The following is a 126,395-nucleotide window of genomic DNA, read 5'->3' on the forward strand; positions in this document are numbered from 1 at the left end:
CACAGATCGAGGCACATAGACATTAGCAGACAGTTCAGCAATGAGAGCAATGCAGCATTGGAGGGTGAGCTCTTATCCAGTGGAGGATAAATAAATGGAACATGGAGAAGCTTTGGGATTAGTATCGGGGTGCAAATGCAACAAGATTTTATGAAAGACCTCAAGTATTCACTCCTGACCCTGCCTTAACCTCAAATCATACCATATGGCTTAGGTGTACCTCAGTGGTTGAACACTGAGCAAGAATATTGAATTTACATCATAAAATCAGCACTTACAAGCAGAGAAAACACTGTTTCGGGTACAAACCTTTAAAGATAACACCACTGTTACATACGAGCTCCTTCCGGGTTCAATGAAGGTAATCCACGAGCCACAGAAAAAAATGTTTCCAGCTTAAACTCTGCCTGTTCCTCTTACAGAAAACAACATCTCACTGCACTTTTCAGGGCACAAGGGAGCTCTTGATCCCAAAGTTAGACAAATGTTCACAATGTTAAAATGTAGCATTTTACGTTCACTTCGACCCGTCAGTCAGTGTTTTGCACAAAAGCCTGCATTTTCTAGTTTCGTTTGCACATTTCATTACAAATAAAACCATGGGCAGTGGCAATTTAATTACATCTTAGGCAGTGTAACCCTCACTGGATTCTGGGAAGCAGCACATAGCTATGACAAAATTGCCCAAAAATACCTCAACAGAACAAACACTAAAGGTCCTTTATGTCTCCGTGGCCCAGCGATGGGTACCAGATGTCATTATTACTTTATTCCCACCACTGGCAACTCAACCCCACTCACTCAGCCACTGCTGGTCAATACAGATTTTCTTTCTAACTAAAAAAACAAAACAAAACAAAAAAAAAAAAGATCAACAAACAAAATCTAAAACAGTTTGGTTACAGTACAACACCTTTTCTTAAAACCTTAAAACCATTTGAATACATATTTATTGTAATCAAAATACATTTTCTTTAATATGAACTGTCCCCGATCTGTGTCCATTATGAGAAGAGATAATGTGAACAAATGAAAACACTGAATATAGTAGCCAGACATTATTTGAAGATGTGAAATCTGAGTAAAAGGAACTGCTTCATAAATCCTGGCAACAAAGGGCTGCATAGTTAAAAGGGTAACTATTACAATCATCATAATTACAGTAATCACAGCACACTGACAAATTTAAAACATTTACAGTGTTCACTGTAAATCAATCTAATTAATTATTTTTATAGTAGTTTGAGAGACATATTTATGTCCCTCAAACCACTATGGCTGATTGTGACTCTAAATAATGACCACTGCTGAGCAGAGTGACCAGGATCCTGTTTTAGCTGTAACCTGCAGCCCTGTGAATTATCCCTTTGACTGACAGGATGACTGTAAATATGGCCCGTAGTATGTTGGTAGTTGATACGAGTAAAAAAGCATAAGGAGAAAACAAAAAAAAAAACAAAATAAATTTCTCACAATCAGACCTTTTTTTTTTTTTTGGCTTTAACATTTATCCCTGGTCCTGCTTCATCACACAGTGAGGTGTTGCATTCCCTAAAGACACTGACCACTGAGAGGTAAGACCATCAGTGAGGGAGGCAGATGTTTGAATGTGTCACACTGGCTTGTAAATGCATCCGCAACGCAGCAAAAATGGAATGATGTGCATTTTTCTTCTGGAATGTAGGTTAGAAATAACTGAAGTGTGTATATGCACAGGCGTAACATATGATGCTGTCTGCTCTCTCACTGCTCCCAACACAAACAGGCTATGACTTCTTCCTGACACCTTAGAAAAAACAAAATCACTCCAAGTTTAGGGTACGAGTTAAGCTGGAGGCACATTATTTCCTCCACAAACAAGAGAAGAGACATTAAAAATAGCTGTCGAGAGCCCTCATGTTTTACACATATACATTAAAAAAAAAAAAAAAAAAGGAGTCACATTATGAATGTTTAAAGGTTTAAATAATCGTAATAATTAAAAACATGGAGACAGGAGCTCTTTGAGAGCAGGTCAGCTGCTGCTGTTCTCTGGCCAACAGCACAGCAGGAATAAATATATATATATTCATATTTGCCAAATAGAGAAGAGCAAAGAAACTTAACTGGAAACAGTTTCAAACTGATACCTTCTATAACTCTCCCCTTCCCTCCTCTTAGCCTCCAAACTAAGCAGCTGTTGTGCACACTGAAAACACGAGAAATTACAACCCGTCCCGCTAAACAGCCAGTCCAGAGCTGGAACTTTTTCAGCCTTGCTTTTTGTTCTACTGTGAATGTCGTTTCTTCTTCCTGCCCGCGGCGGTCAGCTTCCTCTCAGTGACCCCCCGCCCCTCCAATGTCCGAGTCCCCCCCCCCCTTCTCGTCTGGCGAGTGGTGAGGGGAGGCTGGGCGGCAGGGAGGGAAGGGGAGAAGGAGAGAGAGAGAATGGGGGGGGGGGGGGGGTGGATGGAGGGAGGGAGAGCTGCCTGAAATGTAGGCCAAAGCGGTGGTGGGCGTTTCCATGGAAACAGTGTTCACAGCAGTCAGTGACATCATCAGTACGAGGAGAGGCGACTGGGTGGTGGGGATGGGAGGAGGGGGGTGCAACAGAAATGCGTCCTGATTGGCTTGGACTTAGACACGGTTCTCTCCGCCCACTCTGGTCCTCCGCGGGATCCTGAAGTGAAGACAAAGACAGGATGATGTCTGCAATCTTCTACACCTCCAAAACTCTGTACAGGCATATAACACCCCAAAGCCAACACGCCACACACACATTTACCTTCTGTTCTGCGAGTCCATGTCCAGCAGCGTCTCCTGGGACACCCTGAAGTCATCTATAGGGGACTGGTAGCGGGATTCAAAAGAGCCTTCCCTCCCTCTGTAGGCCATGGCCTGGGCTGGCGACTGCGGCAAAGGAGACATGCTGGAGGAAGTTGAGGACACTGAGCTCAGTTCCCCAAAACGCTCCCGCACTGACTGAGCTGATGCTGACACTGACATGGCCCCGACTGCAGCAAATGGGCTCGGAACCTCACCGTTTTCATCCTAAGGAAGTAAAAAAGAGAGAGAGAAAAGGAGTCAACACTAGTGGCTCACCATATAATCAAATAAAGCCTAAGATCATATCCTGTTTTATCGTTCACTCAAGAATATAAGATGGACTATAAAGGCAAAAGTAAATGGAAAGAAGTGCTGGGGATGGAATTAACAAATGGGTTCTGAAAGGCAGCTAAGACAAAGAACAAACAACACAAGGTATTTTTAAAGGGCTTGTCTTTCCAAAATTATTCTTTTTAGGACTATATATATATATATATATATATATAAATAAATGCTGGAGATAAATAAAGTTCCCCTTTAACAATGTCCACCGATGGCAATTTTTGGAACTGCTAATGAAGCATTAGCTTTAAACAAAAATAATTGCATTCACCTCTCGTACGCAGAAACATCACCCTGCTCGACTGAGAGTCTCGGGGGAGACATGTTTTCATACACGGCAGCCTTTTATAACCCATTTGGGTGTTGTGTTTTGCACCATTTACCATTTGATGAATCTAAATGCAGACCTGCCTGCTAATGTGTGACTATTTGCTCGTTTGGTTTTTTTTGGATCTGCTCGTATTTCAATTGTGCAATCACACCCCAGACTCGGTCAGCCATGGTGGGGATTTAGGTGAAGGTTTATGTTTGTATGCAGAGGGTGTGAAGAGGTGGAGGGGTTAGTGATTTGAAAGTGTTAAGCTAGTGATGTGTGTCTGCTTCTTCTTTTTTTCTTGATTTGTAGGCACTTATATTCTACATTGTTATTAATTTTAGCTTTTAATGCCACATTTTTGCACCATTTAGTCAAAATTTCCATACAAATCTATGTAATTTAGCAAAACATGTACAGTATACTATCACTATTGAGACATGATATACAGCACCTCTCAAAAGTTTGGACACACTCACCCATTCATTGGGTGAGTGTGTCCAAACCTTTGACTAGTACTGTACTTACCCCTCCTTTTCGAGTAATAAAATTATAAAATATATTATTAATTATTATTAAAATATATTATAAAAATTATAAAATATGGTATTTATCAAGACAGATTCTTAGAACAATGAAAATTTAAATCTAGGTTAGATGCAAAAAGTAAGAGCACTCTCATGTTTGTTCAGTAACTGTACAGCTACAGCTTCATGCTGGTTTGCCTAGCTTTACATAAAGTCATGAAACAGGGTTAAACAGTAAACCTAGCTCTGTGCAAAGGTAATGAAATCTGTGGAAAGCTTGCTTAGTTATTTGTTCTTCCATTTAAAAAAGTGGAAAAATATCAAGTTCTAGATTTCCAGAGGTCACTGCACCCATTACTAATATGTAAGCGATATATCTGCATGGGCTTCTTCAAAATACAAATATTATGGCGCTCACCCTGCCTCTGGTTATGTCCATGTGGACTAAGAGAGAAGCCAACTCCAGATCCTCATTGTAGCTGTTCTTCAGAGGTACTGACCGGTAACCTACAAAAACAGAAGCAAAAGGCTTTTTATTAGTGGTTTGCATAAAGATTCATCCATCCATGTTCTGCCGGATGGGGAGGCAGTCTAAGCAGAAAAGCCCAGACCACCTCATCCAGGGAGACACTGAGGCATTTCCAAACCAGCCGAGAGATGTAATCTCTCCTGGCTCTGCCTCTGGGGCCTCCTCCCAATAGGAGATGCCCAGAACTCCTCACCCAGGAGGTGCCCAGGAGGCATCCTAGTTAGCTATGTGAACGCCCTCAGCTGGCTCCTTTTAATGTGGAAGAGCAGCGGCTCTGCTCTGAGCCCCTGCTGAATGACCAAACTCAGACTGGGAGATGTCAGCCACCCTTCAGAGGAAGCTCATTTCTGCCACTTGTATCTGTGATCTCATTCCTTTGGTCACTACCCAGAGCCTGTGGCCATAGTTGAAAGAGAGGAAAGTAGATCGACTGGTAAAATTGACAGCTTCGCTTTTCCACTCAGCTCTCTCTTCACCACAACAGATTGCACCACTGCTGACACTGACATCTGTCAATCTCCTGCTCCACTCTCCCCTCACTCATGAACAAGACCCTGACATACTTAAACTCCTCCTACTTGGAGTAGCAACCAAATATTTGATTAAAAGTATTTCCAGAGAACAATTTCTGAACCCTTACCTGTCTTTAGGCCATGAATGGGGAACGTGGCCTCAGCCAGGAAGTTTTGGTCGTTGAACATGTCAATCTCGTACACCACAAAACGCAGAAAGGCAAAAGCAGAGTTGAACACTGTGAACTGGAATGACTTTCTTGGCCAAGTGGGATTCAGACCATTATCAGCTACAGAAGAGGAAAAAAAAAAAGAAAAATATAAATCAAACAAAAAGTATGAAAAATCTAAAACATGTGTCCCCCACTGTCTCACATTTCTGCAATCATTTTACATAAATGTGTTAAAATTTAGAGGCTATGCTATATAAAGTATAAATATGAGCTGAGCTTACATCATCTAAAACAGGAGAAACCACAAGTTATCTGATGACCTAGTTATGGAAAAGTACTCACATCAAAGTAATAAGAGAAACTTCACTGATAAAATGACTAATAGATTGAAAAATGTGTACATGACCGATAAAGAAAAATAAATATAAATAGAATACACTACAAATAGGAGCAAATGCTGCTAGAGTCCACAGTACAGTACACCAGAATACTGCTTTTCAGCTATATTCTGAAAAAAAAGTATTTATAGGTAAGGATTAGTACAAATTTTAGAAATTTAAAGCAATAAGAAGTACTTCATTGATTGTCCTTACTCACTGATGGCAACAATAAAGGGAGAATTTAAAGTACAGAATGGGTTATGGTAAAATTTCCCAGGATCCACATCAAAGTATTTAGCAGATAAAACCTGTGCATTAAAGCATCAAAGCAATCTTTTTTACAGCGTTTCTTCTGCGATAAAAAACTGATGAGAGCTGTGCGAGTTTCACTGTCTTCCCTTTGTATTCCCACACATGACACAGTTGTTTGTATAACTTCCTGTTTTTCTAAGACCAGACAGGAAATTACACAAGGAAAATATATCCAGTAAATAGCAACTGCTTTTCCACCCCCCCAGTTTTGGCAGACCGTGTCTTTACTGGCAGAGGAACTCATGTTTAAATAAGAGCAGCGCTCACCTTCCGAGTCTGTTTTTTGCTTGGCACTATCGTACTCTGCTCCACACACCTCGATCTCAATCAGAGGGCAAACGATGCCACGTCCATGCTTGGGCAGGTGCCGGGAGCCCAAGACCTTCAGAGGAGAAGAACAGGTTACATATTTGGAACTTTTTTTTTTTTCAAGCAGGTGAATACAAACACAAACACAATGCGTCTCCACCAAAGAGATCGTAACAGCCTCCTTTTCTGCTAATTGGACATTTTGCCTCAAGTTTTGGAGCTACAGCTTGAACCGCTTTTTTTTATACATTTAGATTTTGGTACATTTTTACAATTAAAAGTATGAATAATTGCCCATGAGCAATTCCTGTTTGCGGTGTACCCATGGAAGCACGGATAGTAAGTTAGTCTGACACTGAAAAAACATGATTATAATTAGCTTCTTGAGTTGATTTCTAAGCAGATTTACGAATGTTGATTCATAGAGATAATATCTGAAGTGAAGTTACCTTAAATCTAAAAATATTATTACGTCTGCAACTTGTGACTCCAAAAAAGAGACCATATTTACAGTACCAGTCAAAACTTTGGACACACTCACCCATTCATATGAATGGGTGAGTTGCTAAGGTTTGTAAAGTACCTACGTCCCCTCTCTGAGTGGTGAGATACAATCACTGCTGCTGCTCCATCTGGCAACTACAGTCACATTGTTTACAAAACACCACCTGTCACTTTCACCTGCCTGCCTGTATCCATAACCACCACCCACTTGAGCTCTCCCAGATCTGGGCAGACTTGTCTCTGAACAATTGCATCACACCTGAAAGCAAACAATCCAGTCCTCAATCTACTGTACCTCAATCTCCAGACTGATTTGTTCCACACCCCGTAGTGTTTGTCTGTCAAAGGGATCAAAGTTGTCGTCTCTCATGATGGGGGGCTGAAGGACATAGCCACTTCTTCCATTCAGCATGAACAGGGCCTGGTTCATCTGCATAGGCTTGTCTGCACATGGGCAGAGAAAGTGGAAAGAACGGACAAAAAAAAAAAAAATGTAAAGAGCATGTAAACGAATGAAATGTGGTCTCTGTCTTGCAGCTTTGCTCTGAAAAGGGTAGAGAAGCTACCTCCTGTCTGGAAGTTAAGTGCTACCAGCTGAGATCCGCAGAGCCACATGGGGAGTGGGTCATAGTTAGAAGAGTCTAGTCTCTGGCCTCTGGGGTAGATCCTGGACAGCTGCAGCCGATTGTACTGCAGGAACTTCTTCCCCTTGATTTTGTTGACGTATTTCTCTGCCTTGGTTTCAGGGAAGGATGACATATCCCGGAAACAGGCTCGCTCTGTGCCAATCTCTAAAAGAGTCACAGACAAACGAAAGATGTAACCTATCTGCACTGGTCTCCTTTTTTATTATGTCTGCAGTCCGGTGAATACATGTAATTCTTACTTTCTTCATCAAATGGCACAGGCCTACAGTAAATGACCAGGTCAGATAATTCCAGTGCAATCTTCTTCCTCCTTTCCATCATCTTCCCCTCCTCCAGCTGGCCACAGAGATGGCGCAAGTGTAAATAAAGCAGTACCAACAGTGATGCACATCACTTTACAGCTTAAACCCACAGTCTGAGAATGGTATGAGTGTATTTCCTGTGAAGCATATTATATTTGTATATTTACCTTGGCCTCTGAGGTCATGGTGACTTCACGGATCTTGCGCACCCATTCCTTGAGCTCTTCTTGAGTGTTTGCAGCGATGTCCAGCACTGGGCCTGCCCGCATAGAGGTAGTCGGCACTAGGGAGAAGACGTGAGGCCTGCTGCCTTTCCCTTCGGGACGCTCAACTTAAAATTAAAACAAAGAAGAAGGTAAGAAACAGGAAAACAGAAATTACAAATAATGTTCCCTTTTCCTATTTTCACATGAAAATTTACTTATCTTTCACATAAAATGAAAAGAAAAAGGAACTCAAACATCAATAGTGAGCACCTGACAGGTGGACAGTGAGCACCTGAGATGAGCGCAAGATGAGAAACCCACGGCAACAACTGAAAAAAATCTAGATCATCCAGCATCCGTGAGATAGCAACAAGAAATTAGACTGAAATCCAGCAAGGATGGGATCCATTTTTAAAGAATGATAAGATTAGATAAGACCAGATAATCCATTTTAGAATATATTTTTAAAAATGTTAAAACCTGTTAAATCTGTTGGTATTTTTCAATCTTCACATGTAATTCAATATCTTAAGGTTATGTGTTAAACTTAATTTTCCAAATCATCATAAGCTAAAATGCTTAAAGAGTTAAAGTTTAGAGATGTGTGTTTACATTTTGTGACTGCCAGGCCTTCACATTGTCTGACGCTGCTCTATATTTGTTCATAGAGTACAAACAGATTCAGGTAAGAAAACACTGATGAATCACAGATTTTCATACACACGTCATATGCAGATTTGTTCGTACACACTATTCATGAACAAGGCCCAGTGTCTTTCAACAAGTCATTTAGGAGAAGCCTTTCAAAAATTTCAAAAATAGAAAATAGCGCATGCTTTCATACTACCACTAGATGGAGCCAATGAGCCACCCAGAGACACAAACGGACTCAGGTTAACAATGTAAGGCAGCATGTGCCAGCACTAATGGGTGTGCATTGACTAGACAGCAGGATGTCAATAACATCAAATACAGAGCAGTGAGAAAAGCAACAGTAATAATAAAATCAAACAGAGAAGAGCTCTAAATGAAGAGATGATGGAGAAAAATAACAATAAAAGAAGTGATGACCGTGCCCTTCTACAGTAAAAAAAAAAAAAAAGCAGTTAGGAGGGGTTTACTGCCCACGGGAAAGGTGACTTGCTACAGGAAGTGAGGGCGCCACTGACCAATCTGACAGGCAGGCACATCAATGCTTCCTCTCAGCAGATCTCCCAGAGGGCTGTTTTCTGTCATCTCCTGCTTGGCAAAAAAAAAGAAGAAAGTTTACTAAAAAAGTTTCAACCTTTAGGAAGTTAGAATCCACAGCACATATGTATCTTTGTAAATAAACACATCAGTAACCTTCTGTGGAGGGGCAAGGTGTACTTATTTCACTTTAAATAAAAAACTGAGTTTGTGTAAGCCTCTCATTTTATGGGTTGGATGCTCACAGTTCTGTCATCAGGCTCAGCTGCTGATGGACTGATCTCCTCCACGTAGTTTGCCGGAAACCACAGCTGCTTCTTTCCTCCACAGTCACCCTTCCACCTGAAAGAAAACGTGTGTGTGTGTGTGTGTGTGTGTGTGAAGAAACAAGGGATGTGGTTTGTAAATAGACCTGCTTCATATTTAGAAAATGATGCTAACACTGATAAGATAATTATAGACTTCACACCAATCCTGACGACGTATGTGTCATTTACTCATATACCTTGGTTCTCATGCTACACAAGTATTCTCAGTCTAAATAATTAAGAGCTACTTCCTGAATGGATCTGACACCACTCACTTACCATCCTCCTTCCTGTTTTTCCACACTAGAAATGATAGCATTCTTAGTGAAGGAGAGCTCATCGTCTCTCTGGGCTTTATACTCATACATGGCTCTCACCGTGCACTGAAAGACAGCATGAAAGTCATGTCACATTTACGCTTCCTTGTGCTGATGGTGTAGATCTCAGATAACTGTGGCTTTCTTCATGTTGCATTTTTACCTTGAATGTAGGCATTTGATTAGCCTCCACATAAAAGCCTGGATTCCTACCCTCGTATAGAGACCCGTAGTCTGGCTCCTATTGGACAACAAGTTATGAGTCAGTTTTTCTTTTTACTAAGCTGCAGGTGATTTTAACAGAATGAAAACTAGGGGACAGCATCAAACAATGCAGCATTTTTCACTGGCAGAATTATTAACACAGACGTTTCCTTTTAACTAATACCTAGTAAAGACAATGTAGAGTGCATAATGTGGTACTCACAGCAGTCCCTATCTTCTCCAGTGTGTCCTCATTGATGGGATAGCGTAGTTTCATTTTACGGTACAGAGGGTGCTTCTCATAGTAGCTGATGAGATCTACAAGGCTGTCAAACTCTGAGGTGCCCAGCACCACGGTCTGACCCTCCTGCTGCACACGACAGTGCTTTATTTTACCCTCGGCCCTGTGAAGAAACCACAGCGATAGCTCTGCTAAATAACTGTTTTCCAAAGTTTGTAATCATTTGAATCATCCTCTATACTTAACTTGTTGAATTAGAAAAGAAATAAGTAAATGTCCAAAAATATAAACTGGCAACTAAATTACCTGAATGAAATGGCAAAAGAATTGGGCTCTGCCCTTTTTCTGACTAGAAAAGCCCCATCACGAGGAACCCGCATCAACATGTTCTCTGCCTGGCTCCTGGAGAGGTTGGCGTGGTACCACCTGAAACACACGAAACAAAAAAAAAATGAAGTGCATGACGTAATAAACTCAGCACTTTCTCTGTTATCTGTTAAAATGCATACGTGTACTCACTCTTTGCTCTCATGAGCATTGGTCTGAGGTACTGGCTCAGTCAGTTTCATTTCAAATTCGTTACAGCGCAGTGCCACCTGCTGGTAGTGGGTAATCAGGGCAAAGAGTGTATCAAATACCAGGTTGTCAGTCAGGTAGAACTTGGGGCTGCCTGCCTCCTGACGAGAGTGGATACGACAGTGTTGCACCCTCCCCGAGCGCCTGTTGCACAGATGAGACGGATGGAGAGAGAGAGAATGTGAAAGATCAGATATTTAAAAATAAAATACCTCAAACAGTTTCTTCCAGTTTGTTTACAGATTAAGAACACGTGAAATCTTGAAGATCGTCTCTCTTGTTAATCTTTAACAAACCGCCTTGTGATACCATCTGTACATACCTTGCATGTAAACAACATACACACAGACTGATCTGCTGTGACCTGCTCTCACAAAGAGCTTATGCATCATCAGACAGATGACGTCCAATCAGACATCAGACTGTGACAAGCACAATCACTGACTGATCTACCAGTGTGTCACTCTGCCATTTTGTAAATAAACTTTATTAATTATAATTAATTATTTCATTACACACACTGGTTTCTACGCACAGCATATAATTTCTATACTTAACAGTAATTTCCCCCACACTGTCTTGTACAGCACAGTACTCCTAAACAAACAGTTTAAGCCTGTGTAAATTTAAAACCAAGAAAACAACATTCTGAAAGCAAAAGTGTGTGTATACTGTACCAGAAAGACAGAGTGTAGTCTCCCACAAAGGTCTCACTTTCCCGGACCAAGAAGGAGCCATCAGGAGCTCCAGTCTCCACGCAGTATTCAGACAGCAGCCTCTCGGCTATCTGCCGCCCATCCCGCCCAGCACCAAGCTTTCCATGGAACCATTTCTCTGTCACATGCTGGTCCATACCATAGGACACCTGGGAAGATTCAGCATGTGCTAATTTTAGTTGTATCCACATACTTTCTCTTGAAATATCATTCTTTCACAGACCTCTAAATATTAAGATTACAAACTGCATCAATTCAAGAGCAATGCCATGTACAAATTCAAAATTATGTCTGTACTTCAGCAGCAGATAAAGACCTACTAACCTCTCTGTGCTCCTCCTCATCATCATTACCCGGGTTACTGGAGGTCTCTTCTGAGTAGTAGATCTTATTGCTGGTTAGGACAAAAAAATGAGGGTACCACTCCTGGAATGGAGGGAGAGAAGGTAGAAAGATGGTTATTTCAAATGGTTAGGCCAAATATTTAAATATCCACATGTTACACTGTAATGTGCCCAAAGTTGATACATAATAAGAACTCAATATCCTAAAAATTTTTGATAAAGCATGCTCGAATTATAAAAATGAATGTGTTACAGATGGTAGGGGTAGACTGCAACATCATTTGTCTGATCTTCATCAGTAAAAACATTAAAAAAAAAACTAAAGACAGATCAAACAGATCGGGCACAGAAGCTTGTTTTTCTTTGCCAGTCATTTCTGCCCAAAGATTATTTCTCATGCAGGATCCAGAAACCATTTATACAGTGTGAACATGCTTACATGGTTAATGGGATCTTCCAGGTACAGGATGCCATTTTTGATGGAGTTGCTGATATCATTCTCTGAGTAGGGAGTGGAGGTGGACACCTCCTCATAGGCGCTGCCTTCTGCAAGCTTCTTATGCTGCACCAGATAAGGGGAGGAGGACAGATGGACAGAGAAAGATTACTAATCATTTTCCCTTCACAAAAGATCATATGATTTCTCATGACTCCAGGTGGCCCTGACCTTGATGAGGATCTTCCTCTTGAGCTGATTGGGTGAGGGCAGCCCATCTGCTCCAACATCCACTGCTTTGGTTAGCAGCATGTCTGCAAACACCTTCTTAAATTGACCAGCCATATTCCTCTGCTGCACAATACTACAGTGGTCCTCGATGGACAGGATGATGGGATAGCTGTATAAGGGACCAGAGATTCAATTCAATTCAATTTTATTTATATAGCGCCAAATCACAACAAACAGTCGCCTCAAGGCGCTTTGTATTGCGGGTAAAGACCCTACAATAATAATCAGAACTCAGAGGAGCAGCAACTCCACAGAAATTCCTTCTGTAGTTTTGACCAGGTGTGGCTTAATTTTTTTTTTTTTTTTTTGGCTTATTTTAAGTTCTCAGTGATGTCACTGCAGCCTGCCCACATTGTTTCTAGATTACCGCATGCTTGTCATCTCTTCATTTTTGCTAACTCTTATCCTGTTAATCATCACAGCACCACCGACAGTAATAAAGAGAAAAAGAAGGAAGAAGAATGGTGTAATGCCATGCAGACTCACTCGGATGTGACAAAGGCATGCTCTTTAATTGTGGTCAAGACATCACAAAACTTGATTTTGGTTGTGAGGGTGTGCCCATGGTAGATGACTGGCATTCCATCAGGGCCATCCCAGCAGTCCACTGAAAAAAAAAACAAGAAACAGACGGATGTATGCAACATCATTACATCTCCCATAATTCAAGGAAAGACAAAGTAATGTGTGTGTTTTTAGGAGAATTCCAGGATCTTTATGCTTAAAGAGGCAAGTTTGCTTCCTCGTGTTTTTAATTTTGTTTGAGCTAAAGTTTCCTTTTCACCCAGCTACAAACGAGTCTTACTCAGAAACCTGCTTGACAAGGATTTATTGTAAAAACAATATCTGGAAGTGCTGAATAAGTTTGCGTGTGGGTAAGGGTGTGACAGCTGGGGTTAAAATTAGAGCTGTGAGGGATAAGGAGTGGGTGAAGAGTTAATTAGGTGGTTCAAAGTCAAGCAGTGGTGATTAACTGTTTGTGGGTAAACTCTACACACTCTACTGTGTGTGTGCATTTACCTACATTCAATACAGCGGCAGCCCATCCTCAGACAGCGAGCGTACGCCTCCAAGGACGACTCGCTGGAAAACTGGTCTCCTGTCAGGTAGCTAAAAATAAGCACACAATGTCAAAGTATACACAGAGCACAAAAGCAAACAGCCTCTCAAAGGATTCATATGTCAGTGACTGCATCATAAACACATGAACACACTTTTTATGGTGGTTGCATAAATAAATCATTATGGCCATATCAAAAGGACTCGTTCTCCTCTGTTCACCGAACTGTGTACATCTTAGTCATTCAGTCAGTCAATTCAAGCCTTACCAAAGCAACATGGGAAATTTTCATTCTGCTGCTCCAATGAGTATTGTTTCTCATCTAGTACAGAAGTACTTGCACTGCCTTTCACACGCTTTTCAATGGGAGGAAAAATACATTTTCCTGCAAAATAAACGCCTGGGAATTGGGAATGAGATTGTTAAATAATACACTTTTATCTGATGTTTGAACCCAGTTCAAAAGCCCCCTTTTGGGCAGAGGTTTCAAGAACTTCAGCATTCCCAGGGCCTAGTTACAGCTGATGAGCTAAATATATGCATAAATGCCCTTCATCCTTACGTGTTGTGCGAAGAGGAGATCCAGTAGTGAGACAGGGGGTTGTTCATATTCTCAGGACATACTTGGTCCAGCGAGGAATCCCAAATGGTGTTCTCTTTGGAGAACAGGTATGTGAGGAACTACACAAGAGAGAAAGAGGAGCAGAAAAAAGTGGAAAGAATTATAAATCACAGATTTCACTCTCAAGACTACCCCTAACTTAGACCAATATACCAAAGTGACACTAAAGTGATAATGAGATGCTTAAAAACATCTGACCTAAACACTCAGGAATCAGAGCATCATTGCTTCAGGCATTTAACAAGTGGCTCAACACCTGTTTGTACGCACGGGCATGCTCCGGAGTTCCCATGGAGAGGCAAACTACCAAAATCTGATCCAGCCTTTGGGACTGCGAGAACTATTGAGTTTGTGTTTCAACCAAAATTATTATTCTTTTTTTTTGTTTGTTTGTTTGCTGTTTTTACAAGTGAAAGAGTGTTTCTTGGTTTAAATAGAATTCTCTCCAAGACACAAAAGAGAACAAAATGAACAGAATGTAAACATTGCACTGCATTAGCCCATCTGTCCTGTAAGCAAGTACTGCAGCACGGGCTGCAAATATAAATTCTCCTGGCTCACTTGCATGTACTTATAATACTGAATGCAAACCACAGTGCAGCCACAATGAAGCCAACTTGCAAACATGTTAACAAGTAGGAACAGTACAAGTTAGTGGTCTCAGTATGTCAGAAGTAATTGTTAAAGTTTCATCCAAAAAAAAAAAAACATCTAAAACTATGTTGTCTAAGCTGACTGTTTCATGTCAAAATAATAGGAATGCTTTATGTAAAAGGGAATCCACAATGCTGTTAAGTCACCGACCACGCACGACTGCCAATGTGAATAAATCATGAAAACTTTGAGGGAAAAGATGAGAAAATGGAAAAGTAATTGTTATAACCTCCATAAAAATGAGCAAGGTTCAAAACATCTTCACCACTACAGATTTTGCATGAATATCATGAACACGTTAAGGCTCAACATCATGTGTAACATGTAATCCAGATTCTCAGATTCAACTTGGGTGTTAAATATTTAATGTGTTTGTAATGGCATTTGCTTCCTATAATCAACACTAAAATACAGATTACAATAGAATTTGTACAAATCAGACTTCCCAATACAGGTAATCAATGATCATTTCTATGTAGTCAAAATAATTATATATATATATTTAATGTTTTTGTGCTTTTCATTGCACGTGACCAAGGCCAGTGCACCAGCGACCTAACAACTTTGGGCATGATGAGACAGTACCAACTCCTGCAGGCTGGCTTGCACCACTTTCCTCTTCAATTCATGACTTTATGGTGACCACAAAAAGCATCCTTCGCTTTCTGCAGAACTGTCATGCCGCACCATAGTCAATAACCTTTTCTGTCTGTGTAGGAGGAGCTGCTTCAGGGCCGAGATCATGGCCAGTCATGTCAATTTCTGAGCATCTCCCTCCCACGCCAACAACACACGGGGGGCATCGGAAAACAGAACTTATGAAAACGTGTTGTGTTTTTCCATCACTGAGAAAAGACTCAGAAAAAGAGCAAGAAAACAAGTGAGAAAAGGGGGGAAAAGAAAATGTGAGACACAGCGAGGTGTGCATACCTCGTCTTGATGGAAATAAGGCTGCTCCACTTCCCTCAGGGGGTCTTTCAGGTAGCCGAACATAAACTCCTGGACTTGAAGGTTATCTGTGGCCCACATTTCCTGGAATCAAAAACAAACACACGCATTTGAGCATGAAAACAAAACAAATCTGCAGTAAAATATGGAAACAGCCAACAACTGAAACATTACCTTTTGAGACTCCAAGAGGAAGTTCTTGAACTCCTCTTGGGAAATCCTCTGTTCTGGTCTATCAATGAACCTTGCAGAGAAAGCAATGGTTAATTTCAGTGAACAACTGTGATGTGTATGTGCAAGAGCTGTGTATACTTACTTTTGTAGAAATGGGATTTCCATCTGAAAAACAGTAAGAAAACAAAGGACATTTAAAGTAATTCATCAAAGTGCTGCACTTTCAGTGTAGAAATCCTGTGAGGTGGGGGGAGGGCACTGAGGTCATCCATTTTATCTGACCCCTGTTTGCCTGTCTTCTTATCTGTGTGTGTGTGTTTGTGTGTCCTAATGGCCTCCACCAGAGGGGTTTGGTGGGTTTTTAACTGGTGCATATTGATCTTGCAGCCATTTGAGAACAGACAGATGGGGGATGAAGTGAGCCTTGGCAGAGCATCAGATGGGGTGCTAGGGGGATGAAAGCACAGGGACTATCTGTGGATACATTAAAAGGCTGCACTTACGTTTTTCTGGGCATCAAACATGAGACTACGATAAAGCTGGGCAAACTGGCTGAAGGACACGTCTCCATTCCTCAACTCTGAGTCCTATAAAACAAGCAGAGAATCAGGGAGGAAAGTGAAATGACAGTTAACGACAAATCATAAATCTTTAGCCTCAAACAACATCATAGTGAAAGGGAAGTTGATGGGGAGAAGGAGTGGGAAGGAGGTTTGTGATAAGGAAAGTAAGCAGCAAGAGGTTACCGGAAGTTTCTCTCGGAGGAACCTCATGTTGGGCACCCTGTAGTTGACCTGGCTCAGCATGCTCTTCAGATCCTTACAGGATATCCTAAACACGTTTTGTTGAAAAATAAAACAAACATGGATAAGCATGTGCAACATGTGCAAACACTTCTACTTGTAGATACTATTGTGAGGCAGTAACGCCAGTTTGCGTGTACAGACAGGCTGAAACCTTGTAAACAGACACCCTGCATGCTCTGTTGAGTGGTTTGGGCTTCACTTCTGCTCCACAGCTTGGAATTTTGGCCATAAAAGTCAATACACTACACACAGAGTAACAAAGGCTTGTCAGGGATGTAACAGACAAACATCTCTGTACGTCTCCTCTCCATTCTCTGCAGTCTGTTTCCTGCTGCAGGAAGAGTTGTTGGTGTGCGGCTGAGGGGTTAGTTCCTTCACTACACCTCAACTAAGCTCTCTCTCACCGACACCTACCAGTCAGATGCAGCAAGTCTATGCGCTCTAGATGTTGCGTTAAGGAAAGGGCATATAGCTGGTGCAGCAAACAATTGCGTTACATCTAATTACATCCATTTCTCGTAAGAGTGATCTGATTAACTCTGCAGCTGGTATCATTTAACTGAGTTGAGTTACCTGTCTTCTCTGTTGCGATCAACAGCATAGAACTGCTTACGTAACCACCTAAAAAAAAAAAAAAAAGAGAGAATTTTGTGATTTAACCAATCAAAAGTCTGGACACACTCACCCATTCATATGAATAAAAAACAGAAAAGCAAACAAGAATAATGAACGCAGACAACGTTATTTATTTACACCAACTTTGCGTAAGTGAATATTTGGATGCGTGGTGTGTTTACCGCTCGATCTGAAGCGGTGTTGGAGACTTCAATGTATCAGCCACAAGCCAGTTTAACCCCTTCACCCACATGGTCATCTCTTCATCAGATGTTGCTGTGCCAAAAACAGTTGAACTGAATGACTGAATTGTCACATGCTAACAATACAAATGCAAACAAGTGAAGAATTGTTCTAATAATGGTATTAATAGGTGGATGATTTGCAACTGATTGCTGTGATTTGGCGCTACATAAATAAAACTGGATTTCTCTGTGCTTACCTGCCAGGCTGAGTGATTTAAGGCGAAACTCGGTGCCGTACAGAATAACAAAGCAATGGCCCTGATCGAGTCGCGCTGCCGAGTCCTCCACATAGCGCTCAAAGTCCCGGGACTTCTGTCCGGGACGGATCTCCTTGATTTCTCGAATATCAACTGGAGAGACAGACAAACATGCCACAGTTAGCAAAACAGAAAGCTGCCAGGTCCCAACACATGAAATCAACAGCACAATCCTAATGACGCGGTGATTTTCAGGTACCAACACGGGTATGCAAAACCGATACGCAATGATATGGAAATATTCTAAATAACAGTATCTGACATTATGATCTTATCAACATAGAGTCATAATAATGGAGGCTGAGCTCCAAGCCCTCCTTGAGAGTGTTTTCTAATTTAATTTCATGTTTAAAATGTTTCTTGCCCCCCTGCTAACATTAACCTTCCAGCATACAGACAAAAACATTGTGCAAGCATTTGAAGCCCCTCTGACCACATAAAACAATGAAGCTGAGGCGGTGACCCAAACCACATTTAAGTATAGTTCCAAAACCACCAATTAGTAAGAGATGGGGAGACAGCTTTTTAGGCACTACTGGTCAGGTCTAAATGATTTAGATTTCAAATATATGACATATCGTATGTACTTAGTTGTGTTGGTAAGTGTGGGATCTTAAGTTTAATCACTTAAATAATAATAACTATGACAGTGCTTAGGTTTTCACACCAGCTTACTTCACAGTTTATCTTTAGAAAAGACAACTGAAAAAAAAAAAGACCAGGTACAATTTCATCTTGATGCCATAAATGAGCAGTGAGAAATTTTACGAGAGTGTGGGCTGCAAAGTAGCACAACGGGTTCCTATCAGTGTTACATTAACTGCAGTTTAAGACCTACAGCAGGGACTCTCCTGCTAAACACACACATGCACACTTCTTTCAGCTCCTGCTCCTCTTCCTGCCCCCGAATCACACATCCTGTGCCTTTGTCGCCTACACACCACATCTGTGCTTGCGTATAGGTGAGTATATGCATGTTTCTTTTCTCAAGCATAAAAATGTCTTCTCACAGAATTTCACCAAGCTGTGCTCTAATCATATATCATATCTCAGTTTACTTAACCCGCTGCACGGGCCAGCAGACTTCCTGAGACTGAAGCAGTTCTGACAGGCTGATCTGTTCGACAACACTTTTAGTCGTTTGTGTCAAAATATTTGGAGTTTGCCTCAGACAGATGCAGGAAAGAAAGAGATCGTCAGAGGTGTAACCTTACCAAACGAGATGAGAGGAGGTATCCTGCAAAACACTCCCACACTTCCTCCTGTGCTGCGCCCCATCGTCCACATCATTTTTCATACCCAGGCAAAAGTTTTGCCAGAAAAATACTAAAGTCTGATGTTTGAACTCTGGCTAATGCAAAAGGTTTCCCTTTAAAAAAAAAAAAAAGATTTAAAACAAGCCAATGTTTTGATACTGGTTAAAAAAAAAAAAAAAAAAGCAATCAATCAAAAAGAAGACTTCTGTTTTTCATCTAAACAAAATGTCAAACTTCTACTGTTTCATGTGCAATGTGAGGATTTGCTGCTTTTCTCCATTTTTATACAATTGCAAATAATGCGAATCAAAACAAACTACAGGAAGAAGGCCCAATTTTCTGACATATAAATTTAAAAGGAAAATCAAAAGGAAGAAAATTAAAAATAATTGTCAGCTTTATTGTTGTTATAGAGTCTAAAATGTTTAAGTTATTATTATTAAACTCTATTTCACCAGGAACTCAAACGGTTGAGATTAAGTCCTCCACCTTGATAGCCCATATTTTTCAACGGCGGGAAAAAAATCATCCTAACATGATGGGAACATGCAAACAGAACACACCAGCGCCCTGTAAGGGTTCGAACCTCAAAGATTCTTGAACCACCGGGCTGCCAAAAGTAAATAAGTTCATAAAACTTGCTTACAGTTTGATGATGATCAGTCATGCTTACATGCACCGTCACCCCTAAAGGCTAACCTTAAGGAAGGAAAAACCTGAACATTTCCAAGTGACAATGTGACCTACTTTATAACAATGTTTCACTGCACACTTCTACATCAGCTGATCCATATGAGCTTCACTGACAGCACACAGGATAAACTTGAGCTTCTGACAAACATCTGCCAGGCCGCTAAATTGGTTCAGTTCCCCTTTCCAAGAAACTCTAAATGGAACGGGTCCGCTGTTGAGCTGCGCTTGTTTTCCAGCAACAGCCTGCTCTTTACAGCGTTTTCATACAGACAATCAATCTAAAAGCAGTTTCTGATTAAGTAACAGCACTGCTGCCTGAGGGATAATGTCTCAAAATTTCTCACATATAAACTAGGCAATCATCCAGACAAGTAACAGAAAAAAAAACAAAAAGAAAAACAGGTGGGTCAACTAGAAATGACATCACGTCTGAGGTGTTACAGCATGTGTAAGTCCTTTTGCGGGAGGTGTGGAAAAAGCAGGTCAGAGCAATGACGGTTTCCACACGTGTGTGTGCAGGTTAATTCCATCCACGTGTTATGTAACTCATTAACAAAAACAACCCAAAGATTTCATTATTCTCAAGAAAAGATTGCCAGGCTACAGTTGAGAACACTGCTGGGAACTGCTGCTGAAAATGAACTCATCCAATGCCGTCACTCGGATGTCAAGCAGACACACTATGTGGTTTGAATTATTGGTAAAACTGCTCACTGACATATCACGTATCACCTCACATTCCTGCACCATTTGAATTAGAGCTGATCAAGCACGCTTTTCATTGTCGATTAATCTGCCAGTTATTACAGAGTAGTTTCTCAGAGTCCAAATTTCAATATCTAATTTTGTCCAACCACAGTCCAAAGCCCAAAGATATTGGGTTTGCAATCATATTAAACAAACAACAATGTTTACAAAAACTATAGACATTTTGGGGAATTTTTGTTTGAAAAATTAGTTAAAAGACATAAATAACTATAAGAATGGTTGCTGCTTCTTTTCATGTGCGTATCTAGAATTACAGCTCTTAGTCAAATACTATAAAAGTTATCATTTTTATATGCATGTGAACTTGTCCCTCTGTGTCTCCAGCAGTAGTAACGCGTGTTATTATGATACAACAATTTGGTGATACCTGGTATAGGTGAGTATTTTAAGTATTTTTCAACTTATGAATAATCTGTCAATTCAACAAATTAGCTCTCTGATTCTCCTGCTGTCTGCCATTGTCCCTTTCTGAGTTTTTTTCCTTCTCACCGCAAACCAGTTAAGATTGGTCATTTTAATCTCACTTATTTGCTAAATGCCAACATGAAGAGTTGAGAAGTTGTGACTCTGACATGATCCATTTACATTTTTTGAGAACTGCACATCAGGTTGTGTTGTAGGTTACTGCGTAGGGTTTAGGGGGAATTTTCGGTTATGTGCACAGGCCCCACAAAGACCTGAAGCAGAAGCACAGTTCAGGTCTTTAAGGTGCTAATTCTCATACCTGCCACTTCACACTCAGCTGCGAAGCACTCCGGTGTGACCCAACAGGACCACATCTTACACAAAAAGCAGAGATGAGATTCTGAAGCCACCAAGGTGGAAGCCTTCCACCCCTTTGGCTACTCCTAGAAATTCTGTTCATAAAAATTATGAACAGAATCGGTGACAAAGGGCAGCCCTGGTGGAGTCCAACACCCACCTGAAACGAGTCTGCCAATACGGACCAAACTCTTGGTACAGTTGTACAGGGACTGAATGGACCATAACAATAGGCATTCTCAACAATGGAGGAGTGGAACACGGTCCATTTGGACTCAATGTCCTCAGGCTCCCCTTGGAATGCTGTGGAAGTTCTCCCGGATGTGGGAGTTGAAGATCTTACAGACTGGTGCCTCTGCCAGGCATTCCCAGCACACACTACACATTTAGGTGCACCAGCTCTGTCCAGTGGAGCTCAGTCCTGTAGATCTGATGATACGATTACAAAATCAATCATCGCCTTTTGACTTAAGGTGTCCCGGTGCCATGTGCAATTTTGGACATCCTTAACATTTCGTTCATTATGGACAAACTGTGATTTGCACAGAAGTCTAATACCAGAACACCCCTTGGGTTCAGATCAGATAAGCAGTTTCTTCCAATCACACCCCTCCAGCTCTCACTGTTGTTGTCCACGTGAGCATTAAAATCTCCCGGCAGGACGACAGAGTCACCAAATGGAGCACCCTTGAGCATCTCACACAGTGACTCCAAGAAGGCTGGTACTCTGAACTCTCATTCGGCACAAGAGCACAGTTGACAGTCAGGACCCATTCCCTGACCCAAAAGCAGGCACAGGGGAACGATCCTCTCATCCACCAGTAAAAACACCAATGTACACACAGCAAACCGAGGGGATACAAAAATAACCATCCCAGCCCGCCTCCTCTCACCGAGGGCAACTCCTGACTGTAACAGAGTCTAGCCGCTCTCCAGGAGACTGGTTTCAGAACCCAGGCCTTGGTGAGCTCAACTGTATCCAGCTGATATCTCTCAATCTATCTAGCTGATATCTCTCAACCTCATGCACTCGCTCAGGCTCCTTCCACACTAGACTGGTGACGCTGCATGTCCCAATAACCAGCCTTGATACCCAGGGATTGATCCCCCTGGGCATCTGCCCGACACACTCTGCACCCACAGCAGCTCCTGCTGGGTCTCCTCTTCAGGCTGCACCTGATCAGACCCCACAGGCTAGGGCCCAGCCAGTGGGGCTCCAGTAACCCTATCCCGGGAGGGTAAACTGTTCCCTTGATGTTCCTCTCATAACAGTCGACTATGACAAGATGGCCATAGTCGACTTTTTTTTTTTTTTTTTTTTTTACATTTGTTAGTTATTATAATGTTTAAGACTTAGGAGAACAATTTATAAAAATTAAAATTTTCATACTGATAATATAGGGTAAGGGGTCAGAGTACTATGACAATCAATGTTGACTGAGACCTCATGGAGTTAAAAAAATAGTGATTTTGTTGCCAGTGTATTGATAACGTAGCACAGAAGAAGCGGATGTGATAAATATTGCAGTGCTAAATTTGTCCCAAACTTAGCAACATTCTGTGTAATGATGCATTACACAGAATTTAATAATAATAAAAAGAAGTCCCCCACAGACCTATAATTAAACTCACGATCTGTCAATCATTACTTATCACGTTTTTATGTATCAGTCTCGGAATTAATATTTTACAATTATGTTGCATTTCTGAAATATTTTACTCAGTCCTTCAAGTTAAGTTTCTTGATTTCCACTGATCATTTACCCTTGTGAGGTTTACACTGCATGTGAGAAGTGTGTGATAGACTTTGTCATCTTGATATTTCATTTTATCAACATCTGTGCTGTGATGTATATTTAATTAATTGATACTGGACTTTTGAGACATTTGAAATAAACTCAGGTAACATTATATCAAGACCAAACAATCTATAAAACCTTAAGAGTGTTTAAATAAAAAAACAACTAAAAAGACATATTAACGGGAACATTTTACATTTAAACACCTGCTTTCTCTGGCTGACAATACAAAACAGTGAGATTTTATTTCTAAAGAACCTCAAACTGAGCTGGAATTTTCTGTAATGGTTGCAACATATTGTTCAATAATGTCTAATTACACACATAAAGCTGCAGAGTGCATTTTCTCAACATTCAACTGAGCAAAGGAACTTCTTCATCATGAACTCCTTACAAACACCACACCATGTTTATCAAGATGCAACAAATTTACCCACAGTGGTTTACTTCAACCAGAGATAAACTGTGAACAAGCAGAGGAAACTTTTTATGGTGCATGTTGTTAAATGTAACATGCTAAGCACTGAAGCCAACTGGGACACTGTGTTTGAAATGAAGATGAGCAATCAAACACCCAGTACAGTCAGTAAAAAAGAAAGGACACTGTTAAGATTTTACATATCAGGACATAACAAAACATTATCTACCCTTTACCAGGTCTTAAAATTAGGTAAATATAACAAAACATGACATATTACACCATGATACTATTTATTTAGTGTGTGTGAAAAACTAAATACATCCCACAATTCAACAGCTTGTAGATCCACCTATAGGAGTAATAACTTAGAGTGATCACTTTCTGTATGACTTAGTCCATCTCTCACATGGTTGTGGAGGAATTTTGTCCCACTCTTCTTTACAGTGTTGCTTCAGTTCATTGAGGTTTGCAGGCATTTATTTATGCACGGCTCTCTTAAGGTCCTGCAACAGCATTTCAATCAGATTGAGGTCTGGACTTTGACTGGGCTGTTGCAACACCTTGATTCTTTCTTTTTTTCTCCTTTTTTTCCCCCCAATCATTCTGTTGTAGGTTTGTTGCTGTGCTTGGGCTTTCTGGCCTGTTGCATGAACCAATTTGGCCTAAGCTTTAGCTGTCACACAAACGGCCTCACATTTGACTCTTGAACACTTCATGTTCATGGCTGACTCAATAACTGCAAGTGACCCAGGTGCTGTGGCTGCAAAACATACCCAAACCATTACCGCTATACTTGACAACTGGTATGAGGTGTTTGTGTTGATGTGCGGTGTTTGGTTTTCAGTAAAGTTGGTGCTGCACATTATGACCAAACTGCTGTACAAAGGACATTGCTCCAGATGTTTTATGGTTTGTTTAGCTCAGGTTTGCAGTTTTGCAAACGTAAGCTGTGCTGCCATGTCCTTTTTACAGAGAAGATACTTCCTCCTGGAAACACTTCCAGACAAGCCATACTTGTTCGGTCTTTTTCCACTTGTACTGTCATGAACTTTAACATTTAACATGCTAACTGAGGCCTGTAGCGTCTGAGATCTAGCTCTTGGATTTTTTTCAGTTTCTCTGAGCGTTGCACAGTCTGACCTCGGGGGGGAATTTGTTGGGACGTCCACTCCTGGAAAGGTCGGCAACTGTCTTGAATGTTTTTTTAACCTGTGCATAAACTTGATAACTACAGAATGATGGGGCTGAATGGGCTGATAACACTTCCCCAGATTGATGAGCAGCAACAACTGCTTTACTGCTGATGTCTTTCCTCCATGCCACACCTGAATGCTCCAGACCAGTTAATTCCCAACATGTCTGCTTTTATAAAGGTGCTCAGACTTGCTCGAGATCAGCGAATCAAGTGCATCTGATTAGCAGCACCTGGCTGCTATGTACCCTCTTAATTCTCGTGGAAGCAGTAAGGGTGCACTTAGTTTTTCACACACTTGTTAAACAAATAATAACAGTGCAATATGTCATGTTTTGCAGTTCATCTGTATTTACCTCATTTTAATACCTGCTAAGGACCAGATGATTTTTTTTAAAATTATGTCCTGACATGTAAAACCGTAGAACTGAAAGAGGGTGAATTTTTTTTTTTAACCATTATTTTACTTCAGTGCCTCTAACCAGAGCTTGCAAACATGACAGGGTCAGACCATGAGGATGGCTACAAGAACTGAGATAGTTGTATTTTTTTAAAGCCAGGACACCAAACTCAAATAATTGATTGAGAGCCTAAAAACACATGTGGCCATTCATTCATAAAAATCCACAAGTGGCTCATTCAGAGTTTATCAAAGCTTGCCAGTGAACTCACTTTTCCCATCTCCGTAGCTCTCTGATATTAAAATGAGTTGATGGCGCATAATGACTCAAGCATGATTTCGATTCATGTTTATGTCGGCTGTTATCTGTCACACACTAAAGCAGGAGGTTAGAAGATGATTGGTTTGATACTGCGGAGTTTTACTGAGCGTGCTGTGCAGGATGTTTTGCAACAGTCTCTCTGAAAACAAACTGTACACTCATGTAGAGACTAGCAGAGTTGGAGCAAACTTTTTCACTTAAAAATACAGACTGTGAAGCCCAGGTATCCAGCTTTCATATTTATCACATGCTCTGCATGCACGTCTATTGCTGACAATTATTCTGCAAGACCACATCCTGCTATGTCAAGCCACACATACATTACAGTGTGCCATACTGTAATATATAAATGTCTGAACCACTAATGAGTGCAGCCAATTATCTGATTAGAAACAAGGGGCAAAAACTTAAAGAGAAGTCAGGCAGGGGTGTTGAGAAAAATGCACAAAATACAGTTTAAGAGAGAATGGAACAAATGGGTCCACTTCTCAGCACTTTATATTTAGCAGCGTACGAGGCTGCTTTTTTCCACAGTTAATGGACATCATTCCTTCATTGCCATTGATAAGGGGTAAATGCACCGGGCCAAATCGTTCCTGAACGATTACACACTTCCAGTAAAAACCCTGGTATTCTATTTCTGAACATTAATGAGCAGCTCAGGCCAATTTCACCTCTCCAGGAGTATCAAATGGCAGCTATGAGATCATGAGTGCATGAAACCCTTCGCTGAGAAGATGATACTGATTTAAAAAAAAAAAGAAAAGAAAAGAACAACACTAAGCCTGCCCTCCTTTGGGTCTGTGTGTGAGTGTGCTACGTGTATGTGTGATCTTTTTTGTTGCATCCGGAGCAGAGTGCAGCTGTGCACAAGGCATCCTGCTACCCAAGAGACAGATGACATTACGACTCACTGAAGGCCTGTGTGTCCTCAGTTAGACGCGCTGCTTTGTTGAAGATTAACCTGAATGTCAGCTTCCTGCTAAAATACAGAATATTCCTATTGAAAAGGAACAAAAGAGCACAAGGAAACGGTGTTTCTTCTCTGCACTGACCCTGGACCTATTTGTACCTGACACGCGATTTATTTGCTTCTCAACAACAGCTCTTCTTCCTATGATATTCACACCTGCCTTTTCAAGGGAAATAGATTGTGAGAAAATAATCCCAATGACTGGACTTTTAAGCAACTTGTCTTTCAGCAAGATGGGTTTTTCCAGCTTTAATTTTGATATTACGAGACACAAGTGGGGGTTTTCTTTTTTAGTGATACAGCATGTTGTTTGTTTTTCTGTTCTAAAACTTTCATAGTTTTATTAGAACAATTGCGATGCTTAAAAAAGAACCATTAAAGCTTCTACCTGCTTCAGATTTACTTCTGTCATATTCATCTATGTTTTTCCCCACTTGTCTTGAGTGTAAAAGCCTCTTGCATCAACCAAACTACCCCTAAATACGGTCACAATACAACTGCTCACGTATTTGCTCGGTAAAATTATGATTTTCATTTTTAATCCTGGCCCTACAACTTAAATTTTTCACAGTCTAAAGATTTCGGCATATTTAAAGGTCAAGCAGTTGCCTTGGGTTGCAATGTAATCTTTAACTAAAATATCTTTCACCCGTAGCTACTAGTTACTTTAAGCTTAAAGCAAATCCCACATCGAGTAAATCACAACACAACTATTCTCCTATTTGATCAGTCAAATTGTGAGGTTTCACTGTGCTGTACAAATAAATTTTGGGGGGGTTCTGAAGGCTTTTAGAGGTGACATTATGTTCTAACTGACATCACCGTCCAGCTGGTCCTCATACCATCATGTGGGTCTTTTGTGAGCCATTCAAGCGCCTCACAAAACAGTGCACACATCATATCTCTAAATGCATGTTAACCAACCAGTTCTGGCACATATACCTTCACATTTAGACAACCAGCAATCAGGAGCGTTGATATCTGTACGGGCATGTTTGTGTTGACAGAATACTCACTCTCTCCCTCTATTTTATCTGTGCCCCGAGTCCAGACAATTGTCCTGGTCTCCAGCTTTACTTGAAATGTCCTTCTCTCTGGCCGCTGGGACTTCTTAGAATAAAACAGTGTCAGTACTGTCCCCAGCTCCAGATCTCGGTACAGGTTGTTCATCTCTGTGTCGTTATCCATCCACGGCACAGGTCCGTTGGAAAAGAAGCCAGAGGTCCCAGCCATGTTCACTTCCCCTGTTTGTTATCCGTTTCCTCTCAGAACAATCTGCTCAGTCCAGGCTTAGACAGGGATACCTACAGCAGGAGAAGAAGGGAGGGGAAGCCCGTGAAACAACAATTCCTCGGGGACTTCATGTGTGTCAGTGCTGCATGCACATTATAAGGCAGCAATTAGTTTGATGCTGTCAGAAGTCATGCTTTAAATAATACTGCGCGATGTTTATAACCCCACCTGTCAAAAGGGAGAGGGGAAAAATGGTTTTGCATCATCTAATTTTTATATATAAATACACACTTCAAGACACCCTATTACTACCCGTATGTTGACATACATGTCGAGGTGAACTTAGACAGTAATAATGCTTTATAACTATTTAGAAAATTAGATTTAACAAAACTTTTATTAATGTTCAGGTTATAGTCACAAATGACTCATATATATACTCATATTACAACCTATGTATTTCACATTGTAGAGTTTTACTTGGACGCTTTGAGTACAAATACTTAACTTTATATTTGGTTTCATCTTGTATACTTACAAGCTCTACATATGATGGCAGATAACTGTATAGTACAAAAAAAAACCCACTATGACACTTAATAGCACATAAATTAACCAAATAATGTGAAATGTGAAAAATGCAGACAAAACATATATTTCAATATACTTACGTTCTTATTAACTTATGTGTACAAGTACTGAGAGTAACGATTAAGCTATAACCTTTTCCTATCAGGAAAAGTGCATTATTTATCCTTAAGAGTGGTGTGAATAAATGAGAGCTGCATCCTAAACCCACTGGGCAAGGAGAAATCATGTTGATCTGGATAAATACAACAGAAAGGAATAAGGGGGATTTAATCTGATTTAGACTGCTTTTAAAAAAAGAAAAAAGGGGGAAAAAAAACGTCCAACAGGCCTGTAAGTCCCTACAGGAAAACAAAGTTTCCTGTGAACACATTTTTAGGAATACAACTGGTGGCGAATGGCAGCAGAGTGGGATAACACTGTAACAAGAACCGTCTGGCTATTTTCACAGCGTGGAAACGGGGCCGGTGTGCGCTAGCATTTCGCTGGGCCAAAGCAACAAACATACCCTTTTAGAGCCGTAAAAAAAAAAAGGCTACGGTAGCACTAGCTGTTCTATTCATTTCTACTCCTCCTTTTCCCTTTCCGTGCGAAGAAAAATTAACTGGGAAAACAACACGTCGGAGAGGGGCTGCCGTGCTGTAACTACCTACCGCCGCAATCTCGGCCCGACCGCACATCTCCAACGGCTGGCTGCTCCTCTCTCTCCTCTCGTCTTTTCTCCTTCTTCTTTTCCCACCCACACCCCGGTTTTCCGTGATTAAATCATCGCTGGGCTCTCATAAGGCGCTGCGGTCCGGACAACAAAAATTCCAGTTTCCTCTTCTCGCCTCCGGCCGTCCATAGAGAAAGCGAGAGAGGTTGGCAGAGAGGAGAAGACCGTGGTAAGACTACGCAAGTTTGTCTGCGCTCGGATCCAGCCAGCGCAGGCCCTTCCCCCCTCCCCAGCCGACCACCAGCACTGTCAATTGGTCCGGAGTCTGACACGAAGCTTCCGCCGCGGCCTTTCACACTAAAACAAGGATTCGTTTGAAGACGGAAAGCAGGTCGGGAGGCTGTAGACTGGCTTAGTTTTAAACAAGACAAAATAAAACAGAAGAAAAAAAAATGTGTATATATATATATATATATATATATATATATATATATATATATATATATATATATATATATATATATATATATATATATATATATATATATATATATATATGTGTGTATGAATACAGATACTTAGAGTTGCATTGTGTTTATACAGCTGCTTTATCATATTTGGTGTCTATGAAGCACTCTGGTTTTGAACAAGGAGCAACCTCCAGAGCTGAACAAGGAACCAGGAAAAAAAAAAAAAAACATTTCCTCGAGGTTCCTTGAAGGAACTGCAGGCCCTGTTATATCATAAAGACTTCATAGTACCTTAGTATCCTAACAGAGCATTCTGCTCTCAGACTTCTGGGTTACTTGTGATTTTTAGAGTTTCTAAAAGAATGGGAGGTAAAGCCTTCAACTATTGTTCAAGAATCGTTGGCTGCCCTCTCCCCTCCCTGATGGACATCTACACCTCCCGCTGCATCAGCAGAGCCAGGAACATCATCAAGGACAGCTCACACCCTGGCTTTGACCTGTTTGACCTGCTGCCCTCTGGCAGGTGCTACAGGTGCATCAAAGCCAGAACAAACAGACTCAAGAACAGTTTCTTCACCAGAGCAATCACCACCCTGAACTCACACACTCACCCACCATAACTGTGCAACACCCACATCTCTGTGCAATATTATATTATTCATACTGAACAATATCTATCACTCCTATATTGTGTAATATCCAGTATTCATTCACTAGTGCAATATTCATTCACCAAGTGCAATATTCATCATCTTCATTATTATATGTATACACGCATTTACTTTCTTACAATGTACAGATGCACCAATGTAGGTATGTATGTATATATTTTTATACATTCTATTTTTTTTATATTTTACACATTGTTTATTTTCTGTATATCTCTTGATCATATTGATTATACTAGATTATAATATTTTTATAATATTTTTATTTTCATTTTAGAGAGTTTGATTTTCTGTTACATGGCACTGAACAGGAGTGGCCCTCCAATCTCATTGTACATCCTGTATAATGACAATAAAGGCATTCTATTCTATTCTATTCTATTCTATTCTATTCTATTCTATTCTATTCTATTCTATTCTATCAGGCCCCTCTCCAGTAGAAACAGCTTCCAGTTTGGATTTGGGAGACATACACTCAGTCTTCTTTTAGGCTTTTTTTGATAAAGCTTATAGTTAGGGCCAAATCAGGGGACCCTGAACCATCCCTTAGTTACATTGCAATAGGCTTAGGGTGTTGGGGGCTTCTCACAATGCACTGAATGTTTGTTCTTCATTCATCTCTTTTCGCCCTCTTCATGTTTATCTACTACTGCATTTAATCAGCAGGAATGATTAAACTCTGGGTCTTTCTTTCCATAGTTTACCTTTTGTCCTGTCTTTCTCTGCCCTCTTTCCCCTCACCCCCAATCACTCATGTAGACGGCTGCCCCTCCCTGAGCTTGGTTCACTTTTTAGCATTGTTTTTTTTTTTTTTTTTACTTGTTAAAGGGGAGATTTGCTTGTTAGCAGGGGGTCATCTGATTGTTGGGGTTTCTTTCAAATAGTGTAGGGTGTTTACCCTACAGTATAAAACACTTTGAGCTGACTGTTGTTGTGACTTGGTGCTATATACATGAAATTGAATTGAACTGAATGCGTGAGGCTGCATCTGTGTAGCTTATGAATGCAGCTTGCTAACCAAGTTAGCCAATGTTGCCTGATAATTTACCCCTCCATCCTTTCATCCATGTAAAGTCATGTCTGGCTTAAAAAAAAAAAAAAGAAAACTTGTTACCATTATATGCAAGTCATTTATTAGTGCAATCATTAGAGTAACTATGAAATTAACAACACTATCATGTATCTATAATACTGACATCATGTGCTGACAATCTTCGCTATTAATAAGCATTTCCTACCTGATTATAGACCTGTAACTTCTTACTGCATTATTTTGAAACATTATTTCTTCTTGTTGTTGACCCTGGATTTATTTGTACCCAGATGTGGAAAACAGAAGCACACATTTTGTTCCTATGATATTCACACTGGTTCCAAAAAAAATGTGTAATACCCCGACTAAATCAAACTAATAACTGCACTTTTAGGCAACATATCTTTCATTCAGGTGGATATTCCAAATTGAATATTGCTATTAAGAGAGTGGGGATTTTTTTTTTGTTGCAGTAATGTAGTTTTAAAGTTGTTTTTCTGTTCTGCATTACAGCTGGAAATGAAAATGTTTATAGTCAGACTGATATATGGGTTCAAAGGTTCCACCAATGGCCCTGTCGGTTTCATTTTCATTTCTACATTAATAATCCAGGTTTCCCTAAATTTTCACAGCACCAGTATTTTTGCCTATAACTTACATTTTTCAGGATCTAAGAGTCTGTAGCATTATTTTCACCTGTTGTGGCATCTTTAAAAGTCAGTCTGCTGCCTTGAGTTATTTTGTAATCCTCAGCTAAAATATCTAGCTAAAGTTATGGCACCGTTACCTGATTTGCATTCAAAATCACACACATGCAAAACGTTGTAGCGAACAAGGGTATGCACTTAATTTGTAGACAATTATTGTACTTCCGGTTTAACCTTGTTGCTCTAACTTCAGATTAACAGCTCATCCTCCAGCTGTAGCGCCTGGTATCGGCCTCTTAAAGACCCAGACTTTCGCACAACATAGTACTTAATGTCTGTGTCCTCACCCAAGCTTTAGCCACGCCACGTGAAGTTCATTTTTACTTATAATTGTACATTTTAAATAATCTAAATAGAAATAAGCTAAGAATAGAGAATATTCATCAATCATTTTTTGACTGCTTTCAGCTGATTACCTCCAGAACAGGAATATATTACTCTTTGTGTGAGCAAATAATGAGCTTGTTTTTATGCCCCATTTCAAAACTAATGAAAAATGGCAACAAAAAGACAAAAAAAATAAATAAAGACGAGGCCGATATTTTATTCTGAAACCTACAAAGCTCAAAACAAGCATTTAACTAATCAGGATTGCGATTGTGTGATACAAGATCATATAGCAAGAAATATTAATGACAAAAGTTAGGATATCCATTCACATTTGCAAATGAATTTAAAGACACGTTCTGCATTATCAGAGCAATACAAAAACAGCACGCTACAACGACAGACTTTCAAGATCTTATTTGGCAAAAATCCACACCGCTTTGTCAGGAGGAACTGTCTTCTTTTTTTAAGCTCTGGCACACAAAACATACACTGCCCTTCAGCTGCTTCAAGTAACCAAGATCCACATTACACTTTGTTCATTGTAAAAATGAGGAAACAAACACACAAGAGTTGCATAAGAGCAATGAAGAGCTTTCTGTTATAATGCTTACAGCACACATTTTTAAAAACACTGAATTATAGTCACTAAAAAAAAAAAAAAAAAAGTATATGTACATCCCTGAAAGAAACAGCAAACTCAGAGAGGAGATGGAAAAGAAGACGACATTCTGTGTGCTAATAGCTGTGCGAGCATAGTGCTGGGGGTTTTCTGATCTTCACACTGTCACCAGTCTGTCACTTCATTTCATCTTTCACACTGAAATTACACATATTAAAATTCATCCTATCATCGCTCTCATGTTGCTTCTCACAGTCTCCCATACAGACATTTTTAATTCATTATTCTATGACAATATAGATTTATTTCTCAATAAATCTGATGGCTTACAAATTTCAGTACATTTTATTTGACAAAAGATAATACTAATGTGTCCGCAGTTGTTGGATCATGGGCAGATAGCTGCAGCTACATACACACTACTGTATTTTCATAGGAGAGATGCCCTTTGGCAGCTTGGTCCAGTGGTCAAGGAATTCTTTTTTTCTATACACAGCTAATCTTTATTTACAACGTAATTATTCACCTGTGACTGGAGCTTCAGCAGAGGCTTACTTTCATCCTTTACAGCCCTGCGTCAACCACACAGTGGAAACATTTTGACTCCACCTACAAACAATTTTCATATCAAAGGCATGGGTAGAAAAGGTGAAACATTAAGCGAGTTTAAAACTCATAGTCCTTATCAGCCATGTCGATCGCCCAGGCAAACTTCTCTCTCTGGGTTTTGTTGTAGATCTTCTCAATGGGAATCCCCCACTTCTTGCACCTGGTATTGAGGGAAGAAGGACCAGTTCAGGAGAAAAAAATGGCCAGCAGAAATGAAGAGTGGTTAAAACAAAAAAATGCTTCTGTATAATTACAGTTTCAGATTCTCTCTCTCTCTCTACAAATCTCAATTGTATTTCTTTTTTTGTTTCATTTGCCAAAAAAAGCCATAACACAGGATAAACAATTTACAGATGAATCTGACTTGTTTTTCCCATAGATTCTATGCACACTGTGAAAACCTCACTTCAAATTCTTTTGGCCATGATAATCATGCAGTGAAAGTCTGCTGTTATGAGAGTGGCGTGCCACTCACTAAGTCCATGAAGAATATTAGCAAGTCAGCTGGAATCAGAAAACTATCTGGTGACATTGTGTCTGTTTTCTAAGACAGTTCATATGCACAGTACACTGAACTAACAGCAATGATAAAACTTTGATCCATTCTTGTTACAGGGTACTGGTATAGACCTTTTATTTTTCCCACCACAAGCATTTTGCTGTGTTTAGTGAAAACCAAACACCTCATACCCAACTGTCAAGCACAATGGTGGAGGGGCTTGTTTTCCAGCCACAGGACCTGGGAACTTTGCAGTCATTGAGTCCACCATGAACTCCTCTGTATACCAAAATATTCTAGAGTCAAAGCTTTGAAAACTAAAGCTTGGCCCAAATTGGGTCATGCAACAGGCCAATGATCCTAAACACAGCAGCAAATCTATAACAGATTGACTGAGAAAGAAAAGAGCTGAGGTGCTGCAACAGCCCAAAGTCCAGACCTCAATCCGATTGATTGCTGTGGTGGGACCTTAAGAAAGCTGTGCATAAACAAATGCCCACAAGCCTCAATAAAATTAAGCACTGTTGTAAAGAGTGGGACGAAATTCCTCCACAATAATGTGAGAGACTGACAGAGTCATACAGAAAAAAAGTTATTGCTGCTAAAGGGGGTTCAACAAGGTACTGAATCATGGAGTTTACTAGTTTTTAAGAACTTTCTTTTTCAAATGACTGTAATTTGAAAGTCCTAAAACAAAGGTACTTGGGATTTTCCTGGAATCTCTTTTCCTAAAATGACACCAAATTTTCCAAGCCTGCTGCCTGTGGCAGGTTATAAAACATATTTATCCATCCATCCATTTTCTTAACTGCTTATTCAATTCAGGGTCGCCGGGCGTCTGGAGCCTATCCCAGCTGTCTTGGGGCGAGAGGTACACACTGGACAGGTCGTCAGTCTATTGAAGGACCAGCACAGAGAGGCTGATAATCATTTGCTTGGTAAGCTCTGTAGATATCTCATTAGTGGGACTTTTGGGTAGACCTCCCATCAATTGATGCACATCAATCAAACACACAGCTTTTGACTTTGTAGAGGTTACACTAAGAAATCAGGGGACCAGGGGATAGTTCCTGAGACACAGTGGTTCATATTTAAACCTGAAACCTGTGGATCAAATACTACTTCACCTAATCTAAAGCTAACAATCGCACTTTACACACTTCGCACATCTTTATGTGACTGTTGAGGGCAAATAGCAGAAAATGTAGTAAGAATGGAGAAGCAGCAGAATAAAGACAGAATGAAAGACTTCTGATTGGACAGATTTGAAAATCATAACATAATAAACATAATAAATATGGCGTCGGAGATTCAGTGTGTGGTTTGAACTCTCGGTTGATATTAGTTAATGTCGGCTAGTTTCTGTTTAATTTCTGCTTCTGCTTTAGTGTTTGAAGTTTTGATCTTTGTGTTGAGGTTTTGACTTCTTGCTTGAGTTTTCATGTTCAAGTGATTCATTTCTGTTTTGTACTATTATTACATTTTGGTTTCTGTCCTGACTCTGCAGTGTTCTTCTGTGTCATGATTAGTGTGAGCTTGTTGTCTGTGTTTAGTAGGCATCTTCTGGATTGTTTCCTGTTTTATTTTGATAGGAGCTTCTTCTCTAGTGTCTTTTTTTCACTCTTGATTTGCTGTTTGTTTGTCTTGATTGGATCTTTTGTTTATTACCTGTGTGTGTGTGTGTGTGTGTGTGTGTGTGTGTGTGTGTGTGTGTGTGTGTGTGTGTGTGTGTGTGTGTGTGTGTGTGTGTGTGTGTGTGTGTGTGTGTGTGTGTGTCTGTGTGTATTGTATATTTGTGTATAAATAGTCCAGTCTTCTCCGGCTTCGTCACAGCATCTGTTTGGTTTCTCCGTGTATAAATCCCTGTGAGCTCTTGTGGCTTTGACATTTTCTGTTTATCATTTTGGACTCTGTTAATTTTGAACTTTATTGGCAGCAAAAATGAAGACTCGAGTTTTGTTGTTTGAATCTGCCTCCAGCCTCCTGCATTTGGGTTCACAGCTCTGTACTCTGTATTCTGTCAGTTTGTCCTTTTCTTAATTTTTTATTTGTCTTTTTTTTCCTACAATTAAGCCCTCAGATACAACATAAAAAGACACAACATAATAAAAAAAATGCATTCGAGGATAATATACGAGGATTATATGTGGATTATTTAGTTTTAATAGAAAAACACAACTTTCCTGCTTATGTCATCCAAAGGCTAGAGTTGTTATTCAGATCTAATTCAATGAGAGAAGTGTTCTGTGATTAACTAGCTAAAATATATACTTTCTTGCAGTTGATCCCCTGTACCTTCATCTGTACCCATTACTCACACATACCACAGAATGCACCACGTTCCCATGCACCACCCTTTATGGGGGTCCCCATCCGTTACGCACTACAACCCAAGCAAATTACGGACGACTCCTGTATCCATTGTGCTTGAGGAGTAGGCTCTCCATAAATAGCTGTGGGGCATCGGTTAAGGAGGGTGGACCACCGTGTTCCCCCTCTCTGTGGCCAAGTCCCTCTATTCCCCCACAGACAGCTCCTCATTGACTTCCCACATGGAGGAAGGAGGGCTGTTTTGCGACGCTCCCTGGCTTTCAGAAACAAACCCCATTGTTCCTCATGCTCACACGCTTTTCTTCCTCTTATTTTCCTTTTGCAGCGGTTAGCTTTTTTGCTTGAGCTGCTCCTTTTCCTACAATGCAAAAGCATTTCCTGCCTTTCTGTCACCAAGGGTAGATATGGGCTGGACATGCCCACCCAGAGGCAGCCAGCCTATTTATCAGTAGGGGTGTTGCTCATAATGTCATAGTTAAAAAAAAAAAAAAAAAAAAGCAATCAAATAATAATTAACAGCTAATAAACGCAGACACAGAATGTCTGCTGTGCACAATAAATACCATGCAACAGAGATGCGTGGATCCAGGTAATTAAGCTTGGAGGTTCCCAGAGCAATCTGTTTGTTCTCTTCTCTGTCTGTGGCTTGCACCTGGAGTTTCATCAGCTGCTCCTCTATCCTCTGTACAGCCTTACGCTTCACCTCCACAGCCCTTACAAAGAAAAACAAACACAGGACAGAAAGAAGGAAGAAGAAAGATACAAAAGGAGCAAAGAAAAACAAAGGCAGAGATGCACAAAGGCAGGGAGACACAGAGAGAGGAGGAATTATAATGACCGACTTTAAATGTCCTGCACACTATTTAAACTTTGTTGTTTTATATACCATCAGGGACAAAGATGGTTAAGCAACGAATAACTGATCAGACTCTCTTGTACTGATTAGCAGTGCGAATGCTTTCTTACTTTTTGCTCTTGTCATCATGGGAAGCCTTGTAATCAGCTTTGGCAGCCTTCAGCTGCTTCCTGGCCGCTGATAGTTGATTTTGCTTCTCATCGATCTGCAATCACAACAAACGCACAGTGAGCAAAGTGTAAAACCTGCATCACAAAAAAGAGTGGACAGTTTTATCTTTAATGGCCACAAAAATATCCATTTGCTTAAAGCATGCTTACGGAGGGATAACAAAAACAAAAAAATAAAAACAGGTGCAACACAGATGTTTACCTTGTTCTGAAGATTTTGCATGGATTTCTCAAACGTTTTGGGCGGAGCTCTCTGGTGGTTGCACAGAATGGCTACTGCCCTGTTGGCTCGGTTATATGACAAGATCTTTGCTGGGATGCTGTCATCAGCTGTCAATGCAGAAAAAAAAAAATCAAAACAAAACAATGTAAGAGGTGAAGTTTAGAATTACTGAAATTTAAAAAGGCTCAAACTGCTTTGCTGTGTGTTTAAAGGCAGGTTTTAGTACCTTTTTTTTTTTTTTTTTTACTCTACAGCAGCAGAAGACCAGACTGGGTACCGTTTCAGCCACCAAAGAACAGGAAACTGAGGCTACAATGTGCATCCATTCACCAAAATTGTACAACAGAAGACTGGAAAAATGTTCTCTGCTCTGATGAGTCTCAATTTCTGCTCCAACATTTGAATAGTGGGGTCAGAATTTGGTGTAAACCACATGAAGACATGAATCTATACTGTCTCGTATCAGCAGTTCAGGTGGTGTTATAATGTGTAGGGGATATTTTCTGGGTACATTTTGGGCAAGGCCAAAAAGAGTCCAACCTGAGACTAGTACACTATACCTATTCAAGTGGCCCACGAGTGTATATTGTACATTTGAAGAGAACGGCATTAACTTATTAAATGGGCTATAATGTTGTGGCTGACTTTGATGAGCTGCTATAAGACTGCATGGAGCTGCTGTCACTCACGGCAGGTAAGTTCCTTGAGCTGCTGTTGCAGGGTGATGGAGGCATTATAGGTACGGAAAACCTTGGCTGTAAGTCCATCCATTAGCTCCTGTAAGTGCTTATTTAGAATAGAAGTCTGCAGGAAACACAGAAAAGAAGGGGGGACAAGGCTACTATTAAGCAGAGCACATGAATCAGAATTATGCAAAGTATTACAATTAAAAATATAAACACACATCACTTAAAGTGAAGGTAGATATTTGTGTGTGTTTCTCACATTGAGTCTGTCAAAGAGGTCATCTTCAGCCTGCTTGTTTTCCAGAAACAACTGGAGGTTTTTAAAGACCTGATAAGAGACAGCAACAAAGATTTACTCAGGCTGAAATCAATCGCTTGTGTTAACATTTTAATTGTGTTCACGGATGCACTGACACATTGCTACCAGCAGAGGGTATCAGCTCATTTCTCGCCATGATGACAAGTGCAGGTGGTTTATGAACTGCAGGTCAATGTGCTTTATATGAGTACTTTTTAACTGGTATTTAAGAGGAAGTGTAGCCAAAGCTGAAGAATTTGCAAAAAAAAAAAAAAAAAAAAAAAAAAAACTAAACTAAGCACTGCATTTGAAGAGGTGTGTGTGTGTGTGTGTGTGTGTGTGTGTGTGTGTGTGTGTGTGTGTGTGTGTGTGTGTGTGTGCGGTTGAGTAGACTCTGGTAATAGCAGGAAACAGACCACCCTGGGAGGCAGAGCTGACGGAAAACATTTTCTTTCTGATCACCTGCCTGTGCAAACATCCTCCACAGATTAGAAAATTCTTATCTCATTAACACTAAATTCCATATCTCTCATTGAACAACCAAGCACCGTTTTGTGCTGGACACACTCACCCATTCATATCAGTGGGTGACTTTTGACTGGTACTGTATCTGCCACAGTACCTATTTCTTCCCTCATGAACTCCTCCCCCTTCTCATTTCCTTTCTCACCCTTTTCTCCACAGGTATTTTGTTGTAGTAGCGGATGGAGTCTTTTCCTAAAAAGTCAAACTCCACAACGTACTCCTGGTCATCCAGCTTGGGGTACAGTTTGATGTGTTCCACTCGTAACGAGCAGCAGCCAACAGTGTCCGCTGTCTCACCTTCCTCCTTTTCGTTGCCTGCTCTCAGAGCCAGCTACAAGGGAAAAGCCAAACATCACGATCATAAACAAGACTTTAGGGCAAAATATTTATTTACAGAATTTATTTAGGCCCTTTAATGAAAGAGTGATGTGTTCAGAGTGTGACCCGCCTTGGGCCCAATGTCAGTTGAGATAAGCTCCATCTCACCCACATGACCCTAAATATGATGACTGGTTAAGAAAATGAATGGATTGCATTTTCTTGGGTTTTATTCTTAGACTTGGTTTACCAGTGGAACTAAAGAAACACCTATGATGGAAATTAACTGTGAATTTCAGTTCATTAGCAGGGACCACATCTTTAATTAGTTCAGGGTATGTTTATTGAAGGAGAATGGCACGTGGAATAAGATTGTATCTAAGCCTGAAACTGTGGTTTGGGGCCTCAGTGAGGACTGTTAGCAGATCTCCAATGAAGGCATCCCCCAGAAGCAGCGATAACTGAGCATTACGAAGATCTTGAAGATGGCTGCAAATATATGACTAGTAGACTTGCGATGACCAGCGGCCCGTGATCCGTCTGGGATCCCATTTGTGTAAAGAGGATGTAGCTGCTCCAATACAGAAGGAAATGCCAGACTAGCCAGAAAATGGGTGAAATTCCAGACAAGGAGAGAACTCGACAGAGGTGTGAAAGGAGCCAGATAGTAGCCGGACTCAGTGATGAACAGAGGGCCTGAAAGGGAAGCATGCTGGGATTTTTGAAAGTAATGGGCTAACAGCGTGTAAGTACTTAGGGGTGAGTTTATCTTGAGACAGAATAAGGACAAAGGGCTGCCTGATAGGTTATTTTTGCTTTTCTTGTGAGAGAACATTGAAGAGAAAGATCAGAAACAAGAAGTTGAAGGGGGCATCTGACGCTGAAGGCCTTTAATGAGTAGTGACAGCTTAGATAATGTAAAAGCTGAGGAGGGGGAACCTGTGAGTAGTTTTTCAAAGAACATGCTGCTTCTAAGACTTAATTGTGGGGATTTTGAAAGGGAAAGGGACCGATGTGTGTGTGATATATATATTTAGATCTCGAATACTGTGGCTGAAAATGGAGGTACTGACATCAGGCCTGCCTCTGCATGTGGGGCCACGGCTCTGAATGTCTGGAGTGAGAGATGAGACCAGGGGTCAGCAATGGCATTGTGGTGGTCTGGAATGTGTTCAGCTCTGAGTAGGAATCGGTGAGTGACTGACAATCACATAAGACAACGCATAAAGGCCATGACGGATGCCTGTCTCCTGATTCAGATAAATTATCCCCAAGAGTTCACATCGCTTTACACTGATGACAGAGGTCCCTTTTCAACCCGCTGTTTTCAGATCCACTACTTGTTAAAATCAAAGCTGCTGTAAAATCTGTTTTTCTCGTTTGCTGCAGTCATCATAGTTTTAGTGTTTTTTTTTTTACTTACCTTATCTATGAAATACAGTGCCACAGCTCTCTGCCTGATCCTCATCTCTTTTGATTTCCAGTCCTCTCTATACTGAGTACGGATGCGATCCACACACTTCTTTAAACGGCGGGCAGTTTCATATTTCTGCCAGTCCTTCTCACCCTGCACAAACACACACACATGCATGTCCCATCAAGGGGAAACTAGTAAGGAAAAGGCTACTGGGAGATAAAGGGTGTGAGAGCACGGATACCTTGATCCTGGAGCTCGGGTTTAACATGATGTACTTGATGGAGCCCTGGATGTTCTCTGTCCATGATGCTAACCAGGTCACTTTGTTGTCATGCCGAACCTCCTTCCATTTTGTGCCTGGGGGAGGTCTGGGGTGCTTGGAGTCCCTAAAAAAAAAAAGCAAAATACGTTGGCATGTTTGACCTGATGTATGTTTGGAGCTTTTTTCAGAGGGCAGCGTTCTGCTGATTCTTCACAGGTACAAAAAAAAAAAAATGAAATCATTCATCTTTTTTTCTGTGGTGTAAACACCACAGCTATGAGACAATAGTGCAAAGAGTAAAACAAACCCCACCTTCCAGTAATGTGGGGGTCAACATGTCCTCCCTGGCTTGTGTTATTGTTTGCAGGGATCCAGTTTACACTGACAGGAAGACCACCTTTGACACGGTGCCAGAAGCGCAAGTGTGTGTCAGTGATACATCTGCCGTACTGTATATGCGACAGGCAGCACGTACATTCTTTTACCCGGTGCTTTTCTTTGATGGCAACCGACTCAAACAATTTAGCTTTCCCATAAACTCTCACACACATACACACACACACCCCTCCCACGGCAAAACAGCATCATTCCCACAGTCTGTAAATAAATCCAGCAATCACCAAATCATAACTAAAAGACAGAAGCACAGATAAACAGAAAACAAAAGCTGAACAGGGAGAGAGGTGAAAAATAAGGCGATCAATGAGAGGTAAATGCCTGTGACCTGACAAACACTTCATCTGCACTAAAAGCCTCATCAGTTACTGTTTATTATATTCTGTTTCCACAAGCATGCATTATCTTATCTCACCCTTTAACTCTCATCATCTTTCAGATGACCTCACCTAAAATGGTCTCACAGGGCCACCTTGTGGTACGTCTCATAACTAAACCCAATAACAACATCAGCTGGTCAGATTTGATGTTTTTGCTATGCCCCCCCACCCCCCAAAAAAGGAACTGTTAAAGATCACGGCAGACAGGATGGTGATGACGATGGCAAAGAGATTTCCTACTTGCTACAGTTAATAATGATGTCTTCAGGTCTGATGCGCCGTTTCAGCATGCCCATCTTTGGATGGTCCCCTCGTCCTCGGAAAAGGCCCGGCGGCTCAATGCGGAAATTTCCAATCCTCTCCTTGTGGTTGTCCATGATACAGAAACCATACTCCTGAAGGAGCCGCTCATTTTCCTCTTTGATTTTCTACAAGGTGTATGAAACTATATTGAGAGATTTCAGGGCGTTATCAAGGCTGGGAGAGTGAGCGTGACTGCAGCAGGCCTACCTGTTTCTCTTCTTTTGACATCTGTTTCCGAGCTTCTGACTGGGCCTTGAAGTACTCACTCATCTCACGGAAGTCACATTTATTCAGGTCAGTAATTGTTGACTTCTCTTCTGATGTCATTTCCTAAAATAAAAGACATGTGAAGCCCTATTTAAATACTTGGAACTTCACACTATCTGCAGAACCAAGTCCACTTTCCTCACCTTCCTCCAGTCTTTAAAGAAATTCTTCCTAAAGATGTCTTTAGTGGTGTATTCATGATCCAACATTTTGGCAAAAAAAGTGGCAACCTCCTCAGCAGGAGCACTAAGCTTCATCGGCTTACCTACACATACAGGAAATGACATTATTTTGACCAAAAAAATGATTCACAATTGATTGAAATACAATTTTTATACAACCTGACTCACCATCATAGTAAAATTTAACTTTGTCCAGCAAAGGTTCATATGGCGGTGCGAACACTGGGCCTTTATGTTCAAGGAAGCGCCATTTGGAGCCATCAGTATATCGTTCCTCCTCCCACCTAATCACCACAAACAACAGCACAATACAACCCGTGAGAGAAAAGAAAAAACGCATTTTTATCACTGTAACTGGTCAATTTGTGCCTAAAACTAAATTACCATTTCCACTTTTCTTCTTCTTTTTTCACTTTCTTCCCCTCTGTTAATTTTTTGTTTTTTATCTTCTTTTTGTGCTTGATGCCCTAAAAAAATGTATTCAACAGAATAAATCTACAGGAGATCCACAGCAAGCCCTCCAGCCTGGAGAATATGACAATACATTTGTGATTACAGGGTATGAAAATGTAATAAACCTCATCCTCCTCGTCTTCTTCGTACTCATGTTTCCTCTTCTTGGCCTTTTTCTCATGTTCCACCTTGACTTTTTTGGGCTTGTATTCATATCTGTAGAAAATTACACTGATACATGAAACACCAAAGCTGAACAGCAACTACAGGAGTTTTGGGTGAATTTGAATGACACCTACTCTTCATCATCACACTCTTGTTTGGAGCTCTTGTTGTGTTGGGGCGAGGGGTAGAAGCCATTGTCTTCCTCAGGTTCACTCTTAATGGCAGCAGGGCTTGTGTCTCTAATTGATACATTGAAGATATTGGACATTGAAAAAAAAAGAAGACATTGGACTGCATTTTAGTAAACAATAACAAAGCAATGACTAATCTTTAGTATAATTCTTTCCAAAGCAAAATAATGCTGAGCAAAGTTGATTCATTATTACTTTTATTTCAAATGCACTGCTGTGCATAAAGTCTTGAACCAGACCCTCATTTCTTCATATTTTGCTAGGAAAATGGGAAATAGGTGCAGTGATGGATTGAAACATGTGCACACATAAATGGAAATACAGTATATAAGGCAAAAACAGAGCTTGCAAATTATAACACACTTGAAAGTCAATATTTGGTGTGACACCAGTTGTTATTCTTCAACGCAGTCTGAACTTTCTGAGGCAGATTTATTGTAATTTCTTTAAGCAGTCTTCAGGAATAGTTCTCCGGGCTTCTTGAAGGACAGTCAAAGCTCTTCTTTGGATGTTGGCTGCCTTTTGTTCTGTTCTCTGTCAGGATGATCCCACACTGCTTCGGTAATGTTGGGGTCTGTGCTTTGGGGAGACCAATCCATGACTGATGGTGGTCCATTGTGTGTTTTTCTACCCAGGTATGCTTTTACTGCATTTGCAGTGAGTTTGGGTACATCTTCATGCTGAAACATGAAGCTGGTGCCAATCAGACATTTTTCAGATGGTATTGCATGTTGGATCAAAATCTGATGGTAATTTTTCTGTGTCTGTAGTCCCATCAATTTTGACAAAATCCCCAACACCTCTGGGCGAAATTCGTTTTTTTAGGCCTGCTACTTCTTCTTTTGTCCCCCACTTGTCCAGTTTCATCAATGCTGAGACCATGTTGAGATATGCCAAATTTTCAGCTAACAGCGCTTTGGGATTCACCTTTTGGTGCAAAAATGCCAATCAGGCTGTGTTATCTTTTTTTTCTTAGATTTAACTAAAGAAAGGGGAGAAAAATGTTGTTTTGTGACAGGCCGCTAGTAACAAAGTGCCTGAAGATACAATTTAAAACTGGCTCTTTGCAAAGTTGTCTGTTACAAATAGTCATGACAGTGGTTAATCCCATGAGATAGGTGCCTTTTTTATGCTTTGAGAACTATTGCTCAAGACCACTTAAAAAAATTACAAGAAAGTCTGACTCCTTGGAAGCCAGAAATATAAAGAAATGAGTGGCTCAAGACTTTTGCACAGTACTGTAGTTGCAACAAAGTGATCAGATTTACCTTACATAGCCATTTTCCTTCTCCCTTTTAGGCTTGTCTAAATGAGACGATTGAATCTGACAGAAACAGGGGAAAATAGACAAAACCGTTCAAATGTGTGTCACACTTTACACAACTGTTAAACTTTAACTTAAAGTCAGAGGAAACAGAAAACCAGAGGCGCTCTGTGCGCTTGTTAGCATTTGCTTTGCATGAGGCCAACCTCTCTGGAGGATTTTGAGAAACATTAAAAAATAATTCAGTCACAATATTTACTCCAAAGACTTAAGCCTTTCTAAACAAACCTTCTCTTCTCGCCTCTTCTCTTTGTCCCGGTCTTTGTGTTTTTCTCTGTGTTTGTCTGAGCTGCTGTCGCTGTGCTTCAGCTTCTCTTTGTCTCTGTGTTTCTTCTCCGAGTGCTCCTTATGCTCGCTAGAACACAGAAGACACAAAAGGCAGGGATCAAGCGTCAGAGGTCAGACAAGGTCCAGATGCACAGACACAGAAGATGTCATCACTAAAAAAAACAACAAAAAAACAACAACCACCAACAATGTACACGTTCTCGTTTTTATCACACAAAGAAAGCATGGAATGGGCCGTCTAAAATAATAGACAAAGTAACGGCTCAGCTGTGGCCCTGAACTACTTATAACAGAGAAAAAGAAACCGTAACAAATCCACAATGATTCCAAGATTAAAAGCTTTAACTGATAAAATTAATCTGAGGTAGCTTGATTCGATTCAGTTAAATCAACAGTCCCTTATTGAGTCTTTCATATTGATTGAAAAAGCTTTTAATGTGTTTGATACTGAGAAAATGTAATTTGGATTTTGCCATAATCCTAATTTAAAATGCTCCTATAGCACTGAAAGGATGAACACATACTATTAATAAGACTTAACTCTGAAAACTGGCTATTGTAAGAGATTAAAGGAATTGTCATATATAAAGGCAGATTCAAGTGATGTGTACCAGTTCACCAAACAACTGAGAGGAAGTAACGGACATCCTACCTGTTGCTGTGCTTGAATTTCTCTCGCTCCTTGTCTCTTTTGTGATCTTTGTGTCTGTGTTCCTTGTCTTTGTGCTTGTCTTTATGTTTGTGAGTGTCTACAGTACAAGGGAGAAATCAACTTGTTGAGAAGCGTTTAAATATCAGAACACAACACACTCCTTTACATCTGGCTGTTTACAATTTAGATGACTTTTTAGGAGGTCTCCTTCAAGGCAACATTCACTTGCCGCTTTATTAGGTACACCTGTTCAACTGCTTGTTAACACAAACGTTGGATCAGCCAATCACACCGCAGCAACTCAGTGCATTTAGGCATGGTCATGACGATCTGCTGAAGTTCAAACTGGGCATCAGAATGGGGAAGAAAGTTGATTTTAGGTGATTTTTAATGTGGCGTGGTTGTTAGTGCCAGATGGGCTGGTCTGAGTATTTCAGAAACTGTTGATCTACTGGGATTTTCCAGCACAGCCAGAGGTCAGAGAAGAATGGTGAGACTGCTTCGAGCTGACAGAAAGGCAACAGTAACTCAAATAACCACTTGCTACAATCAAAGTCTGCAGAAGAGCATCTCTCAGCAGCAGAAGACCACACTGGGTGCCACTCCTGTCAACTAAGAACAGGAGCAGTCTCAGTTTCTGCTGTGACATTCAAATGGTAGGGTCAGACTTGAACAACATGAAAGCATGGAGCCATTCATCAAATGGTCTCCACAATCACCAGATCTCAATCCAACAGAGCACGCTATGGTATCGATGGATGGACGGATGTGCAGCAGACAAACCTGCAGCAAGTGTGTGATGGTATCATGTCGATATGGACCAAAATCTCTGCACCATGTTAATGTATGCCATGCACGGTCCAGCCTGGTATTAGCAAAGTGTACCTGATAAAGTGGTTGGTGAGTGTAAATGCCTTGATAAAGCTGTAACAAGTCTGGTTGAGAAGAGCCATCTTAAGGACAAACTGTAACAAATCCATTCCCTTACTTCTTGTTCCAAAACTCACACAAACACAGAAATGAAGAGCACATTTAAACTTTGACAACAAACATGCAAACACATGCACACACACAAATCTGTTAATATGTGCAGAGATAACTGCTATGAGAAGAAGAACTTGGCTGGCAGGAGATTGAGGGGGTTGGGGGGGTCACTGTGTTGTACACCGGCCCACTAAAGCATCACTCCTCCACTGGTATTTTCCACATAGATCCATTTTGTTTTCATAAACTCCTGCTGCCAGCCAAATGACTAGTCTGTAATGATTTTGCATGTTCTCCTAATATTAAAATGTTTCCTGCTGAGTGAAATCCCCCCTAAGGTAGACCTGAAATGGCCTGATCATCACCTTGTGACTCCCTGTTGTCATGGCAGCTTAATAACGGCATAATCAACTATTGTAATATACACGGCAGTTTAAAATAAAAACTCATTTCCCACAGCCAGCTTTGCTTTGCATCAAATCAGGCAGCAAATAAAGCTTTCCACAAGAAGGTGCTCCCAACTTTATTAGAGTCACCTGCACTGCTGTGTGGAGGTGATCATTTGTGCAAAAAAAAAAAAAAAAAAGCACGTTTTTTAATAATGCTGTGCAACTTTTTTGTGTGTGTGGAGGGGCTTGAAGTTTTATACTCATGTGTGAGCATTCCCCGATAACAGTGCAGATAAATGTATCTTAAGCATGGATGGAGGCAGAGCGCAGGTGGCGGTGAGATAGGGGCAGGGAGAGGCGATAAGCGCCCAGCTCTCGCCTCCATATCACGGCAGACGGTTGGCTGTGTGCTCGGCGCCCTGCCTGCTTCATACAGAAAAAGAAAATGGCGCAGAGACTAAGTCCTCAGCCCCAAATCGGCTACTTTCGGCTCCATAATTCGTTGCAATTGCACGCACATATCACCAGTCTAAAGCGTGCAAAATTTACACGACGCCAGGCCCTCTCGGAATACCCCGTCAGATTAAAAAATCGAAGCTGGCAAATGTGCATTTCAGACCCTGTTTTTGAACAATAGCCGCAAGAGAGTGGAGGAGAAGGGACTTAGTCTCTGGGACGCCATTTCTGTCCTTTAAAAAACTAACAGTAGACAGGTTCTAGCTGGAAATCAAGATTAAATGTGAACAAGAAAATCCTCATTAGAGGACCTACCGCTTCCTTTAGATCCGGAATTGACCTGAAAATTATGAAAAAAATATTTTTAATATTTCAATTTTAAAAACGCCGGTAGCTCGGTTATTCAAGTTTCAATTGGAATATACATGGAGCCTAGGAATACGCGTATTTTTGTACAATAAAAGAGCCAGGAGAGCACAAAACGTAAAAGTTTTCTCCAAAAAAATAACAGAGCAGTCCAACTTACAGCGTCAGCTAATGTTAATTTGCGCTTATTTCATATCCTAACGGTTAATACTTGCGTTATGTCTGTTATTGCCGAGAGAATTGATCCCAAACTGTACATAAGACACTAATTATCGCCCAAGAGCTACCTGGGAGTCCCCGGGTCCGTGATCGCCACTCATGGTCAAGTTGTTTTTGTTTGTTAAGCAGGTAAAGTTGGTAAGAGCAGACAGCTGTTAAAGGATGCAGCCGCACAGGATGCGAGGCTCAGGGAACCCTCACTGACAGCCTGGAATGGAGTCCCAATGTTTACCGACTGCGCATGCTCACCTCAACCTGGAAGAAGGTTGTGCGTGGTCCTTACCATTGCTACCAAAACATCTTTACTGGGTTAGTGCGGACTCTGCACCCTTTCTGATCACTTTTTTTTTTTTTTTTTTTTGTGCGTTCACATGCAAATTTAAAATGTTTCAGGCCACCTCGTATTAGCAATAAGCAAAACTAACGACTGAATTTAAGACAAGACACAAATCAAATGACTCAGATTCACAGAACAAAAGTGGTAGAAAATTTTATTTGTTTTACATTATACCGTCATGACAAGCTGCACCATCTATCTTCACATGATTAATCCAGCATTTCATATAAAAAGCACATTCACACAAACTGTATGCACACTTTCTAACTACAATCTCACATGGACACGACAATAGCATGATTCCTTTTAAAACAATCTGTACATGAGTCTCTTCCTCTAGTAAAAATTTATAATCCTGCTCAGAGAAACCATTATCAAGTGATTCACAGCGAGAAAAACAAAAAAAACCAAAACATTTACAGTACGTTTCACAGGTAAGCGCAACTGTAGTTGTGCTTACTTAGACTTCCTTCTTTTGGCCTGCGTGGGGCTCGCTCCAGCTTCTGTCAAAGAGAAGATGCATTTGTATTAAGAAAATGGTAGCAGGTGTAGCTTGGATACAGTGACTGTTACTCTGTCTTTTTTTTTTTTTAAATTACCTTTTACAGACTGACTGTTTGCAGGCCTGGCTGATCTCTTCCTAAGGCTGCTGTCTGCTACTGGCTCCTCCTCCACTTCTTTCTCTGCCCGGGAGCTGCGTCTGCTTGGCCCCTTGGGCTTCTCCACAGCAGCTCTGGGAGCACCAGATAGAGAGAGAGAGAAGAAAAAAAAAAAAAAAAGAAAAGAAAAGAAAGGGAGAACACGAGAGGGTGTCACCAAACAGACAAGGGTGTGAGTTAACTCTGCTCTAGTCAGAGAAAGATATAATACCAATCAGGACTCTGCTGTTTTTCCTCGTCTACCACAGATACTGTCCGTCTTCATCCCGACAGCATCCACTACGCTGACATGATCACTGCTTGTGTCTTTTCAGCACAAACGTGTTAAAATACATACCTTGAGACTAAGTTGATGGGCGTCTTTCTTTTCTTTGCCCATCTGTGATAGAAGTGGAAAAACAGCGGTAAACTATACACTGTGCTGAACAAACATAGCGTTACTTCCCCCACCATAATATGACAATCCCCAGGAAAAGAGACATGGCCACAAAGGTCAGCGGGAGAGTTGTTGTTGTGATAGGCTGTTCTTTGTTTAACATTTTGACATGCACTAGTATAATTATATTGTTGCATGCTTATCATACGTACCTGTTGCTGAGGCCACCTGGCTCACTGTTTTCACCATGTATCCCCCCCATGGCCAAGCAAATGAACTCCCTGAGTTTCAGTGAAGCTGAAATGTCTAAGCATTTCTTCTTCAAGAGCATGAATCTTAAGATTAGGCCAGCTTTTTCAAAGATCAGTAGTAAGGGATACCTTAAAAACCCTGCCCCATGAGGTATTACACAGCAATTCACAAACTTTAACAAAGAATAAAAAAACATCATCTTACCCCTGTTCAGAGCCGGTCAAGACCTCTTCACCTGATCAAAAAACAAAGAAAAAAAAGGAATTATGTGCCATCAGATGCCATTAGTCTTTTCTATTTAAGAGAGAAGTATTTTAACAATTCAAAAACAGTAATAACTACACTAACCTGTCTTCTCAGTGGCAGCAGGTTCCTGTGACTGTGGAACTTCTTGTTGAATGGGTGCTGGGAGGTGAAAGAATAAAATAGTTCAACTGACACATCTAAATAAATAACACATTAAAATATGAAGCACTGATTGTTCAAATAAAGCCACACGTGATATAGCTATGTAAATGTATGCAGGGAGCTAAGCAATGGACTCTCTATGGGAATCAGTTACCAGAGGGTTTACACAGAGCATATGAAACAGAAACATTAAATATTACTTGATACATAAGGTAGCACTATACATGTTGTTGTAACATGCAATGAGTGGTCCTCACCGCATCACTGACACATGGTGCATTAAGTTACTCATGAGCTCATCTGCTTCAAAAATTCATGTAGCTCACAGCTGCATGTTTACCTGCGGTGGTCTGAGTGGTTTCAGCAGCTGCTGCAGCTGGTGGGATGGAGGACTCTACAGCTGTTGCATGGTCAGACTGGCCTGATGGAACTCCGCTGAGGTTAGCAGCTGGTGAGGATGTGGTTTGGGGACCCTCCTGAACAAGGCCAGGTGTGCCAAGGGTTGGAACAATGGACGGTAGGGGACTTTGCACAAGAGGGACCGTGGAGAGTGCAGCTGGAGAAGAAACACCAGTAGGAGTACCAACTACAGCCACAACAGGAGCTTGAGAAGTTATGGCCTGTGTTGGCGTTGAGACTGAAGTTGGTGCATGCACTGAAGCCTGGCCAACAATCTGAGTAGGAGCAGTGACTTGACTAGGAACTGTGACTGGAGATGAGACTGCAGGCATATTAATGATGTTTGGAGAAACAGTAGTATGAGGTGCTTGTGCTTCAGTCTGAATGGCCGGACTAGCTGGAGGATGAAAGACCTGTGATGGCACAGCCCCTGTATGCCCCTGTGCAGGCCTTTCTATAGGACTTTGCTGGGAGTCCACTGTAACACAAACAGCTACAGCAGCCTGTGCAGGCTTACTTCTCAACTGGGCAGTAGGAGATGAAGAAACAGGGCTTTTCCGGACGGTGTTAACAGCCCCCGGACTAGAGCAGGGAGGAGGAGAAGCCAGAGGTGGCTGAAAGGGGGAAGATGCTGAAGGGCTAGGATGAGGAGATGGCTGTGGGACTGGGAGAGATTTCTGAGTAGAACTAGTCTCCCCAGGGCTTTCTGTTTTGTTAGCTGCTGGATTATTTTGCTGAGGAGCTAGGAGAGGTGCTGGGTTCGATGACGACATACTAGTGGCAATCTGGAGCTGTCCAACAGCATTTCTAGTGGACTGACTGCTGGTCATGTTAGCCCCTGAGGACTGGGTGGAGCTTGAAGCAGGAGAAAGCTGGATATTTGTATTTGACACCTGGATAGACCCCACCATTGTGACTGACTGAGATACCACTGTAGTATTGGGAGCCACAGATGCACCTGGGACCTGGAAAATTGGGTTGATAAATACAGGGGTAGTCGTGATGAACTGAGGAGGTCGGGGGGCAGAGCTCTGCTGCCGGATGTCCTGAGGTCTAATGTTCCTGTGAGGGACAGCCACCATGGTGGAAACCATAGATGTGGGTGGCTGTGAAGTGGAGGCAGAAGTGATAGGGTTTGAGGCCACAAACACGGTGATCTGGTTGGGGGAAATGGTGCTAGAAGAGGCAGGGAGCTGTATGACTGAGTGGACACTTGTCACAGTTTTAGGACTAGGACTTGGCTTAAGAGCTGAACCAATTGAGTTTACAGAAGAGCTAGAGTTCGAACTAGTACTAACAGTGGATGCAGAACTGCTCTGACTTGAAGCGACTGTACTGGGGTTTACACTTGGGGTGACATTAGTGTTGGTACTGACTGTGCTGCAAAGGGTAGGTGTTGGATTTACATTTGAACTAGGAATGACACCAAGGTTGGAAACTGGGTTTTGGTTAAGGCTGGGAGTAGTATTGGAGTTCATGTTATTGGGAGGGAGTGAACTGGAAACTGAAGCAGCCTGTAAGTTAGGACTGCTAATAGGTACTGAGACAACAGGTTTAAGTTTAGCTTCAGTTTCAGGCGTGTTCGCAACAGAGACTGCCAAATCTGTGCTCTGGGAATTACTGTGAAGTGGCCTTTCTGGATCAAAGGCAGACTTAGGACTGTCCTTTCCCATCACAGTACTACTCTGTATGGGTCTCAGTGACATGTTTGGCACACCTGTGTTATCCAGTAACTGGTTTAGAGAAGTCGGGGCTACTCTGAGAGCAGGTGAGACCTCGGAGTCCTGTATAGGTGCCGAGTGTGGCGGATGCCTATCAACGGTGCCAGCCTGCAGTTCCAAGTCAGTTTTAGGCTGCTGAGGTGCAGGCAGACGGGGACTTGTCATTCTGGGTGCAGACAACTCTCTTAAAGGCTGCGGCTGAGAGTGTGGTATCTGTCGCTGCTCTGCTGTTATCATTCCCTGACTATCCCTGACTCCATCAGAAGGGTTACCTTGAATTCCATGAAGGGTGCTCTGGGTCTGCTGTGCCTCCACACAGCCACTCACTTGTGAAGGCATAGATACTGGACTTGGTGGTACTGAGGTAGGGCTTACCATCACTGTTTGCCCCTGAGGGTTGACCAACTGCTGCTGGTGGGGAGGGCCAGTGACAGCTGCTTTTGTCCCCTTTTGTCTTCCTGGACTTGGGGTGGCTGACTTGCGGCTAGAGGCTGGGCTTGACCTCCTACTATTGCTAGGACTTGCCCTCTTACCCTGCACTCCAACCGGTTTGTCCTGTTTAGCACCTACAATCCCACCACCAGTACCAGCAGAAAATGGTTGCTGATTGTTGTTAGTGTTATTTCCACCTGCACTGCCATTGTTGTTGTTTCCTGGTAAAGCTAAGCCAGGAGGGGCCTGTCCAATGGCCTTCAGAGTTGTTGGATTAAGACCTTGCTGATCAAATCCCCTGTTTAGGTTTGGCTGCCTGGGAGGCAGAGGAATGTTGATTTTGGGAGGAAACAGCCCTGCAATAGAAGCATTTAGCCTCTCAGGTGAAAGGTTAATTTCGGAGGGTTCAGTACTGGGTGGACGATTAGTTGGGGTGAGGGGATGGTGGTATGGTCTGGGGCTGGCTCTGTTGGGGGTTTTAGGCCTTGAGCTCTGTGAGGTTGTGGGGACACTGGGGAAATGATGACCAGGCATGGGACCTCCTTGTTGAGGCTGAGTGGGTAACTGCTGCTGAGGACTAGCTCCAGTATGTTGGGGCATTTGTGCAGGACCAGGGCCTTGCTTCATCATGTGAGTGTTGGGGGCCTGATTGCCCACAATCTGTTGAGTCCCATTTCCTGGCTGTCCCCCCATTTCTGGGCCACTAGACCTGTCCTGCTTCGGGTGGGCAACTGAAGGGGCTTCTTCAGATCCAGTGGCTTGGGGACCCTGCCCTACATCAGGATGGGACATTCTTCGTGCAGCCCCTGCAAGCTAAAAATTGGAACGATACAAATTGTTTAAGTGCAATTAAATAAATACTTAAGCTTTCAAAAGTTAAATGCTAAAAATTAGAAGCAAATGTTAGCACTGTGTTAACATGTATCTCAGCACAGCCCTCACCTGTGGGTTCACCATCAGGGGCATTCCTCTGGCTTTGTCAGGTGATGGTGGTACCCCTCCAGGTCCTTGAAGGCTAATCATTACAGGCATGTTGCCTTGCTGTGAGACAGGATGTCTTTGCACCTCAGTTTGATTGCCCATTCCCCGAGGAGGGAGTTGCCCTCCCGGGGGGATGGGCATACGACTTTTTGCCTGCTCTTGCTGCATCTTCAGCATCATCATCATCTGCTGTTGTTGCTAGAAAGTAAATTGATGCTCAGTGTTAAGTATGAAACGTTGTTGTGCTGATACTAAAAATTGGCAATGTACACAATATCATTACCTGCTGTTGCAGGTGTGGTTGCTGTTGGGGTTGTTGCTGCGGTTGCTGCTGCAGTTGATGAGGGTGCATTTGTGGCTGGCCTTGACCTGTAGTCTGCTGCACTGTCATTCCCTGCTGCCCCTGAGCATTCTGGAGACCTTGTATCTGTTGCATGTGTTGCATCTGCTGCTGTTGCTGCATTTGCTGTTGCTGTAACTGTTGTTGCTGCTGCTGTTGTTGTATTTGTTGTTGTTGCATTTGCTGCTGATGCTGCATTTGCTGTTGTTGAATCTGCTGTTGCATGTGCTGCATTTGCTGTTGTTGTTGCTGTGGTTGTTGCTGTTGCTGCTGTTGTTGCTGCTGCTGTTGCTGTTGTTGTTGTTGTTGCTGCTGCTGCTGCTGCTGCATAAATTGCATGGGTACCTGCTGCAATACTCTCTGGTCTCCAGGCTGCCCAGGAAAGCCTAAGTAAAAGCATAAAGAGACTCATAAATATATTTAAAAAGATAGGTATTTTTTTTAAAGGTTGCTGTAAATAAAGAATTAGCAACTAAAATGGGCATTAAATGCTAAAAAATGATATGTTATTTACCTGCAGGCCTGTTAGCAAATTCAGGGTGTTTCTGACCTGAGGTGTCCAAGCCCAAACCATGTTCACCACCCAGATTTGGCAGTTCGGCATCATCCATACCAGGAGCCATTTCAAGACTACTAGGAAGACAATAAATTGTTGAAGAATCAGACAATTAGCCGATGACTGATGAAAATGAACTGCACCGCTTGGCAAAAACAAAACTGCAACTACAAGTACAAATTATTACCCAAGTCCCTCTACTTGCTGTTGTCCTTCTCCTTCTTTAGGCTTCTTCTTGCGTGGTGGTTTCTTCTTTTTGGGTTTGGCCGGATTTCCCCCACCTGCTCCCTGTTTTCCTCCTGGTCCAAACTGGCTGGCAGAAATATCACTCTGCAGTAGATTGACCAGCAATGGGCTAGTCAGTGTAACATCCTTGCTAACAGGAAAACCGCCTGGCTGTCCACAAGGTCCCGCCATCGGCATCTGACCTGTAAACTGTGAGTTGAAATTCATGCCATGACCTGGAAAGTGTCCATTTCCCATCTGCATGTGCTGAGGACCTCCCATCATGCTTTGCTGCTGCTGTGCCTGCATATCAGGGACCATTTGTTGAACTCCCAAATCTCCTGTCCCACTATTCGGATCCCCCATGGCATGTGAGTGTTGCTGAGCTGCTTGTTGTGGTTGTTGTTGTTGTTGTTGTGGCTGCTGCTGCTGCATCATGGCCTGTTGTTGTTTCTGTTGCAACTGCTGCTGCTGTTGTTGCAACTGTTGCTGAATGAGAGGGTGAGCAGAAGGGAGTCTCATCTGCTGCCCATGCATGCCCATAGCTTGATTAGGATTTCCAGCAATAGGAACCTGCTGTGACTGTTGCTGGTTCATCTGCTGGTGCTGCTGTTGCTGCTGCAGCTGTTGCAGCTGGTGCTGTTGTTGCATTTGCTGCTGCTGAAGTTGAGCCATTTGCTGTTGCTGTTGTGGAGTCATCTGCTGGGGGCCAACCTGGCCTTGGAACTGAGCCATATTACCTGGTACATTTGGAGAAGGGCCACGCATCATCTGTCCAGGCATAACCCCAGCTGGCATCTTGCCCCCAAAAGCCTGCTTGTTGCCTTGCATCTGGTTGGCAACCATTTGTTCCATCATTGAGTTTTGTTGCTGCTGTTGCTGCTGTAGCAGCATGGCCTGGTGCCCTTGGCCTCCAACCATCTGACCCTGCCCATGCATCACCCCCTGGCCTTGCTGAGGCATCATCTGCTTGGGTGGGGTCATTCCTCCCCTCTGCCCAGGATTGATGGGCCTTGAGAGGACAGTCTGACCTGCACCCTGGCCTTGAACCATCTGGCTGGGGGAGGAGGACACAGGCTGGGCCTGATGCTGGAGGCCCATCATCTGGGTCTGGAGGCCAGGCTGTTGCTGGCCCATACTAGGCCCAGCAGTTGTACCAGGTGCTGGACCTGCCATGCTACTTTGTACACCCATAACATTGGGTGGAGCATGGGGTGGTCCCTGCATTGAATTTGGTGTAGAGGCTGATGGTTGAGCTCCTAATGTAAAATGGGACACACACACACAAAAACAATAACTTAATGCACTTCATGTGAAGTATTCAGCTTTATGCCTTCTGCTAACGGCATTCTGAGCCATGGCGTGTTAGACTATCAGCACACCAAAGCACTTAATCCAGACTTAAGAAATGTTAAAATATAAGAGTCTCAAATATGTGAAATTTGTAGTTTGTCTGACAGCAAACTCATAAAAAAAGAGCAAAGCTAAATTTCATCACAATTGCTGGAACGGTGGAACATGTCCAAAGGAACAATCTCTTAAATTTTGGTGTGAATTCTAATAACTTTCTTTAAAGCCCCTTAGAGGCCTTAGAGAATGGTTGGCAACCCCCCAGCAACCACTGCCCTGGCAACAAGTGATCGATAGGGAAAAATGTGTATTTCCCAACTCCAACCTTGGTGGATATTAGAGGGTGCTCTTTCCAAGTGTCCTTTTAGCTGCAAGGTTTTTATATATATATATATAAATAAAAAATCACACACATATATATATATACACACATACACACACACACACACACACACACACATTTGTGACTAATGCAAAAGCTGGCAAAGTTTCCTTTAAAACCGACTGAAGGAGCAACACTGTCTAATTAGCACATATCTGCCAAAAAGAAAATCTGAGTCCAGTTTAGAGACTTTGTAATATTTTTCTATTTGTCCTACGCATGTTCCACTGACACTGTTTGACAAATACATCCCTACCTCTAACAAAAACAGCACAAGTTGCTCTATAGCAAAAAATAATTTTAAATTACTGTGCCATTTTAATGCAAAACATCAAAATTAAAATTATGAATTGTGATTTTGTGTTAAAAACTGTAAACTGAATACATTATAAGACAAAACTAAAAACTGATTCTATTTCTTTTAATGAAACCCTAAATTTTAGTCCACATGCTGCAGCCTCACCAATTGTATGGGCTGCTGACAACAATAAGTTTGTTGAACTCAAAGTTTAGGCCGATGATGATTAATTGAGCCCTTTATTATACATTAATGGCAATTCTTTTTTTTAAAAAAGCTATTTTTTTAGTAGTCATGCAACTCTAAACTACAAACCCTGCAGCTAAATGCTCAAAAAAAACAAAATATATTTAGCAATTGAAAAGAAAAAAAAAAAGTTGCTTGTCCTAAGAATGTAATGACCAAAACACCCCCCAAAACAAAACAACTCCCACACATGTGCAGTGTTGTAGCCATTGTACCTGTGTGAGTCATTGCTTGGCTGCTCTGCAGCTGCTGGCTGGGGCCTCCCACAGGGGTTCCTGGAGTGCTGGCACTCACCTGACCTTGAACAAAGTTTGGGGTTGGAAAGCCCATGGGACGCTTTGGCATACCTGCAGTTATTAGTAACTTTGTTATTTTAGACATAACAGTACCAACCATCTGTTATGGTTGGTAACCATTTTTAATTTGATTTGATTTTTTGACACTGGACATTTTAGCCTAACAAGAAATAGTTACAAACAGCATCTCACCTGGGTGAACTTGGGCCGCAGGCTGTGCATGCTGTGGCATTCCCATGAATGCCTGTTGCATGTTACCCTGTTGGCCGAGGGTTGCCCTTCCTGGTGAACCTACACCCTGGGGGAAACCCTGTGGAGTTGTAGGTCTCTGAGCCATCATAGGAGGTGTCCCTGGTGAACCCTGCTGAAAAGGAGATGATGACGAGCCAGGGGATTTGGCAGTGAGGTTACCCTGTGGTCCAGAAGTTGGTGGTAGGGGTGGAGGGGGTCTTGGTGGCCCTGCAACACCAGGGCCAGCCTGTTGGCCTTTGGGCTGGGGAGCAGCAAACTGACCCATTCCAGTCTGCTGCTGTTGCTGTAATTGTCCCTGTCCCATAGTATTAAATACTTGCCCAGCCTGCTGGCTGCCAACTGGGTAGGGGGGTGGAGGATGACTGGGGGTCTGAACTGTAGCAAGAGAAGGTGGGCGTTGAACCATCTGTGTTTGGGGTGGGGGCTTTCTCCAGGCAGGGCCACCCTGGGCAGTCGGTGGCTGAAGGACGCCAGAAGGCAACTGATTCCAGCCAGGGGGCGCAGCCATCTGGCCTGATGGGTTGAATGGAGCTCTAGGTCCAAGTTGGGAGAGCTGAGCTTGTTGCTGGGCCTGTTGCTGCTGGTGATGCTGTAGCTGCTGCAGTGCAGCAGGATTGAGCGGTCTCCCAGCCTGTAGAGTCTGCATGTGATGGGCAGCTTGTGGAGGCATAGGGCCTGAGGTATGGGGACCAGCCTGTTGATGCTGAAGCTGCTGCTGCTGTTGAACTGACATACCTGGCATCATTGGATCCATCACATCTGTGAGCAACAAAGAAGCAGTTTTTCTGTTACTGTACAGTCCAATGTGCAACCTAAACTGCAACATGTAGAAGAAATAAAAACCTGAACCTGTTTGTGAAGGTGGTCTCTGAAGGCGAGGGTGGATTTGTCCACTACTACTTGGTAACATAGTCTGACCTATCATGCCAGGCCCTGGGGGAACCATCGATGGATTTGCCATCCGTACCCCTCCTTGTGGAAATACATGCATATTAGTTTATCATATAATAGCAATAAACAAATAATATTTTTGAATCTAAATCCTTCTGAAGAAAATAATAGATTCACAATTACTAACAACACAGTAAGGATAACAAGAATCAAATGAAAAGAATGCAAGACAGATATTCATTTTTTCAAAAACTAGTAAAAGAACTACTAGACAAAATTCAAGCACAGTTTAAGGCTATTTTGTATATTTATTAATTTGTGTATTAATTTCAGTAAACTAATACCTGGACCAGGCTGACCAGGAAAACCAGCATCCATTCTCATCTGGCCGGGCGCACCAATTGGTCCATTCACCCGGACTTCTTGTCCTCGATTTGGTCCCATAGCCACATTGATGGCCCCTTCCCCTGAACATCAATGGACAGAAACAATAACTAACTTAACCAACAGTCTACTTTGCACCCTTTATTTTTAAGTGCCACAGACCAAAATAGTTTCATGCATCCTGCTTTGAGGTGCAGTGAACTGTGACTACTCTCTCGTTACCTTCTATCTGGACAGAGAGAATCCCCAGCTCTCTGAGCTGCTGCTGGTTGTTCTGGGCCAACAGTCGGAGTCGCTCCGCAGCATCCCGAGGAATGTTGAAGGTAACCCGCACGCTGTTCCATGGCTCCACGTGCTGTGGTTGTAGCCGTTCATGGCCTAAAGAACCAATAATTAATGAGGTGGTTTTGCAATTCAGTGCATAGAAGGCAGATTTCTCTAAGTGGGTGTGGAAAAAAAGATGGGAACACAAAGGGTAACAGGGACATGCTTCATGTTTGTAAAACCTGTTTTACGAGACAGTCAAAGTGTCCATCAAATATTTTGACAATGATCAAAAATAATATATTATTAAAAGTTAAAGTTGAAACAGTGACATTAGAATGAAATTTTATATTATTCAGTGTCAAAAAACTATAATTCAATACTGGAATCAGGAACATGGAAAGATCCAAATGAAGCCTGTTAAATACTGATATAAATGCAGACATCAGTAGGTGACAGCACTGGAAAGTTTCCATTCGTTTATCTATTTGTATGCAGTTTTTCAAAATTATGCCAAATACTTTTTCAAAATGAAAGAGTTAAAGAAAATAAAACTGACCCATATCGAGCATGTTCGGTATCCCGCTGAGGACAGTCTCAAGTTTTTGAGTGAAGTCTTCATCATCCATATTCCCTTGAAAGGCAATAAAGACTGTAAAATCTTCTCCCTCCCTGCTTTTTTCTTCCACGCCGTCATGCTCCTCAATTTTCTCCTCTTCTGTTACTGTGCTTCCATGGTAACTGTCAGCATCCTCTCCTGCATCATCCCCAACACCAGAGTCCCTGTCGGATTCAGTATCAGCCTCAAGGTACTCTGTCCTCTGGGACGACTTAGGTGGGGTGTGGCGATGTGCCATCCTCCCTTCTTAGTAGGAGTGGCGTGTGAACTGTTTTATGCTGCAATCACACATTAGACACAGATTATAATTAGATAGGTAATAGGTAATGCAAATTTTATACTAAGCCAGATGTTGCCTAATAAATAGAGTGTATACAGACTATTACGTCCAACTCTTGTAAGGGATTGGTACTTGGGTGTCAGCTGATAATCAAACCAAGGTATATGTATTGGTTAATGTACTGAAAATGTCACAACTCCATCTCATGATCCACACTGTCTCAGTCAAGAAATGACAAAAGTGACAAGTGTCAACAGCATCATTTGTCCTGATTGTGACAAATAATTGAAAACATTCAGATGCTTGATGGTTCAGCTGTAGGTTGTGGGCTGTAATCTTCATGGTAAACAAAATGCAGACATACTGTACTGAGTTAAAGTCTTGAGTAACCCCTCATTTCTTTGTTTTGCTTCAAATGAGCCAGACTTTCTTGTCTTGAGCAATAGTTCTCAGGTCTTTCAAAATTTTTCTTTAGACATTGGCCACTTTGTCACTCATTTTCAGTCCAGTCCTTGTACCTGAATATTTCAGATATATTTATTTGGTAAGCCATTTAACACCAACCCATGACTCATTCAAGCATGAAAAAGGAACCTAAACGCAAGAAATGAATGAGTGTTCTGTCTACACATAACAGGCAAGTAAGCAAAGAACCAATTTTAAATTGTATATTTAGGCACTTTTACTAGTAGCAGCCTAGCTGCTGAAACATATACTCTGTTCCCATATCTTTAGTTGAATCTAGAAAGTGCCAAAAGATAACACAAATAGAACTGTCTACAGCCATCTATAAAAATGGTGGAGGCTCTTTCGTGGTTTGGGGCTGCATTTCAGCCAGTGGTATTGGGGAAAAGTACTGCAAGACTTTTATCCACTATGAAAATACCATCTTGAAACTTTATGATTGGCAACAGCTTCATTTTTCTGCATGACAATGATCCCAAACACACTGCCAGTGCAGTAAAGGCACACCTGGATAGAAAAATACAAAATGGAACACTATCAGTTATGGATTGGCCTCCCCAGAACCCGGACCTCAAAGTTACAAGCAGCGTGGGATCATCTTGACAAAGAACAGAACAACAGGGAGCCAACATCCAAAGAAGAACTTTGAGTGTCCTTCAAGAAGCCTGGAGAACTATTCCTGAAGACTACTTAAACAAATGACAAGAAAGCTGCCTAACAACATATAGGGAAATGAGGGGTGGGTCAATACCTATACACAGTACTGTACAGACATACAAACTCACGTGATGTAAATGAGTATGACTGTAAAACACACGTTAACACACCTGTAAAACAATGACGTCACTTTGACCTGTGATGCTGAACTTATTATAGCAGACATGCCAAATGATAGAAAAGTGCTCTGTAAGAGATCAGGTTATTTGGAGCACATTTTCATTTCCATCAGTGTCAATTAAAGTCCCACAACATATAAATAAATAATAAAACGGGGGTAGTTTGCTTCACAAGAACGGCCCTGCAGTAGCATGGGCCTTAGCGCAAACAAGCTAACGTAAAGCGATCAAAATCCGTAGGGCGACCACAGATTTCCCGTATCCTGTGCTGGTTGTGAATTTTCTTGCCCCATGAGCATCATTTACAGCCGAAACACGGTTTGAACCATAATATGAAAGAGAATAAAATTAACGTCAAGCCTTCTCCTCCTGCCTTCTCCAAAGGCTCCAGTTAGCAAACGTTAGCTACGTTAGCCGGACAGCACACAAGGTAATTCACCATGAATGCACTGAAACGCAATGCATTAGCTTCCCGATTCGTTAACTTTAGCATACTACATATTATCACAAACAAAATACATGTAAGAAAAGCAAAAGCCTTACCACATATATTCATCTGAAAATAACTTCAAGCAGTCGGCATCTGCTTACTTGATTAGCTAACAAAACATGAATCAAACACGGTGCAAAGTTACCGCACGCAGTTCCTACTTCCGGCAATGCTTTTCAAAGTAAAAACCCAACTGAGGAAGTACCCTTTCGAATAATACAAGTCACTGAAGTAAAATAAAAGATTTGTCTATAATAATTGTAAAAAAAGAAAGAAAGAAATTAAGAAAGACCATATTTTATCTTTGTAAAATAACAACTGATTAATTTTTAAAGGGTTTTTCAGTCAAATACTTTTTTCCCTCCAGTTTTTGTTTAAATGCAGTACTGTGCAAAAGTCTCAAGCCACCCCTTGTTTTTTTATACTTTGCTTGGAAAATGAGAAATAGGTGCAGCAATTTATTGAAATGTGCAAACATAAAATACAAAAAAGTATATAAAGCAAAACAGTGGTTGTACAATTCTAATGAACATAAAAGTCAATATTTGGTATGACCACCTTTATTCTTCAACCCAGCCTGAACTCTCTTAGGCAGCTGTCTTGCAATGTCTTTAAGTAGTCTTCAGAATCAATTCTCCAGGCTTCTTGAAGAACATTCAGAGCTCTTCTTTGGATGTTGGCTGCCTTTTGTTTTGTTCTCTGTCAAGATGATCCCACTCTGCTTCAGTAATTTTGAGGTCCAAGCTCTGGGAAGGCCAATCCATGACTGATAGTGTTCCTCTGTGTGTTTCTGTTGTCATGGCTTTTCAGTCCAGTTGTTGTGTAATTTGGCATACTTCAGCCTTTTCTCCGTTTCCCTTACTTAAGAATGATTTTCTGACTGCCACCCTTCAACTGAGAGCATTTCTGATGAGATTTTGGCAAACGCCACATGAAGAGCCAGATGCATCTCACAGGTCCTGCGTCAGGTCCTTGCTGGATTTTTCCCTATTTCCTCATTTTGAGGACATGACTTTCAGATACTGTTCATCTGCTGTAAATAATTTTCTAGGTTTGCTATTTCTTCTGCCCTCCACTTGTTGAGTTCCCTCAAACTTTAAGGGAACACTGTACGCCACATCAAGATATGCCAAGGTTTCAGTTAATACTGCTTTGAAAATCACCTTGTTGATGCAAAAGTACTATTTTATGCCTGTCAAACTGTGGGGAACTTTTTGTGGATTCATGTAAAAAAACAATTTAAAATTGGTCCAAAAGGACCAGCACCCAACTCATCCTTTGAGTTAGATGCCTTTTTTTAGGCTTGAATAATTCATAGGTCATTGTTAAACTTAAATGAATTTAACACTGACCTATGAATTACAAAACACCTTCCTCTGAAAATGGTCAGGTACAAGGACTGGACTGAAAAATAGTGAAAAAAGCAGCTAGTGTCCAAAGAAAAACTTTGAAAGACCTCCAGAAAGCCTGGAGAACTATTGCTGAAGACCATTTTAAGAAATTCTATGAAAATCTGGCTCCTTAGAAGTAATATGTAAAGAAATGAGGGGTGGCACAAGAGTTTTGCACAGTGCTGTACATCAGCACAATGAAAGTGTATGAAAAGACTCAAAAACAGACAATCTTTAGCATTTAGGATGTGTGCAAACATTTTATTTCTGAACAGTGCTGGCTTTTGTTAAAATCAGCAACAAATGCAAACATCAAATCAAACATCAGGTGCAACATCAAACTGTGCAAATGTGTGCCTTAAGGCATGGTACTCTACAGTCCAGGAAACAAGCATCAACAGTCATATTGCACTAGTGAGGGAGAAAATAAGGTCAAAAGCCCACTTTGATTAGTCATCACTGGCTGTTCTGGACTTAAAGATCAAAGCCATTTTGTGTTCAAGTGCAGTGCTTTACAAAAAGCTGCTGGCTTTGTTCATATAAAAAGTCATTGCATTCAATCCACCTCTAAAGAATCCGATTAATCCAAATCTAAGGACAAGTGTACCTAGATCCAAAAAAAAAAACCAAACAAAAAAAAAAACAACAAAAAAACCCTTCACAAGCTCAAAATAATAACAAAATCATGCAACAACTCAAATTTCTTAAATTACATATTTAAATTCACTTAATTTCCAGTAAATGATATTTAAAACCTGCTAAACTGAATCAAATACCTCTTGATGAAGGAAATCAATTGAGATAGGATGGTCTCATCACATTTATGTATAACATATAACGTTGATGGTTAGTCTTAAAAATGGTCCCGAGAGCCACTGATTGTTTGCATGGTGTTAAAGCTGCAGCAGTTGTACCAAACAACATCTAATCACAGTTATACATCATGTAAAAAGCAGGGGAGTAAAAGCATTAGCCTCTGTGTTCAGTTCAGGACAGTCTTGTTCATGTGTGACACTGGTATAAATACAATCACCCTCAACACTCCACTTGATCTTACGAGTGATTTGGTTTAACGGTGAAATGTAGTGCAAGACAATGAAAAGCAAACCCGTGGGTGACTTCATGGTGTGGCGTAATTTCTTTCATGTCTTCCCCAGCCGTGCAATTAATTAGTCATTCATTTATATAAAACTGCTCACTCTTGAATGATCCAGGTTCAAACTAGCTGCTAAACAAATTCAATTTCACCTTTAAAGATTACTGTTTTCACCACTGACCTGGAATGCACCACACATTCATTTATGAACATGCCTAGCATTTCCTTACTCTGTTCTTGATAATGCAGGCTGTAGACTGACGCCACCAAAGATAAGGGTTTGGACACATATTTTCAACACTATGTACACCATGACTGAATGTTACATGAGGCTGTGGAAGAATAATTTATGTGCAAGATGGTGATCATTTTAGTATTCTTGTGATGATAACAAATTAGCAATCAGAGGATCCCTGTCAGATTCCTACAAGGTCATCTCAGCGAGAGCAGCGAGTACTTTTAGCTGATCAGCAGCCCTCTTACTCCTTCGTTAGGCATCATACAGAATTAGTCTTACCCTCTCGGCATTATATATAAGTATGACTGGACGGATGCACTAAGGCATATTGGACATAGTAAGGGCAGAGGCATCAGCACTACGGGGGTCCTTCACTCCAATGATGAGGTCATTGGTTCGCCGTGTGCCCTCCACCAAAGACAGAATATCTCTCCTCTCAACCCTGTGACCTTTGGCTTCCAGCAGCTTCACGTCCTCTTCTAAAAACCTGGCTGCAGGAGAGAAAGAGAAAGTGTGAGATGGTACTAATGTAATGTTGAGCTAATATAAATAGCAGTCATGGGCACACAGCGTGTTTAAACACTACAGGGACTTAGTATATCAGGTTTGTAACCAAGAGCATGTCTGCTGGCTTTTGACTTATTACACAGGTTCAGGGGCAAAATTAAAACAAGTGACAAGTTACAGGATGTTCTGTGATGATTGATTGTTCTGCCTCTCATCTACCAACTACTAAGTATTGGTAGCTGAGAGACAGGCTATTTGTTAAACCACAGCAATGGCTCATAAGCTAGGATCCAACTGGATCAATACCAATAGGCTTAGCCTAGCTAGATTAGCTACTGATTTGGCTGGTCACATTCCTCTTTTGTATTTTATTGGGCTGATTGGAGCCAAATGTGGCAAAACAGAGGGCACTACCTAGTAGTAGTGTACCCCACTTCTTAAGATAAACAGAACCAAAGAAGAATTTCATATTTCTAATAAACACACAAAAAAAGCTTTTTAGTAACACAGTATTCATTTTCCTGTTTTTCTCTCAGATTTTATTTTGCAAGTAAAAAAAATGCTGACTTGAAATTATATGTAGGCTGTTCTACATTTCAGGCCATTTAACTATCAAGAAAAACTCATTAAAATCATTAACCAATGCATTCAAGTGTATGCTATTTAGTTTACCCAGTCAAGCAAAGCTGTCAAGTTGCTATTTCCATCTTTTCCAGTAGCTCATCTACTTAGTTGCTAGGTTACGTGGACAAGTGCGGGTTCATTATTAGCCAGATCTGTGGCTGGCTTCAGCGCGGATATAGGCCTGGCAGCCACATAACATCCCTAATGTCTGCTCTGTACTGGATCATCAGAGTAATGTTACAGAGATATACACTGAACAGCCACTTAATTAGGAACACCTTGCTCCTCACTGAGCTGAGATCTTGTTGATATGATAGCGACACAGTTGCTGCAGATGTGTTAAGTGCACATCCATGATGTGATTTTCCTGCTCCACCACATCCCAAAGGTGCTCTGCTGGACCGAGTTCTGGACTGAGTGCAGTGAACTCCTTGTCATGTTCAGGAATGTGATGATTTAAGCTTTGTGACATAGTGCCGTAGAAGATGGGTACACTGTGGTCATAAAGGGATGAACATAGTCACCAACAATACTCAGGTAGGCTGTGGCATTTAAATGCCGCCTAAGCGTTAATAAGAAGCCCAACATGTTCCAAGAAAACATTTGCCACAACATTACACCACCACCAGCAGCCTGAACCATTGATAAAAGGTTGGATGGATCCACGCTTTCATAGTGTTCATGCCAAAGTGTGACCCTGCCATGTGAATGTTGCAGCAGAAATCAAGACTCATCAGAGCAGACAATGCTTTTCCAATCCTCTATTGTCCACTATTGGTTAGTCCATACATGTATGGACTATACCAAATAAACTGGCCATTGATTGTATATTATATCATTCCCAAAAGCAACATGAATTCACACAAAATTTCCAAACATAACATGATTTACAGGTCGGTGTCCACTAATTGGAATATTGGTGGTTTGATCACTGGCTTCTCGAATGTGTATGGTGAAGTATCCTTGTGAGAGATACTGAACCCCAAGTTGCTCCAGATGGCTCTGTTGGAGTGTGAGCGTGTATATGAATGCCAGATATAGGCAGAGAATGAAAGTATTATATGAATATGTACACTGTGTTTGTCTGCTATATGATATATTTAATTGAAATTGCTGATCTGAACAACCAATGATTGGAAGGAAAATCATGAAAATTATCAGGGGTGCACAAACTTTTGCATACTGTACCACTGTATGTGACTGGGGGATCAGGGATCAAAAAATGCTCAAAACTTCAATTGTATGGAAAGAAAACAAAATACTAATGGAAAGGTGTAGGCTTTAACTGTTTAATTAAAATATATTCTAGTGTCCCTTATCTCATCTAGCTTATCTTAACTGATCTTATCTTTCATTAAAAATGACTTCTATCATTATTGGGTGGCATCACTTACGGTCTAATTTTTATCCCTTTCTTGCCTTAGCAGTGACAGCTTTTCTCTTACATCATAAGCACACTCTCCACTTAATCTCCAGGTAAACATGTTTTCTTATATAGAGACATAGGGGCGTGGCTGTCTGGAGATAGTGTGCAGACTGTAGGCAATGAACATGAGCCCTTTGATTTAGAATGCGTTTGATTTACATGGCAGTAAGGACATAATTACCCAATGCACATGTGTGATAAATCTGACAGTGAGGGCCATTGTGCTGTTCCACAGTAACCGTAAACCTGTCATCTGCTTTCTATGACAACAGAGCTACTTGCTGCTTTTCCTGCTCCTCCTCTATTTTGCATAGTGTACAAAAAAACCACAACCTGATGACAAAGTAAGCAGTGATCCAAGGGAACTACAGGACCGTCTGCATGGCGAATATCGTATGTCATGGCAAGACTGTTATGGTTGGATCAAACCGAACAAAAGAGTTGGTCAGCAAGAAAAACTCACAGTCCACTAAGAGGATGTTGGGCTGCAGCTGTGGGTGGAGTCTTCCATACGCTAAACTGTCACTCATGTTTTTACGTGACGACAGAACATTCATCAGCACCTACAAAGGATCAGAATAAGATGTATTTTAAGATGCACAAATAAACTGTTTGGAAGAAAAGAGTGATTTACTTTGAGTCTTTAGGACCAACATCAGATTAAATTTCTGGGAACACATATTTTTACAGTGACAAAAATGTTACAAATTCCTTCAGTAATTAAGTAACCTGCGTTATGCCACTGAGAGCTTGCTCTCCATTGGATGACCCAACAGCTACATATGTGCCACATAACCCCACGGCTGGCCTCACTGCTGTGGGCATCAGGAAGGACATGGGTCTTTTACCAGGCTGGACGCTGTTATGCTACACCGAAAGAAAACACAATCCATAAGAGATGCTACAAATGTGTTATGAAGAAATCAGTTAAGTATCAAACATAGAAGTTGCAATTACTGGGTTAGGTGATGAGCTCTGTGTTTTATTAGGCCATGAGAAGTCTAGAATCTGGCTATTCAAAAGGATTCCTGAAGAAGTCACTATCCCACTGCCAAATGGTTTGTTTAGTGAGCTAAAACAAACAGAAGAAGAAAAATCTTAATTTGCATATTCCACAGATGTTAATCAACTCTTTACAGTCTCTGGGATTTGCTTATAGCGCATTTTAAGGGCTGCACACCTCATTACAGACACAATGTGGTCATCTGGGCCCATGACCATGACCTGGGCTGCTGCTGCACCATTCTCCAAGGTAAAGGTTGTCGTGTAATGCTGGACGGGGAATGCCTGAAAGTCGCTGATCATCTGGCGTAATTGGGAAGCCTGTGATTTACTTGGAGATTGCAACAGACAGGGCAGGGTTCAAATAAAATGTCTCACTCAATTAGGATGGATTTATACAATATATATTCAATATATATATGGGTGTTAGGTGGGTTGATGTCTACCTCAGCATCTTGGCAACAATCTCTAGGATGGAGGAGTCATACATGGGATCTCCCAGCTCACTAGCAAGGCCCAAAGCTATCTTCACAGCCTGGAAGATTAATGCATATTAAATTTTTTTTTTTTAAATACTGTGAATCAGTTTATTTTGAACATGCTTAATGCTCTGTAAGCAGCAGTAAATGTTTTGCACTACCTCTGCAATCCAGTGGTAGGTGGCATTTCTGGGCATCTGGCTGGTGATGTTGTACCCTTCAAGGATGTTCAGTGCAGTGATCAAAGCGATGCCTGCATGTGGAGCTGGGGCTGCCAACACGTGGTGTCCTTCAGAAACACGATCATTAGACAGAATATAAATAAACTGGAAATGTGTTCTCTGTCTAAAACACACTGCAAAGCAAAGGTACAATACTACTGCATAATACAGGTGGACTATGAGAAGAATGAAAACAATGAAATATACACGGTTGACAAGATGTGTTATCCATTTCATTTGAATTCCAAGGTCAACAACAGTGTGAGCACAAAGTATCGAGGTGTGCACCATTTAAAGCTCAAGAAGAAGAAACACGTGGTTTATAGCTAAAAATAAGTCAGTGCTTTATAGGATTCCAGCTCCATACAGGGTAAAATCATCCACTAAACACATCAGGCCACCACTTCCATCTCACTTCCATCATGGACTTCTTCACTCTTTACATTTGATCTAATCCAAAAAAAAAAGACAGGCTAAAGTCCTGTCAGGGTAGCCTGAAAACAGAGCTCAGAGACAGGGCAAGAGTCCAGTTCCCTCTGCTTTGGTTAAATTACAGTAATCTGAAAACCTGTTATGGATTTCTGTTTCTACCAAAAACATACTGCACAACCCAGCTTTAACCCTTTAACCTTGTCATGTACAACTGCAAATATAAGCGGCTGTTACTAAATAAATACTGGAAGGACACGCTGTGTTCACAGGAACATTGTATGAACTGATACAGATCAGTGCTGTCGAGGGTCCTGGGTCAGTTGCCCAGCGTTTTTGAATTTTTTTGATCAAGCTTTGTTTTTGTAAATTTTCTACTGATTTTTGGTTTGTTTAGTGTTTATATCATTTCTTGTATATATCAAATCTATATATTAAGCGTATTTAATCTTGTTTTAAGTTGCTTTAGTTCAGGGGTCTCAAACTCGCGGGCCGCATCCGGCCCCGCCCACTACTTCCTGTCCGCGATTTGATGTCAGAAATATAAGACAATTTGGCCCTTTAAGTTACTTTTTTGACATTTCGCTAACTCCTCTTAATTGAAGGGGAAAGCGAAATGTCAAAAAAGTCACTTAAAGGGCCAAATTGTCTTATATTTCTGACATCAAATCGCGGACCAGAAGTAGGGAGCAGGGCCGGATGCGGCCCGCCAGTTTGAGACCCCTACTTTAGTTAGTTCCTCCCTCAGTGTTCCTCCTTTCTGTGTCAATTCTCCTATATTAATTTTATTCATGTCTGTTTTTTTTCTGCACTTCCTGTTTTATTTTGATAGTTTTGTCTTTTGTGTTCTTTGTGATCAGTTTTTCTTCCCTTGTCTCATTAGTTAGATTCGGTTCACCTGTGTCTCGTTCTCCCCAGCTGTCCCCACTCTCCCTAATTACCTTGTGTGCACATTTAGTCCCTCAGTCTTCCTCAGTTTTTTGCTGTATGTGCTCTCTTATCCTGTGGTTTTCCTTTTGTTTCTGAGTTCTCTATTTATGGGTCCTGTCCTGCCTTGTTTTTGTAATTTTGGAAGAAACTTCAGCATTAAAGCTGCTTTTTGCGTTTAAGTCCTGGCTCCCAAGTCTCGCATTTGGGTCCACACTCTGCTTGCTGCATAAACATTCCTTACTCTGTAAGGCGTTTTTTCTCTAAGAGCTGAACTGGTATTTACCCTGATAGGTGATCTCTGCCGGCTTCTGTAGGACTGAGCTGTAGTTTCCAATATCTTCCTCTGTGAGCACTCCACCTCTTTCTTGCACCTATTAAAAATGAAAAATAAGTTTAAATTTAGAGATGAGTAATCTTTATCCTGAATGCTGAAGTTACGAACAGGACATTTTTTTTAAGAGCCAGAAACATTTAATTAAATTTACCATTAACAGAAACTATACTTATTTAAAAACTGTGACATATTAGATTCTGTTTAAATAAAAAAAAGCATTTAAAGGCTAAAAACATGGTATAACTTATATTGACCATTCATGTGCTGTGATGCCTGCCACCTCACATGTTAAAAAAAAACAAAAAAAAAACTTATGGGTAATTAGAGGAATCTAATTTCATTGAAATGAATTATCTCATAAAGCTGATATTGCTTGAGTTCTTATATCTACATCCGTCACTTAATAATTGTATGTAATGCGCTCTTGTGTTGCATTCTGTCACATTTTCTGTTGCAAGATCTGTAATTATTCAGCCCAGTCTCAGAGCAAAATGTGAAATAGTCACAAAAAAAAAAAAAAGCAATTTCTCTGATCATCTTCATGGACATGAATCGCAACATTTCTGACAGCATGAATTTACAAGGAATGCATTTCAGTCTGGACTTTATCTTGTGTCTGCAGCACTTATGCTGTCCAGAAAATGTGGGGATGGGTCACCCTGGCAACCAAGAAACCAACATTTGAAAGCGACGTAGCAACCTTTGCATTTCACTAGTTTTTAAATTCCTAATTCCAAATTCCTTTTTAATGCATAATCAAATATTTAGAATTAACATCCATCCATCCTTTTTCTTCGACTTACCATTGGGGACATTACTCAAAAAGAGTAATGTATTATACATTACTTTTTATACATTACTAATGCACTGTGCTCTGCAGTTACTAACTGGAGAAAGTAATTTGTTATACTACTCGCTACAGCACGTTTGCGTTACTCTGTAAAATGACCTGAAATACACTGTTAAATAATAATATAATCCTTAGGCTACAGTTCCACATGCCAACACAAATCCCTATCCTAATGAGGACACACATACAAACTTTTTTTTATTTAGTGTTTACATGTGAACAAAAAGCAGCCAAAAACCAGCCCAGAGACTTCAAAGCAATCGCCACAGTGATTCTACTGGAGCAATGTGAACAGGTAGAAACGGAGGCTGCAAGTCTGACTGACTCATCACTGCCTTTGTTACCTGTTTAAATCCAGGGACTTCCCTCCTCCTAGCATACAAACTGAAATCAGCTGATTATAGGTCAGCTGTGCATGGGAAAAAAAAAAAGTATGTATTTTTTTCCCTCTTTCTATCTTCCTGGTGTGCAGATAACTGAGGAACTGCTGTAATAGTAACAACATAATTGTAACTGTAATGTGATTATTTAATTTAGCACAGTGACCTGTTACATTACTGTGTCACTGAAAAATGGAACGTGTTACTTTGGAACATGTTGCACCCGACACTAATGGAAACGTTTCAGAACATATTACATAGGACTGATGAAAAATTATGCTTAGGGGCCTAAAAATAATGCTGGGAAATTTGTGTACAGGAACAGAAATCAGTTGATTAGAGGTCGTGATTATTTCACAAACTGCTGTGAGACTGCACTGAATTTTTTCTATTTAGGTTAGCTTTTGTTTTTTTTATATTTCAGTTTTATAGACATGGAAGTACTTCCACATGTACAGAAGCATATGTATGCTTATGTCAAGTCTATAAAATATGTTTCATTTGAAGATCAGTTTACCTGTAGTCATAGTGAAGTTAGATTTCTCTTAAGCTTTACTTCCCTCTGCTGTACACCGAGGAACAAGAGGCCGCTGTAGCAGAAATTCAGACCTACATACGCAAAGTGAATAATCTTTTCCTTTTGTGAAATTACTATAACTAATTTGAGTTTTCTTTCAGTCATTCTAGACTTATGATCACATCACCTTTTGTCACAACATGAAGGTGTAAGCCTGACCCTCACCATAGAAGAAAAAGTATAACAGGGACTTGATGTTTGAGAGGGGAAACGATTCACCATGGAGGCTATACAAAACTCATGAACACTTATATAATTATGGCTGTGGATGGGTGAAAAAAGGTTTGTCCTTACTGCAGCTGCCATTCCCTGGGCCACATCTCCACTGTAGAACGCCGATATCCCTTTAACAGCAACAGCATCCAACACGGCTGCTAAATCGAGGCGTCTGGTGAACTGTCCGGTGAGGGGAACCTGGTTGTTGGGCAGGAATAAATCCCGAAACGCTTCCGACATGTTCTGGCTCTTAACTTTTGCCAGAGTTTCAGCTGTAGAGAGACCAAGGGGGCAGTTAAAGACAGTGACTTCACCAAGTAATTTGTTCTATATATCACCCTACACTTACCCAAGTCAAGTGTAATGTTAAATCCATTTCTGGCCACATCTGCTGCCATAGTAACGACATCTTTCCAGGGGATCCTGATGAAATCAAAGATCATGCAAGTCTGCCTTCTTTTACAAATATTATACATCTCATATAGACACTCCTCATTTTCAAAGAGTATTTTTTCTCAAACTGAAAAGCCACATTTCCTCCCTAAATGGATTAGCCAGGTTAGCTCTTAACAGCCGAGGCCTCTGGATCAGGATAATTACACAGGATCAGAGTAATTGCAGCTTAACAATCTGAAAAAAATAAGTCACTGGCTTTTCTTTTAACACAGCTGGCTTACATTCACAATGAGTCACTGCGTTAGTTCTGAACAATGAGAGAAGCACCAGCATTTTCAGAGCTCAAATTATCAGCTTTTGCTTTTCTCATCTCAAAAGCACAATGAAAGAAAATGATGGCGTTTGTTTCATCGAGGAGCGTCACAAACAAGGTGAATTAAACAATAACCAAGAAGAAAAGAATGCAGCCGATCCAGAAACCAGGAAACATTCATGGCATAAGAAAAAATTGACTGTAGCTATTCACCTGCCATAGAGCTGGTGTGCCTGATGCATCCCACTGAGCATGCCAGGAACCGCCACCAGCAAGCCAGTCTGAAATGCAACAAATAAACAGGGTGAATGAGTAATCAAAAGAGTGACAAGGCTGACTTCATCTCTCTAAGTAATCTCAAATAGGTATAATAAAGAGTACTCCAGAATAATTCCTTACATTATTTTGAAGGTCTGTCAGCAGCATCTCTTCGTGGATAGCTGATGGTGCTGTCTCTCTGAAGTCAATGACTCTTGTCTCATTTTTCCGGATGTTGTGCACCAACATAACTCCACCACTGAACATCAACAGAGCAAAAAGTGGTCTTCATATTCATATTTAAGCAGGTCTGAGAAACTCAGTGGCGGCAGTTGTCTTCAGCAGAGATCGACATCTTCCTATAAACTCACCCTCCAATACCAGAGGTGTGAGGGTGGACAATTCCCAAACACAGGGCAGCAGCGATGGCGGCGTCAACACTGGACCCCTGCTTCCCAAGAACATCGAAGCCGAGAGATGTACACTGAGCCACATCTGTCACCACTGCTCCTTGGTTAAAGACCTTGCAGAAGACAAGGTAGAAAGTTTAAAAAAAAAAAGAAATCTTCAGAATGACATGGGCGTGCATGAACGGTAACTTAGAAGCATGTTGAGTCACCCATAATCTCATAATCACCCACGGTGAGCGAAGGAACAGTGTGCAAACATGGGTGCAGAAAACAGACATGCAATCCCAACCTGTGGGTCTCCAAAGTAGATCTGCATGATGAGAGCCACAGTGACTCCCGTAGCAAAGGTGAGACAGGCTGTGATGATGACTGTCAGTCCATCTCGCTGGCAGGCACATTCTTCTGTAAAGGGGTCTCTGTTGGTCTCTTGCAGTGACACGGTATCATGGCTAGCCAGGTCTGAAGCTGAGGAGGGGAGGCGCTGGAGACGAGCCGACTTCAGAAACAGATCTGGGTCTGAGACACAACAACACCGCACCAAACGCTATTCAAAATATGTCCACTTTAGTCAGTGAATCAAAAAACAAGCTCCTCTGTAACCATGACTGTGTCTGAGTAAAATATTTTGCTTTAATAACTTCTGACATGGCAGACTGACCTGTATCTTGCTCACTCAGTACGTTGTCATCATCCTTGCGTGATTTCAGGGTGTTTTCCCCAGACATCACATCATCCTCTGGCAACCTGGGGAAGCTGGTGATGCTCATGTAGTCCACTGGAGAGTAAGCGCTCCCCAAGGTTGTCTCCGGATTGGCATCTTTATCCACCACGCTACCACTCGGGTATCCTGCCACGATTTCCGGAGCAGCGTTGTGCATGACTTCTGCTTACTGTATCTTTATCTTTGAGGAACTAATGCACTGTCCCATTTGCTTCTTGTTTGGGATCGTAAGCCACATACATGCTACGGTCATCCAGATTTTTAAAAAAAATTACTGAAACATACCTTTATAGACCACTAGCGTTGCTGTGGCGCTGAAGAACGGCCTCATCTAATAGATCATTAAATCACAGTTTCATTCTGTGATCTATATAGCTTTAGGGTGATACCGGCAGCCTTACTAAAAGATCCCAGCAGCCTCCTCTCCTTATAAAATGTTATTAATAGGCCAAGACGCGGGTGTGTAGCTCCAGTGATTTTCTACAACCTGCATGAGATAAGAAACCATGTTAACTAGTTTTACATGAGGAATTTCCTTAAAGAAGCATACGACATATACTCTTTTGTGCATCTGAACACAGCTTAATATAAGTGTTTGCATGCGACAATAAGCGCGCCTCCGCTTACCTATAATGCAAAAAATATAAGCTGTTGTTATTGCAGAATAACAGCGTTATCACCGGTTAAACACGGTCCTTCCTCCGCGGCTGCTTTACCACCGCGATGCCACAAACTAACGCATCTCCTTTTTAAATTCAGCAGATGCGGCTACAAAGAGCTCGTAGCTGGGCTAATGTTGTTAAAATACGTGCAGTCAAATAATAACAAAGTAATTCCCCACCGTGTTTGGGGGGATTTTAAAGAGAGCAGGTGAGGTGTAAACGCAGCTCCGTCGTCAAAGCTGAATCACCGCGCAGCTCAGGGAAGCTAGCTTCATGTTACAGCCCAGACTGAAGCTCTGCAGCTCAGGATAACCGGCACGATATCGCCGTTTTAAATAACCCTGTGAGTGTGAAGTGAAAACCGAAGGCAACCCGGAGTAATTTAAATGTATTAAACTGCAAATACACATTCTGAAACCACCCACAATCCCGGGCGTCTTCCTACCAATATCAAACTTACTTTACAGTAGATGGCGTTAGGGCCTCGAAGAGCCTCTGAAATATCCTCTCCGCAACTGAAGACCATTAATCCCAAAAGCCATTCCAGACCCCCGCTTTATTTTCTCAACGGTCGACGAAAACCCTCCTCCTCCGCCCTGTGTGTTGGTGAGCTGGATAAACAGGTCATAGCAGGTGCTCACAAACCTGCTCTGCTTCAAAAGCTTCGGTCCCTCCCATAAAGCCTTATTCTATTTTTGTTCCTCCACCTATGAAATAGCAGACACATAACACCAAATTACTTCAGTGATAGTAGCATGCCATCTCTCAATGGGAAACTCCTTTGTTTCTTTCAAAACAAAGGTTCATGGGTGAGGGGCCTAGATTGATTATGATGCAGAAGAAAAAAAATCTGATTCTGTATAATAATAATAATAAAAACGAATTAAAAGAAAATGAAGTAATTAAAGAGTAAGCATTTGAAAAATATATGAAACTTTTCTGAATATAAGTTAAATTAAGGACCAAAGATTTGCTAAGATAAACCCACATGTGTACTGTGTACACCAAGTCCAAAAGTGGTAATACACTATCAGACATTGTACATTAAGGGAAGCTGGCTGGATGACTAAACAGCTGCACTGACCCTGAAAAATCCTAAAATAATAATAAAAAAATAAGTTTTTAAAATCTGACAGATTTCAGAAACAAGGTGCAGAGGGGGAAAAAAACATTTTGTGAGGTATATCCTCAAAACATGACCCAAAAATTACACCTACGTTTACACGGAGCATATCAGTTACACGTCAGGAGACTGTGGAGGTCACTCCTTCCGTTTATTCCCCTTACATAGCCTGAATGTCATGGTCTCTGGGTTTTGAGTTTTGGGGCTCTGGGTTCTCTTTAATTTTTAATTTTTTGCTATCTTTGGATTAGGGTTCTATATTCTGCATTGTTGGAGTTTAGCTTTGTGTTTTTGTTTCCCTTTTTCCCCTGTTCAGTTGTGTCTTGCTTATCTCGTTTTCATCATGTTTAAAGTTTTCCACCATGCTTCCCACCTGTTACCTCTCGACTCATTATCTGGTGTGTGTTTATTGTCTCTGTCTCCCTGCATTCAGTGTCAGGTTGTCAGCATTAGGAGCCTGCCCAGAGCTTTCTGCTTCAGTATTCTTTGGCTCACTCTTTGGTTTTGGACTTTGTTTATTCTTCAGATTTCCCTGCATTAAAGACCTGTTGGAGTTTGAGTCCCGCCTCCAGCATTATGCACTGGGATCCACCTTTGTCTGGTACACAGCTGAAACATGACACTGAAGGTGTGATTTTCGGTCATTTCCTGATCCCATGACCACAAATGAGATGGGATTTTGTGTAGCTGTGACACAGGGACTACTGTTGTTGATAAAGTGTTGCCTCAAATCCTGATTAAAGAAACTGTAAAGCACCCACTGCACCATCACACCCCTACCTTCAAGCTTCACAGCAGGGAACACATATGCACACACAATTAACCCACATTCTCTGTGTCTTGCAGACACTTGCATTTGAACCCATCCTGCCCTCATTTTGCAATGGCTTAAGGCCCCTTTCTTAAGTTACATTTTTTTTTACTGTTCACTGGTCTCATTCAGCCTTGTGGTTTCTATGCAGCAGTTTGAATCTGAAAGGTTGATTCATGCAGCCTGTTCTGAACAGCTGATGCTGAGATGTGGTGAACTGGAACTCTTAACTGTTGATGTACTGTATGTATGAGCTAATCTCACGTCGTCTCACCTTCAGATTAAGCTGCTGGTTCTTCTGCATAGCACATGTAATTCATATCTTGCACGCTTGGGACATGTTTGGAGAGTTCAAGCATCATTCCATGTTCTCCGTAAATATTAACATGTATTTATTTTTCATTGTGTTTTGTCTTGCTTTATTTGCATCATGTGTGCACTGTTTACCCTGAGCTTCGGAGTTTTGTCTCTCTGTATACTTGACAGTAAAGTTCACTTTGATTTTTTAACTGGCAGTCCCGAGTCTCTAATGACTGCCTCTGTAGCAGAGATCAATCATATTTTCTTGGCGTGGTCCTCATGGAGCCAGTTTTAGCATATTTTTCAGATTGCACTTAAAGGGCTGGACTGTGGAGGCGGGGCACAGCCATGGGGGAAACAAAGCTGAACTATGAAGCCGAGTTCACATGATTTACACAGGAATTAATAAGCAAAGATGTATTTGCTGATGTTATCACAGTGACCTTTATTTCCCTAAATACTAACCTGGATCCTCTTTTGTGGTTAATGATTGATAAATATTGTGAGGAAGCTTTGAGGAGAAGGCCCTAACTTGCCATAACATAGAGTTAAATAACAGTGATGAATTGTAAAGCCAACACATATATGAATGAAATATTAAGAGAAATGCACTCCACTTCAAAAATACACTGCTCAAAAAAGAAACACTTTTTATACAGAGTAGAGAATGAAGTCAATTAAACATCTGGGATATTGATCTGGTCGGTTAAGTAGCAGAGGGAGTTGTTAATCAATTTAAGAGGCTTTGGTGTTAATGAAATTAACAGGTGCACTGGAGGGACAACAATGAAACAGCCCCCAAAACAAGAATGTTTTATAGGTTTTTAATTTTTTCCCTTTTCATCTTTTCTGACAGTTGTTTTCACTAGTTTTGCTTTAGGCTAGTGTCGGTGTCACTACTGATGGCATGAGGTGATTGGGGTAACTCCTCCAGGGTGGCACATCAATTTGTGCCATTGCCATGCTGTGTCTCCTAGCACAGTTTCTTTGGTGGTGGGTGGGTCAGTGATGGTCTAGTGAGGCATATCCATTGAAGGACACACACAGACCTCTGCAGGCTAGGTAATGGCACCCTCACTGCCATTAGGTATCGGGATGAACTTAAAATTCTCCTCATCCTTTTAAATTTCCTCCTTAGCTTGGACTAACTTTAGTCTGAATTGAGCGTGACAGGACTCCACCCAGGTTCAGCCCACACACAGTATTTACACTCCTTTACCACAACTGTCTGTTTGCCTCTTCCCTTTTTTGTGAACAATTACTTCTACCTACAAAAAGCCTACTTTCATATCTAAAGAAGGCACCGAAAAAATGTCTACATTCAAACAGGTGCACTGAAAGGTACTTTCACTTTATTTGAATACCTACACCAGGGTGACCAGATGTCAGCAAACTAAATGCGGGGCAAACACTCCACCGCCCTGCATCTCAGCAATACTGAGAAATTTTCAAATCTAACTTAAAAATAAAAATGTGATAAACAGTGCATTATTACCGGATTGTCATTTAGCATCAACAGAACAAATACATTTCCAGGTCTCTCGCTAAGTAAACACAATAAGGATGAAAGGAAGCTCGAGTTTATTCCTATGATTTCATACGATAGTCTTTCTATACTTGAGCGTTCTCTTTTATTTCACTGTTGTTTCAGCTGCTCTTCTCTCTGGTAACAGTTTTTGGGTTTCAGCTGAGCCATATAAGGCAATTTTAGCTATTTTTATCCAATAATGTCACTTCACACCATGTTCTCCCCCTGTGTGAAGTTGAAAAACTGAAAAATAACTCAGAGTGCTCAGAATATACTGGTGCTTCATTTTCTTTGACCTTTTTGGTGACTTGTAACTTTCCCTGATGAGTATGAGAATAGACAGGCTGAAATTCTTCTGACTATAATAAAAGGCCTTACCTTCACATGCACTGGATAAAAGCCAGACTTTAGAAAAGTGTGTGTCCTTTAGAACACGTCAATATGTGGGACAATGACTCAAGATGTGGGACAGGTGGACAAGGAATAAAAATGCTGTGCAGACCTGCATAAAGAGGGATATCTGGTCAACCTAACCTACACATATACATATTTTAACTGTACGACACCTGCAAAAGAAGCATACATTATTTTCCTTCACAATTATTTGGTAAATAATTTATAATGCAAACTCAAAAGCCACAAACAGCTATTTAGCTGTTTGTGGCTTTTGTGTTTGCTGCTTATGAATTATTTAAATGTTTGGCTGTAAAATAATATCTATTATTATAGCAATTGAGTGTTATGATAATTACCGTAGCTACTAAGTGCATGACTTTTTAAATTGTATTTCAACATCTCTCATTGCTGTCCCACATGAAAATAATGACACGAGATTCAGGTTTTAACCTGAGCATTTATTGTTGCTATTGTTGTGGAGGGGGGGGGTTTGGCGGGTACCTGTGTGTTCTGAATGGATGCTGGACAACCCATCCATTGATTTTTGCATAGGTCTTGCCTGTCAGTGGACATTTGTCCACTTTGGGTATGGAAAAAATCAGTACATCACAAAAACCATGCAGAAATAGTGAAAGGCACAATCACCATAGATATCAGATACATCAAATTTTATATGTCTATATCTGTCATTTTCATGGGGGAGTTGGGGGGGTGTACTAACTGAGATGTAACATGGGGGAAAACCCCAAGTGTTTCAAAGCTGCCGTCATTTCAGGGCACAACATAAAACATATGAAACTCCCCAGACATTCAATGCTTTCATTTAAAATATCTTAATGTTGAACAACTGTTCTAATAACTATATGGGAAAATACAAGCATATTCTATTGTATTTTTATAATACATTTCTTTTCTTTTTTTTTTTTGAATATATATAAACTATACGTCTCCTGCCTCACGTTGTCACTGTCCACATCCCACAACTCATATTGGCTCAACACGCTGTGTGCCCACTCCATCCCCCCAAGTTTTGGCCGACTTCCCCTCCTAAAAACCACACCTTACGATAATCACACACAGCATACCTAAACATGTTTCCTTTTTACATGACACTGTTGAGAAAGGAGGGAAAGTTAAAAAAACAAAGAAATGAAGTTTGCAGCATTAGAGGTATCTTGTGGTGATTTAGCATGCAACCATAATCCACCTGTGATCTTTCATTATTACCCTGTTTTCACTGTGTAAATGATTTTTCCTAACAAGATGCTTCCTCTGAGGCACTGTGAGAATGGTAAAAGCCTCTGGAGAGTGCGGAAGCCTAAACAGAGATCGCCATGTCTTTATATGTATGTGTGCACCCTCATCACCTCAGATATTCCCCCTGCACTTGAGGGACTGGCGGGATAAATTGTAGTCATGTTTAAAACAAAAACTCGTAGTTGAATAAAATAAAGTAATTTATAGGATTACTGGCAGAAATGAAAGAAAAGCTTTTAGTATGTGATTCAAGGGAAATTAATTAATCTCACATAAACAATACAGGACGTCTATTTCCTCAGTGTGTCTCAATCTGGCTTTTTAACACAACTGTGCTGTCATAAAACTGGACCCTCAACAGCATTCACACAGCAGCTGCTGTGTCGAGTGGGCCCTCCAGGGGGCAGTGTTTGCCTATGGCACATCAACTCTGAGCCTGGTGGTTTTTTTTTTTTTTTAATGGTGCATCTCAAACAAGATGACACTGAAGATGGGGCAATGACACCACTTGTGACCCTCCTGGTTTTAAAAAGCAAGCACAGAGATGCGGCAGAGACTGGATTCTCATCAGTCCCATTGGACACAATGATGCGGACTCGAGTCCTGAGAGACTATGACATCTAGCAAAGCATTATAAATTGTTTTGTAATATTTACAAGAGAAATAAATGATGAATATTTGTGTCTTTTTCATAGGATTTAACATATCAGGACACCTCACACACAGTCTGGATCAAAATGAAAAGAAAAGAAAAGAAAATCACAAAAGGAAGAAAAAAAAAAAAACAAGCACACGGCACACTGCTAAAACTTTGACTCACAAAATGTTTGACAGTGCAAACGTACATCCATTTCTGAAATAATTTACAAATATTACTATACACTTCAGCACCATTGTTTACTATTGTTGTTGAATACATATCAGTAAGCTAGATCTTTAAGTGGACACTGTTAGAGCTGCATATGCTAATATGAAATGGAGAGTAATGAAATAGACATCAGCAACGCGCTGCACGTCCTTGAGGACGATGATATTTGTTGAAAGTGTTGAATCTGGATGAAGATGCTTGTGTTAGGCTTTTAAAAAAAGGTTTGGTATTCTCCTAACAGCTGTGTCCTGCTAAGTTAGTGCTTTTTTATTCAGCCAAAGGGGACTGATGTATAAATATATCATACTTCTTTTTTTTTCTTTTTTGATGTTCAGATGGATAACATAAAATCACAGCACACACTGTGGATAAGCATGACTGATGTGTGCTGGGCGCATTGCTTCAGTTTACAGAGGACACAAATGATGACCATCATGCTGTTTATGATCCCCAGTCGTGACTTTTAAAGTAAAATGTGTACTTTCTGTTTCTCTGGCAGGGAACAGTTTAGATCTTCTCTCTGGGTGGAATCACGCAAACAGAAACTGCCAAATAAAATTTCTGTTTACGAGACAAAAATAAGCAGAAAACCATGTGACAAAACAAAATAAAGAGTTACCACCAATACCGCTCAGCACTTACCATAACCTGCCGTACCCTGTAACCCAAAGGCAAGCCCTGCATCTTTCCACTGCATTTATAATCCCTCATCAGTAATGATTTTAAGAGTGCTAACAAGAGATTCATTATCCAAAGAAAACTATTTAAATATGCAAAGCAAGAGCTTTATTCTTAAAGCTCTCTATTAAAGTTTGATGATGGATTTTAAGGCCTGCTCAGAGGGTTACGTTATACTTTCCTGTGACCTTTCTTGCTAACCGCCTTGCTCTTCATTCAATCTTTTTTCCTATTCATCACATCTTTTGTTTTACTCTTTAATGTGTTTTGCTCTTACTCTCACCATCATCGACTTGCTCTGATCCTTCAGAAAGGAAGAAGAGAGAAGCCTTGCGACATTTGGTTTCCTCTAATGAAATCGGGTTCCTCCATGTTTCCTGGGCTTTATCTTTTACTTTCCTCATTAACGTAGAGAAACAAATGTCTAGTGACTTTCCTCTCCCTCTTGTCACAAACGGTATATCCTTCCACCTCTTCTGAACTAAAAAAAAATATATTTTGATTGAATTCTTTAATATCTTTAACATAAAGGTTTGAAGACACGATGAGTTACTGTTTAAAAAAAAAGAAAAAAAAAAGCCCTCTGTCTTGCATTGTTTCCACCAGAAAAGTCTGTTCATCCAACCAGAGTAAAATAAGCTTCAGTTTCAGTTCATTATCTCCAAAATGATTAAATAAGTATATTGGAGATTTATTAGTTGAGTGAATTACTCTAAAACTGAATGCACTGTGGAGGGATCAGTTTAGGAAGGAAAGATCGGACAGAAAGTTTATAGAACTCAAGTTTTTCTTGCTTTTCAGACATTATTATTACTTCGAATAGCTTCTTTTAATGTTTTGAAGACTTTTTTGTGGTTTGGATACTTTGTAGGACAATAAGTCATAAAAAGGTCTAAAACATCTACTCAGAGGGCTCGGCTGATAACAGCAGAATGGGACATGAAGTACCAGGTGAAACCAGTTTGTGTCTAAACAAAAAAAACTACAGGTATCTGAGTGTAACGGAAATTTAAAATGCTGTGGTTGACTGGATTTATTCTTGTGTGTCTACTAATGCCCTCAGAGTAAACAACGCCCCCTGTTTGATGGGGAGTTTTAGTGGCAGACGTTACGCTTGCTGGGCTGGTGAAGGAAGGTGTTTCTGGCGTGGGCTGCGTGGCGAGGGACCTGCTCCCTGGTGCGGTTTTGGCGTTGGATGCGGTTACGGCTCAGATGACGCCGTTCCACGCGGGCTTTGCTACGCTGGACCCTGGCCACTTGGGTGACCTTGGCCAGAGTGCCGGCCTGGGCAGCTGCTCCACGGCTCACCCTGGTGGGCATAGTGGTGTGAGTGGCGGGTACTGAAACTGGTTCAGCCGCTCTGATGCAAAGGTGAGGAAAGATAAGATAGTTATGCTGATGCTGAAAAAAGTAGGTAAAGGTCAGGAGTTATTTTTAGAAAATTTCTCTCACCTCACGCTGCCTCCCAGGCTAACCATGTTTTCCTCTTCCACTGCAGACAGGTTGCTGTTGGACACCATGGACAGGTTGTTCGGGGAGACGTACACAGACATGCTGGGGTGCTCTATGAGCAGGTCTTCCATCGGGCTGGCCTCTGCAGTGGCTCCCTCTGCAGTGAAACAGGGGGGAGGGGTGACAAACCAGCTCTCATCCATGCATCCTCTCTCTGAGCCTGCCCTACTGCTACCCCCACTGCCCCCACACTCACTCCCAGAGCCTGGGGACATCGATGGGGTGGAGGAGGGCGTGGACAGTCGAACCCGTCTTGGCAGGGTCACGGGTGTAGTGGCACCCATATCTGATGGACTGGTGCTGGGACAGGACAGAGGGTCTGATAATGCTACTGCACCTTGCGCCCGGCCTTTATGTGTCCTACGACGCTTGTGAGGGGGGTGGGGGACAGAGGCTGGGCATTCAGTCCTTGTATGTGTGTCTTGCGAATTTGATAGGTTACTCTCTGGGAATGATTGTGCAGTCAGCGGGATTTCTGACCCATCTTCAACCTGCATCATGCAGTCAGACTCTTCTGAGCACATGGCAGAGATGAGATGTTTCAGATGGAGGGGTGGGAAATGTTGCACAAATTATGCAAATGTGGCAGATTTTTTTTTTTTTTTAAAACCATGCGGGTCAAAGGGGGTAATTTTAAAGGGACCACATACGCACGCGCACACATACCAGTGTGGGGAATGTAGGGGTATTTAAAAAAATTGGAGGAAGGGAAGAAGAGGGGGTAAGGAAACACAAAACATAAAAGAGTCACATCATTAGTTGTGTTGACCCTCTAAAGCTGTGATTATGTCACTGACATAATGTTTGCCTTGACTCTGCTGAGAGGTACTTCTTTGTTATGTTATTTGGTTGGCTTCTGAGCAGGCACCAAAGCACATTTTCATACTTAATAATTATCTTTGTCATGATCAAGATCATAAACAAAGTGGGAGGAGATGTATGTTCACAGGTAGTTATGTGTTTCCATCAAGTGACGGACAACACCTTTGGCACAGCAGCCATGTGGATGAGTGACAGTGTAGTTGAGCCACGCCCTGACTAATTCATCACCCCACCCCATCATTCCCCCTTTGTTACCGCCACACTTCATGTGTTAGTCGGTATCATAAACATGCACGATAAAATGAAGGCATTTGCCAGCACAGAAAACACAGTTTGGCTATTTCCCACTTTGGTGTGGCTTTAAAATAACCAATCCTTTCAACACAAGTCCAGCACAATGCTCTGTCTGACTCACCAGGCAGATTGACAATCATCCATCCCTCCTCGTCAGCCTCAGTCACACATGGGTTGGGTCCCTTCAGCTCAGCTGCCACCTCTTCCACCTCCCCAAATAGCAGGTTGCTAAGACGCTGAAACATTGCTGCGTGTACTGTCAAGTGTTGATGACTCTGGTGCTTTTTTTGTCGTCCACAAATTAAAAAAAGCTGTAGCTGCCTCTTTGAATTTCTTGTCTGTTGCTATTTTATGCTGTTCTTTGATTTTTAATGGTTTGTTTTTTTTTTTCTCCACTTGAAGCCTCTTGCTGGATCTTGGTTTGACAAACAGGTGTGGACAGGCTTCTGTAGTGCAAATATAAGGTTTCACTTGGTTTGGAGCAAAGGCCTGGGGAGAGGGAGAGAGAAAAATAGGATCATTAGTTGGAATGAAAAGATAAAATGTACATTAAATAAAGGGAGTAAGAAATGCATGAATGTGTATGTAAGAACTCAAGGTTATTTAAAGATGCAATACAGGGATTATTTAAGGTGAATTCAGACCTTATTTGTAATGATTAGTGGCATTTTAAAGTCAAACAATAGAACAGCTGGGACTCTTATGATCAGTTTGTAAACAAACTGTACCTCAGAAAGAATTTCTCAATAACGCCCACTTTCAACACTTCATATCTCAACATACAGCAAAGCATCTAAAAATACATGCACTCCTTCTTATTTATTTATTGCTTTTTGCTGCTTGGGGGGCTGCACATCAACACTGTGCCTGTCATTCATTTGGCATCTTACTTCCGGCTGCTCTGTTTTTGGATGCTATGCACCACAGAGGGATATACCTGGCCTTAGCAACTAAATGCAGCCTTAATTTTGCTTGTTTGTGCAAATGTATTAATTTATATGTATATATTTTTTTCAGCTTCTGTAATGATAATGAATAAAAAACTAAAAAAAAAAAAGAACTAAAAGATGCTGAAATGTTTTCTAATTTATTAGATCCTCTGTTAATATCAGTGTTGAGGATAATGCATTCTTATTCAGTGGGCTTTCAAAGATTCAGGAAGCTGAGCACATATTGCAATTCCTCAGCTGGAAGGTACAAAAAAATGATTTCACTAATTTAAAATTATGAGACTTCAGATAAATGTTATATATAGGCCATCGCACAATAATGGTCTACATCGTAAAATATGTTGGCAGGTGAAAATTGAATTACTATATGTGGCAGTAAATGGGAATATGACTCTTATATAAGGAAAAAAGTTAATCAGTCAGCAAGGAGCCAGTGTGCAGTGACTACTCTGCCCTTCCCTATTAGGTCAAGAAAATAATCAGCTCTCAGTCTCTGAACAGATAAACAGGCAGAAGAAGAAGAAGAAGGCGGAGGAGGTGAAAAAGTGGTTATAAAAAAAGAGCCAGACTCTTGCAAAATCAAAAAAAAAAATGTGTGTGCACATATGAAAGAGTCAAAGAAAGACAGAAACATTGTGACAGGTTCTGAGTCCAAAGGACAAGTCCCTGACCTGTATGTGAGCGTGCTGATGTAATGTTAAACAGAGGTTTAGCTTATGTGACAAACCTGTGCATGCTCAAAGGTTGAGTTTTATTGAAACCGAGTACACAGGAAGAAGAGACCAGAGAGATCACCGAGTGCAACACACTCTGAAACTTGTTGACACATTTTTTAAGTTTTTCTCTGAATTTTTCCAGAGATACTAGATATATCCAGTTTCAAAGTTGTAGAGGTTTAATTTCAGACCACAACCTATTTAAGGACAATGATTTCTTTGATCCACAGCCTGATTTTCCCCAAAAGTCTTACTGATTCCAACAAGAAGCTTAACTTTTTCACTAAATAAACGAGAAAAGGTTAGTAATGAATGGATGTGGAATAAAGTGAAAGAGAATGTGTGTGACAAGGATTTACAGAGCAAAGAGACCTGGAAGCAGATATGCATGGATGATTGTTGGGTTTCTGTCCTTATTTGGAGAATCACCATGATAACATGGAGCAGAAAGGGAAGACACGTTCTAACTACAGTCATACAGTGCATGCTTGTGGGATTTCTGATGTCAGGTGCTTGAAATGATATGAGATAAATGAAGTGGGGCTTTTTACTGGGGGGGAAAAAGACAAAAAGGGGCTACACATTTTTCCTTAAAACCTTTTCTTTGAAAAACAAATGACAGTGATTTTACCTGCTGCTTTTATTTTGTTAGAATGATCTAGGTTGCATGACTTGTTTTCTGGGTCTTGTGAGAAAAGTCATGTTCAGTCACTAAACAATGGAAGTTATATTTTGGATTTTTAGGAGAGGAATTTACTTTGAGTGCATATGCAGTGCATACATCAGCACCAACATTGCTTTAACGCATTCCTGGACTAATAAAACATGAAGTCATGGGACAATGACAAGTAAACTCAGATAAACAACATTTTTTGTGGGAAGGCCTCAGTGCTGCTTTACATAAGAGGGAAAAGAGATTCAAACAATAAACACCCAACATGGACTCTTGGGAGCATTTCCTGGTTATTGTACAAGCCAGTTGAAGGCTGCGGGTTGGTCTATAGCCACCGAGACTGCCAAAAGGCTGCACCCCTCCCCCCAAAAAACAAACAAACAAACAAACAAACAAACAAACAAACAACAATAGCTAATGAATACGTGCTGTACATTTCATGCAGGTCTTCCAGCCATTAACAATTACAGACATTCATACTGTTAACTGTCTTGGGAGCAAGCAGAAAGATATGTAGTGGAGTGGCTGTTAGTCCTTACATTTTCCTCTCCCTTTTCTTTATTACTAATGCTTTTAGGTAGGCCTATATATAGTACAGTATAAATTAATAGCTGATAGCTTATGTGGTAAATAATAATTTCACAACACATTTTGTTTTCTATTTTATAATACCTTATCTGGCCAGGGGACAGCAGGTGAGATTTAGCCCTCTAGGGTAACTCTGGCTCATTTGTAGCTTTCTCTAAACACTGACACGTTTAGATAAAGCATCAAATTTAATAAGGAGAGCTTATCTGGAGAAAAGAACACTGTCTTCATAAGACTAAACCTAAGAAGGATTGGTATATGCATTGCAGAAGAGAGGCCTTATTCTTATATGTTTATTATGGAGCATAATAGGCTTTGTTTTGTGAATTTATTAAAATGTCACAACAAAATAACTGTACATATTAAACATATAACAGAACATATAACAGACTTTTTTTTTTTTTTTTTTTTTTTAATGGGGGAGTGGGCGGAGCTCCCGAGAAGTAAAAACAAGATGCGTCTGACGTCACGCTACGTCACTGATACTGACGGAGAGGCTCCAGCCTACTCTGCGACCGGACGAAAAAAAATCGGTCAGGATAGCAACCACAGAGAAAAAAAATGGGCTTTCTGATCGTGTGTTTGCAGGCGACACAGTTTCCATTTCTATTCTGCATTTTAAAACACGACACTGAAAACCGTCCGAATGCGAGAGGTTGTTGTCGTCGACGGCTGTCGTCTGGAGTTGAAACCCCTATGAGAAAAAAAAAAATTGCTGCTCAAAGCAGCGGTGTTTACATTTTCAGCACAAAGAGTCGGTTCTTGAAAAATAAAATATCAATCTCGATGCCAGAGAGTCGACAAGCCCAGAGAAGATACGACTTTCTGTGCAGGGTATCCAGGTTAAACGTGAATTATCCGTGTAAGCTCTGGCTGCAGCTGAGGGGTCAAAGCAATGACAGTTGTGGCTCAGCAACACCGCACGAAAGACAGCGGCTGGTCAGGCTCCTGAATATATAGCCAGAAGGTGATTTCACAGAGCAGCAACGGTTAGGCCCTGTGTGTTTTCAGTGAAAATCATAGCCTATTTTAGGTCCGCAAGCAACAAATACAAAAACATCCGCCGTCGACTCCACATCAGCATTTGGTGCAATTTGCAAAACAACGACTGCGGGCGTCCTATAGGATTTATCTATATGCAGGCTGCTGTCATTTCTGCCGATGCAGGACGTCGAATCGACCTAACTAAGCCTTTTTATTTGGGCCTATAACCTACTGCTTCCCCATCTATTCATGTCCTATTAATAGGCCATTTTTAGTGATAACAAAAAGCAGTCAAAGACAGACTGAGACAATGCGGTGCAATTCTGTATTAATAAAATCTACCTGAAATGTGATGGATATTTTTGTGGATACGCTTATAAGGAAGGAAGCAGGTTCAATGGCAAAGATATAGGTTAGTCTGATACCTCTGTAAAGCACATAGTCCGACACAAAACACACCGAGTGTTTAATCTGGAAAAAAAAAAAAAAAATATATATATATATATATAGAATATCTTACCTGCCCTTGCGGTATTTTTCAAGTTGTAAACGAGATCTCACACACAGTAGAAACGACAACTCTTAAAGCATAGCTTTAGATAGCCTTTATGTGAGGTAGTTAGAACACCATTATATAAAAATAAAAGGCTTTCTTCTCAGAAGAAGGGCTTCGTGTAAAAATTTTTACACGGATGTTTTCAGATCATAACATCTGCAGCTTTCTCCTCCTTTCCTCTAGTTTTTACGCTGCAGATTTTCGTGTTTATTGCTGCCTCCAGCTGATCCTCGGATCAGAATGTAGAGCGTACAAAACAGCTGATTGTGAGATCACAATACTCCAAACCCCGCCCATCACCCCGCCCACGTCAAACAAACCGGCCAATCGGAATATTACACCCGATACAAGCCGGTCTTCTAGGTGACAGGGTGGGGGCTGGGCAAGATGAGCTGTCAACCTGCACCCAGATGGAAATGGTGACTTCACTTGGAGTCTGAATATTGATCAACTTCCAATAGCAGCATCCGTGCTTTTTGAAAGCGGGGCTGGCGGAAGGTGAACTGACCCTGAATCTGTTTTCACATAACTCTTGAGACCAGGAAAACGTCATATGAAGACAGAAAAGTAGTCAAACTGTCAAGAAAAAGAGAAAGAAGAGCTGAATCTGATGCAACCTGTTATATCACCACCTGAATGGAATTTGAACCACAGACACAACATATTTAGCCTAGTTTTGTGTGTTATCCAGGTTTAGTAAGGCCCTTGTGGTTATTTATTAAATATTAGGACCTTTTAATCTATCTATCTATCTATCTATCTATCTATCTATCTATCTATCTATCTATCTATCTATCTATCTATCTATCTATCTATCTATCTATCTATCTATCTATCTATCTATCTATCTATCTATCTATATGTTTGTGTGTGTGTGTGTGTGTGTGTGTGTGTGTGTGTGTGTGTGTGTGTGTGTGTGTGTGTGTGTGAGCTATCCTATAAAGAACTGGATATAAAAATATGAAATAGCATGATTTTCAATGTAGTTTTTACTCCTAATCAGGTGCTGTATGCTGCCCAACCCTGACTCTGCAGTCTTGTTTGTATATATTCCTCTACAAAAGACTCATTTACAGAAACAACCTCAAATGTTAAGATTACTTAAAAAGAGTTCACACCATGTCAGTTGGTGTTAGTTTCATTTTCAACTGTAAACAGACCTCATTCTCTTCCCCTTCAGCATATGTTTCTTCATTCCACTGGTAGGAAGGACCTTTATGTGCTTCTCAACCTATACTGGCCAATCATATCTGCTATTTTGAATGTAGCTTTTGAGTAACCAATGGGATTTTCCGATGTTTTCAAAACCTCTTGTGGTCACTTCATTACCCTGCAGTCTTTAAAGCATTAAGATTATCCAAGGCCTTTTGTGTCAGCAGACTGTGGCTGTTTGTATAACTCTGTGTGTGCTTTTATGCATCTACTTCTTTAGGTGCAGGATTCCTCTGTGTTTTGTGTGTGTGTGTGTGTGTGTGTGTGTGTGTGTGTGTGTGTGTGTGTGTGTGTGTGTGTGTGTGTGTGTGTGTATGTTTTTATTGAAATACGTGCAGTACAATAGTGGAATCGTGGAAAAGGTTCAAACTTCTTGGCAGCATGCATGTTTATAGTAAAACTCCTACTGAGGACCCTCTCTAGTGTGCACAAACTGGACAGGTCACCCACACAGTCACTGTGTATTCAGGGTGAAACATAACTCTGTTCTTCCAACTGAAGCTTAGCCAAACACATAATGACTGATTTGAATTTTACAACAGGTGTCTTATCAAAATTGAGAGCCATTTAGTAGGAGCTGGTGTTGTTTAAACAAGTGGATGCCTATATATACTCACTGGACACTTTTTTAGTTATGCCTTGCTAATACTGAGTTGGACCCCCTTTTGTCTTCAGAATTGTCCTAATTGTTCATGGCATAGATTCAGAAAGGTGCTGGAAACATTCCTCTGAAATGTTGGTCCATATTGACATGATAGCATCATGCAGTTCCTGCACATACATGATGAGAATCTCTCGTTCCACAGCATCCCAAAGGTGCTCTACTGCTTTGAGATTTTTGAATACATTATCATGGTCAAGAAATCAGTTTGAGCTTTGTGACGTGGCACATTATCCTGCTGGAAGCAATCATCAGAAGATGTGGTCATAAAGTAATGGACATAGTCAGCAACAATAGGTAGGCTGAGGCATCTAAATGAGGCTTAATTGGTACTAAGGGGCCTGAAGTGTGCCACGACCCCCCCCCCCCCCCCCCCCCCCCACACACACACACACACACACACCATTACACCACCACTGGCCGCCTGAACTGTTGAAAAAAGGCAAGCTGGATCCATGCTTTCATGTTGGTTACACCAACCGTCTGAATGTAGCAGCAGAAATCGAGGCTCATCAGACCAGCCAACATGTTTTCAATCTTCTGTTGTGAGCCAGTGTGTTCTTCTGCTGCTTCAAGGTTTGCTGTGTTGTGAGGTCAGAGATGCTCTTTTGTACCTTGGGTATAAGGAGTTGTTATTTGAGTTGCTTTTACCTTCCCGTGAGCTCAAAGCAGTCTGTCCACTCTCCTCTGACCTCTGACATCAACAAGGCATTTTCACCCAGAGAACTGAGGCTCCGTGGACACGCTCTCTTTTTCGAACCATTTCTGGCTGGCACCAACAATCATGCCACACTCAAAGTCCCTGAAATCACCCTTCTTTTACATTCTGTTGAACTTCAACAGGCCTTCTTGACTATACCTACGTGTCTAAAGGCACTGAGTTGCTGCCATGTGATCGGCTGATTAGATATTTGCATTAAAAAGCAGATGTATCGGCATACCTGATAAAGTGGCCGGTGAGTGTATCTAGATTATAATAAACATGTTGTTAAAGCGCTATGCGTATGTTTTTGTCAGAAAGTGCTGCTGTTTGTTTCAGATTAAAAGCTCTTTAGTCAAGAAGCTACTAGTGTTATATAACAGTATGCAACAGCATGATCTTGAAATGTCTCTATAGCCGCAGAAATGTTGTATTTCAAAACACCCTTGAACTTGAGTAATAAAGGCAGGGTGTGTAAGCGGATATCTTGAATACAAACTAAAAAACAAATGAGCCACACCTCACACGCCTCATACACAATCTCTGAGACTTTTTCAGCTTTAGATGTTTGGTACGTTATTGGTGCGCCAGTCAGAGACAGAGAGTTCATCTTGAGCTTTCTAACGTCAGGATGATAAGGTTTCAGCCTATACAGTTACCAGGTGCTTGGCAACTCATGAAGACATAGACTCACTCGCCCTGCAGTGATGATGATATCCAAACCCCAGTAACACAGTGAACACAAACATTCAGCGCGAACGATCTGTGCTTGTGTTTAATGTTTGTGTTCTCAAACTAATCAGTACATGTCACTGGCCTAGTGCTGTGTATGTCTCTGTAGCACGCTTTGTCTTGTCAGTGTCTATGAGAGATACTTCTCAGGATATTACCAATATGATGCAATGAATATGAGCAGCTTGGACAGGCTGTACAAAGTTGCAGAAAGAGAAGAGAGGCTCTGATTTTCTATTTTCTGCCTAAGGCTGGAGCTTTTGCCTGCATTCACAGGATTCCCATAGTTTCCCTGACCGGCTGGAAAAAATATAGGTGAAGGGTTACGGCAGTGTTTCCCTCCCTTGCTCTCTCATTTGCCCTCCTCTGTCTGTGTTCATGTTCATGGTCAAGTTCTTATTTAACAGCAAACCCGCTCTTCCCCTGACTGACACAGCTCACCCAGGTTTTTCTACAAAGGCTTCCGACCAATGAAAGCTAACACTGTGGTAAAAGACTGAAGTGCAGCTCACTTGGAAGTCCAGCTTGTTGCATGTTGAAGCTTGAATCGGGCAATAAAGTAAGTTCCTGCCTGGAACAAAACAGACACTGATGGGACTTGTTGCGAGTAGGAGTGAGTACTAAGGCTCGGTGTTTATGTTTTCTTCTGTACAACATTTTCTGTTTGATCTTCAGAGAAGCACTCATCTCCTTTCTTTCTGGCTCACCTAATACTGTGTAATACTGTGTTTTGGCTGATAATGAGTCAGATCTAAATCCCATTTCAAAATTATGTCAGATCACTTTCTTTTGACTTGACTCCCAACATGACCTCGTTCACCTCTTCTTCATCCTGTTACGTCGGCTTTATTTTTGGTGCCCCTCTCTAGTTCTGGGCCTTTCTGCTTCAGCATAGCTGGCTGTGAGCTGATGATAAGATGGTAACCCCTGAAGATAGGAAGTCAGACCTGCTCTTCATGTTACTACTTACAGTTCCAGGAGAAAAGTAAATAAGACACATTACAAGGCGTGAGCGAACTTGAAGGACCAGTTGGATTTCCTGGGATTTTTTTTTTCCTTCTGTGCATTAATGATGGTTTTTATCAAAAGTTTTGATAATCAGTGTAAAGGTTTACCAATATTATTACAGCGCAGAGGAGAATCTGAGGTGCCAGACTCTTTGGCTGTGGTTTTCCAGGAAGTATATAAGAAACAGTTTATGCACTTCCTGTGGGCAAATACTCCAAAAACTGTCTGAACATCTCAATCCAGCTGCCATGCCCTAAAAGCAAAACAAAAGAAAACCACAAAAATCCATTCATTGCATCATTATGCCAGTAAAGCTCGAGGGAAATGACTGAGCTTGATTCCAGCTCTGTGTGATTCATCAGTGTCCTGTGATTGTGCATGTCAGACAGGCTGTTAGATGTAAGTGAATGTAAACATTTATGCATTTAGGTTGAATTTTTTTAAATGTTAGTTTTGTACATGTTTTCATCAGTTGTTGAATGTGTGGCCCCCATGATTACGTTGCCTCGGGCACTTTGGCTATTTGGAAAAATAAATGTTTCACACTCCTGTCTAGATGAGGTTTGCGAGGCAACCAGTGAAGGGTAGTAATGACTCCCAGTTGCAAAGCTACACCATGACTGAAAAGACTGCCTCCTAAATGCATTTTCAGAGAGGCTTTATGTGTATTTTTGGAGTCTGATAAGAGCTGATTACCTTTGTCCACTCTGCTATGCTAGCTTTACCTCTATAGGTCATGCACAGTTATGAAAGTGGCCTTCTAATCTAAGGCCTGAATTATGCTTGTGCGTCGGTCCTACATATGTAACTGGAAATCCCCTCAAGACCCTACACTGTAACCTACGACGTAACCTGACATGCACCTCTCGAAAAATGTAACTACATGTCAGGTGGACGGAGCCCACAAGGAATGTAGGGTTCAGAGGGGATTTCTGGTTATGTACGTAGGCTCCGCAAAGACCCGACGCAGAAGCATAATTCAGGCCTAACTGCAAGTATTAGGACTACCTGAATTCCCTAAACTATTCCTTTAAAAATCCACACTATAGAAATGTATTTAAAAAAATGGAAATTACAACCCTATACACAGAAACATTTGAAACTCCAAAGCTGGATGCTTCCCCTTTGACACTGTCCACTGTAACGTCTGGAGGTCTGTGGCCTTAGATAAAGAATCCCTTTTTGCATCTCGTATTGCATACAGCACTCTCCAGTCCCCAGATAACCCTCAACACATAACAGTTGCCAGCCATTACTTATTACTCAGTACAGACTCAGCATGGTGGCTTTCTGTCACCAGTTCAAATTTACACAATAACAACAGAGTTCATATCAGCAGGTGCCTCTCCCTCCTCATCTTGGGAGACCCCTCTGCAGACAAAGGCTCTCACTCTTTCTTGTCCCTTCTTCAGCCCTCCTGAAGCCCTCAGGCCATGCGTGCATCCCATGGGTCTGTCCCTACATGGCCAGAGCAAACAGGGCCTGTAAGTGGTGTCCTTGGCAAGGGTGTGCAGATAAACACAGCATGAGTAAGGACAGACTGTGCTCTCCAGAAGGGGACGACAGGCCCTCACTCACAGTCCCCTGAGGAATATTATGAAACTTAATGAGAGGAGCCATTTTAAATTCCCTAAAGGATTAAGGTACCCAGAATGGTGAGAAAGCCCTCATTTTCAGCCACTTGTATCTGATTCACTGTATTTCAGAGATATTATAATGTAGCGGCACATCTCTGTCTTTCAGTCCTCATCACCACCATCAGTTTATCTGCTTTCCAGAAACATGGGAAAAAGAGGAGCTCATTGCTCAGATGTGCCCTCTAACTGAAAGCAGGCTAAAAATAGCACCAAGCAAGGATCAAAAAAAGAAGATACATTTTCCCTTCATTCATCCTGACGTCAGCTGAGCGCCTGTGTTTACAAACCACGACTAAAAACAACCCTTAGCGCTGGAGTACTTCTGGGCTTTTCTTTACCCATTCATAAAAATAAAGTAACTTATAGTCATAAATACACACGCTGCAAAATACTGTAAGTATCAAGGGTTGAAACGAGTCTAAAGTTGTGATCTGAAATTATGTAACCGGGTCTCAAGGAGAGCAAAAATAACCTGCTCACCGTCGATTCCTTTTACAGAGTGAAAATCCACTTCCGGTACCCACACGCATACTTTCATGTACACGTTATTGAGCTCCACAGACCAGTAGGGGATGTAGCTCAGTGGTAGAGCGCATGCTTTGCATGTATGAGGCCCCGGGTTCAATCCCCGGCATCTCCACTTCTTTTGCGAGGTGATGTATTTTTACATGTACTCTATGGTAGGTGTGGAGAGGCGAATCAGTACTGAAGCGGAAGCCGAGAATTGTTTAGCTAAACGGCCTAAACCGTTTCCCATTCATTCTCTATGGTAGTGCTAAACCACTACGGATGTAATATATTTTTGGCCACTATGACCCTTGTGGCGCTGTTGTGCGTTTGCGATGCGGTACTTCTAAAAATTTCCACTTTGAAACTTTAGCCGAGACAGGACAGTTAACCCACCGCTCGCTACAGCAATCAGTGGCCCGTATTCATTTATTAAAGGTAAGAAAGGATGCTCGAAATAAGAGTAAATCTACACAATGAATATGCAGGTCCAGGATCACAAGTGTTCGTTGTGAATTCATTTACTGGTGCAGTCACGTAAACTAGCGTCCTTCCGTCGCTTGGCTACCATGATCAGAGTTCATTAGCTGTGGTGAAATGACGTGCTAAATATGAATGAACATGATGTTTTATTTTTTCATGTGTGTTATTAACAGATTGTACTGTTAAAAAAGCTCGGTGGGTTTCTGACAAAGTTCTGTACATATTTTGCCAACACTAAGAGGCCGCTGTGACACAAAGGTTACTAGTGTAGTGTAATTAAACAGCGTATTAATGGCTCGTAGTGAGATGACACGCTAAATTATGAATGAACCTGCTGCTATTTTTCATTCATGTGTACAGTGATTGTGTTGTAATGGCAAGGAATCAGTGGGCGATATCTGACTAACGTGAGCGATGCTCGCTAATGAATAAACATGATAGGCATATGCTGAAAATCTGCCAGCAATACTTAGGTGCTATGACACTATAGCTACCAGTTTTAGGTTAAGCTTGACTACTGCAAGTGACATAAATAATTGTGAATAAACAAATAATCACTCAACCATGAATGATTTTTATTTACAGACAGAATAGTTTGCAATGCCTGGATAAAATACATTTTTATCACAACTATTGTAAGCTAGAGTAAGCTTTCACTAAGTCAGCTGAACCCTGGCCACTGTTTAATAAATTTATTCTCCTGTCAGTGCTCTTTAAAACACTTCTTCTGTCTCCTCACCTTTCTCCTGGAGCTTGCTGTCTAAACCCTACCACAATGTGCAGCATTATTTTTAATTTATTTCTTTTGATAAATTTGTCCTTTTTTTGTGGGGTCAGAGGTCATGTGATTATGACCTGAAAGCTCTGTATTTGTGTCAAAATGATATTTTTAAAATCAAATTATGTTTATTTCTTACTTTTTTCTATGTCAAGATGCACAAGAAAGTTGTATTCTACCCAGGTAAAACCTGTGTGGTGTTCCGCAAGGGGCCACTCGGATACCTCCTCCAAGACCCGTCAGATGAAGCTCGGCGGATAAAAGACAACACCAAACTTCAGAACAAGTCTGTAGCAATGAGGGAGGACCTGGTACATCAGAATGCTCTGACTGTGGTCCGTCACAGAGGAGGGGATGCCTCCGACAGGCGTGAGGTGCAAGGAGAGTACATCCTGCAGTTTGGAAAATATAAAGGAAAATCTTTCCGGTGGCTTCTGGAAAATGATGTTGGGTACACCATGTATCTGATCAAAAGTCTCCAGGAGGAAGAGGCTGCAGGGATCGCCATGGCTGAAAGGCATAGTAAGGATAGCCTGCAGTCATTTGTACAGTATGCCCTCAGTTTTACGGAGATAAAGTCTCTTCAGGATTATGAGGCCAGCAGAGTGAGTGCTGCAGCAGAAGTCTCCTGTGAAGATGATCAGCTTGTTGGCTTTGGCTTACAATCTAAGAGCACATGGAAGGAGATTTGGGATGGCAGAGGTGATGGCTACGCGGCCTTTATCATGGAAAAGAGCTGCATTCAAGAAACACGGATGTATAAGCTGCAGCAGTACTTGCGCAAGAAGCATCAGTCTGCCTCAGCTAGCACAAGGACCTCCACCAAACCCATTGGTAGATAATTTTATTAATATTTTAATAACATTTTGATGTGAAACTAAGTTAATTATTTATTTAATTCTTGCCTGAATCACAGGAATGGATGATGACAAAGAGTTGGAGGAGGCAATGCTGAGTGTCTCACCTGAAAAACTTGAAGCCAACAGCTGTAAGTAAACCATCATCACCTTGACTAAAGGTCAGAACTGACCGTGGCTATTTTCTGTCTGATATCTCCCCTCTCCTCTGTCTCTGCATAAGTAGTTACTGTGCCAGCAGCAGCAGCAGCAGCAGCAGAAGTACCCACACCCAGAGTGCCTTCAGGAGCAAAGACAGGTTTTTAATGAAAGGTTTCAGAACTGGAGTACAATTGTTTTACACGACGAATTGCCCTCCAAAACTGAACCTTAACTTAAACTGTTATATCATGTTGTTCTTGTGTTTGTGTTCTGGCCATGTTCCGGCCACATTCCTCCGATAGTTTAGTTGTGTGCTGGCATGATATTAACTGCTGTAAGGACTATGAATTGATACCTGCCTTCATGAATTGATATCAACCACAAGGGGTGAGTATGCACTTTTGTCCTTTATGGGTGTTGTATTAAAAGCGATCAAGTAGCACTAGGCACTAACACCTGAATGAATGGTTGTTCATTGACTCATGTTGCTTCTCCTGCTTCAACAAGTAGAGGTTAGAAGAATAAATTTGTTTAGTTTCTGTTGCAATTAGATATTTTACATTTGTTTAACAATGAGAAACAGGAGAAGTAAGAGTATGAATGTTTGAGTTCCTACTAACACCAACACTCACATACATTGTAAATTATGAAGTGACTAACACGTTTTTCCATTGTAGCTCCCTCTGCGGCACTGTCCATACCCCCTTCCGACACAACTACTGAACTTCAAGCATCATCAGCTGATGGTAACAAACAACTATAGTGTTTTCCATCTGATTAAAGGTTTTGTTTATTGTGTCTAGATAAAAAAGGTTGTTTTTTTTGTTTTTTTTTCCTGTACCTTGTAGGTGCAGCCTCAAAAGATGAGAAGAGCAAGGTTCCTGTGCCTGTACCAAAGGAGCTGTCGTTTCTACTGAAGGAGACCACAGATCAAACACAAGGGCCTGAGTCAAATCCAGGTACGTCTCCATTTTAATTTAGGATTGGTTTTCAATTAAACTTCGGCTTAATGCATAGATCACTGATGCCAGTATAATATTCACAACCACTTTACACTTTGTCATAATGTCATCTTGTGCAAAACCTGCACAACTGAATGACAGAAAGCCTACTTTCCTTTTTCAGGGCCCAGCACAAGTGTTGCTTGCACATCTGTGCGCAAAGTTCTCACTTTTGAAGACAGCAATGAAGATGGAGTGGAAAAGGCAGGATACCACTGGGTGGACAGGTCAGAACAGTCATCTTTTTTTTTGTTCATTGTCATTCAAACTATTAATTGTCTGAACAAATAGAGTTGTTTTTTTCAAGATCAATTTAATAAACAACTAATAATATACACGTTTAAATATATTTGTGTTTCTTGCATTTAGGGATTGCTGTGCACCGTTTAAGATCCCGGACTGCATCCCTGGTGAAAATCTAGACTGGGATGCCTGGAAAACCACTCCTGCTATTATTGCTGCAGCCACATCTGGACCACTGGCAAACTCTTGTGCCTCTCGAACAAATTATAATCCAAACATTGTTGTTAAACTGGACTTGTTCCACTGCCTGAGGCGATTTTCACGAGAATGCACCTCTGAGCATCACCCTCTGAATCTTGTTATTCCTAAAACACTTCACATAATGAATACAGTCCATGCTTTTTGTATAGGAGTTACAGCTTTTATCTTTCTAACCTTTCTGTTCTATTTATGTTATAATAAATATGACTGCGTAGGAGATAATCCAAGTCTGATGTGTTCTATCTTTGGTTTGGTTATTGCTTTCTGGCTCTGTCTACAAAAACAGTTCAATAAGGGGAGATCACATGGAAAATTTTGATGATTTATTGAAATCAGAAGTTACAGAAATAACTTAAGTGATTCTGCAATTAGACTCCAATAATCCATCATAGCAAAAAGAATCCCAGAGGTGGCAGGAGTTAGGACAGGACCCCTCCAGAGTTTAGAAGCTGATAGTGGTGAAGCTGAAGATGGAAGCTTGGATGGGGCCCTGAGTGATCACAATAAGGAGGAGATGGGTTGTAAAAATGAGTCTGAAAGACAGAATGGAAGAAAAGCAATGAGATTTAAAGCATTCAGAATGAGGTTAATTGGCTTAGAGAAGGCAGGCAAGAAAATGATTGAACAACAGTAATTATGTCAGTATTGAGTTTAACAGCACTGGAAAATGCAGGTGATATAAAGAATAGATAAGCAGGCAGATTAGTGATTACAGAACAATAAATCTGTTACAGCTTCAGTCTTTTTATTTAAACTGGGTTATCTAGATGACAAAAATAAACTGATGGGAAAAAAGAGGACTTTAATATCTCTGGTATGTGTATCTCAAAAATGTTATGATACCTTTTATTCTTCATTATGTACTTAGTGAAACTATAGGTACACACTGCAGAAAAATAGCTCTCGGTCTGTAACAGTGTATAAGAAGAAAAAAAGCAATGTTCAAAATGAACATTATCCACATTTCCTATAGAAAAACTGGTGTTTATTCATTGATAATGTAACACAAGCTTTGCCCACAGCAGGACTCGAACCTGCGCTCAGACAATAACGTAAATAATCAAGCGATTTTTTCATTGGACAAAAAAGCTGCGATTTGATTGGCTGTTACTGCGTTACACCTATACGCGATGGGCCGAAGCGGTGATACCACGGCTTCTTACTAAGTCCATACTGAATGATACCATGTAATAGTAGTGATCAGATTTGGACCTATCACTGAGTAAATTAGCGCCACATAATCTTGCTTTTACCTGCGTCTATTCTCTGAGCTATTCTATGTTTTGCTTGCATTAAATAAATCCCGTTAGCTTTACTGATATTTACAGGCTGTGTGCGTATATGTGTGTGTTTCGGGGGGATTTAATGCATTTATAAAATAATAAATTCTGTGGCCATAGTCATGGAATTTAGTAACCTCTGATCCACACAAATACACAGTGCGATAAAATGTCATTATTATAATTAAACGAAACCTTTTTAGAGTATTTGGCTTTCGTTCATTTACTGTTGTGGATATACAGGTCCTTCTTTTATCCGCCAGGAGGCGCTGATCCACCCTCGGCATCCCTACTTCCCACAGCCTAACAAAGAGTGGGAAGCAAGTCACTAAAACATGTGCCGATCTAAAACCTCAACACATACAATAATGAAATATAGGCTACTGTATTTTTGCACCAATAAAACCTCTAGTAATTTGTGCTAGAGTCCTATAAGCTACTGCATGTAAGCTTAAGTGTTAATTGCTATTTTAATTTGTTACATAAACTGATAAAAAAAAAGTTTACAGGTTGCGCTGTATTGTTTGCACCTTTATTTTTATACACCAATCAGACAACATTATGGCCATTGACTGGTGAAGGGAATAACAGTATTATATCTTCACTGTGGCGCCTGTTAGTAGGTGGGATATATTAGGGAGCTTGACAAGACGTCTGGGTTGGCGGGGTGTTCCCGGCCTGCAGTGGTCAGAATCTATCAAAAGTGGTCCAAGGAAGGAACAGCAGCGAACCAGCGACAGGGTCATGGGTGACCAAGGCTCACTGATGCACGTGGGGAGCAAACGCTGGCCTGTGTGGTCCAGTCCAACAGACAAACTACTACAGAATACATAGTGCATCATGGTTTATTGTGTATGGGGCTGCATAGCTGCAGAGCAGTCAGGGTGCCCGTGCTGATCCCTGTCACACGCCAAAAGCTCCAACAATGACCACATGAGCATCAGAACTGGGAAACCTTGGGTCCTGCCGTCCATGTGGATGTTACTTTGCCACGTTCCACCTACCTAAGCATTGGGGCAGACCATTTACACCCTTTCATGGAAACAGTATTTCCCGATGGCTGTGGCCTCTTTCAGCAGCGCCCCGCCATAAAGCAAAAATGGTTCAGGAATTGTTTGAGGAGCACAACAAGTTTGAGGTGTTGATTTGGCCTCCAGAACCTGGACAAGCAAGTCTGATCCATGGAGGCCCCACCTCACAACTTACAGGACTTAAAGGATCTATTACTAACATCTTGGTGCTGATACCACAGCACACCTTCAGGGGTTTAGTGGAGTCCAAGCCTCGACGGGTCAGGGCTGTTTTGGCAGCAAAAGGGGAACCAACACAATAATAGGCAGGTGGTCATAATATTGATGGGTGTATTACACAGTACTGTGTAAATGCTTTAGGTAATCTATATGGTTACATTCACCACAACATAAGGGAGTACTCTGCAGCATATCAGTAACCCCAAACAGAAATCCAGAGGCACAAGCATTCAACAGTTTGCAAACATGTAGGCTAATGCTTCTCTGTCATGACATTTATAACTTTTCGCTGCAAACTTCTTGGCTTTTCTTGGAGGAAAACAGTGTGTTTGTTACTTAAACTTCCATCTGTTCTATTCAATGTTCCACTAAGAACTGCAAGTGAGCCTAATGCAATACCAGGAGCCTTTACACCTTTATGTTTTAATAATTAAATGTATGTGGTGAGGGGCTTTGCACTTAATTTTGTTTGCCTGCTTTTTTTTAATCAGTCATTCCTGCCTGAAGATTCAGCTTCTTCATTTCAGGGAGCTTTTTTTTAAACTGACAACTACTTTAACAATACCTGTATCAGGTGTGTCACCTGCTCAGTTCTGCCTCTTCGTGCTTCAAGTCTCACTAATGCCACATTGTAAAAACAAATATTTACATATTTAAATATTTTTAGAGTGGCTTGATTATCTAAAATGCTTTAAAAGTGAACTGATTTCATCTCAAAATGCTTTCTAAAAAATAATCTGGATCTTTTAGTTTAAGTTTGAACTGCTGACTACCAGGAAAACAAAAAACTGTGGTGTCAGCTTGCTGTCACAGGAATGAGGAAAAGAAAAAAGTCCACGGGACACACTACCTGCCACAAAACCACTTCAGGTCTCTGCATACTGCCTGACCCATATACTACAGGACATCATGAACTAAAAATGTCTTATCACAACCACCTTTACATTTCCCAGGTGTCATGCAAACATTGCTGAAGGTGGGAAAAGAAGCTTGTTGTCCAATATGAAATACACACATACACATTTGTGTAAGCGCCACCAGTTCAGCAGTGAAAATGTCTAATAAAGGCTTCACAGAAGAAGCATATTCAGGAAATCACATCATGCCTGCAAAGTCCTACCTGTGTGTTTTATTCATTAAAATGTTACATGATACATTTTCTAAGAATGGCAGCGACAGTGTAAACAAATATTTTCCTTGAAACCAAGAAAGAAAAACAATGCTGTGCGCTGTGTGTTTCTGGACAGGTAGGATTCTTCACACTGCCATTAGTGTATGTGCTGTTATGGTCCACCCTGTTTTCTCACTGAATCATCACACACAACAGGTTGATGAGGAGCTGCCAGATTATTAGAAATGCTGAACACGCCTTCCTCAGTGTCTAATTCTCTAATTCTAATTCTGCAATGAGGCCTGTTGCTGCATTATGATTCAGCACAACTGTAAACATCTGGAGTAATACTGATACTTAGGCTGCTTTGTAATGTTAGCACACTTTTTCTTAACTTGGTAAATATTTATTAATTGAAGGTGATTTAGTTTCTCACCTGAGAATTAATGTGGCAACACGAGTGCTATTTCTGGTCTAATGTCGCCACCTTGTGATTAATCTTAAAATAGTCTTTCTGTGGATCAGTTCAGTTTGTGAACAGTAGGCGGGGCTAATTCCTCTCCTGGCTGACGCCTGAAAAGCACTGAATTAATCATGAATCCTAAATGGCAAAAGGTGAGACAACAGGTTATATAACCTCGGTGTTCAGACCTCGTTTGAAAACGTGGTGCAGCGCATAAATGACGAGTTAAATGAATAAAATTTAACAACAGACACAGAAACAAGAGGCTGTACCTGCACCAAAATAAAAAAAAAAATGTATTAGTGTGTATTAGTAGACTGAAATGTAGAATATAACTATTTAACTATATTTTTGCTATTTGCTAATTATCTAAACATTTTTTTGAGCAAATGTCTTTACAATGGTTGAGTAATGTAACCTTTTTAAAACACAAGATAAGTGGATCTTAGATCATGCCACACTTTTTTTTCAGAAAGAAGTCTGCACTCTTGAAAAGAGCTTTAATTTTGCCCAGAAAAACCTGACCATTGGCTGACCTTTGATTATACCATATATTACATCAAAGGGTGACTGTGGCTGGACTGTGGTGTCTGCATGTTGTCCAGATAAGGTTGGAAGTGAAGCTTGCAAACAGAGACACAGAAACAGGCACACGAATACATCTGAGCAAATTCCATCTCTGTCAGCATCTGGAAAGAGAACCAGCCTGAGTTCCAGGATAGATGTAAGCAACATGTAAAGGATCAGAAACACAGTCTGTACTTCAAATTTCCACATAGTTCTGTTGGCAAGCTTTGACCTTCATCACCTCATTTAAAAAAAAGAAAATGTTTCCATCTACGTGTTTGCTCAACAAATGTTTGTTTAGGCCATTGTGCTGCAGCAGAACTCCGACCAAACATAATCAAGTGTTATTATCTGGTGCTGACAGGTGGATATAAACTGTACATAATGTAATATGCTTGTGCAGCACACACGCATTGATGAAAATAAGTAATGACAATACATATTATTCTTCATTCTGCTGAAACGTGAATACTGCCCCACATCAGTGTTTACATTATTATAATAATGAACAAATGTAGCTCTCATATTTGATATAAAAATACTGTTTCCCTGTGGTTATTACTGACAGTTTGGGAAGTTATGATTTGAACTCTTCAGCTAGTTGCCTCATGGTGCTTTAATGAAATGCTGATTTTCCTGAAACAACAGTCCTTACTGTGAACTGGTATTCAGTTTAACAAACTCTACATCTGCAGTGTATAAAAGGCAGTAAATAAATTATGATTACCTGCCAGTTTAAGTGTCTTTGTAGGTTAGTTTTGTGCAGCGGTGGGTATATTTTTCATAAGTTTTACTGATACATGAGACACTTATTTTTAATTTTATAAGTTCATAAACTGAAGCTTTAGGAACTTAAGATAAGGCCTCTTCAGACCTCTGCCTCGTGGAGCTAAAACACACTTGTCAAAAGGTTGATTGCAAAGGACCTTATTGGAAACACAACAAATGAGACATTTGTGCTCATGTTTTTGTTTGTTATAATCCAGATTATTTTAATTTTTTCACTGGGTATCAAGGTAGGGAACACAAACCATCAAATCTTGTGGATAAAGACTAGTTTTTGGTTAGTGTGTCTGATGAAGATAAAACCAGTAGTTAAATCATACAGGTGATAATATGCATCACAATAAAGAAAGGTAAAATAAAAAAAATAAAAAAGTACCACACAGAAACCTTTTATTACAGATGTTTAACCACAGCAGGAATTTAAATTAGCAGATTCCCAGGGCTTTATTTTTGTGAGTACAATATTTACCACTGACACAAAAGTAGAAATACATGTAAATACTCAAATAAAGTACAGAAAGCTACTTCAGAATGGCTTTAAATATATAACTTGGTCTTATCCTTGATGTTTTACCATAAATGCATGCATCACTCCTTTCAGTGGGGAGACTGTTGTTGTGAATTGGTGCTGTGTAAATAAAATCTAATTGAACTGAGCCTTTGTAATCCCTAATGATGTTTGAAAGAGTCTCTCTAAAAGCCCTGGTGTATAATTCACTCAGCTGATTAAAAAAAAAAAAAATATCCAGTTGATTGTGTAAACTTCTTTAATCTGCATAATATGTGGGCTGCCTCCCTTCATTAAAATGTGCTCGAACAGGATGGAGTTTCACAGTGATTGTGTCTTGAAGAAAGATTAAGATTAAGATAGTGTTTATTTGTCACATGCACAGTTATACACAGTACAATGCACAGTGAAATGTATTTTGTACCTGCAACCATATATACACACACATATAAATACGAAGAATAAAAATAAAAAAAGTAATTCACACTATACACTATACTCTATATACTATACACTATACACACTTTTACGTGGAATTATAGATTATAAATTATAATATTTACATTGTGCAATAATGGTCCAGTTAGGGCTCAGAGTTGAGCAGACGGATGGCTTGTGGGTAAAAACTCACAGGAGAGACAGGAACAGAGAACATGTACAAGCTGCAGAACATGTATGTTAGAGTGTGTCCACTTCTGCATTCCTCTGGGATAATCTTATCTCCCTGCTGATGAGCTTCAAGACCTCTGAACTGTAGGGCAACACTCTCACATACACTAGCACAAGCAAAGCAAACCTGTAGTGGTGAAAGGATGATGCATTTTCTGCAGAAATGGTTCGCATCCTGTGAGTTGAAGATTTAACTGTTCAGGCAGTAAGATGGATAACATGTTTAAATATGTGAAAACAGATCATTTAGTGCATGGAGCCCTTAAATGGAAGAAAAAATTCAGACTAAATGCTCCCTCAAAAACAACCCGACAGAGACAGTAATCAAAGACTTATCACCTTCTTTCAGATTAAATTAGAAGCACAACAGGAGAGCCACAGTGTTCCTGTCAATCATCAATCATCGTTCAAAGAAGACTTGACCTAGTTGCAGCCTGGAAGTCAATCTGCATAAACAAATGTTAATGTGCTTGAGTGGCCATTACCTGTCGTTTGAATGGTAACAATGCGCCTGGTTGATTAAAGGCAGTCATGAGGTTTTTAAAATGTAAACCATGGTTTTAAACTGGACTTGAGCAAAGAAAGTGTCCAAGCCCAGCAGGTGTTTGAGAGTTGACCTCTATTTAAGTACTCTATTTAAATATTCTATTGAAATGAGGAGGGCTGATAGACTCAAGGCCCATCAGCACAGGTATGATGTAAAGATATTCTGGTAATGAAATGTAGACTTGCTCAGAAATAAATAAATAAAAAAAGTAAAAAAAAATTGCATATCAAAATGTTGTCAGCGCCAGTAAAATTGTTGCTAAATGAAATATTTAGCTTACAATGTTTTTCTTAATTGTGCACTTTATTCCCCAAAGTATTCACTCATCTGCCTTCACACACATATGAATCTGAGTGACATCCCATTCTTAATCCATAGGGTTTAAAATGATGTTGGCCCACCCTTTGCAGCTATAACAGTTTCAGCTCATCTGGAAAGGCTTTCAACAAGTTTAGGAGTGTTTATGGGAATCTTTGCCCATTTTTCCAGAGGCCCATTTGTGAGATCAGACACATGTTGGACAAGTACGTCTCCACTGTAATTCCTCCCAAAGGTGTTCTAAAGGTGCTTTTTTTTAAAAAGTATGTCATCATAAGGGGACAATGGGTTTATTCTACAGCATAACACAAAATCTTACCTGTTTAGCAAAGTATAAAACATTTTATTAATGAAGAACAGAGGATAAATGAGCTGAAGAGCCACATTGTAATGTCCCTATATATGGACATAGGATCTCAGGGAGATGGTATGGGGATGGTCAGCAGTGGGAGCAGGAATCTCACATCTTTCTAACTTATTTTATATTTTATAGTCTTTATATCTCATATTTATAAAACTTGATATTGATGTTCACAAGTGCAGCTGTGCAGATATGCAGTTTCATGTGTGAGGGTTCGCTTTTAGATTTTGTAAAGCTGGTTTGATGCTGCCAAACATTTCTATTCAGTGGACAAACAATCAAACAAAGTTAGAATAAAATAACAGAGATGCACACATAAATGAACAAAAGCATTCATTCATGTGTATATACATACACAAGGAACGGTTCTTATCTAATAAGTACTTGTCATAATATACAACCAAAAGATCTATTCCTGTCATTATAAACTGTAAATCCCCATATAGAATACAGCAGCTTTATACCAGTTTATAATATATTAGAAATAACATCAGCTTTTCTTACTTTCTGATAAATGATGATAAATTATTTCAATGAATGTGCAGCCCATACAATGGGCTTCTTTAGAGCAATAACTCTGGAAGACCCACTTTATTCAATTTTATAATAATGTTTAGTGGTTGTAAAAATTATCATTGCTGTCAGAGAACATAAACAACAGAAGAAGGTTAAAAATTACATGCAAAGGTTTTCTCCACCTTATCAGGACTAAGTGCTGCTCAAGTCTGAACTCTGGAGAACCATTTTTACTGTGTTGGACTAAATCTAAAGGCAGTAAGTCCAGAATTAGGCACAGAAAAGAGAAACACTACTGCTTTTCTTAAGGGTAACCAGAGGTGGCAAAAGTACTGACATTCTGTACTTAAGTAGAAGTACAAGTACTTATGTTAAAAAATACTTTAGTAAAAGTCGAAGTACTGGTTCAACTTCTCTACTTAAGTAAAAGTAAAAAAGTACAGGCTCTGAAATGTACTCAAAGTAAGAAAGTAAAAGTAGTTCTTTGGAGGATGTTTCTACCTGCTATTTTTGTGTAAAACAAACCGAACATCATTATATATTATTGTAATAATATAAAATAGTACATGAGAATACAAATGTTATTCCAATCTAAATTTTAATTCTAATGAATGCACTCAGCTTGAATCTGTTATGTAGGACACAAACTGTTAAAGGGAATTTAAACACACCTTTGTTCTCTGTGTCCTCCATAGTAGAGGGTGACTGTGTCTCCACCTAAACACCAACATGAGGATACTCAGGGGTTACAGTGGGCTTCAGAAGGTGGAGGAACCCTAAGATCAGCTGTAGTGGCTCTGCATGGGGAGAAGAACCACAGCTTTCTATTGTGAGCTGCAGTAAATGATGTTGGTGTGCAGGCTGTGATCAGCTGACCTGCTGCTGCTGCTGCTCTGAGGTTTACTGCTTTGTGTGGATGAAGTGAACTCACAAAGATGTAACCAAGTATTTCACAGCTATCTGAGCTGATCTCCATCCCCTACACCAGGGGTCGGGAACCTTTTTGGCTGAGAGAGCCATAAACGCTACATATTTTAAAAATGTAATTCCATGAGAGCCATACAATATGTTTAACACTAAATACAAGTAAATGTGTGCATTTTATGTAAGACCAACACTTTTAAAGTACAATAAGTCTGAATTGCATTTAGTAACGTTATGCTGTTGCTAACCAATGATAAATAAAGTACTTCTTACCATTAATGCGACTTCTGGTGCTGCATGGTTTTGCTGATGGCTTTGTAGTCTGGTTGATACGTGGTGAGGTTAAGCTTCATGCAGGAGTTGAGACTTCCATCCGTTAAACGTGATCGTAGGTTGGTCTTAATGTTCTTTAGATGTGAGAAAGACTGCTCACATGCATACGTAGAGCCAAACATTGTTAGTACAGCAATACTCACACGCTGCAGTGTGTGGTATGTGACGGGAAGTGCTTTCCAAGTTTTGACAATCAGCTGGTCTGCGGGTTGAAGTTTTTTCATTTCTCCCCACTTGTGTTTGCTCGCCAACTCTGCTTGCTGTCGTGCAAGTCTTTCCAAATCTTCATTTAGTGACTTGAATTTATTCACCCACATGTCTGAGGCCTTCAGGTCAGCAACTTGTAGGTCAAAATCTCGCCGACAGAGGCATGTCTTTTATTCGTTTCATTATCTTGTCTTTATCCGAAAAGTCGTCCAAAAGTTCACTGGCGACATCAAGCATGAATGTTTTGGCATACTCACCATCTGTGAATGGCTTTCCGTTTCTCACAATTGCTAAAGCACCAGCAAAGCTAGCCGAATTCCAGTCACCTTGTTGGGTCCAAACACGAAGTTGCTGCTGACTAGCTTGCACTTTGCACAGTAGCTCTTGACATGCTTTCTTCCTGCTGTCCCCCGCTGGGTATTTCGATGCAAATGTAGTATGGCGTGTGTCGAAGTGCCGCTTTATATTTGACCGTTTCATCGATGCAATTTTATCACTGCATATTAGACACACTGCAGAACCTGCTCTCTCCACAAAGGCGAATTCATCTGTCCATTCCTGCTGAAAAGTACGATACTCATCTTTTTTCTTTTAGCCATCTTCTTCGTAAAAGGTTTTCTCAATTAGTTAGCTGACTACTTGATTAAAAGGAGGGAAGTTTACTCCCTGACCTCACAACGACCCGCGTACGTTAGGCATTATCCAATAAAAATTTGGTGTGGTCCCGGAGGACAGTTGTGATTGGCTCCAGCCACCCGCAACCATGAACATGAGCGGTAGGAAATGAATGGATTGAAATACTTGAAAATGTTATATATTTTTTAACGTTATTATTTTTTTTTTATTAAAGATTTGTCTGCGAGCCAGATGCAGCCATCAAAAGAGCCACATCTGGCTCGCGAGCCATAGGTTCCCGACCCCTGCCCTACACTGACAGCATACAGGCTGTAGAAATGTTGGATTCAGTGAATGAATCTCAGCATCAGCAGCTTTGATTCAAACTCATCTCTGCTGCACTGATGTAACCTGTAACTCTGACCATGAACACAAACACTGTGCTCCAGTCCAACACAGAGCTTTACTGTAAATACAGTACAACAAGCTAACCTATTTATTAAACACTAAACTGCAGCATTTTCATACAATCTTTGAATAACACAAAGTCAGCATCCTTCAGTTTATTTTCCAGTCCTTACCTTTAAATCTAACCTCTCTTCTTCCTCTCCTGTCCTCTTTCTCCATCTCTGAGTGAACTTCTCTCTCTTTGCTCTCCCTGAAATGCAGCAGCTCTTCTTTTAGCTAGCAGACACACTGTGTGACAAACTGCACACACTTTGTGTGTTTGCTGATATTTGTTGAGCATTTAGAAACGTTGCATTTACCTGCCACACGTTACTCCCTTCATGCTCGCTCCTCTTCAGTAGCGCTAGCTAAGCTGTTTGTGTGCCGCAGCGCAACTTACGGACTCGGTCCGGCCCGATTATAGCGCTATAAATGATACATTACTTATATGGGTTTGCGTCTTTAATCCCTTTGTACGAGATAAGCCCCGGTGATGGAGGATACGCAGTACGATTGTCTCTTATATGTTATTATTCCTCCATTTAGGCTCAGATCGTTTTATGTTTGAAGGCGCACTGACCGGAAATGCAAACTTCTCTCTGACGTTAAAAAGTAACGAGTCTGTTTGAAAATGTAAGAAGTAGAAAGTACAGATACTTGCGTAAAAATGTAGGGAGTAAAAGTAAAAAGTAGTCAGAAAAATAAATACTTAAGTAAAGTACAGATACCTGAAAAATCTACTTAAGTACAGTAACGAAGTATTTGTACTTCGTTACTTCCCACCTCTGAGGGTAACAGACAAGAGTTTAGCTTTTGTAACCTGTACTGTGCTGCAGTTTATCCTGAACTGTGTAACACATTTTATTTTACCCTGTTGCATGCACAGATTTTAAGTTGAAATAATAGGTTTTTGTATCAAATTCCTTTTAAAATGACCTTTAGATGATAAAAACATTCATGAAATGCAAGTTGTCTACAGATGCAACTTTTTTTATTCATGCTTAAAAAAAAAGAGGTTATAAAAACGGTGACAAAAAAATGCAGTTTAATTTTAGTTCACATCTCTCATTTAGGTTTCTCTGATAATTTGTAAAGGAGACAGACACAGCCCCTTTGGCAAAGAGTTTTTTGACCTCCACCAATAACCAGCAAAGCCCTCCCAAGATTAGTCTGAATTAAGACTCGTCCTCCGCAACAGTTTCCGTTTGAGGAGGCTTTAGGAACACTGGCTGCTTTATCCCCGAGGCCAGAAAAAGAAGAACATCTGTTCCGAGCATAAAACTGTCCATGTTCTCATTGTGTCATGAGGTCACTCCAACCCTGTTGTATCACAGATTGTCTGCACACAAACCGCTCTGCACGGAAGAGCAAAATCAGCAGTGTGTAATCAGCTGTTTTCACTCTTACGACTTCTTCGATAAAGAGAGAAAGGTGTGAGTGTGTCAGGAGAAGTCACGTGAACGTTTCATGCCACAATTTTGTTTGGGAAAATGAGGAGTCGTAAAAGAAACACACACACACAGAGATGATCAGATCACTATAGGCATACCTCTAATGTCAGTTATTTTAACTCAGCCGCTTATAACTATCAGGTCAAACTCTCATACGCACATCATTCCCAGCAACAGAAGCTCTGATCACTTTCACGCGTGTATTTGCTGTTTGCTTTTGTTTTTCCTGCTGTCTTGCCCTCATGACCCTCCAGTCTACGTGGCGTCAACGAGCGCACTAACGACGTGTCAACTATCGGGCCTGCCATGACAATGGCGCCTTTAGACAGGTGTATATACACCCACAACCACTGTCTTTACTGCGCTAAAGAGGACCAGTGAAGACTGTGATGGTCCCGTCTGGTGAATCTGGTGTTCACATGATTTTTACGCATACAGGCTGCGTAGTGATTGCGGTATTTATATTGCTGTAAATGACTAGTTGACCTATAATCTGTCAGACATAATTCTCATTTCTGTCACAAGGTAGAAGTTTTTTTTTTTGGCAATTTAACCTTTATTTATCCAGGTAAAAAGCGTCACTGAGATTAGAAGTGTTTGTTTCTTTGTTTGTTTCTCAAGGCCAAGAGGGCAAGAAAAATTACACCAAATCAGAAGTCACTTTTTCGCAAACGATCATGTTAATCTGATAAAAAATAATTAAAGCATTAATGTAAGATAAATTTAATAAAAATAAGATGATGATGATGATGATGACGATGATGATGATGAAATAGGAGTGAAACAGTCCTCAAAATTATCTCCCTTGCTGCTGCTTTGCCAATGAAATTCTAGTAACCCATATTCACCTTAAACACAACAACAGGGACAAAGACATGATTTTTGACTGGGAAACCACTTGGAGAAAGTCTGAAACCTCACGTGAAGCTCATCCGAGGTAACCACCTAAAGTGGATTTGATAGGTCTCAGTTTATCAAGTGCTCCTGTCGGCTCTGTTAATTTATACCTTATATCACGCTGTGCGCAATCTGGAGAACAGGGACTCTTTTATTCAAACGGACGCATTCCCCGCGGAGAGGTAGTCAGCGAGCACTTTGTATTGAATGGGAAGACCAGCTTATTCACATTTGCGTGCAAAAATCCCGAGCTAAACGACAAAATAAAAAACCCTTTTTGCAATCAAATGGTGATGGTAAGGTTCTCAAACAACTTCAAAATGCACACTATTTGTGCCATTATTGTGTGTTAGACAGTTTAATTCAAGTGTCAGTCACCAAAAATTACTCTATTTTGCACAGCAAAGTAGAAGTAAAACAATATTTTTGTGAAAATCAACTCCACAATTTATTTATTTATTTTTTTAACCACCAATTTCTGGATATTTGTTATAATTATATTTTACATACGCTGCCACCACAAACCACCGATTGCATCCCGTGTGAACCGACAGAGGACGCTCAAGTTAGCTTGTTTAGAAAAGGATGGGACTTTGTATTAATTTTTAATTTAATTCAATCTATTTGTTTATGAAAAATTATTGCTAAAGGGTGACGTGTTTCCCGCCAGAAAGGCCCGTTAAGAAGTGTTTAAAATGAGAGGTATTTTAACTCAGGATCTTCGACCGCAAACAATATAAAAGACATTTTAGCCCTAAAGGCAAACTTCTCCCCCTCTGTCTGCTTTACATATTCATCCCTTCTTCCTCACAATGAAAAGCATTGATATGCACATTTGAGTTCAGGTAAGCTATAAAAACAGTTCGGCCGTATTTCACATTGAATTGAACACTCGGCCGTTCACATTTCATGACAATACGTGCATGCCCGCTGTTTGAAAGCGCGACGTTAGAGGTGTGAAATGCATAATTAGATCAGGGATCTGCAACAGCTTTTGGCACACTGGGCACCTGCGATGAATGGAGCCGGTGGCGCCCAGCCCGAACACACGGGGTGTGTATGTGGGCGGAGACATGGCCACCCACTCCGCTGCTTCTCCCCTCTCTGCTTACTATATGAGGAGGCAACTTTGGGATCCCCCAGACAGATTCGACTTTGGCAGTGGTCTTACAAGCATTTTCTCTCCGTCCGAACGAAATCCGCCGTTTGCTGAAGCGCGCTTGGACCAGAGCGCTTGGATTGTATTGTTTCCTCTCTCTTTTTTTTGTATCTTCGGTGAATCTAGAGCTCAAGATGCCTCGGTCGTTTCTTGTCAAGAAGTATTTTCCCTACAAGAAGCAACATAACAGGGATTGCTACCCGGAGAGGCAAACTGGTAAGTTTTCTATAGTCAGTGACTGTATTCAAAGCATCGTGATTGTTAGACAAAGAGGGAATCACAGTCATGAACTCTCCATCAAGTTACCTGCAGCAACATAACAGAGTCATGTGGCAGACCTGATGGGTATGCCTGTCATGTAGCAGCTTGGGTATTTCTAATCCCTGTTTCTGTCACCTGGAAAAACTGTTGATGAGAAAGCTTGTGATGAGAATAGGCTGTAACATGACGCCAAGAATGAAAACAAGTTTAGTGGTTTATTAGATTATCTATCCATTTAACTGACCTGATTTTATTTCCTCTCTATCTCCAGCTTTTGTCCCAGAAAACTTTCCACTGGCTGAGCTTCCAACAGAGAAGAGGTCTGTACTGACCTGCCAACCTGCCACGCTAATATTCAGCGTGGACATCCTGCCTAGACCTCACCCCCTGATTTCCCCAGAATCTCTGCCCCCTTCACCCATACCCATGGGCCCTTTGGATCTCAGCAGTTCTCTCTCCAGCAGCAGTGGTGATGAAGAGGAGGATGGTGGACGTACTTCGGATCCACCTAGCCCGGATAGCATGCAGCCTGTCTACCACTGTTTGCACTGCAGCAAGAGCTACACCAGCCTCCCGGCTCTTACCCAGCATCAGATGTCCCACCAGCTGCCCCCCTGTGCTCCCGAGAGTCCTTCTATGACCACAGAAGATTCAACACGCCCAGTCTTCCACTGCAAACACTGCCCAAAGGAGTACAACAGCCTGGGTGCCCTGAAAATGCACATTCGTTCACACACACTGCCTTGCGTGTGCACCACATGTGGCAAGGCTTTCTCCAGACCGTGGCTCCTCAGGGGACACATTCGCACACACACAGGTATGTCAGACAATTGATTTCCAAGATCTGGAGGCTTGTTAACCTAACAGTTGGTTGCACCTTGTTCTCATTGATATTCATTGATGTCTCCTGATGTGTGAGCAAATGTTAGGGGGGGGCTTTGGGTAGGGGGTGGGTGGGTGGAGGTATAATCTAATCTTCCTCACAGGTGCTTTGCATGTTAAAAGGGACTCTGCATAATTAAGTTAGTGTGTCCTACTACTGTTTTGTTATCTTTAGAGCATGTGAAAAACAATGACTTGGGTGCAAACATTTTGTTAATGTGTTGGGAATGATGGGCTGGCACTGACAATTTTCCATTTTTAACCAGGTGAGCGTCCCTTCGCTTGTCAGCACTGTAGCCGGGCCTTCGCCGATCGCTCCAACCTGCGCGCCCACATGCAGACCCACGCTGAAGTGAAGAAGTACCAGTGTGGCTCCTGCTCAAGGACCTTCAGTCGCATGTCCCTTCTTAACAAACACAACGCCTCTGGATGCTGTCCTTCCTCTTGAACGTCACATTCCCCCCGTCGGAGTGCTTTCAGTTGAAGCTGCTTGTGATGATGGGAGCCGATGCACCCAGAGAACACTGAGAGAAAACAAAAAAATGCAGATATATTTTTATGAAAAGTGCCTTCATTACAGGATCAGATCTGAGGTCCTATCTGCGGCATATTTTTTTGTTGCATCCAGTGTGATTTGAAAGCAGGTGGACATTCAGTTAATTCCCAAGGGACCATGCTGGTGCCCGTTGGTCCGGGACTTTGGCAATGTTGCAGCTGCTTGTGTATGTGTGGGTGGGTGGGTGGGTGTGTGTGGGGATGTCATTCCTCACTATACTATGCATACATGACATGTGTGTATCTGAGCAAATGTGAGTGTTGAGACAGCTGTCTGTATGGTGCACTGTGGAGGCAGGGCGCTGAGGGACGTGTTAGCTGTGACCTCGACAACAGGTGACACCTCCCTGCCTGACATGCCCTTCTGCAAGCCAGAAACACTTTTAACACACACTCCAATGTGTGTTACAGGACCACTTGATCTTGACCAAAAATACACCTTGCCTTTTACCTTTTTTAAAAAAAATTTGTTATCAATTTTGGTGTTTTTTTTTTTAAGTCCTATGAATTGGCAGTGGAGCGTTACAGGAAAAAGTGCAAAGAGACTGCAACAAATGGTTCAGTCAAACAGGAAATGAACCAGGGACTAAGTGCTCAGGGCTATTTTACAATCTAAAAGACATTTGTTTTTGGAAAAAGGTTGACACAGTTTTTATGAAACATTTAACTGAATGTGCCTTTTTTTTAAGGTTGTGAATTTTTCTGTCATTTGTAAATAAAAGCATTGTTTTAAATAACAGCTCATTTCTGTGTGCTTTTTTTTTTTTCCTTTGGAAAGAAGTGTCATCAGGCTTTTTATTTCATTACAAATGAGTTCATCAGGACAGACATGACAGTGTCTGAATGGCAAGATAGAGCTGTGCATTGTTGTATCTGGGTTCATGTGTGTTAAGGCGGAGCGGTGATGGGTTTGTGTGATGCTGAGTGATGAGGGGAACACCTGCACACACCTGCCAGGCTGACAGCGTGCACACATGGAGAACACATACCAAAGAGGTGGGGAGCACTATGTGGTTGCAGGTGCGGGAAACAAGCAGGCAAACAAAGTTACATTGAAGAAGATGCCATGCTGAAAAAGGTGGGAGTTTTTTCAGAAGAAAGTTTGTGTGAAATCAGCTGAGAAGAATCCCACTGACCCATTTCCAGCTTTAGGAGTGGCCACAAATGGAAGCAGGTGCCGCTTCCACCAATAATGGTGCACTAGGCTCAAGACGAACAGAGGCAGGAAGAACTTGCATCCTGTGCAGGAATGATTAACCTCCAGGCTACCTTGTGGGAGCTTTGAGTGAAAATGTAGTCTTCTATCTACAACCAGCTGCATGTGAACATTCAGGGTGCACACATGGCAGCAATGTGTCCAGTCTCTACTGCCCTCCTGACCCACACACACTGACGCCACCACGTCTTAGTGAGGTAACAAAGTGTTTCCTCCAATAGCTCACAGTGTTGAGAGCTGGATGCATGTGTGTGTGTGCGTGTGCGTGTGTCTATGTGACTGGGGTTTGCGGGGGCACTCAAAAAGCTCGAGATCAGATTGCATGACTTAGCTTGTCCAATGTAAACAGCACCCGAAAGACTACACACGTGTGCACACACACACATTCAAACACACACCAACTGAATAAAGAGGTCTTACCTTGATCAAGGGGGATTTTTTTTTCTTTTTTAACATTTGTCTGTTTTTCCTCTCCTGGGCTCCTGTTAATTGTGAGGTGAGAGTCATTTAGTTGCTGTACACCTACACAGGCGGTGAGTCAGAGAGGCAGAGAACGACACAACAAGGGACTGAACCAAGCTTGAACTTCTGACACTGTCACTGTTATGTGTCAGAAGATACAAAACATGTCAAATAATGCAAAAAAAAAAAAAAAATGAAGATGTAGAAGATATTGCATTTTCTCCTTGGGACATCGAAGCTCAGCCTACACACATTTATACAAAACAATGCTGCCAAGCAGACAGTCATTTTTTCTTATATGTTTCGGTCGTTTTGAAATTTAACTCTAACATCTTGCTAGGGGGACATTTTTTCTGGTTTGCAGTGTGTGGGAGGCAGTCTATCACTCTGTAGCTTTGAGGCAATGAGATCACTGAACCTGTCACCTTTCTTTTTCGGTGTGTGTCTGTGTGTGTGTGTAATATCATATTGGTCTCCTCAAAGTGCTTTAATGTTCACAGCGTCACGCATGCAGCCCCTGACTAATTTAACATTCCTGAGCCATTAGTGACAGACATACAATACCACAGCTTAACAGAAAGAGGGCTGCTGTCCTTGCAGTTTGCTCCTGATTTAAAGTAATAATGAGATTTTCCTGTAACAGGAAATAATGCAATGCTGATATAAGTACGAAGAAAAGGGGATTGCCAGTCATTCAAATTTACCACATGTGTTACTCTCATGGAAACAATGTCTAAGTGTTATTGCTGTAATAAATGAAAACAAAAAAAAATAAAATAATGATTTAAAAAGCTGGATGGTGTTTAGCGAACAGAGAATGCTGCTTTGTGTATGCAAAAGCTGATGTTTGACAATATGCAGCAGGATGAGTTTTATTTTGTTAGGATGGCGTCATCCTGGAAACAGAAAATATATGGTTTTCTATAAACAATCACCCTGACTCATAAGTGGGGCTTTGCATGTGTGTAAAAGAACAGATTACAAGGCTGGGTTAACTCCGGTCTCTGGATTTCAGAAATGGAAAGCAGCAGTGCATATCAACAATGAAATAAGCTTTTTGCAAATGCGTAGCACTAACATTTTTGGAACTTGATGTGCTGAAAGATTTCGGCCAATGTTTAGGACACAGGAAGTGGCCTGTCAGTCTTGTGCAAACACAGCCTGTCCAAAAGGTGCTGATATAAAGCATCTGGGTGCAGCCATGGCTGTTTGTGTTTGTGAGTCTCTGTGAAGTGCTGATGTCTCTCTGCTGGGATTTTACAGTGGTCCAGATTAAAGAAGAGAGAGTCTGCGGTATGTTGCTGAAATCAGAACTGGCAGGGGTTTCAAAACCAATTCACTGGAGGATCAGATTCAAGTCAGGAGGGTTAAGTCACTGGGTTAAAGTTTCAAACTTTCTTGCAAGTGGTAGAGCTCTTACACAATGCTGCTGCTCCTCTCCTGGAGCTGTCCCTGTGGACTCTTGTCTACTTTTGTCCTTAAAACACCATTAAAAAGCTCCATCTTTTGATTTTTGTTTCAGAGGCTGGCAAATCTCCACTTCACTCCTGTAGCACGTAATACAGGATGGGGAAAGTAATGGCATGAGGTTTGGAGGGAAGGGTGAGGTAAGGATAAGAAGATAATAATGGGAGGAGGAACAGAACGAGGGAGAGGAGACTGGACACAGGAGGAGGGTGGGGGGTGGAGTGGCTTGGTGGGTGTCTGGAGAAGAATGACTGTTTCTGTTTGTGGGCCATTAATCAAATCACTAGGGAGTAGAATTTACAGAGGAATGCTACATGTTGCAATGCAGAGTTGATCAATGACATGCTGTGTGAGATATGCTGACTATGGAAGCTTTTCTACTGAGAGTTTCACACAAACATCAATGTGCAAAACACGTGCACATCTTAATTTATTTTTTGGATTCAGCACATGAATTTCAACAATAAAAAAAAGAAGCTTGTTCCAACTGTTTTTGTTTTAAATTCTTGTTTTTCATTACCTCTAGGAAGGCATCCACATTCATGCAGCTACAAGAGACGTGCACACACAGAGCTCAGATCTCTGTACAAATAAACCAGTTTTACCCAAGGACAGGATATGGCCTGCAGGAGGGGGTACACGCCATTTCCTGCCCACCTCTGCACTCCTGCTGTCCCCCTTTCAATAGTGTGTGTGGGTGTGTGTGTGTGTGTGTGTGTGTGTGTGTGTGTGCGTGTGTGTACCAGTGTTATGTGGCTGTTGCTTTCCTCCTGAACACAGCCCCTCTGTCCCACAGGGTCAGAGGGTAGAGGATGAGCCATAAAGAAACAGGAGCGTAAACAAATTAGATACTTTGTGCCGAACAAAGGTTTCCAACTTTGTGCCATGCAGAGGTGTGTGCATGCATGTTTCCATTACGCATAAATGGCACTACAAAGCTTCAGTCATTTACACAGGAATATGGAGTAAGAGGCTATAATGAGAGTATGGATGTAGATATTGCATTTATGATTGTCTTACAGGAATAAATATGTGGGGATGAAATATTTTGAGCTGATCTAGATGATTATTTATTTGTTAAAAACATATTTTAGTGCACAATTCTAGAGGACAGACAGAGGAACATAAAACATGCATTCATGTCTGACTTTATTCATACTTAAAATTTCACATGTGATGAGTCCATATTCATATTAAATAATTTAAAAAGAGATTTTTCTTCTTACCGATGTGCAGTGGAAACCACACAAACTTAATAATTAAGAGATTTACATTTATGAACATCGCAGCAATATTGTCAGTTGACAAACTACCATTTTCTAATTGCAAAGTATTTATAATCATTTTTTTCACTTTTCACTTCTCTTAAATACTGTAAGTTTACTGCATTCATCTGTGTTTATAGATAATTTTGAGTTTTTCTGTATAAAACTCATGGTCTATAAAACATGATGCACCCACAGTTTGAAGTCAGATTTAGCTGTTTTTACACAGTGCTGATTAAAAGATTTGAAAACAAGATGTGGTGGTTAGCACTGTTGCCTTACAGCTAGAAGGCCTGGGTTCAAATCCACCTTGGCCCACCTTTCTGTGGAGTTTGCATGTTCTCCCTGTGTTTGTGTGGGTTTTCTTCTGGTACTCCGGTTTCCTCCCATAGTTCAAAGACATGCAGTCACTGAGTTTAGGTTAACTGGTTATTCTAAATTGCCCATAGGTGTGAACGTGAGTATGAATGGTTGTCTGTCTCTCTGTGTTAGGCTGGCGACCTGTACCTGCCTCTTGCCCCGTGGGTTAGGGTGACCCCGCGATCCTGAACAGGATAAGTGGAAGAGAATGGATGGATGGAATACAAGTGAACCAAACCATAAATATAGATAACGGTGATCTATGTCACAGTTAGTATCCTGCTATCTGGTACAATTACAAACTACCTGTAGTTATGTAATGCACATGAAAAAGGGAGACAGTGTGGTTTCAGAGGTGCAGGAGATGTTTTACATGCAGTATGCTCCATAAAGTTGTTGTTTTGTCACTAAATTATCTTAAGGAATTTACTCTTTAGTCAAGAGCAGAAGCACTGATGAAGTATTGCCAGGGGTGAAGTGACTGTATTTTCTATTAAAAGTTTCTTTTCTTTAAAGAATCCCTGTTTCAGTAGCATGACCTCACATACAGTTGCTGTGCAGGAGAAAAGTGATTGTGGTTTCATCAGTGGTAATGTGACTGAGGCTTAGCACACTTCATTTCACTGATTAGCACACCTTAACCCTGAGACAGGGGTGGTGGGAGCCTGCACAGCTTTGATTTGGTGAGAAAAGCGAGAGCTCAACAGTTAAATCACCAATCCACTGCTCTGTCAATGGCACTGGTGTGTATTTCAGCTGTGAGCCGACTAGGACTAAATGTGGTGCAAGAAAAGGAGTGTCAGGGCCAATTGTGCACAAATCACATGCAGGGCAAGCTAGACAGAGGCCAGCAAGTCATGACATGAGAGAGTAAGAGAGTTCTGGAGAGAGAGCAGGATCAAAAAGCACTTTCTGGGTGAGATGTTGCCAAGAAAACTGGTATCAAAATGGATATATAAGCATGAGCAACACAGTGAATAATAAGGAAGAGATTATTAAAACCGGAATCTCTCTCTTGTGTTTTGCTTGGACCTCTTCGAGAGTCTATGTTACACTTGGCAGCTGAGAGGGAAAATTATCTTGAGTTGAGTATTTTTTTTAATTCATCCCTCTCTTCTCTCTCTCCTCATGTTGTGTCAGTCTTTCTCACCCCTTCCCTCATTTTCTTTACCTCAGGTATTCAGGTATTTGCCCCAGGGTGCTGCTGGTAGTGCTGAGAGGTGCAAGGTGCACTTTTGTCCTCCTGTCAGGGCCTGTGTGGGCCCAGGGGGGGGGCACAAGCCCAAGGACCGGGACAGTTCTATTGTCCCAACACATTCCAGTCAATGAAGGATATGGTGGGGAGCAAAGGAGGGGCGGTGGGGAGGGAGGCCAAGATGGGTGGGGAACAGCCTTTGTGAGATATAGTGAGGATCTGGGGTTTGTGTGCCTTACTGCAGATTGCCTCCCCTCTCCTCCTCCTTCTCCTTCTCCTCCCTCTGTTTTTGTCCCGTCCTAGCCTGTCCCTTGAGGAGCCGCAGGGCAGGCACATGCACCTGCCTGAAATCCACACCCCAGGGCCAGACGCCTATCTCTCCCATCTCCAAGATTTTACAGAAACGCTGCATGTGCCACACACATTGGTGTCCACTTACACTCTTTCAAATGGAAAGCGCAGACGGACATGTAGCATTGTTGCACCTTCAGAAATCTGGAATTAAAGCCTGTTTACAGCTTTTAAAGATGACTAACTGCATGTAAAAGAAAGTTGTATGACACATTTTGTGGCTTCAGGGGGAGCTGAGGGAAATCTGATAAATTGCTTCAACTTTGTAACTCGAAAGCATGTTTCAGCTTAAGAATACGAGTTTTTTTAAAAAGGAGCTGCAGAGTCAGAATGAAAGTGAGGGTACCAGCCTTTCATCTGTACTTGAGGCTACATTAGCAACATTAACAACAACCCATTAACATTAAAAACCCATGAAAATCTCAGATGAACTGAAAGGAGAATGAGTCAGATTCTGCTGTGACGATATTCTCAATTAGTGGAGAACTCTAAAATGTGATTCTTAGACAATTTCATTGATGTACTAGGCTTTAAACATTCTGGATGAAGACCGAGCCTCGTCCTGAGTTAATCAACATAGTCAACGCTGACCCACAGAATAAACGTGAACTTAAGCCACCATATGGGGAATAATTATCTCTCACAATGAGAGATCTTTCCATAAGCTGCTTCTCTTTCTTTGTCATGCACGTTTTTGATGGTAGCCAAACGTCCTCACAAAACTTTGTATTGCATATCTACTGCTCAGGTTGTGTGCCTCCTCATCTCTCATATTACTCAGCTAAGATTTTCACTTGCCATTTTTCTGTGGCATTGCAGGTTTGTCATCAATCACAGACCGCATGAGAGGGTAGATGGTCTAATGGTGCATGTCAGAACACATGGTCTGGCTGATGTGCATGTGAGTCAGTGTGTGCTTGTGTGTAACTAGACCCGCCTGTGCAAGGAGGGACAGGTGTGTCACCACCTGACCACACCCCGGGGCCACACGGCACCTCCTGTCCCCAACACCTGTCCCCTTCGTCTGGGTAAAGACCTCCTCTTTCTCTCTCTCTGTCTCTCTGTCGCTCTCGCTCTCTCTCTCTCTCTCTCTCTCTCTCTCTCTCTCACACACACACACACACACACACACACACACACACACTGGCTGTGGTTTGTCCAGGAGGAAGGCAGGTTGCTGGGCTGTGACGGAGTGATCAGATCAGAGAGTCTGGTGTCCAGTTTGACCTGGGCATTGAAGCAGCTGTGCCTCTGAAACTGGAACTCCATCGAAGCATCAACCTTACACTCCCTTTCTGCCCTACAACATGTTGTCATGTCTGCCCACATGATGACATTTCTGCAACTTTCCTGTGAACAAAAGAAGGAAAAAAGAATGATTATTGTTTATTTTGTATAAACTGTAAATAATCCTCAGCTTAAACGTCCATCATTGAAAGAAAAAAGACAGTCAATTTGATAAAATGATTATCCAGATTAACTGATTCAGCACAAATAGTTTACCGTAAGTGCTAATATTTGCCTTGCTGCCAGATAAATGAGATAATGTGTCAACTTTTTTTTTTGCCTTTTCTGAGCGAATGTGCTGTTTGGCTCATTTACACCTTTTTTAAACACCATCCTCAGACATTAAATGAAACAAATTTTTATCACAACTGGTAAGAAGAGTCAACAGAACTGTGAAAAAGTGCCCAGGTTATGAAAATATGATATTTTCTTCTGGCATTTTTGTGTGTGTTTGTGTGTTTGAGAGAAAGAGCTGGTGAGAGAAAGGGAGAGGTCAGAGCAGCCTGAAGGCCATTGTAAATTCCTCGTTGGCTCAACCAAAGACATTCTTCTCTGCTGTTTTTCTTTCTAATCTCTATGCTCAGATTACCAGCTAGAGGGCCTGAACAGATGACAGGAGTGCAGGGTGGCATACGTGCACGCACATGTGCCCAAACGCACACATTAATTGACACGCACCGCTGGTTTATCGGTTTAACGGCACATTAATGGAAGAAATTTCCACCTTATACGTTGAACTGAATTTTCTGTAACGCAAACAGCATTGAAAAATAAACTCTCAACAACACGCTGAAATCATTACCGGAGAGCTTGTTTTTTTGAAACCCAAACAAAACGACACCCCTGTGGAGAATGCTGAAAGGATTCACACATGACAGCCTCCCGGTGCCACCCAAACACACACACAAAATGCAGCATTTGAAACTGGAACCTCCACACAAAGCCTTTCCAGATGTGACCAAATCAGTTTCACTGGAATTATGGCTCTTCTTTGCCATTCACTGCTAGATTTAACACAATCATTTAATCTGTAAAACAAATATGAGTTGCTGGTATTTTTCTTACGTGCAGAGGTATGTTAGTGATTAGATTGTAAAGTTAGAATAAACATATTTATTTCAAAATCATTGCAATATTTTTAACAGCTGTTAACTCCTTCCTGCAAACTCATCCACAGAAACATTTCATTTTATCAGGAGTTCAGGCTTGGTTGTAGTTAAACCTCAGCAGGATGAGTTTATGTTTTATTTTAATGATTTAAAGCTTAATTTTAAGCAAAATAACTTGGCCTTGGATGATTTGAGGTTTGATTTTTTTTAAAATCTTATTTGTAAAGATTTTCTTCCAGTGTACAAAATGTAATTTGGTCCACTATAAGATACATTTGTAAGGCACAATAAACAAGTGCTGGTATTAGATTATTATTTTCCCACACACTGGCCAGCTGCAGTTTTCAGGCTGCAGGATTCTGTAGTTTCAAACATTCAAGCTGCTGAAGTGTCCTGAAGAAAATCATTTTTAAAGTAAAAGTATAAAACTGGTAGTATTGTCAGTATTTTCTGTTATGCATTCACAATTGGTCATCAAGCATAAATGCATCCCTTCTATTTGTTCTTGCTCCTTTTCTTTCAAACATAAACATTGTCTGTGGAGTGACCTGCATTAATACGGAGACACTGAAAATGAGCATCATTGTCATTTCATCATCATCATCATCATCATCATCATCATCATCATCATCATCATCATCATCATCATCATCATCATCATCTTAGCACTTCATGCCACTGCAGGCAGATGGCCTCCACAACTCTTGTCATACACTCTGAGTTTGTGCCAATTGCTTCCACGTGGTGCCTCCCACCTCTTAGATATCATCTCGCCATCTTCTCTTTGGTCTCCCTCTCTTCCCTTCTCTTGATATCCACTCAGTTGCTTTCTTGGCCCATTTGATGTTGCTCATTCTGGCAAGATGCCCTGCCTGCTGTCCTCTCATTTTCCTTACCCTTTCTACGATGTCCTTCACTTCAGTCTTGGCTCTTATGACATCATTTCTAATCTTATCTCTTCTGGTGATGTTCAGCATGGCTCTCTCTCTGTGCTCCTTTGGGCCACAGCCAGCTTCCTCTCCTGTTGTTTTGTGAGGGTCCATGTCTCTGCTCCATATGTCATTGTTGGTAAAATGTCTCTGTCCATGATCTTCCTCTTCAGGCAGATTGGTATTTCTTTCTCTTTCAAAAAGTTGCTAAATTCTCCAAACTGTCTCCATTCTGATGAAACTCTTTGGTCGATCTCTTTGTTCACATCATTTCCTGGTGTTAGCAGTCTTCCAAAGTATTTGTATTGTGCCACTTCTTCGAGTTCTTCTCCATCTATCACAATTCCTTCCCTTTTATGTCGTCTTGCTATCTCATTACACATTATCTCAGTTTTCTTCTTGTTCATTCTCATTCCATCTTTCTTTCCCTCCTCATTTAGATCTTCAAGCAGGTCTTTCAGCTTTGCTTCACTCTCAGCAAACAGTACGATGTCATCAGCAAATCTGAGGTTGTTGAGCTTGTCTCCATTGATGTTAATGCCAGCCTCAGTGCTCAGTCTTTTTGAATATTGTCCTTTATGTCAGTCTAATTTGACTGTGCTACTTACTTATTATGCAACAACAATTTTAGCTTCCATCTAATATCACCAGTCTGTGAAGGAAAACAGTGAGAACATCTGCAAGAATAATAAAAATATTCTCTTTGCCTTTGCAGAGAACCAGTGTAGCTTATTAATTTCAAAATGTGTCACGTTATTTGATAATCAAAGAAAATGTAAAAACAGAAACAACCTTAAAGAACATCAGAAAACTGTTTAAGAAGTAAAGATATATAAAGTTTGTGTTAGTTTCAACAGATTTTCCTCCTATTTATTTTTTCTTTATTCCCTTTTTCCTGTTCAGACTCAAATACAAAGCTTCATTTTTCAGGTTCAGACTGAAAAAAATTGTGTATGTATCAACACCATAATACAATTATGCTGACAGTAGAGTGAAACTGGATACATTTAGACTACATATTCCAACAAACTTCACCTTTATTTTTCTGTCTCAGCTGAATCCTTTATCTAGTCAATCCTTACCTTCTTGACCCCGTCCCCTGCCTCATCCAAGTGTCATATATGCAAGTACACACAAGTACACAGCCCACAAAACCTTTGATCTCAAGAAACTCTTATGAACAGGTGTGTAAATCATATATATTATGCAG

The 126,395-nt window shown here is 41.0% G+C and overlaps 7 protein-coding genes and 1 non-coding gene across 14 annotated transcripts; 3 read left to right on the forward strand and 5 right to left on the reverse strand.

The window, feature by feature from the left end:
* Positions 1–2,444: 2,444 nt before the first annotated feature.
* On the reverse strand, positions 2,445–29,203 carry plcg1 (phospholipase C, gamma 1). Its single transcript, XM_030733108.1, has 33 exons — positions 28,924–29,203; positions 27,466–27,753; positions 17,804–17,956; positions 17,544–17,637; positions 17,320–17,367; positions 16,687–16,771; positions 16,444–16,527; positions 16,083–16,105; positions 15,941–16,010; positions 15,749–15,850; positions 14,105–14,223; positions 13,507–13,592; positions 12,969–13,089; positions 12,423–12,591; positions 12,195–12,317; positions 11,736–11,837; positions 11,373–11,560; positions 10,639–10,839; positions 10,426–10,545; positions 10,102–10,282; positions 9,838–9,915; positions 9,637–9,740; positions 9,295–9,391; positions 9,031–9,100; positions 7,823–7,986; positions 7,593–7,689; positions 7,273–7,497; positions 7,002–7,150; positions 6,161–6,275; positions 5,157–5,318; positions 4,406–4,494; positions 2,765–3,030; positions 2,445–2,659 (listed from the first exon to the last, which is right to left on the reverse strand). The coding sequence occupies exons 2-33, from the start codon at positions 27,680–27,682 to the stop codon at positions 2,617–2,619; spliced, it is 3,945 nt and encodes a 1,314-aa protein (XP_030588968.1). The 5' UTR covers positions 27,683–27,753; positions 28,924–29,203; the 3' UTR covers positions 2,445–2,616.
* Positions 29,204–32,342: 3,139 nt separating this feature from the next.
* top1b (DNA topoisomerase Ib) lies at positions 32,343–48,170 on the reverse strand. The gene is made up of 21 exons (XM_030732630.1): positions 48,030–48,170; positions 47,692–47,716; positions 45,548–45,644; positions 44,836–44,962; positions 44,552–44,607; positions 43,227–43,331; positions 43,053–43,143; positions 42,859–42,941; positions 42,643–42,758; positions 42,436–42,557; positions 42,233–42,355; positions 41,963–42,150; positions 40,926–41,070; positions 40,691–40,834; positions 39,095–39,280; positions 38,386–38,454; positions 38,130–38,244; positions 37,420–37,547; positions 37,158–37,252; positions 36,755–36,904; positions 32,343–33,521 (listed from the first exon to the last, which is right to left on the reverse strand). Exons 1-21 carry the CDS (start codon positions 48,060–48,062, stop codon positions 33,419–33,421), a joined length of 2,301 nt encoding a protein of 766 aa, XP_030588490.1. The 5' UTR covers positions 48,063–48,170; the 3' UTR covers positions 32,343–33,418.
* Positions 48,171–48,440: 270 nt separating this feature from the next.
* Positions 48,441–61,869, reverse strand: ncoa6 (nuclear receptor coactivator 6). 3 transcript variants are annotated; one of them, XM_030732628.1, is made up of 17 exons: positions 61,754–61,869; positions 59,570–59,907; positions 58,969–59,124; positions 58,707–58,829; positions 58,321–58,443; positions 57,412–58,230; positions 57,139–57,270; positions 54,610–55,906; positions 54,381–54,496; positions 53,810–54,252; positions 53,488–53,724; positions 50,334–53,358; positions 49,934–49,990; positions 49,790–49,820; positions 49,295–49,336; positions 48,898–49,031; positions 48,441–48,801 (listed from the first exon to the last, which is right to left on the reverse strand). In XM_030732628.1, the coding sequence occupies exons 2-17, from the start codon at positions 59,865–59,867 to the stop codon at positions 48,755–48,757; spliced, it is 7,080 nt and encodes a 2,359-aa protein (XP_030588488.1). In that variant the 5' UTR covers positions 59,868–59,907; positions 61,754–61,869; the 3' UTR covers positions 48,441–48,754. The 3 variants fall into 3 exon arrangements, with proteins under 3 accessions (XP_030588488.1, XP_030588487.1, XP_030588489.1); XM_030732627.1 differs by having other exon boundaries at positions 54,381–54,499; XM_030732629.1 differs by lacking the exon at positions 49,295–49,336 and having other exon boundaries at positions 54,381–54,499.
* Positions 61,870–63,324: 1,455 nt separating this feature from the next.
* On the reverse strand, positions 63,325–75,864 carry ggt7 (gamma-glutamyltransferase 7). Of its 2 annotated transcripts, none has more exons than XM_030734606.1 (16): positions 75,621–75,864; positions 74,436–74,985; positions 74,067–74,293; positions 73,739–73,890; positions 73,509–73,626; positions 73,323–73,390; positions 72,750–72,823; positions 72,479–72,672; positions 70,327–70,414; positions 68,625–68,752; positions 68,431–68,519; positions 68,163–68,315; positions 67,940–68,054; positions 67,712–67,849; positions 67,446–67,545; positions 63,325–64,916 (listed from the first exon to the last, which is right to left on the reverse strand). In XM_030734606.1, the coding sequence occupies exons 2-16, from the start codon at positions 74,653–74,655 to the stop codon at positions 64,744–64,746; spliced, it is 2,037 nt and encodes a 678-aa protein (XP_030590466.1). In that variant the 5' UTR covers positions 74,656–74,985; positions 75,621–75,864; the 3' UTR covers positions 63,325–64,743. The 2 variants fall into 2 exon arrangements, with proteins under 2 accessions (XP_030590466.1, XP_030590467.1); XM_030734607.1 differs by lacking the exon at positions 75,621–75,864 and adding an exon at positions 75,126–75,573.
* A 3,891-nt stretch (positions 75,865–79,755) lies between these two features.
* Positions 79,756–89,456, reverse strand: tp53inp2b (tumor protein p53 inducible nuclear protein 2b). 4 transcript variants are annotated; one of them, XM_030733059.1, is made up of 5 exons: positions 89,181–89,456; positions 84,871–85,238; positions 83,830–84,147; positions 83,574–83,730; positions 79,756–83,481 (listed from the first exon to the last, which is right to left on the reverse strand). In XM_030733059.1, the coding sequence occupies exons 2-5, from the start codon at positions 84,992–84,994 to the stop codon at positions 83,217–83,219; spliced, it is 864 nt and encodes a 287-aa protein (XP_030588919.1). In that variant the 5' UTR covers positions 84,995–85,238; positions 89,181–89,456; the 3' UTR covers positions 79,756–83,216. The 4 variants fall into 4 exon arrangements, with proteins under 4 accessions (XP_030588919.1, XP_030588918.1, XP_030588917.1 ...); XM_030733058.1 differs by having other exon boundaries at positions 83,574–84,144; XM_030733057.1 differs by having other exon boundaries at positions 83,574–84,147.
* Positions 89,457–95,734: 6,278 nt separating this feature from the next.
* trnaa-ugc (transfer RNA alanine (anticodon UGC)) lies at positions 95,735–95,806 on the forward strand. The gene has a single exon. It is a non-coding gene; the product is annotated as a tRNA-Ala (tRNA).
* A 166-nt stretch (positions 95,807–95,972) lies between these two features.
* LOC115783402 (uncharacterized) lies at positions 95,973–99,650 on the forward strand. Its single transcript, XM_030734211.1, has 7 exons — positions 95,973–96,111; positions 97,090–97,768; positions 97,851–97,922; positions 98,015–98,678; positions 98,781–98,891; positions 99,058–99,160; positions 99,303–99,650. The coding sequence occupies exons 2-4, from the start codon at positions 97,090–97,092 to the stop codon at positions 98,095–98,097; spliced, it is 834 nt and encodes a 277-aa protein (XP_030590071.1). The 5' UTR covers positions 95,973–96,111; the 3' UTR covers positions 98,098–98,678; positions 98,781–98,891; positions 99,058–99,160; positions 99,303–99,650.
* Positions 99,651–113,821: 14,171 nt separating this feature from the next.
* snai1b (snail family zinc finger 1b) lies at positions 113,822–116,234 on the forward strand. The gene is made up of 3 exons (XM_030734301.1): positions 113,822–114,062; positions 114,379–114,924; positions 115,256–116,234. Exons 1-3 carry the CDS (start codon positions 113,981–113,983, stop codon positions 115,435–115,437), a joined length of 810 nt encoding a protein of 269 aa, XP_030590161.1. The 5' UTR covers positions 113,822–113,980; the 3' UTR covers positions 115,438–116,234.
* Positions 116,235–126,395: the final 10,161 nt, after the last annotated feature.

The sequence above is a fragment of the Archocentrus centrarchus genome, chromosome 7 (genome assembly GCF_007364275.1).
Source record: "Archocentrus centrarchus isolate MPI-CPG fArcCen1 chromosome 7, fArcCen1, whole genome shotgun sequence".
NCBI lineage: Eukaryota > Metazoa > Chordata > Actinopteri > Cichliformes > Cichlidae > Archocentrus > Archocentrus centrarchus.

Excerpts from the sequence above, each read along its gene's own strand:
- ncoa6 (XM_030732627.1), bottom strand. The coding sequence starts at position 59,867 with ATGGCACATCGCCACACCCCACCTAAGTCGTCCCAGAGGACAGAGTAC. Across the intron at positions 53,725-53,809 it reads AACCACACCTGCAACAGCAG|CAACAACAGCAGATGATGAT; the intron begins GTAATGATATTG and ends TTTACTTTCTAG. Across the intron at positions 49,032-49,294 it reads CCCATCAACTTAGTCTCAAG|AGCTGCTGTGGAGAAGCCCA; the intron begins GTATGTATTTTA and ends TGGTGCTCCCAG.
- LOC115783402 (XM_030734211.1), top strand. The coding sequence starts at position 97,090 with ATGCACAAGAAAGTTGTATTCTACCCAGGTAAAACCTGTGTGGTGTTC. Across the intron at positions 97,769-97,850 it reads GACCTCCACCAAACCCATTG|GAATGGATGATGACAAAGAG; the intron begins GTAGATAATTTT and ends CCTGAATCACAG. Across the intron at positions 97,923-98,014 it reads AAAACTTGAAGCCAACAGCT|TAGTTACTGTGCCAGCAGCA; the intron begins GTAAGTAAACCA and ends TCTCTGCATAAG.
- plcg1 (XM_030733108.1), bottom strand. The coding sequence starts at position 27,682 with ATGGCTGGGACCTCTGGCTTCTTTTCCAACGGACCTGTGCCGTGGATG. Across the intron at positions 17,368-17,543 it reads ACACCGCTTCAGATCGAGCG|GTGGTTACGTAAGCAGTTCT; the intron begins GTAAACACACCA and ends TTTTTTTTTTAG. Across the intron at positions 10,840-11,372 it reads GACTACACTCTGTCTTTCTG|GCGCTCGGGGAGGGTGCAAC; the intron begins GTACAGTATACA and ends TCTGTGCAACAG.
- snai1b (XM_030734301.1), top strand. The coding sequence starts at position 113,981 with ATGCCTCGGTCGTTTCTTGTCAAGAAGTATTTTCCCTACAAGAAGCAA. Across the intron at positions 114,063-114,378 it reads CTACCCGGAGAGGCAAACTG|CTTTTGTCCCAGAAAACTTT; the intron begins GTAAGTTTTCTA and ends CTCTATCTCCAG. Across the intron at positions 114,925-115,255 it reads ACACATTCGCACACACACAG|GTGAGCGTCCCTTCGCTTGT; the intron begins GTATGTCAGACA and ends ATTTTTAACCAG.
- ggt7 (XM_030734606.1), bottom strand. The coding sequence starts at position 74,655 with ATGCACAACGCTGCTCCGGAAATCGTGGCAGGATACCCGAGTGGTAGC. Across the intron at positions 72,673-72,749 it reads TAACATTACACTTGACTTGG|CTGAAACTCTGGCAAAAGTT; the intron begins GTAAGTGTAGGG and ends GTCTCTCTACAG. Across the intron at positions 64,917-67,445 it reads CAACATCCTCTTAGTGGACT|CCAGGTTTTTAGAAGAGGAC; the intron begins GTGAGTTTTTCT and ends TCTCTCCTGCAG.
- tp53inp2b (XM_030733057.1), bottom strand. The coding sequence starts at position 84,994 with ATGTTTCAGCGTCTTAGCAACCTGCTATTTGGGGAGGTGGAAGAGGTG. Across the intron at positions 84,148-84,870 it reads GATGATTGTCAATCTGCCTG|AAGAGTCTGACTGCATGATG; the intron begins GTGAGTCAGACA and ends CCATGTGCTCAG. Across the intron at positions 83,482-83,573 it reads AGCCTGGGAGGCAGCGTGAG|AGCGGCTGAACCAGTTTCAG; the intron begins GTGAGAGAAATT and ends CCTTTGCATCAG.
- top1b (XM_030732630.1), bottom strand. The coding sequence starts at position 48,062 with ATGAGTGGCGATCACGGACCCGGGGACTCCCAG. Across the intron at positions 44,963-45,547 it reads AAATTCAAGCACAGCAACAG|CGAGCATAAGGAGCACTCGG; the intron begins GTAGGATGTCCG and ends TCTGTGTTCTAG. Across the intron at positions 42,356-42,435 it reads TCTTTAAAGACTGGAGGAAG|GAAATGACATCAGAAGAGAA; the intron begins GTGAGGAAAGTG and ends CTTTTATTTTAG.